At 35.0% G+C, this 144179-nt stretch overlaps 1 long non-coding RNA gene across 1 annotated transcript; it reads right to left on the bottom strand.

The window, feature by feature from the left end:
* Nucleotides 1-31107: 31107 nt before the first annotated feature.
* Nucleotides 31108-113702, bottom strand: LOC141278669 (uncharacterized). Its single transcript, XR_012331705.1, has 3 exons — nt 113625-113702; nt 35245-35313; nt 31108-31230 (listed from the first exon to the last, which is right to left on the bottom strand). It is a non-coding gene; the product is annotated as an uncharacterized lncRNA (long non-coding RNA).
* Between the last annotated feature and the right edge of the window lie 30477 nt (nt 113703-144179).

Genomic DNA, 144179 nt, shown 5'->3' with positions numbered 1-144179 from the left:
CTGAGATTCAGCTCATTTTTCCAATTTAAGGAATGGATAGTAGATTAAAACTTAGAATCTGTACTATTAAACACACTCCTCTATGCATTAGATGCATCTTAATTTTAAAAAGTTTAAAAAGAACACCAAATATTTTAAGGGTGGTAAGTACATATACAAAATCAAATATTTTAATATTTTATCTAGTTAATAATTTATTGTATACAAATAAGTAATCAATAAAGTTAGTGACATTGATGAATTTAATTTTCTTTTGAATCATACTATTTAGTGAATCAAATATTATGGTCATTTTATAAAATATAGCATATTAAAAAAGCTATGTTAGATATATTCCTTTTACTACAAAAAGTTATTTTAATCATTAAATAACTTTTAAAATGTAGGCAAAAATATTGGTAAATTGAGGTTTCTACATGAAATGCCTCATCTTTTTAGTATCCAATTCAATTCACAAATAAGCCATTATTCTGCCTTAAAGAGACTAAAAAGTCTTTATAAATTAGCCAGTAAGTTACTATTAGGAAATATAGGCTCTGAACTTTCTCAAGGAGAAATGTTCTTAGCCTGGAAACTTCACCTTCTACAAACATGTTATTAAATTTTAGTTCACAGAACAGAAACCCCCAAACTTATTTTCAAAGCTTGCAAAGAAAGATAAGGCAAGGTCAGCTCTGTAACTCTCTAGTCCTAATATATTTAAAGCAGTCTGCAATATTGTAAATTTAGCTAGATATTAAATGTCCTCCTATCCCAAGAATGGAATCCAAGGTATGTGTGTAGGAGAAAGAAAAATGGGATAATACACTAGAACATGCTTTGCTTCATTTATATTATTGTATTTCTATATACATCAGTATAAAAACATATTCCAATGACTTATACTTTAAAAATTCAATAATTCAAAACTATATTTTAAATAGAGTGCAAGTACAACATTTAGGTAATGAGATCTTTAAAGTTTAAATTTAAATGTAGAATATAGTTAGAAAGAGAGTATATTAAATGTCAGGTTTTTCATATTATTTTTGAAAGTTTTTTTTAGGCCTTCATCTTTCATGTCAGTAAAGACATGACTCTGAGTTCTTCATTAGGATTTACAGTTTGTTTGTTTTTTAAACATCTTTATTGGAGTATAATTGCTTTGCAATGGTGTGTTAGTTTCTGCTTTATAACAAAGTGAATCAGCTATACATATACATATATCCCCATATCTCCTCCCTCTTGCGTCTCCCTCCCACCCTCCCTGTCCCACACATCTAGGTGGTCACAAAGCACCGAGCTGATCTCCTTGTGCTATGTGGCTGCTTCCCACTAGCTATCTATTTTACTTTTGGTAGTGTATATATGTCAATGCCACTCTCTCACTTCGTCCCAGCTTACCCTTCCCCACTCCTCATGTCGTCAAGTCCATTCTCTACGTCTGCGTCTTTATTCCTGTCCTGCCCCTAGGTTCTTCAGAACCCCCCCCTTTTTTTTTTTTAAGATTCCATATATACGTGTTAGCATACGGTATTTGTTTTTCTCTTTCTGACTTACGTCACTCTGTATGACAGACTCTATCTAGGTCCACCCAGGATTTACAGTTTTGGGCCAAATCATCTCTGTAGGGTTTTCTCTTTTACTTTCTCTACAAGTTAGTATGATTCTCTGCACATATTGGGGACCTAGCATATCTAACCTGTCCAACTATACACAAACAAATATATCCACATATAACTATTATACACAGACACATATACATATACATGTAGACACAGTCATATATATATATATATATGGCATTTAAAACTCAGTGTAAAATATATAAATATATTTTATATTTCTTCATATACTACATTGTGTATTTTCAGGTGAGCTATGTTAAGTTTCACTTCACTCTTACATCTTTACAATGCGCTAGGAATAAGCCTTTCCATTCTTGATATCCAAAACAGACAGCCAGTTTAGTGGATTAAAATTGCTACCTGTGAAATTCTGTTTTCCAGGTATCCTCTCTATTTACTTTTGAATATTTAGAAAGCTGCTGCTGTACTCCTAAGTCTGTGTGCTTGACTGAGAATCATTCAAGTCCATTCAAAGAAAAAGGGAATTTACAATACTGAATTTATCATGCAAGACTTCAGTGTTGACAGAAAAATAAAAAATGATACAAGCCTATCTCAACTAGAGTACTGACTCTAAGAATTTCTCTTTATAAATTTGTTCACTGGTAATATGCTCTGAAATATTTCTTCCTGAATCCTGTTTACTTTATTCTTCAAAAAGAGCCTAAATATTTTTGAAGGAAAAAAAACCTATATATGTACTAAATTCTAGTGAAAAATCCTAACCTTTTTTAAAGATATGGAATTAGTATCTTCAAGCTCCTACTTTAATATATGGTTCCTATAGGCTAGCTGTATTAATAGTAATCATAGTAGTAGTACCTTGGTGTTCTTGAATGAAAAAGTATTATCCATAATACTTTTTAGATTATCATCAAAAATATTTTAATGATTTAGACTTTAGAAAACTCACAAATTTCCTTTTCACAATTTTTTTGAAGAATTCTATTAAACATTTTTTTATGAACAAATAGCAAGTTTTTAGATTCTTACATTTCTTAGGTAATTATAATATCATAAAATAATACTTATAAAACTGGAATCCATAATAATTTTCAAAATACCATAAAAGGAATATTATTATGTGAAGTAATTTTGAGATTAAGGCAGATTAGTATTTTTTGGTAAATATAATGTAGCGTATTAAAACAAAAGATTCTCTTAATATACGTTTTGTTTCTTTAATTTCTTAGAAACATAGTGATGGGAAATGTTTTCTTTTTCTCTTAACAATACAATAGTGCAATAACTATTGATAGTTGGTTTTAGGATCTAAGAGTCAATAGGGAATATTAGGGACTTTGCTGATTACAAGACTAATGACTAGAGTAATCATATATCTACCATTTCTCTGAGACAATTTTGGCTTCTACCTGATCATGAGGCATGCAATTTAATGGGAGACCTTTCATTCCCCAAATTGTATCACTTCGGCTGGTGATTTATATGGTGATTCATTCAAATCTGACATATCTGAAGTGTTCATTTCATGCCATATGAACTTGATATTGCCAGATATTCTAATTTTTGAAAAATGTAAGTTTGCATCTTTATGTTATCAATGGATTTTAAAATACTGACAATTTATTCAAATACCCTAAAAACATAAGTAAGCCTCTATTATGCAGACCAACAAGACAAAATCTATTTGATCTGGGTCCAGTATTGACAGACACTCATCTGCTCTGAACAAGAATACAAGGAGGGTTTCTCACTGATCATTGGAAAGGGAATTCTCATGTTTGCTCTTGTCTTTCTTTATACCTAATGATGATCAGAGTGTCATAATGAAGGCTTGAAAAATATTTCCAGATAATAGTATAAAATAGCTTGTACTCAACTCCTATTTGTCTGTTGACCAGAAATAGAGATTTTAACTGTATGTTCTTAAGATGATTTGGCTAAAGTGTAAATTTATTAATAGTGGTCTTCCTCTAGGCTATCTCTTCTCAGTTCACTTACTCAAATATGCATATAGTATATGCTACTTTGTTCTTTTCTAAATAATAATGACTGGAAATTATATTTATCTCAAGATGGTATTAAAAGATGAGTTTTAAATAAAGATGAGAAAAGATGAAGAGAGTAGTTGACATCCATGAGTATGGAATTGGAGAAAACTGGGTTCACAAGCCACTTTTGCCTCCCTATTCCTTGAACAAGCTTGTTAAACCAAACTTTGAGAGTGTTGAGTGAAATAAAAGAAATGGCATCTGTAAAATATTTTATCACAATAATATAATTCTTTAGGCTTTGAAGTCAAACACATCTGGCTTCAAAACCTTGGTTCTAGGCTTCCCTGGTGGTGCAGTGGTTGAGAGTCTGCCTGCCGATGCAGGGGACACGGGTTCGTGCCCCGGTCCGGGAGGATCCCACATGCCGCGGAGCAGCTGGGCCCGTGAGCCATGGCCGCTGAGCCTGCGCGTCTGGAGCCCGTGCTCCGCAACGGGAGAGGCCACAGCAGTGAGAGGCCTGCGTACCGCAAAAAAACAAAACAAAACAAAAAAAACCTTGGTTCTTTGTCTACCATGTACCAACTGTATAAATCTGGAGAAATTAGATAAACTTTCAATAATCAGTTTCTTCATAAATAATACAGATAATCAAGCCAAAGTTTCAAGATTATAAAGTTTTAAACAGTATATCTGTATCTAACTGTCTGCCTGTCTATCTATCGATCTATCTATCTACCCTTTTGCGAAGGAAAGTCTCAAAAATGATAAAAGGAAAGAGGTGTTCCTGATGGATGATATGTATTTTAAAAGACATTGATATTGAAGGACTGTTTTAATGACCAGGAGACTCATCTATATCTTTTATGTATTCTGTTGTTGTGGTTGTTATTTTCAATTTCTCCTGTCTATTCAGTAGTACATATTTTGAACACAGTATACAGTTAGTAATCAGATGTATTTTCTTTGTGTGTGTTTCAGAAACAATTATCAAATTCTTTTTAAAATAAAATGGGAAATAGTTATTTACACACTCAGAGAGAGATCAGAGTCTATCTAGTATCTAGAATCATTGATTCCCAGAGGTTAAAAAAGGTAACATCTGTGGAAGAATAAAGTAGTTACTTCATTTATTCCAATAAGTTCCAAGATAAAGAACGAAGAAAATGAAAGGAAACACCTCTCCATGTGTTATATTAGAGATTCTCTAATTAAAGAAAAATGTTCTCTTTATCCGGAAAAGATGAAAACTAATTTGAAAAGATACATGCATCCCAGTGTTCACAGAAGCATTATTTACAATAGCCAAGACATGGAAGCAACCTAAAATCCATTGACAGATGAGTGAATAAAGAAGATGTGGTAGATATATACAATGGAATATTACTTAGCCATAAAAAGAATTAAATAATGCCATTTGCAGCAATATGGATGGACCTAGAGATTATCATACTAAGTGAAAGACAGAAAGACAGAATGAATAGATAATGTTTGAGAAATCATATGATATCACTTATATATGGAATCTAAAATATGATACAAATGAACTTATTTACAAATCAGAAGTAGACTCACAGACATAGAGAACAAACTTATGGGTACCAAAGGGGAAAGTCTGGGGGTGGGGGATTAATAGGGAATTTGGGATTAAAAGATACACACCACTATATATAACACAGATAATCAACAAGGACCTACTGTATAGCACAGGGAACTATATTCAGTATCTTGTAGTAACCTATAATGGAACAGAATCTGAAAAAGAATGTGTGTGTGTGTATAACTGAATCACTTTGTTGTACACCTGAAACATTGTAAATCAACTGTACTTCAACTTAAAAAAGAAACACTTTCTCTCAATATGATTTATGCTCTTCTGTTGCCTTGCCACTATGCCATTCATTTACCGTATCTTCTTCGATGATTTGCATGGCTCATTAGGAAAATCTCAGGAGTTAAAGATATGCTGCTTTTACACGTGGAGGTTAGGGGTGGGGTGAGGAGGCACTTCACATTGAACAAAGGAAATTTAACAGATAGGATTTGCCCACACTTGTTTCCATAGATATCTAACAGCAGGATGTTCTGTGTAATGGGAAGTTAACCAATAGGCATCGCTGACTTTCAGAAGGTAACCCTTGGCTACCGCCCAAGCTGAATAGGGTTGGAATCACGGAGAAACATGTAGGGAAGAGAGATGGACCCAGAAATTAATTCAATTCCTTATGGGTTTGTAGGCAGTTCTCATGAAAGAATGGTAGAGGATTGAAGAATGGAGATGTCTGAACCCTAAAACAAGGGAGAGGATGTTAGGAACCTTGACAAAATATCCTTATAACATGTTTTCATTTGCAATTTTGGGTTAAGTGAGCAACTTTTAAGACACCTTCTCCCCCTACAAATGTACACAGGCACACATCTTATGGGAAAAAGATAAGCTGTATATTTGTTCAGGCTGGGTCATACTTCTTTCCTATATGCTCCCTGACAACAGAGAAGATGGTGAGTAGTACTGTTGCAAACAGCAGCTCACAACACAGCCACAAAATAACAGGAAAAAAAGCACCTTACACCCTCCAGAGTAAAGAATTGTAAAGAAACCATAATACTTAACCCTATAATTTAGAGTAAGTGCCTTCTGAAAGGGATGTGGCAGACATCTTGGTATCACACAGAGTAAGTAAGACAAATTATCAAATTTGGTTCAATTTAATGCACACATAATATAAATTTAATAGACTCTAAGAAAGGCTTGTGCTAGTAGTTGGCCATAAAATATTTTCACTTATAATCCAATAAACCCTGGATAAGTCTTTCCAAATGTGATTCATTCAGTTAGCAAATATATCAGAAAGAGTAACAATAACTATTTAGAAATATTCCTGTTTTGAAAAACTTCTTAACAAACATAAAAGTAAGTAACCTAGCCAGGCATTGTGTGAAGCACTTTATATGCACTAATACATTTAATCTCCTTGCAAGCTTAAGAGGAAGGTACAGTACACTGGGATTTATGAATGATAAAACTTCCTTTAAAGAAGACAGAAAAGTGAGATGCAGAGATTATATAATTGTATGATGTTCTCAAACAGCATAGCTAGAAATCCAAATGGACATAGAAATTGAATGAAATCAATGTACTTACCTTATGCTCTGCTTCTGTTTTTCTCTTGCTTCTGTAATAGACAAAACAAGGCCTTAATGAAAACAAAATTTTAAATGTGAATCCTGATTGTTGCTCTTATGTTTTATTTAAAATTGTAGCTATTCAAATTATTTGACATATCAATCTAGACATATGGGTAACGTTTTCACAACTCACAGATCAGCCAGCTAAAAATATATTAGAAAGCAGACGAGGAAATGCTATTCTAGGTTTTATAACTGAATTATCTCAAATTTAACACCCTTACACAGTTAGTTTAGTCACTTGTAGACAAACTGTTATCAAACTCAACAAGACATATCAGAGGCGATTATATTTATATCATCTGAAATAATACTTGCCTTTGTGGAATTATTTCATAGACTGCCAAATGAATGTACAAAATTAAGAGTAGAATTCTCCTAATTTTTGAGCTCACCTGGCCAAATAAACAAATACTGGGACAAAAGTTTGTTGGACTTCATCAAAACAAATGGCAAGAGTAATGTAACTCGAGAATTTTTATTTTACCATCAGTTCTAGTATTGATTGTAAGGGAAATTACACCTCGTTGGATATAGCTTATTTCCAGGGTTTTGCCAAAATCCTTTAAGATTCCCTAGCGTGCTCCAGTTTTGTTAAAGAATAGACTAAATGCAAGGTGGATTTTAGATAAAAGTTACTTCTTAGTGTGAAAATTGTCACTCTCTTCTAATAAGATTTACCAACAGCCCAATGATGAATAGATAATATTTGAGAATGAATGACATCATTATTTTTTGAGGGTGGCAGGTTGAAATCATACCCTAAACTAATAAGACAGTTTACAAAAATCAGCAATGGATAGTCTACTATATTCAATTTCCCTTTATCCTGTGAAAACAAACAACTAAAATGATCAAACAGAAAGTTTTGGTGTTACCAAAACCATTACTGAATAACAAAAACCAGATGGATATAATGTTCAAGTGGTTACATTTCAAGATCTAAAGTAATTTCAAGATCACCCTCAAACAACATTTAATATGATTCATATGTTAAGCATAATATTACTTCATTCTATTATTTAAAACAAGACCTCACAAACTGTACTTGGTATTTTAGGTCATTTTCATTCCATAAGGCAGAACATTGTATTCCACATTCATCCTAGATGAATCAATGTACAATGTTCATATATTTGAGATGTTGAATATGCATAGTATATGTTTATTAGCTTTCCAATATCACTTTAATGTTAGTGGTGTCTAAGAGTACAGAGTACGGTGTTTCCTGTCATTGAGTATCTTCACTCACTGGCTAAAAGACTCCTTGTTAAGTACATTTCAACTTTCTACTTTCAAGCATATGACACTCTATGATTCTATGAACTTAAATCACCAGCCTAGCCCATGAAGGTGACAGAGGCTCAGTTAAGCCTGTAATAGACATTCATATAGTTTCTGTGTATGACACAGGATGTTAAATTATTTTTCCTATTGACTCACAATTTCAGCTAAAGTACAAATGTTGCAGTCAAGCCTTTTCTTATACTAGCACAAACATTTATTTGAAGTAGTAGAATATATCAGATTTGGAACTCACTGCTCTTGGGAAAAAGAACAGAACATGGTAAGGGAGCACTTAGGAGAGCTTGACATATGTCCTCTGGAATTCGAGGCATATATGAACATACAGATTGATGTCTGCACTACAGCTGTGCCGCAACTCTGTGTATGGAAATGTGGATAGAACTATTGTTAAGGGCAGGATGAGGGGAAAGAGCTTCCAGCACTCATTCATTTTGTCATAGCAAGAGTTTTTTGCTTTCGTGTTCGTCCACTTTCTAGCTCCAGCAATGTTTTAACTTCCAGAACAGAAACCCAAGAGCAAAATCCTCCACAGGAGCCAGTTCAGTTGTAGGAAAACCTGAACTGTAATTGACAAATTGTCAGAGGCTTGGTATGAACAACTCTGAGAGTTAAAAGCTCCAAGGGGTAACAGTCATCAATAAGCTCCCACACTTTTGTGAGTTTTACCTTCCAGGTTCTCACAATGAATACTGGAGAAAAATCCCCTTATGCTTCCAGCAGGTGGAAGGAAAAGGAAACAATCTGAAATATGCCAGAGCATTCTGTGCGTAAAAAGGCAGGGCCTCAGGAAAAACTATTTTGGCAGAATAACCTATGGGGTTTTAACAGAGCCTAAGCTACCTGAAAGAAGGGAATTCTCCAACTCCAGCACCCTCTAGCCATCAGTGTCTCGTTGGGGTTGGGGGGAGCACTGATGAAGTTCACAGTGCAGGGGCACAGACTCACCAACGATAATGACAGAACTATAGAAAGCACTTTTCTTTCTGCACACAACTTACCACCATATTATTGAAAGCCTATTTACCACTGGATTTTTTTTTTAATGTGGCACATTATGACTGCCTACAACAACAAAATATTATAAACAGAAATTTAAAAATATTTTGAACTAAATTAAAATAAATAGACAACTTATCAAAATCTGTGGTATACGGGCTTCCCTGGTGGCGCAGTGGTTGAGAGTCTGCCTGCTGATGCAGGGGACACAGGTTCGTGCCCCGGTCTGGGAAGATCCCACATGCCGCGGAGTGGCTGGGCCCGTGAGCCATGGCCTCTGAGCCTGTGCGTCCAGAGCCTGTGCTCCGCAGCAGGAGAGGCCACAACAGTGAGAGGCCCGCGTACCGGGGAAAAAAAAAAAAAAAAAAAAAAAATCTGTGGTATACATTGAAAGCATTGCTTAGAGTGAAATTAATAGCATTGAATTCATACATTAGAAAAGAAAAAAAAATCTAAAATCAGTCATCTAAATTTCCAGACCAGCAAAAGTAGATTGGATTAAGTTCACATAAACAGAAGAAGAAAAAAAATAAGTTATATAAGTCAATAAAGTGGAGAACAGGAAAAAAAAAGAAAATCAAAAAAATCAAAAGCTGGCTCCTTGAAATTATCAATAAAATCAACAAGACTCTATCCAAGCTGACCAAGAGAAAAAGACAGAAGACCCAAATAACCAATATCAGGAATGAAAGAGGAGACATAATTACAGATATTAAAAACATTTAAAGGATAATAAAGAAACATGAAGGAAAACACTATGCCCACAAATTTGATAACCTAGATGAACTGGACTAATTCCTTGAAAGACCAATCTGCCAAAATTCAAACAAGAAGAAATAGGTAACCTGAATAGTCTTATATCTATTAAAGAAACAGAATCAATGGTTAATAACCTTCCAAATCAAAAAATACTCAGTCCAGATGGATTCACTGGTGAATTCTACCAAACATTGAAGAAAAAATTACTAATTATCTACAATCTTTTTCAAAGGAAATATTTTCTAACTCATACTATAAGGCCAGAATTATCCTAATACCAAAAACAGATGAAGACATTACCAAAAAGAAGAAAACTACAGTCCAATATCATTTATGAACATATCACAAAAATCTTAAACAAAATTTAGCTAATAGAATCCAACAATATATAAAAAGAATTATACATCATGAACAAGTGAGATTTATCCCAGCTACGCAAGGCTGGTTCAGCATTCGGAAATCAATTAATAGAGCCCATCACATCAAGAGGTTAAAAAAGAAAAATGACATGATCATATCAATAGATATGATACAGAAAAAGAATTTGCAAAATCCAACACCAATTCATGATCAAAATTCTTAGCAAACCAGGGATAGACAGCAAATTCCTTACCTTGATAAAGGACATCTACAAAAAATTCTACAACTAATATCAGACTTAATGGTGAGGAAATTGAAGCTTTCCTACTAAGATCAGGAATAAGGAAAACATGTTACCTCTTACACTGCTATTCAACATCATATTGAAAGTGTTAACTAATGCGGTCAGATAAGAAAAGGAAATTAAAAGTATACAGATTGAGAAGGAAGAAATAAAACTCTCTTTATTCACAGATGACATGATTGTCTATATAGAAAATTTAAAAGAACCAAAAAAACTCCTGGAATTAATAAATAATTATATATAAGATTACAGGATACAAGGTTAACATACAAAAGTCAAATGCTTTCCTATATACCAGTAATGACTAAATGGAATTTGATATTAAAACACAATACCATTCATATCAGCACACCAAATATGAAATACTTAGGTATAACTCTAACAAAGAATGTACAAGGTCTATATGAGGCAAACTACCAAATTCTGATGAGAGATATCAAAGAAGAACTAAATCACAGCAAGTTGCATAATGGATATTGACAAACTGATTCTAAAGTTTATATTGGAGGCAAAAGACACAAAATAACCAACTCATAACTGAAGGAGAAGAATAATGTCAGAAGACAGATACTACCCAACTTCGAGACTTACTATAAAGTAGCGTTAATCAAGATAATGTGGTATTGGTGAATGAACAGACAAACAGAACAATGAAACAGATTAGAGAACCCGGTATTAGACCCACATAAACATAGTCATCTGTTCTTTGACAAAATGGCAGAAATAATACAATGGAGCAAAAATAGTCTTTCAACAAATGGTGCTGGAATAACTGGATATTAACATGCAAAAAAATGATTCTAGACACTGACATTACATTCTTTATGAAAATTAAATCACAAAACTAAATGTAAAACACAAATCTATAAAGCTCTTAGAAGATAACAGGAAAAAGTCTAGATGACCATGGGTATGGTGATGATTTTTAGATAAAACACCAAAGACATGATCCATAATAGAAGGAATTGATAAGCTTGACTCATTAAAATTAAATACCTCTGCTCTGTGAAAGAAAATGTCAAGAAAATAAAAAGACCAAAAATATCTGCAAAAGACGTAACTGATAAAGGGCTGTCATCCAATATATACAAAAATATTTTTGAAATTCAACAATAAGAAAATGAACAACTCAATTAAATATGGGTCAGAAACCTCAACAGAAACCTCACCAACAATGATATACAGATGGTAAATAAACATATGAAAAGATGCTCCACATCATAATTCATCAGGGAAATACAAATACAATACAAATACAGGGAAATTTAAAAAAAAACAGTGAGACACCACTATACTATTAGAATGGCCAAAACCCAGAACATTGACAACATCAAATGCTGACAAAGATATGGAGCAACAGAAACTCTTATTCATTGCTGATGGGATGCAAAATGATACAGCTATTTTGGAAGACAGTTTGGCAGTTTCTTATAAAACCACACATATTCACCATATGATCCAGGAATTGCCCTCCTTGGAATTTACCCAAGGAGGTGAAAACTTATATTCACAAGAAAACCTGCACACAAGTATGTATAGCAGCTTTACTCATAACTGCCAAAACTTGCAAAAAACCAAGAATGTCCTTCAGTTGGTGAATTTATAAATAAACTGTGGTGCATCCAGACAATGGATGATTATTTGGCACTAAAAGGAATGAGCTATCAAGCCGTGAAAAGACATGGAAGAGACTTAAATGCATATTCTTAGGTGAAAGAAGCCAGTATAAAAAGCTATGTATTATATTATTCCAAGCAAATGGCATTCTGGAAAGGGCAAAATTATAGAGAAATAAAATTAATGGTTCCCAGGGTCTGAGGGGAGAGAGGGATGAATAGGCAGAGCACAGAGGTTTTTTTTAGGATATTGAAACTACTCTGAATCATAGTAGAATGGTGAGTGTCATTATACATCTGCCATAACTCATCACAACTCATAGAATGTACAAAACACCAAGAATGAATCTTAATGTAAACTATGGACTTTGGATGATAATGATGTCAATGTAGGTATATTGCTTATATCAAATGTACCACCCTGGTGTGGACTGTTGATAGTGGGGGAGACTGTGGGTATTTGGGGACATGGGGTATATGGAAACTCTGTACCTTCCTCTTAACTTTGCTGTGAACCTAAACTTGCTCTAAAAAATAAAGTTTACTAATAAAGGAAAAAATGTATTGTAAAACAGATAAGCAATGTGCAGAAGCTGCTGTGAGAATTGAAAATGTTAAAGCTACTTTACAAAACTAGTAATTTCTAATAAAGTTCTACAGATTCAATGCAATCCGTATCAAAATACCAATGGCAGTTTTCACAGAACTAGAACAAATAATTTTTAAATTTGTATGGAAACACAAAAGACCCTGAATAGTTAAAACAATCTCGAGAAAGAAGAACAGAACTAGAGGAATCACACTCCATGACTTGAGATCATACTACAAAGCTTCAGCATTTCAAACAGTATGGTACTGGCATAAAAACAGACACATAGATCAATGGAGCAGAATACAGAGCACAGAAATAAACCCATGCACTTATGGTCAATTAATCTATGACAAAGGAGGCAAGAATATACAATGGGGAAAAAAACAGTCTCTTCAGTGAGTGGTGTTGGAAAAACCAGACAACTGCATGTAAAAAGATGAAATTAGAACATTTGCTATACAAAGAAAACCCGACCAGATGGATTAAGGACCTAAATGTAAGACTGCATACCATAAAACTAGGAAACAAAAACACAGGCAAAGCACTCTGACATAAATTGCAGCAATATGTTTTGGATCCATCTCCTAAAACAAAGGAAATAAAACCCAAAATAAACAAATGGGACCTAATTAAACTTAAAAGCTTTTGCACAGCAAAGGAAACTATTGACAAACCCAAAAGACAACCTACTAAATGGTAGAAAATATTTGCAAATGATATGACTGATAAGGGGTTAATATCCAAATATAGAAACAGCTCATACAACTCAACATCAAAAAAACAAACAACCTAATTAGAAAATGGGCAGAAGAACTGAATAGATATTTTTCCAAAGAGGACATGCAGTGGTCAGAAGCTGTTTGAAAAGATGCTCAATATTGCTAATCATCAAGGAAATGCAAATCAAAACCACAATGAGATATCACCTCACACCTGTTGGAATGGCTATCATCAAAAAAAACACAAAAAACAAATGTTGGCAAGAATGTTGAGAAGAGGAAACTGTTGTACACTGTTGGTGGGAAGGTAAATTGGTGCATCCACTAGGGAAAACAGTATGGAGGTTTCTCAAAAAACTAAAAATGGAACTACCATATGGCCTAGCAATTCCACTCCTAGGTATATACCTGAAAGAAGCGAAAAACACTAATTCAAAAAGATATATGTGCCCCATTGTTCATAGCAGCATTATTTACGATTGCCAAGGTATGGAAGCAACCTAAGTGTCCATGAACAGACGAATGGATAAAAAAGATGTGGTATATATATATATACAGTAGAATACTACTCAGCCATAAAGAATGAAATTTTGCCATTTGCCGCAACATGGATGGACCTAGAGATTATCATACTAAGTGAAAGACAGAGAAAGACAAATATCACATGATATCACTTATATGTGGAATCGAAAAAAATATAACAAACTAGTGAATAAAACAAAAAAGAAGCAGATTCACAGACACAGAGAACAAACTAGTGTTTACCAGTGGGGAGAGGGAAGGTAGAGGGGCAATTAGGTGTAGGGGATTAAGAGGTACACACTATTATGTATAAAATAAGCTACAATTATATATTGTACAAGATGGGGAAAACAGTGTTTATAATAAGTATGGAGTACAATCTTTAAAAATTTTGAATCACTATACTGTATACCTGTAATTTATATAATATACATCAAGTACACTTCAATAAAAAAGATTAAAAAATGATAATTTGATTCTCATTTTCAATATTGCTAAGAGCTTCTACTCTTTTGTGTTTAATATTCTTCCTAATCTTTTTGGAGATATTTACCATGCATTTTTGTATTTTTCTCAAAACTCTGAGTTTTATTTCTCTCTCATTTGTGGATTCTTTAATATTTTGCCTTTTTTGCATGGTGATTTTGCTTTTCAGATAACTTATTTTGTTTCTTTGTAAGCTTACCTTTTAATCTCTAATGAAAGTCAGCTCTTTTCGTTATTAATGACTACCTGGCATTTGGCCATCAGCTTAGGCCTTAGCTTATGCTTTTATATATAAGTTCGGGAGTTGATGGGAAGAGAGTAACTATTACTGCGATTTGGGCTTTCATCTTTCTTTCTGCTACTTCTTCCAGAAGTCCTTGATTAAAGAGCCCATTGCTTTATCTTATGGCTATTCATCCTCCATTGAAACTGCAGAGCGCACAGCACAAGTTAAGAGGATGCTTAGAGCCTGCCAGCAGCTTGCATATTTCTACACTATTTCATATAACAATCAGGCTTCAAAACCATCCTCGAACTGCCTCTGAAAAGCTGTAAGGCTTACGCTGTATCTCACGGGGATGTGTGTGTGTGTGTGTGTGTGTGTGTGTGTGTGTATTTATCCAGACTCTGGAAAGCACTTCATGTCTTTTCTTGGTTCAGTCCTATAATTCTTTCAGACTTTAGTTTTTATGTTACATTAACAGAGAAAGCTTCCTTGACACTATTCTTCCCTAAATCAATTAAGAGCCCCCTGTACTTCCTAAGGTTAAGTTACCCCAATGCAACCTGGCATTTCCTATGCCACAGAAGGTAATTAATCACTGGAATTAATAGCTAGTTTGCCTGTTTTCCCCAGTAGAAAATAAGCTTTTAAGGGCATATAAATCCTGCTTTCGATTTCATTTCCAAAATTACCTAATCTATCTTTTATATTACTAAAAAATAAAGAGAAATGTAAAAGTTGTTCAGTCCATTAGGAAAGCCAAACTTTGATTAGATCTACCCAGTGGAATAAAAATTAAAACACACACACACACATATATTACTTTCTCAGAACTCATTATTTTACTGCTTGTTGTGAATAACAAAACAAAAAGAGGAAAAAATTATTTTCATGCTCCAGGTACTTTCAACTATGGAATTCAACTGCCATCATCTGTAGAGAGGAGTATTTCACTGAAGTCACTCCACACTTAGAGCTAGAATCATATACGAATCATATATGATGGAAAAACTTTTAGTATTAAAATAGCAGTTAAATATATTAACTGGATGTGGTTTGACAGAAATAGGAAGGAAACTTAAAGAAAGATCAACTGTTGGAAATTTCACCTTAGAACAGAGGCTCTAGAATGGGGTGAAGGAGAGACTTTCTAAAGACCTATGTGGACCTCAGATAATCTAAACTTGCAAACTGATTCACACATTTTGGTTGCATACAGCCTTCCCATTGTTTCAACTTTGCCGAGGACTTGAAATCTCATGCCAACCAAAACAGTGATTACAAGAATGGACTCATCTTTAGACAAGATTTATGTAAAAAATCCTAGATCTTCTCATTTTGTGTGAGTGACTTTGGGCAAGTTAAAGCCTGGAAGACTTAGTTTACTCACTGAATAAAGAGAATTGTCACATTTCTCTACAAAGCTTTATTATGAATCATGATAATATGAATAGTAAAAATCCATATTTGATGAATGAGAACAGACAGAAAATAAAGAGTTACCATCATGAATCAAAAATCCAACAATATGGCATGTTACCAGTATAACATGTTACCAAAAAATCAAAGCAATAGTGCAGTACAGACAGAGCATTGTAAAGTTTCAGAGGAGAGAACCACCATATTGCAATATATACTGGTCAGGTTGTTTATGCAAAAGAGTCTTGCAAGATTCATGATCTTAGAATAAACATAAATAAGGACAAAGGAATTTTAAGCAAAGGGGCAGGGCAATTCAAGTATCGATGCTGAGAATGATTCCAAATTTGTCAGTCAGCTTTGAGCTAAGTAATATGCCTATTAAATGGAAATTGGTGTTAAGGACAAATAAGAGATGATGAGAGAGTTTACAGGTAGAATGGGACAAGACTGTAGAGAATTTGTTTTGTTTTTTTACTTTATTCATTTGAGAGACAAGAGAACAAGTTGAAGTTACTGAATAGATGATTAAAGTAAAATAAATAAATAAAATAGTTTTAAACTATACATTTAGAAAAGACAAACAAATGAATTTGGTCAAGGGTTTGAAAAATCACATTTCCATTTTTAATAAAGTAATAAAGTAATTATAGTATTTTTTGGTTCCACAAATAAAACTATTATATTACCTCAAGTTTTTAATAACAAAAATTAATATCTGCCTATATTAAAATGAGATTGTCACTCTTATTCTTTTTTGTATTAACTCTTCTTCTTCATCTTTTCCTCGCTATTGTTGTCATAACATACAAATCTGGCCTTTACCACCACAAGGCTATAAAATCAAGACCCAGGCTATTTATCTGTAATGTGTATAAAGTTAAGGTTCTGCTGAAATTGTTAGAGACCAGATTGAGTTATCAGGTTTCTTCTCCAAAAAAGTAGAGCCCCAAATACATAATTTGAAAGAGATAGCACAAGTTGCACTTTACATTAAGTAAGCAGTTTCAGTATGCTTACCATATAAATACTCCGCTAAACTTGTACTTTCAAGTCTGGTTAAGGTTAGGAAAAGATCTATATCAACTTAATGAACTCTACTTCTGCTGATGTACTCAGAAAAGATAGTTTAAATTACAAGATGTTACTCTTACATAAAACTGGAATTTTTAACATAAGCTGGAATTCAAAGAATGTCATTTTAAATAGATCTTCATGATATCCTCCTTTACTATACAGATTTTAAAGAATTTATTTGCACGGTATTTTATGCCAACAAATATGTACTTACTACAAAGGCTCAATTTAAACTCTTTGGTAAACAATTTAAGAGTGCTTATTGTTTTCCTCATTAATCAGTAATTTCATCATTATACATTATTTACTTTTTCATAGACACTATAAAGTTTGGATACAGATAGTAATAATAATATACATGTATATCAAAATACAACATTTACAGATATCATAGCTATAGGTAATTATCATTTATCATTTTTCATTTCATATCATTATCCTTTTATATATAGCCTCATTACAGAAGAAATAAGAGAAAAAGAAAAAAAGAGTTTATAAATGAGTCCTCATTAGTGGAAGCAAAATTTAAGGTGGGATATTTAAAAAAATAGAGCACCTTCACTGAAAAGTCATAACATGTTCAACCACAGACATATCTGAGGCATGAAACTTAGGTTTTAATCAGATTATGTGGGACAATGACACTACAGTTTAAGCACATCAACTTGAATCTATTTCCTGTTTTTTAATATCTGAGCATCAATTTTCTCATCTGTATAGTGGAAATAGAATTACTATAAATAATGTAGGGGTATTTAATATCCAAGGGAAATAAGTAAGGCAACTGGGATAAAACCTATATAAATGAACTATGCTTTTAAACCTGTAATATGTTTCATTCTCAAACAGTATTTTAAAGTTAATTAGGCAAAGCATCTAATAAAATTTAAAATGACCTTGATACAAGTTTTAAAAGCATCTGTTCTATAAATAATATCTTCTAATCAGCAAGAAGTTAAAATAAGACAACTAAGAACAAAACTTCCAAAACACAACTCTTGTACTTCCACTAATATTCTTTTTTTATCTATTTTGCCATATTAGGCGGAAAACATTTTGACATTTCATAAAATGATGAAAAATGTGTGACAAAGATAAATCTCTTGAACTAAAGCATTAAAACTATTAATAAAATTAGAGAAATCAGAAAAAGTATAATTATTTCTTTATTCTTGCCTCAAAAAGTAAATACTGTCTAAAATTTACAAAGCAAGTTATGAAGGTAATTTAATATCAAGTAAATATAATGTAAAGAAACCATTACACATAAAATGTACTTAAGAAAGGAAGAAAAAAATAAAATGAATATAAAACTAGAAACATACAAACATTTAAAATCATAAAGTGGGAAGAAGTCACCAGAAGATGATAAAAGAAAAATATAGAAGAATTGCAAATGGGTACATACCTAAAATCTATGCAACTATTTTTGAAAACCTGGACAAAAGAAAATATTTTCTAGGACATTTTGGATTTTTAAAAACTACCTCAAATAGGGAATTCTCTGGTGATCCAGAGGTTAGGACTCTGCACTCTCACTGCCAAGGGCCTTGGTTTGATCCCTGGTCACAGAACTAAGATTCCCCCATGTGCAGAGTGGCGGGGAGAAACAACAACAACAAAAAATCCCCCCAAAACTCAAATAGACAGGTATTCTAAAGTGAGAGGGAAAGCAATTAAAAAGATTGCAGTGACCTAATACCTTCAACTAAAAGAATATTTCAAAGAACTTTCACAAGGGAATTACTATAAACTGAATTTATGTGTCCCAACTCCCAAAATTTATATGTTAAAATCGAACTCCCAAGGTGATGGTATTTGGAGGTGGTGCCTATGAGAGGTGATTAGGTCATGAAAGCAGAGCACTCGGGAATGGAATTAGTGCCCTTGTAAAAGAGAACCCACCCAGGAACACCTTCAAGATGGCTGAAGAGTAAGATGTGGAGATCACATTCCTCCCCACAGATACATCAGAAATAAAACTACATGTGGAACACCTCCTACAGAACACCCACTGAACGCTGGCAGAAGACCTCAGACTTCCCAAAAGGCAAGAAACTCCCCACGTACCTGGGTAGGGCAAAAGAAAAAAGAAAAACAGAGGCAAAAGAATAGGGACATGACCTGCACCACTGGGAGGGAGCTGTGAAGAAGGAAAAGTTTCGACACATTAGGAAGCCCCTTCACTGGTGGAGACTGCGGGGTGGCGGCGGGGAAGCTTCGGAGCCATGGAGGGGAGCGCGGCAACAGGGGTGTAAAGGGCAAAGCGGAGAGATTCCTGCACAGAGGATCAGTGCCAACCAGCACTCACCAGCCAGAGACGCTTGTCTGCTCACATGCTGGGGCGGGTGGGGGCTGGGAGCTGAGGCTCAGGCTTTGGAGGTCAGATCCCAGGGAGAGGACTGGGGTTGGCTGCGTGAACACAGCCTGCAGGGGGTTAGTGCGCCACGGCTAGCTGGGAGGGAGGCCGAGAAAAAGTCTGTACCTGCCTAAGAGGCAAGATACCATTGTTTGAAGGGTGCACGCGGAGAGGGGATTCAGAGCACTGCCTACACGAGCTCCAGAGACGGGCGTGAGCCAGAGCTATCAGCGTGGACACCAGAGATGGGCATGAGACGCTAAGGCTGCTGCTACAGCCACCAAGAAGCCTGTGTGTGAGCACAGGTCACTCTCCACACCTCCCCTCCTGGGAGCCTGTGCAGTCCACCATCGCCAGGGTCCTGTGATCCAGGGACAACTTCCCCGGGAGAAGATACGGCACACCTCAGCATGCAACATCACGCTGGCCTCTGCCACTGCAGGCTTGCCCCACATTCTGTGCCCCTCCCTCCCCTCCGGCCTGAGTGAGCCAGAGCCCCCTAATCAGCTGCTACTTCAATCCCGTCCTGTCTGAGCAAAGAACAGACACCCTCAGGAAACCTACACACAGAGGCTGGGCCAAATCCAAAGCTGAACCCCAGGAGTTGTGCAAACAAAGAAGAGAAAGGGAAATCTCTCCCAGAAGCCACAGAAGCAGCAGATTAAATTTCCACAATCAACTTGATGTACCCTGCACCTGTGGAATACCTGAATAGACAACGAATCATCCCAAAATTGAGGTGATGGACTTTGGGAGAACGATATATATATATTTTTCCTATTTCTCTTTTTGTAGTGTGTATGTGTATGCTTCTTTGTGTGATTTTGTCTGTATAGTTTTGCTTTTACCATTTGTCCTAGGGTTCTGTCTGTCCATTTTTTGTTTTTTTGTATACTTTTTAGTGCTTGTTATCATTGGTGGATTTGTTTTTTGGTTTGGTTGCTCTCTGCTTTAGTTCTTTCTTTACTTTCTTTTTTGTATTACTTTTTAATTTTTTAAATTTTTAATAATTATTTTTTATTTTAAAAACTTTATTTTATTTTTTTCTTTGCATCTTCTTTTCTCCCTTTTCTTCTCAGCTGTATGGCTGACAGGGTCCTGGGCCTCTGACGAGGTGTCACACCTGTGCCTCTGAGGTGGGAGAACCAAGTTCAGAACATTCCTCCACCAGAGACCTCCCAGCTCCACATAATATCAAATGGTGAATGCTCTCCCAGAGATCTCCATCTCAATGCTAAGAAGCAGCTGAACTCAAGGACCAGCAAGCTACAGTGCTGGACACCCTATGCCAAACAACTAGCAAGACAGGAGCACAACCCTACCCATTAACAGAGAGGTTGCCTAAAATTATAATAAGGCCACAGACACCCCAAAACATACCACCAGACGTGGACCTGCCCACCAGAAAGACAAGACCCAGCCTCATCCACCAGAACACAGACACTAGTCTCCTCCACCAGGAAGCCTACACAACCCACTGAACCAAACTTACCAACTGGGGGCAGACTCCAAAAACAATGGAAACTACAAACCTGTAACCTGGGAAAAGAGGACGCGAAACACAGTAAGTTAAGCAAAATGAGAAGACAGAGAAACACACAGCAGATAAAGGAGCAAGGTAAAAACCCACCAGACCAAACAAATGAAGAGAAAATAGGCAGTCTACCTGAAAAAGAATTCAGAGTAACGATAGTAAAGATGATCCAAAATCCAGGAAATAGAATGGAGAAAATACAAGAAATGTTTAACAAGGACCTAGAAGAACTAAAGAGCAAACAAACAATGATGAACAACACAATAAATGAAATTAAAAATTCTCTGGAAGGAATCAATAGCAGAATAACTGAGGCAGAAGAACAGATAAGTGACCTGGAAGATAAAATAGTGGAAATAATGACTGCAGAGCAGAATAAAGAAAAAAGAATGAAAAGAATTGAGGACAGCCTTAGAGACATCTGGGACATCATTAAATGCACCAACATTTGAATTATAAGGGTCCCATAAGAAGAAGAGAAAAAGAAAGGGACTGAGAAAATATTTGAAGAGATTATAGTTGAAAACTTCCCTACTATAGGAAAGCAAAGAGTCAGTCAACTCCAGGAAGCGCAGAGTCCCATACAGGATGATTCCAAGGAGAAACATCCCAAGAGACATATTACTCATACTATCAAAAATTAAATACAAAGAAAAAATATTAAAAGCAGCAAGGGAAAAACAATATAACATACAAGGGAATCCCCATAAGGTTAACAGCTAATCTTTCAACAGAAAGTCTGCAAGCCAGAAGGTTGTGGCAGGACATATTTTAAGTGATGAAAGGGAAAAACCTACAACCAAGATTACTCTACCCAGCAACGATCTCATTCAGATTCGATGGAGAAATTAAAACCTTTACAGATAAGCAAAAGCTAAGAGAATAAAGCACTACCCAATCAGCTTTACAACAAATGCTAAAGGAACTTCTCTAGGCAGGAAGGAAAAGACCTACAGTAACAGACTCAAAACAATTAAGAAAATGGTAATAGGAACATACATATCAATAATTACCTTAAATGTAAATGGATAAAATGCTCCCTCCAAAAGACATAGACTGGATGAATGGATACAAAAAGTAGACCCGTATATATGCTGTCTACAAGAGACCCACTTCAGAACTAGGGACACATACAGACTGAAAGTGAGGGAATGGAAAAAGATTTTCCATGCAAATGAAAATCAAACGAAAGCTGGAGTAGGAATTCTCATATCAGACAAAATAGACTTTAAAACAAAGACTATTAAAAGAGACAAAGAAGGACACTACATAATGATCAAGGGATCAAACCAAGAAGAAGATATAACAATTGTAAATATTTATACACCCAACATAGGAGTACCTCAATACATAAGGCGAACACTAACAGCCATAAAAGGGGAAATTGACAGTAACACAATCATAGTAGGGAACTTTAACACCCCACTTTCACCAATGGACAGATGATCCAAAATGAAAATAAATAAGGAAATGCATGCTTTAAATTACACAGTAAACAAGATGGACTTAATTGATATTTATAGGACATTCCATCTGAAAACAACAGAATACAGCTTCTTGTCAAGTGCTCATGGAACATTCTCCAGGATAGATCATATATTGGGTCACAAATCAAGCCTTGGTAAATATAGGAAAATTGAAATTGTATCACATATCTTTTCCGACAACAACGCTATGAGACTAGATATCAATTACAGGAAAAAAATCTGTAAAAAATACAAACACATGGAGGCTAAACAATACATTACTTAATAACCAAGAGATCACTGAAGAAACCAAAGGGGAAATCAAAAATACCTAGAAACAAATGACAGTGAAAACATGATGACCCAAAATCTACGGGACGCAGCAAAAGCAGTTCTAAGAGGGAAGTTTATAGCAATACAATCTTACGCTAAGAAACAAGAAACATCTCAAATAAACAACCTAACCTTACACCTAAATCAATTAGAGAAAGAAGACCAAAAAAACCCAAAGTTAGCAGATGGAAAGAAATCATAAAGATCAAATCAGAAATAAATGAAAAAGAAATGAAGGAAACAATTGCAAAGATCAGTAAAACTAAAAGCTGGTTCTTTGAGAAGATAAACAAAATTGATAAACCATTAGCCAGACTCATCAAGACAAAAAAGGGTGAAGACTCAAATCAATAGAATTAGAAATTAAAAAGGTGAAGTCACAACTGACACTGCAGAAATACAAAGGATCATGAGAGATTACTACAAGCAACTATATGCCAGTAAAATGGACAACCTGGAAGAGATGGACAAATTCTTAGAAAAGCACAACCTTCCGAGACTGAACAAGGAAGAAATAGAAAATATAAACAAACCAATCACAAGCACTGAAATTGAAACTGTGATTAAAAATCTTACAACAAGCAAAAGCCCAGGACAAGATGGCTTCACAGGCAAATTCTATCAAACATTTAGAGAAGAGCTAACACCTATCCTTCTCAGACTCTTCCAATATATAACAGAGGGAGGAACACTCCCAAACGCATACTACGAGGCCACCATCACCCTGATACCAAAACAGACAGAGATGTCACAAAGAAAGAAAACTACAGGCCAATATCACTGATGAATATAGATGCAAAAATCCTCAAGAAAATATTAGCAAACAGAATCCAGTAACACATTAAAAGGATCATACACCATGATGAAGTAGGGTTTATCCCAGGAATGCAAGGATTCTTCAATATATGCAAATCAATCAACATGATACATCATATTAACAAATTAAAGGTTAAAAACCATATGATCATCTCAATAGATGCAGAAAAAGCTTTTGACAAAATTCTCACCCATTTATGATAAAAAACCTCCAGAAAGTAGGCATAGAGGGAACTTACCTCAACATGATAAAGTCATGTGTGACAAACTCACACATGTCACATATGTGACAAACTCACAGCCAACATCATTCTCAATGGTGAAAAGCTGAAAGCATTTCCACTAAGATCAGGAACACAAGGTTGCCCACTCTCACCATTATTATTCAACATAGTTTTGGAAGTTTTAGCCACAGCAATCAGAGGAGAAAAAGAAATAAAAGGAATCCAAATGGGAAAAGAAGAAGTAAAGTTGTCACTGTTTGTAGATGACATGATACTATACATAGAGAATCCTAAAGACACAAGCAGAAAACTACTAGAGCTAATCAATGAATTTGGTTAAGTAGCAGGATACAAAATTAATACACAGAAATCTCTTGCATTCCTGTACACTACTGATGAAAAATCTGAAAGAGAAATTAAGGAAACAGTCTCATTTACCATTGTAACAAAAAGAATAAGATACCCAGGTATCAACCTACCTAAGGAGACAAAAGACCTGTATGCAGAAAACTATAAGACACAAATGAAAGAAATTAAACATGATACAAACAGCTGGAGAGATATACCATGTTCTTGGATTGGAAGAATCAACATTGTGAAAATGACTATACTACCCGAAGCAATCAACAGATTCAATCCCATCCCTATCAAACTACCAATGCAATTTTTCACAGAACTAGAACAAACTATTTCACAATTTGTATGGAAACACAAAAGACCCCAAACAGCCAAAGCAAGCTTGAGAAAGAAAAACAGAGCTGGAGGGATCAGGCTCCATGACTTCAGACTATACTACAAAGCTACAGTAATCAAGACAGTATGGGTCCGGCACAAAAACAGAAATATAGATCAATGCAACAGGATAGAAAGCCCAGAGATAAACCCATGCACATATGGTCAACTTATCTTTGATAAAGGAGGCAAGAATATACAATGGAGAAAAGACAGCCTCTTCAATAAGTGGTGCTGGGACAACTGGACAGCTACATGTAAAAGAATGAAATTAGAACACTACCTAACACTATACCCAAAAATAAACTCAAAATGGATTAAAGACCTAAATGTTAAGGCCAGACACTATAAAACTCTTAGAGGAAAACACAGGCAGAACACTCTAAGACATTGATCACAGCAAGATCCTTTTTGACCCACCTCCTAGAGAAATGGAAATAAAAACAAAAATAAACAAATGGGACCTAATGAAACTTAACAGCTTTTGCACAGCAAAGGAAAACATAAACAAGATGAAAAGACAACCCTCAGAATGGGAGAAAATATTTGCAAATGAAGCAAATGACAAGGGGTAAATCTCCAAAATTTACAAGGAGCTCATGCAGCTTAATATCAAAAAAACAAACAACCCAATCCAAAAATGGGCAGAAGACCTAAATCGACATTTCTCCAAAGAAGATATACAGATTGCACAAAAAGCACACGAAAGAATGCTCAACATCACTAATCATTAGAGAAATGCAAATCAAAGCTATAATGAGGTATCACCTCATACCAGTCAGCATAGCCATCAGCAAAAAATCTACAAACAATAAATGCTGGAGAGGGTGTGGAGAAAAGGGAACCCTCTTGCACTGTTGGTGGGAATGTAAATTGATACAGCCACTATGGAGATCAGTATGGAGTTTCTTAAAAAACTAAAAATAGAACTACTATATGACCCAGCAATCCCACTACTGGGCATATACCCTGAGAAAATCATAATTCAAAAAGAGTCATGTACCACAATGTTCACTGCAGCTCTATTTACAATAGCCAGGACATGGAAGCAACCTAAGTGTCCATCAACAGATGAATGGATAAAGAAGATGTGGCACATGTATACAATGCAGTATTACTCAGCCATAAAAAGAAACAAAATTGAGTTATTTGTAGTGAGGTGGATGGACCTAGAGTCTGTGATACAGAGTGAAGTAAGTCAGAAAGAGAAAAACAAATACCGTATGCTAACACATATATATGGAATCTGGAAAAAAAAAATGGTTATGAAGTACCTAGGGGCAGGAAAGGAATAAAGACGCAGTCATAGAGAATGGACTTGAGGACACGGAGTGGGGAAGGGTAAGCTGGGACGAATTGAGAGAGTGGTATGGACTTACATATACTACCAAATATAAAATAGATAGCTAGTGGGAAGCAGCTGCGTAGCACAGGGAGATCAGCTCAGTGCTTTGTGACCACCTAGATGGGTGGGATAGGGAGGGTGGGAGTGAGATGCAAGAGGGAGGAGATATGGGGATATATGTATATGTACAGCTGATTCACTTTGTTATAAGGCAGAAAATAACCCCCCACTGTAAAGCAATTTTACTCCAATAAAGGCGTTAAAAAAAAAAAAAGACCCCACAACCTTGCTCTGTCCACTATTTTAGGACACAGGGAGAAGTTGGCTCTCTGTGAAACAGGAAACAGGTCCTAACCAGAGACTTGATCTTAGACTTCCTAGCCTCCTAGTTACTCGTAGCTCCCAGAACTGTGAGAAATAAATTTGTTTTTTATAAGCCACCCACTCTATGGTTCTTCAGTATATAGGCCCAAACAGGCTAAGGACTGGAATTCTTTCAAAACATAAACGAATAGATTATTTTTGTGCTCTTCGAATTTTTCAATAAAACAGAGATTGAAGGACTAATTCAAATACTTTTCTTCACTCCAAAAAACACAGTGACAGTAAAACCTGAAGGAAGAAGCAAACGCAATGGTAAAAGCCCTAAAATTGGGTCCCTGCAGCAAAGGACTGGGTAGAGTTCCACAAAATTCACTGCAACAAAGACATGAAAATGTTCACTCCACACCTCCTCTAGGTAATGAAAGTCTTAACGTATTCGAAGAAAAAAATAGACATCATTTCTCAGAGGGAATTCATGATAAGCCATTGCAGCTACAGGAAGAAAACGGAATACAACCAGTTGAAATAAAGTGTGTGTGGAAGACTCAATCTGAGGTGCAGTGAAAAAAGTGGAAAAACGCTGATTTTGGAAGAGACACTGAGAAATCTGTCGTACCAGATGCAGAGCAACCGGAAGCCCTACACATTGCTTGTCGGAATATAGAATGGTACAGCCCTTGAGAAAAGTTTGTTTCTTATAAAGTTAAATATAGACTTATATGTGATTAGCAGAATAATGACACCTCCCTCACCACCCCTACCCGTCCCAAAAGTGCCTATTCCCTAAGCCCTGGAACCTGTCAATATGTTACACAGAAAGGAGGAATTAAGGTGGTAGATGCAATTGTTTGCTTATCAGTTGACCTTAAAGTAAGATTATTCTGGATTATATGGTGACCCAATATAATCCCAAAAGTCCTATAAAGTGGGAGACAGAGGCAGAAGAGTAGGTCAGGGTAAGAGAAAAATTTGAAGATGCTACAGTGTTGGTTTTGAAGAATGAAAAAGTGACCGATAGGATAAGGAATGCAGACAGCAAAAAAGAGAATTTTCCACTAGCAACCCCAGAAAGAATGCAGCCCTGTTGACGTCTTTTATTTTTATTTTTTTTTTTTTTTGCGGTACGCGGGCCTCTCACTGTTGTGGTATCTCCCGTTGCGGAGCACAGGCTCCGAACGCGCAGGCTCAGCGGCCATGGCTCATGGGCCCAGCTGCTCTGCGGCATATGGGATCCTCCCGCACCGGGGCACGAACCCGTGTCCCCTGCATCGGCAGGCGGACTCTCAACCACTGCGCCACCAGGGAAGCCCTGACATCTTGATTTTAGCCCAGTGAACCTTATTTTGGACCCCTGACCTCCAGAAATGTAAAATAATAATTTTTTGCTGTTTTACTAAATATATAATAATTTGTTATAGCAGCAATAAAAAACTAATTCATCATATGGCCCAGTAATCCCACTCCTAGGTGTTTAGCCAAGATAAATAAAAGAATGTTCACACAAAAAACCTGTACATGATTCTTTATAGTAATGTTGTACATAATCACCAGAACTGGAAATAAACCAAATGTTCTTCAGTTAGGGAATGGATAAAAATTTGGTGCTGTATCTGTACAATGAAATATTACTCAGAAAAAAAAAAGGAACAAATCATTGAGACATATAAAAACCTTGACTGAATGCCAAATGCATTTTGATAAGTTAGTTGCAAAAGACAAAACTATTGTATAATTCCATACATATAACTTGCTGAAAAAGGCAAAACTATGCAGGTGGGGAATAGATCAGGGGCTGCAATTAGATAAGAAACCAAAATGAGGTAAACCACTGAGCAAAGGAAGCAAAATAATTTTATGTGTACTTCCAAAACCAAAAATAAAAATCTAACAAACTCTTTAAAATAGTAAGAGAATATGTTTATTTCTGCATGTTATTACTTACTAAATTTATTTTTTAATATGTAATCATATACATATAGTACATCAAATATATGTGTATTATATGTAAGGTATATATATATATATATATATATATATAAACCTTAAATTTAAAGTTCTATCTGGTCTTTGTTCTCTGTTTCTGGCTCATGCCTTGGAATTCCCTTGGAATTTCCTGAGTGATAGGTGTGTCTCCTTTATGATAATGAAGTGACTCATGATAGCTTTAGTATGGGAGTGGTCACTACAAAGACCAACTATATAATTAGAAGGTTGGAACTCTGGGCCCATCCAATATCTGGGGAGGGGAGGATGTCTGATGATTGAGTTCAATCACTTGGCCATTGAATAAATAAATCTTGCCTATGTAATGAGATCCCAATATAAACTATGGACACCAGCACTCTGTGGAGTTTCCTGGTTGGTGCCACTTATATGCTGTGAAGGTGATATGTCCTGACTCCATGGGAGAAGGTACGGAAGCTCCATGTCCAGAACCTTCCCAGACCTTGCTCTATGCACCTCTTCTGTCTGGCTGTTCCTGAGTTGCATCCTTCATAATAAAACTACAATCATGAAGATAGCATTTTCAGTGAGTTCTGTGAGTCATTCTGGTGAATCTGAAGAGAGTATTGGAAGCCCTCAATTTGTAAATGGCCAGGCAGAAGGTCAGAGGCTTGAGGAAACCCAAAATTAGCAGCTGGCATCTGAAATGGGGGCATTCTTGTGAAGGCCTTTGTGGGGTCTGCACTAACTCTGGTTAGTTGGTGTCAGAGAATTGGTGTCAGCACAGTAAACATAAAATGATTTTATTCATAACTTTTAGAATGGGATTATTAGAACTACCAGATTTTGCAAAAAGAAGTTAAGGTTTTGGAGAGTAAGAGGAAAACAAATGGATAAGTTGAATTTTTTTTACAAGTATTAAAACTAGACTACAATGCATGTGAATTTAACATATAACAAATGGTATTTCAAATTACTGGCAGAAAAACTTGTTAGTGGTATTTTTTATAGGTGTTTGGATGCCGAAAACAAACTTTACAGAAAAATAAATTATTGTCGGCTCAACTTTGAATGCAAAAATAAAATTATAAAATTATTAGGAACATAAGTCTGAACTCATTCATAATCTCAGTGATGGAAACCTTTTTTCTTTCAAAAGAGGACATAAACTTCAAAAGCCAGAAATAGGGCTTCCCTGGTGGCGCAATGGTTGAGAGTCTGCCTGCCGATGCAGGGGATACGGGTTCGTGCCCCAGTGCGGGAAGATCCCACATGCCGCAGAGCGGCTGGGCCCATGAGCCATGGCCGCTGAGCCAACACGTCCGGAGCCTGTGCTCCGCAACGGGAGAGGCCACAACGGTGAGAGGCCCGTGTACCGCAAAAAAAAAAAAAAAAAAAAGCCAAAAATAAAAGAATTATTCAATTTTCTCCATAAATAAAATTTTAAATTTCTGTTTAACAAAAATTATTATAAAAGTGGGAAAATGATAAACTTAGTTTAAGATACTTTTCAAGTAGATCACAGAAAGCTAATTAATTAAAATGGGAAAATCTTACAAATTAATAATAAAAAAGGATAAATAGCCAAAGTATATGGACAGCTCATCACATAAAAGAAATAAAAATATGCACAGAGTCCATGTAATTAGCCTCATCCTCCAAGATTACTAAAGTAAAGCAAACCAAATAACAAAGGGAAAATATTTTTCTTCATAATAAGGGCAAAGGTTAAAACATTTGATAACGCTTAGCATTTGCAAATTCGTAGGCTAAAGTATGATCTCCTCTTCAACTTTTTAGAGCTACGCTCACGAATTTGGCAGCCATTAGACAAATGTGACCATTAAAGATTAATTAAAGTTAAATAAAAATTAAAAATCAGTTCCTCAGTCATTACTAGCCATATTTCAAGCCACATGTGGGTAGAGTTTACCTTACCAGACAACACAGACTCATAGAACATTTTCATCAACACAGAGTGCTCTTTTGGAAAGCACTATTCTAGAGAATAATTTACTTGTATTAAAATTAAAAGCACACCCAGACAAACACAAAGACGTACACACAGGTTTTACTCAAGCAAATTCACTACTATTTCCTATATAGATACACTTTCAAAAGTGTACCTATACACTACATTAAGTGTATCTATAAATTACATTAAGCTCTATGAAAATGATCTTTAGTATTATTATCACAATATTATTTGTGATAGTAAAACATGGAAAACAATTCAAAGAACATCACTGAGGGAGTAGTTAAATAAAGTATGGTATCCCAAAACAATGGATTATTTTTCAATTGTTAAAAAGAATGTACTTATGATAACTAGAAAATAGTAGTACATTTTTGGAGAAGGCCTTTGTGTTGAGACGACTTCTATTTTTCATTTTATACCTTCCTGTACAGTTTGAATTATTTACTTTGTATGCTGCTTTTACATAAATAAATTGATAGAAAATATACATGACTCTGCAAATACATAAACAAAGCCATATTGATCCAGCCAAAAGGATTATTGAGCTGATAAAGCAAACTTTATATTAAGCCAAAAATAATGTGATTATGAATTGTAAGACTGAATTATTCATATTATTGATCAAAACCTATCCTTCTGCTTGTTAGTAGAATGTATGTGTTGTTGGATGTTGGTTATGAGATCACACCAAATTTACATGCATACTTGTGAACTCAAACATTTTAGTCCTCATTCAGCCTCTGAGAGCTAAGTTCATAGAAATTAGTACCCATGATAGTACCATTCTAGGGGGGAAAAGGGAGAAGAAGAATCCTATAGGGGACACCTCAGGTAAATGTTCTCAGTAAACTTAAATAACGTAATTTTCTTTCCTCAAAGACTGCTATAAAATGCACATTTGTACATGGCTGGCTGGGTTTGACTGGGTTTTGTTTTAAAGGACTTACTTGTTTTATTTGAGCAGCAGCTTTGGTTCTTTGATCTTCAGGAAAAAGAAGGAGGGTAATACACTGGGGACTCCTGATCAATATCCCTATTACTTTATTCTGAAAGAAAGAAAATTGACAATTAGATTTGAAAAGAAACCTATTTCAGCAGTACAATTTTTTTTTTTTTCGGTACACAGGCCTCTCACTGTTGTGGCCTCTCCCGTTGAGGAGCACAGGCTCCGGACGCGCAGGCTCAGCGGCCATGGCTCACGGGCCCAGCCGCTCCGCGGCATGTGAGATCTTCCCGCACCGGGGCACGAACCCATGTCCCCTGCATCGGCAGGCGGACTCTCAACCACTGAGCCACCAGGGAAGCCCAGCAGTACAGTTTTATACATTCCCAGATTTAAATAGATTTTTCTTTGCTCTTCTGTCACCCAATAACACTTTAAACCCAGAAATAATTTCATGGACATGTTTGAATCATGATATATGGGATACCAGATTGAGGTTAATGTATTACTCTAGAGCTCTGCATGTCTGGAGAAGGCGATTTTATTTCATTTCATTCTGGTTGTCCAAAAGCATTTTTTTTAGTGAAACTGACATTTAATGTTGTAATGTTATATCTGATCAATGAAGCTTTTATTTATATCAAGGGCTTTCATGCTGAGAAAATAAAAGTACACCCTACATCTCCTCCTCTCTTATCAGGGCATATTTTCCAGGAATGGCTTTCCATATTAATCAATTTAAAAGTTTACTGGAATGAGTGAATGAATGAATGAATGAATATATAATGCCTTAGTACTTCGAACTTCTCAGGTTGACTGCAAAGTAAAAATGTCAGGATCAACTCCTATCCCTTCACCAATACTGTTCTTGCTAAATTTTTTCATGCTAAATCCATTCAAGCAAACTTAGTCCTCAGTTTACTTAATCATTCCAACAGCATCACATAAAGGTGACATTTTTCTTAATCCTTGAAATTTATCCTTTCTTCGCTTCATGATATTAGCCATTTACCTGTTTGTCTGTTCTTTGTCTGTCACCTTTTTATACCGCCTTTGTAATACGGACATGTAAATACCTGTGGAACAAGGCTAATTTCAATACTCTTACCTAATCTCCCACTCTGCATTCTTCTTCAAATTGATTTTATCCCACTAACTGTAAATGTCCTCATTATGCTGATAACTCACTTCATTATATATACGCCTCCAAATTCTTTTCTGAAGTCCAAAATCGCAGATTCAAGATCTAATTACTTTGCATCGATACTGAGATTTCTCACAACCATCTTTAACTACACATCTTCAGAAATAAAAGTTTACCTTTCTCCATCAAAATTTTTCCTCCCCTATTAATACACGTATCTTTAAATTGTACACCTGTATCCTCATGTGCTCAAGAAAAAAAAAACTGGCAATCATCCTAGAAATCTATTCTTCAAATCATATACACACGTTTTATTCATTCCACACCTCTAACATGTCTGCGTTTTATTGCCTGTAATAAAACCTGTCATCTTTATTACCTGCAATCCTACATAACCACATAATCTTTTACCTAAATTCCAAAAATTCCTTCTAGTGACCTTTTTGCTGCTATTCAAATATTCTTGTTTTGTTTTGGTTTTTTGCGTTACGCGGGCCTCTCACTGTTGTGGCCTCTCCCATTGCGGAGCACAGGCTCCGGACGCTAAGGCCCAGCAGCCATGGCCCACGGGCCTAGCCGCTCCACGGCACGTGGGATCCTCCCGGACCAGGGCACGAACCCGTGTCCCCTGCATCGGCAGGTGGACTCTCAACCACTGCACCACCAGGGAAGCCCTCAAATATTCTTTATAGTTCCCAATAAAAGCAAAGATCAATTAGATTTTTTAACCATTATAACTCAAGTACCTATTCTAAAACTTAAATATTTTTGACGGATGAATGAAGCCATCTAATTAAAACATTACTTAAAATTCCTTTTCATGAAATGTTGTGACAAAAAAGTGTTGTATTAGTGAGCATAATTCAATTTATACATGTACTTTTTAATTTCCTGCCCATGGGTGGCTTTCACTATTTAATATTTCTTTCAATTTGATAGCAATATACCTGCACCTTGCTTTGGATAAAAGAGAAGCACTCCTAGGAGTTTGATGCATTGGATGCTGAAGTCCTGCCATTCCCTGCTGCACAAAACAAGGTAAGCAGCTTACCCGCTACTGCCTCATCAGCAAGAAGTGGGTAGAAGGAGGCAAGAGGAAGGAAGCAGGGGGAGTGTACAATCTCTGTGGTGGATTGGTTTCTTGTAAACAAGTCCTTATTTCTTCCTTGCCATAGTATTATACATGCTCAGTGGAGCCAGGGTATGCTCTCTCACCTCCTGGGTATCAGGTGTAGCCAGATGACTTCTTTTGGCCAAGCCAATGGTACGTGAGTGGAAGTGACAATATGCCAGTGTCAAGACAAAGATTTAGGGATCTTTGCGTGTTTCTACACACCCTTTCTCGGCATTGCTGTGCCACGAGAAGAACCTTCTTGTGGTAGCTGAAGTGACAGATGAATGAACCAAACCTCTCGTTTAATGTGAGGACAATAAAATTGTGTACAAATATTTGCAAATCAATTCACATAACTTAATTTCTCTTGGTCCTGCCCACAACTACCTACATTTTACCAGCTTGTCCCAAATGTAGTAATAACTCATTTTACTTTAGTTTTATATATGTATATAATAGCTGTACCACTGGTATGCAACTAGCAGCAATGCATGACATAGTATATATTAAAAAAATCATAGTTATAGAAAAAAATAAGTTGTCTAATTTACTTACTTTGGTCTCTTTATGACTTTTATTTGTACATTTTATTACTGCAATACAGACAAAATTGAAGACCAGGATTGGACTGTGGTAAATTCAACAATGTAATGTCACTTATTGTCCATATGGTTTCTGGTGAGAATTATTCTCAACATCATGCTCTATCAAGCTATAACGTCCATTATTGTAAAAATCCTTTTTACACACATAGGAAAATACAATATCATGAGTCTAAAATGTTTCTGACACAATTTCATAAGAGGCAGAAACTTTTATAATGTCACTCTCCGCTGCACTGAAAGTCACAGCATTAAAATTGGTGATTTTGCCATATTCTGCCTTCCTATGTTAAACAGTTTGTTTTCACATCCAAAAGGATTCTTGAGAAAAAATATTTTTTCTCTATTTTTTAATTTAGCTTTTAGTTCTAGAATGGCAACTAAGGCTCTGTATAGGAAGGATGGGGTCTGGATATGATAAAGAATTTAAGAATAGAAGACATAGAGGAGTTTTGTTATGATAAATAAAGGAAAAAGGAAAAAAGGCTAAGTGGAACTTTGCTTTAAATGTGAGACAAGTGTAGGTTCAAAAACAAGAAACATGAAAGGAAAGGAGTTGGAGGATCAAGCTACAGTAAAATCAGTGAGTGAAGTTTGTGAAGCGGTGTGACATGAGTGCCGAATAATCTTCGACTGCAGAATTATGGCAACATTTCATAAGTTAACTTTTTAAAATTTATTTATTTGCCAGTGAAAAGCCTACCTTTTGCATATTCCTATCTATCACAAAGATTTTGTCCACTGATACTTTCTGAAATTTGTATTATTTAGAATTCTATTATAATACTGAATAAATTTTGACACTACATTTTCCCTTTCTCCCTTAGAGATTCTGGTAGTCCAGCACCGCACTTTCTAACCCCAGAGTGAGAACTGCTGATACTAGGAGCTTATCTCTTACTATATGCAGAAGAGGAGAGAGAGAGAAAGAGAGAGAGAGGAGTTTTTGAATCAAGAAGCAGGGGTACAATTTCTATTAACTTTAAGACTGCATTTTCTTGTCATTTTCTGGCATCCATAAACTGTATATTCAGATCTAACCTGTATAGCTGAAATTAGTCAAAATTTCTTCTAAATTTTAGCAATAAATTTACTGCCAGATGTAATCTCTATTATTGAAAGAAGTTGTTTGTTTGTTTTTTTTTTTTCTATTTCATGTATCTTAAAGAGACAGTAGAAATTATTTTGGTAATATTAGAAATACACCATTTTCAATATGATATATTATTTTTAAAGATATTTTAAAATAGGACTTACACTTTAAAAGCAGACATAAAAGATGCTGTACAACAATTAATCTTCTTCTTTTCTCTGCCTTGTTAATTACTGGAAAAAGGTGATAAAGAATTAACAATAAATGTAGATTTTTAATTTTGTATTTTAAGGTAACATTCAATTTATAAATAATCATTTGTAAATTCATAAACATTTTTAATTGCATATATATTTAGGGTCAAAATAAATTTTAGAATAATTTTAAGAGAATATTTATATTTACATTTAGAATCTTGCATCAAAATCTAATTTAGAGGTAACTATACCTATTTTCCTCAATTTTTAATATTTACATATTTAAGCACTGTTATGGACTGAATTCTGAACTCCATTCCCCTTTACTCATATATTGAAACCCTTACCCCAATGCCTTAGAATGTGACTATATTTAGAGATAAGGCCTTAAAGAATTAATAAAGTGAAAATGAAGCCTTTAGGGTGGGACTTAATCCAACCTGGCCATACAGAGGGCCACCTGGGATGTAGCACACAGAGAGAAGAGAACATGTGAGGACACAGTAAGATGGTGGCCACCTCTAAGCCAAGGACAGAGGCCTCAGAGGAAAACAAACATGAAAACACCTTAATCCTGGACTTTTATTCTTCAGAGCTGTGGGAAAATAAATTTCTGTCCTGTAAGTCACACAGTCTGTGCCATTTTGTTATGGCCGCTCCTGTTAACTAATACAAGTATTATTCAGCAAATAAAGCTTCAGAAATCTACATAAAAATTCATTTTCCATTTGCTGCTAAAATTTCAACTTCAGAACATGGCAAAAAGGGGGCTATTTATAATATTTTATGATTATTAACTATATGAAATAAAAATAAGAGAACAAAAGTTTTATCCAACAATGAGTATGTTACAGAGGAGTTATAATACAAAGAATATATTTGCCATACATAATTCAGAGAAGGTTATTTTATGTTAGGTGATTGTTCAGATAACCTATTTGACTTTTCCTAATTAAAATTAAACCATGTCCTCTTTTCAACAGTATTTACGACCTGCTTATTGCTATAGTCGTTGTGAAACGTTAGATACAGATGAACATATTATTGATAAAGTGAGCTGACAGAGTCCTAAAAAAAAGAGTCTCGGTCTTCAGCTCTCATTGATATTTCTGGTTATAATCATCTTATTTTATCATAATATTAATTCATGCATTAATTTATTTTTAATTGAACACTTTTCACAGATAGCAAGATAAATATTGCAGAAATAAGACATGGTCACTTATTTCAAGGGAACTCATAGTCACCTTGAGTATGAAGGACATATGAAGGAACAATAGCAAACAAGTTTTATAGTTGCTAAGTTATATTCAGAATGAAGGTACTAGGGACTGAAAGGTCAATTCTGGAAGAATTGGGCAGTAGACTATGATAGTTTGACTTGAAAATTAGCTAGGACATCTAAAAATCCACTTCTTCTGTTTGGAACAAGACAACTTGAATCAAGAATGAATACTTAAATGTAGCCCCAGAAATGGAACTAGCTATTAGTTGAACACTGACAATGGTTTGAACAGTGCAATTCAGATCTGGAAATCCTTTCTACAGAAAAATCTGTTTCAGCAGATTGGGGAGGATGGGATTTGTTTCTTGATCAATGGTGGAAAACATGTATGGTTACCACAGTTACCCTAGGAAATATAAGACAAAAATAATAATATCGTGCAACTTGATGTAAAATTTTACTTAGTCTCCCACAATTGTATGAGTTTATAAACTCATAGCAATGTTGATTTTGTATATGGATATGGAACAGAAAGTTAAAACTAGAGGAAGACCAATGTAATTGTAAAAAATACATTTGGCTTTCCCCTCTAGGGAAAAGTACAAAATATTTCAACAAATACTTTCTTAAATATTCAGATTTAAAGTGATATAGATGCAAATATCTATGTGATGATTAAATGGAAAAATATAGTCAATTAATAGGAATTTTGTTATTATACATTATTTGTCCTGAATGCGATAATTTCCTCTGCTAGGAGAGATACAATAATTAATACAAAATAGCACCTATTTTACTTTCAATAATTTACTTTTTTACGTATTTCTCACATAATCTTAGACAAGTAAAATTTTCACAGGGCTAGCCACAAGTTTTTAGTTCCATTAACATAATAAGGAATAAAATGTTATTAAAGTCCTCATTTTTCTTTTAATTCCTCTTCTCAAAGGTGGAAAAAAGAAAATGTAATCCACAGGGTCAACATTATGTACAACAAAAAATTTACGATGATTACAATGAGCAGCAAAACCAAAAGATTGATTCAAAACATAGGCTAGGTTTATTAAAGTTCTACCTTGAGGAAATGGAATTTTATCTACAGTTTCTTTTCACTAGCCACACTCAAAAGAACATACAGGGCTTCCCTGGTGGCGCAGTGGTTGAGAGTCCACTGCCGATGCAGGGGACACGGATTCGTGCCCCGGTCCCGGAAGTTCTCACATGCCGCGGAGGGGCCCATGAGCCATGGCTACTGAGCCTGAGCGTACGGAGCCTGTGCTCCGCAACGGGAGAGGCCACAACAGTGAGAGGCCCGCGTACCGCAAAAACCAAAACCAAAACCAAAAAAAAAAAACAAAAAACAAAACAAAACAAAAAGAACATACACAGCAAAACACACACACACAAACTTACTGCATTTAAGCCCACACACTACACACAAATACACAGAAACACCTGCCAGCGACCACACACAATAGAAGCTACAACTCAGATACTATCCGTGAGCTTTCAAATTTGTATCAGGACACACAAATGCTTATATTTCAACAGGAAGGTAACAATTCCAAGGTCGATCGATCTACAAGGTAATACTAGACTTCAGTATGATTCAGTTACAGCAACAAACAACACTGCAACACGAATACAATTTCAATAATGTCTTGTCCTTGAATATACACATATAAACAGATAATTAAATATAGTGCAGTAAATACTATCACAGAACAATGTATAAAATCCCATGGAAACAGAGAGAAAAGAAAAATTAATTTTGATTTATACTTTCAGAGAAAATGAAAAAAAAAAAACAAAGTATATATTTGAATTTTACCATGAAGATTGGGTTCATTTAATAAAAAACTAAAGAGAGGAATGGTAGTCAGAATAAACATCAAAATCAAAGCCACAGAGTGGGAGAGTTATGGGATTATGTAATGTGTTAACAGTGAGTAGAGTACTGGCTTGAAAGTACATAACTTAGCTCCACAGGAGTGTAGAGATAAGGAAGCTAAGAAATGAGATTTGAAAGGTAACCTAAGGTCAGATTTTGAAGGGTCTCATCTGACAAGTTCAGGGGTGTATGCCTTATCCTATAGAGTAGGAAATGAGAAAACATGGAAGGATGTCTTTTTATATACATATAGTAGAATACATAAAACATACATGTCCATAAAGCAAAACATAGACCATCAAATTCACATTTGAAACTCCCGAAATTCCCCACCTATATAAATCAAATCTCTTTCTCTCCCCTGTTAAAGGCAATCTACTATGTTGGCATTAAAAACAAAAATGTACTAATATATGCAACCCTAAATGATATAGTTTAGGCTGTTTCTGATCTTTTATGACTTGCTTTTTGTTTTTCTCAAAATTATGTCTGTTGTGAGATTCATCATTTCTTTGTGTGTGTGTAGCTTTGGTTCATTCTTATGGATTGTTGTATGATAGTTCATGCATATATTCATACACACATCTTCATGTGTGTATTCATATACACATCTTCTGGAGGTCGTACATGTAAAATTTTCTCTAGCTTATGTACCTAGGTGTAGAATGGCTGGTTAAATGTTTCTGCATTTTTAACTTACATAAACAATGCCAAAATCTTTCCAATGTGATCCTACCAATTTACACAACTCCCACTAGAGTATGAAAGTTATCATTGCCCCTTAACTTCACCAACATTTTGTAGAGAGTTTTTTGTTTTGTTTTGTTTTTTACATTTTTTGCCTGTTTTGTTGTGTGATGGTCCTAACTGAGTTTTAAATTTCCTCTCCACTTGTTATCAGTAAAGTCAATCATCACTTCATATATTTATTTTCCATTTGGATTGCAAAATACTTATTCAAATGTTCTGCCTATTTTTTTCACTGGGTTTCCTATTTTTCTTCCTTATACATATTCTTTGGTTAACTATTACTTTGTTGATTATATTTGTGACCTATATCTTCTCTGACTTTGGATTTTAGCCCTGTTTTGAAATTTTCTGATGGCCATAGTCTAGTTTTATAGCACTCGATTTCTATACTTTCTACCTCCTTTTCTTTTGTTAGTAGGTTATCTAGGACTTCCAGTACAATGCTGAAAAGCAGTGTTGAGAGGCAACATCCTTGCCTTGTTCCTGAACTTACAGGATAGATTCAAATTTCTCAGTGGTAAGTATGCTGTTAGCTGTAGGGTTTCTGTACATATTATTTATCAAGTTCAGGAAGTTTCCCTCTATTCCTAGTTATTGAGAGTTTTTGCCATGAGTGGGTGCTGGATTTTGTCAAAGGTTTGCTGCATCTATTGATAGGATCATGTGATTTTCTTTGTTAGCTTTCTGATTTGATGGATTACATTAGTTGTTTTGTTTTGTTTTGTTTTGTATGCGTTGGGTCTTTGCTGCTGTGCGTGGGCTTTCCTCTAGTTGTGGCGAGCAGGGGCTAATCTTCGTTGAGGTGCGCAGGCTTCTTGCGGCGGTGGCTTCTTTTGTTGCGGAGCATGGGCTCTAGGCGCACGGGCTTCAGTAGTTGCAGCATGTGGGCTCAGTAGTTGCAGTACCTGGGCCCTAGAGCACATGGGCTTCAGTAGTTGCGGTGCATGGGCTTCAGTAGTTGTGGCACACAGGATTAATTGTTCCACTAAGCCTCCATGGGCATGTGGAATCTTCCTGGACCAGGGATTGAACCCGTGTCCCCTGCATTGGCAGGTGGATTCTTAACCACTGAGCCACCAGGGAAGTCCACATTAGTTGATTTTTGAATGCTAAACCAGCCTCACATACCTGGGATAAATCTCCTTTGGTCATGATGTATAATTCTTCTTAAACTTTGTTTAGTTCTATTAGCTAATACTCTGTTGAGGAATTTTGCATCTATATTTGTGAAAGAGACTGGACTATAGTTTTCTTTTCTTTCAATGCCTTTATTTTGTTTTGGTGTTAGAGCAATGCAATGAAATACGGGGCATTTCCTCTGCTTGGTAGATTTTACCGCTGAACCCTCTTAGGTTTGGGACTTTCTGTTTTGAAATGTTATTAATTCAAGTTTTTAAACAGATATAGGCCTATTCACATTATATATTTCTTCTTGTGTGATTTTTGGAAGAATTTCTCATTTCTCTTGTCCAGTCGTTCTTGCACAATGTCTCATTTACCCATTAGAGTCTGTAGCACATGAATCATAGCTTGCTTTTTAATTCTGACTTAATGAACATTTTAAATTCCTGGTCCGATAGTGTCAAAATTCCTGCCATAGCTGAGTCTGGCTCTCCTCCTTGTTCTATCTCTTCATACTTTTTTGCCTTGTACTATGTCTTGTAACTTTTTAATTGATAGTTGAATGTGACCTACAAGAACTATTCTGAATAGGCCTTTTGTAATATGGTGTTAAGATGTAGTGGGAAGGGGGGCATTCCATAGCCCTGAATTAGGTCTCAGCCTTTTTGTGAGCCTGTGCCTCTGGACTGTGAATTTCACACATGCTTTTCTGTTTTATCTCCCCCTCCTCCCTAGGTGGGGAGGATGGCTAATGTGGCTGAACTTAGATATTTTCCTCCTTTTAGATGAAAGTCTAGATGGGGCTGGAGTTGGGTATTTCCCTTCCCCAAGGTCAGTGAGTTCCGGTAACACAGATTTTGGAGGGCAGAACTTGTTATGAACAGAATGTTGTTATTTCAAAATGGCTGCTTTTCCCTGTCTCCTGCTGGAATCAGGAGGGGACTTTTCTTCAGTCTTCATAGTGAGAAGCCCATAGTAGGGCTACTGAATGTCAAAGTCACAAAGAAAGGTGTGGGGATCCACTAAGACTCGGCTCTCCTGAAATTTTTAATTCTCGAGCTGGTTCGCATTAAGCCTCCAGAAATTCATCAATTACAGTTCAGGTATTCTTACTTTGTTATTGGTTCCCTCAGAGGTTTTAGTTCTTGGATTTCTGCTCAGGTAAATTGTGATTCTCTGTACTCTCCTGTTGATGTCTCTAATTTTGTGGGTAACTGTTTGCCTGTGACCTCATTTCTCCTATGTAGCTAAGAGTTGTTGCTTTTTCAGTTTGTTAAGATCTTTACTTGTCCTTAGGTTGAAGTGGTAACTTTCAAGCTACTTAACAGAAGTCTCCTCTTTCTTCCATTTTTGCCATTGATTTAATTGACTGCTCCAACATCTGGCAGCTCAGCACACTCTCTCCAACTCAGCTGGGTTTCTGACAAATTGGTGCTGTGAGCAGGGAAGCTGATTAAACACAATGCCATTTGGAAAGAGCTAAAGCCTGAATATCCCTTTGGGATATCACCTTTGGGAGTTGTTAGCGGAGTCCATGGAGCATGCTAGAAGGGTGCTAGCAAATCATCTGCAAGAATCTGAGGGTTCCAGGGGGCACTTAATGAAGAGGCCTTGGGAAGTGCTAGCAGAGACTATGGGACACTCCACCAGCCATACCAATGGGTCTTGGGGATTGCTAGCAGAAGCCATGGGGGCATTCTTGGAGGATGCTAGAGGATTGTTTTTATAAGCTTTTCAGTTCTGAGGGGGACCACTGGTCTTTCTCATTAGCCCCTGACTCTCCAGCTGAGCTTGTCCAGTTAGGTCTAATTAGAGATCCCACATAGGGGTTCAGCAAAAACAAGTGAAGCAGTTTCCTAACCACTGCTTAGACCCCTCCACCAATGTGGTCAGAGACAGTCAGAGGGGCTCTTACAAGCTGAGCAACTCTAAGCAGTAGCTGTCGCTGAAGCGGATAAATACCTTGCAGTTTAGCAAGATGTTGAAACATCAGGAGAAAAACAAAAAAAGAGTGTACAGCCTTTTGGTTTACTTTGCTTAGCATCCTGAAGAGACCGTAGAGCTTTAGTTAGATCTCTCTGGAAGCCTGTCTCTGCTCTAACCAGCCTGCCCTACACTGTTCAATGGGAGTCCCAGCTAAGAAACAGCTGTGCACTGTTTCTACTTCACTCTCCCTTCCACTCTCCTGCCCCAAAAAAGTTGTAGCCAAATCCTGTCAGATGACCTTAAAAATGGAAAATGAATGAAAAGAAAATTGCACTTCTTGGGCCTCTTAGATACCAGGCCACAGGTGACTGCTTTCCCTGGCACCAAAATGAGGGAAAAACAGATAATGGTCTCTGGGTCTGAGGCCACCACCACTGGGACCTTTACCAAGACTGACTATGGGTGGGCTCTTCTGGATGCTACAAATAATTGTCAAGGTCCCTATATCTAAATATATTATTGGTATGGATGTACTGTCTATGTACACTCCTGCTAGCTCTTTGTCCCAGCCCTAACGTAAGCGCTACAGTTAGAACCATTATAAAGGGGCGTGTGGAAGACTGCGAACCTACCTGACTCACTGCCTATAGTCCACAGGCTGCATTTTACTGGAGCCACTGGCAAGCATATAATAGAAGCCCCCCCCCCGCCCCCCGCCCCGTGGAGATGAGGTATTTGAGTAAAAATCAGTTCGGCTCCTTGTAAGGTTTTTGTTCCCCATACAAATGCTCACCAGAGAGGCCCCCAAGCTGACAAGGAAAAACATAAGCAGTGAGCAGATCACGCTCGCCAAATAAATGCAGGGACTTAAGTGTTGTTCTCCACCCCAGAACAAACAGATATGCGAACAGACGGATTCATGAGAGGACAGCCCATGGAAATTCAGATAGCATCTTAGACTGGGCTTGCACACGTGGACTGCCCCTGTCCTCAGAAACAGCATGGAGTAGCCATCCTGGCTGCCAGACCCCGGCCAGGCTAAATACACTGCCCAGGGGTAGATGCCACGAGACCATGCACCAGGATATGCTTGGCAGGTAGATCACATTGAGCCTCCTGCCCCATCCAAAAGGCTTCACTTGGTCCTGAGTGCAGTTGAGGACCAAATGGCCACGTTGTCCAAGCCCTACAAGACTTCATTTGTTTCCTGTTGGGGTTTCCTATGTATACTGCATCCAAAAGCAGGCCCAGATTTGCAGCCCAAGCTACAGATCAATGGGTTCAGTCATTGGACGTACCACAGACTCTCCATAATCCACATCACCCCCAAGCTACGGTGATTAAAGGACATGCTTGAATGGACAATTAAAGGACAGAGTTTAGTGACGATGGGAGAGCTCGTTTCTGAGATCAGGTTATACAAAAGTTTCCGTCTGCTCTCCCTCTCTTGCTCTCTTGTTTGCTGGCTCTGTGGGAAAGCCAGCTGACATGTTGTGAGATGTGCTATACAGAAAGGCTACATTGGCAAGAAGTTGGAGGAGTTAATCAACAGTCAATGAAAGACTGAGGACCTCAGTCCAACAGACACTGAGAAATTGAATCTTGCCAAACCCACACGAATGAGGTTAGAGGATTATCCCCCCCATCAAGCCTCAGATAAAACCTTGTGCAAGAGTCACCCAACTAAACTGCACCCAGTTTTCTAAGTCTCAGAAACTGTAACATAATACTGTTTGTTTTAGGTAACTAAATTTGGTGGTAATTCATTACACAGCAACAGGTAAAAAAATACAAACATAGGACTTCCCTGGTGGCACAGTGGTTAAGAATCTGCCTGCCAGTGCAGGGGACACAGGTTTGATCCCTGGTCCAGGAAGATCCCACATGCCGCGGAGCAACTAAGCCCGTGCATCACAACTACTGAGCCTGCGCTCTAGAGCCCGCGAGCCACAACTACTGGAGCCCGCGCACCCAGAGCCCGTGCTCTGCAACAAGAGAAGCCACTGCAATGAGAAGCCCGCGCACCGCAACGAAGAGTAGCCCCTGCTTGCCGCAACTAGAGAAAGCCCGCACGCAGCAACGAAGACCCAATGCAGCCAAAAATAAATAAATAAACTTATTTTAAAAAAACCATAAAAGTACAAGAAAGAAAATTGCAGGAAATCTCAAATGTGCTAAATATAACAGCACATAGATGCAACAGTGCTAAATATAATAGTGAATAAGAGCAATTGTGCAGAAAAATACTGCAGCATAATCACAGTAATGTGTTTCACATTAGAGAACTGAACAACATGATTTACCATAAAAAAACCAATTCAAAATGAAAAAAATGATCACTATGACATAGAAGTATCTAATAAAATTCAACAGCTGCTGCAGATAACATGATAAACTGCTAATAAACATTATTAAATTAACAGAGGAATTTACAAAAATCTTACAGCAAGCATTATATTGAATGGTAAAAGTATTTATTTTAAGAATGTTAAAGTATTTAAGATCAGAAACAAAACATATATGTCAATTAGCTAGTCAACATTTTACTTGAGGATTTAGCCAGCAAAGTAAAAGAAATTAAAAGTAATAAAATTAGTAGATGATTGGAAAGAAGAAATAAAAGTGTGATTATTTTCTAACTGCAAAAGATCGGTTTATTCAACTACATTGAATTTAAAAATATTCGTTTATAAAAATTACCAAAAAGTGAGTGAAATGCTTGAAGTCACAGACTAGAGAAATATGCCAAACACATAATTAGCTAAAAGTATGTATGGATCATATACAGATTCAATTCAATAATAAAAAGGAAAATCAGAAGGAAAATTGGCAAAAATATACAAATAGGCACTTAGTAAAGGAAGACATACAAATGGCACATAATGTGCAATACCACTTACCTCACTGTTTTTCAGGAAAATGTAAATTAAACTCACAACAGTATGTCATTTCACACCAACCAGATTTACAAAAATTAAAAGTCAGACAATATTTTGGGTTGTAGATGACGTGAAGTAATACGAATGCCAAACTGTGATAGTATAAACTAGCAAAATTAACTTCGAAAATAAATTACATTACTACTAAAGTTGACAAATCAAGACAGCAATTGCATTCCATAGCACTAGGAAACAAACAGTAGAATATTCCTCAGAGCATTCTTCTTCATACCAAAGTATAGGAATCAGCCTATATGATTCCTAACACTAGTGTGGCTAAAATCATTATATGCACACAATGGAATATTCCACTCTAATCAAAAGGAATTCTGTGAGATACATCCACTTGGATGAATATCCTAATCATGTAATTGAATCACAGATGAATTCCTCCAGTAAAGTCCAAAAACAGGAAAAACTACGTAATGTATACCTGTGGACACAAATAGTTAAGACTTATTAGTAAAAACAAGAGAACACAAATTTCAGGGGTTAAGCAAAAGGTCTGCATTGAGGGGCACACTTGAAGCTCTTAAAATACTGATAATATTTTGTCTCTTAGTCTAATAATGTATAGAAGGATATATATGTTATTATTATTCTTTAAACTATATGCATATATTTTAGTATATACATTTCACAATAAGAACTTTTACAAACTTTTAAGTGAGTTTTTAACTTTATGAGGTTTTGAAAGTATTTACCTCATTTTTATTCAAAATCATCTGTTGTCAGGCTCCAGAAAAGTATTTTCTAGCAAAAACATCTACTTTCAAATCGTTGCTTTTGAAATGAGTAACATCTTCACCATCTCTGATGAAACAGAAATGCCAGACTGAGATTTTATTGAAGGCATTCTTCACCTTATGAGATATGTCACATAGTATCTTTTAAACTATTTTTGAAGTTTTTTTGTGAACTCATTACTTCAAAGAAGATTATTCTCTATTCTTTACAGGATCCAGAGGGATCTAGATTTATTCTTTGTTAAAAAGGAAAATACAGGTATTCACATCATGTTAATATCACAAATGCAAGAAATACAGAATCAGAAAGAGAAGAAAATGCAGTTTCTTTGGGTTTTCAACTTACCCCTCTGAAAGCCATGCCAAAATGTTCTGTCACCAACTAAACTCTGTGTGTGCATAAAGTTGAGATCTAGAAACTGCTCTAGTGTAATCAGAATGCTAACTCAGGAATTATGGAAGCAATAATTGTAATTATTTAGTAACATTTAAAAGCCAACTGATTTGTCTAAAATATTTTTGCCCAAATTATTAGTAAAAGAGTCTGTGTAAAAACAAACACACAAGGAATTTTAAATGAATTCATTTAAATCAGTTTACTCCATGTGAATTCATTCATAGCAATGTCTACAATTATTTCTCTCACTTTTCAGCTGAAAAACAGTATTTTGAAGTTAGTTATAAACATTTAGACAGACTTTCAAATATATACATCAACTATTTTCTTTAAAATAGTTCTTCATGTGGGTGGCATTTATTCACGTTTCTAAGTTCAATGCAAGATCATAGGTAAATTAAGAAAAGTGGTTATGCAAATATGCTTCTGAGTGATACATAGTAGAGTAATAGGTAATCACTTATTGTTTTCTCAAATTATTTGAGGTATTTAATTACATTATAATGCTTTTATAGGTTTTAAAATAAAAACAAACAAACAAATAAGACAAATGTACATCCACGTCAAGATTAAGATGAGAAGTGGCTGCATCTCTTCTGAGAACCTAACAAACCATTTATTATTTTTAAGTGCCTTATCCAAACCTTTACACACTATGGCTAATTCCAAATGTTTCGATCTGACTGTGTTCAATTGTTTGGAGCATCGTGTTAAAAAAGATTCATGATTTTAACTCCATAAATGTGTCCTCTTTTTCTTACTATTCTTCATTCACATGGTGAAAACAACAACACAGCAGCCAATTGATATGTGTGTGTGTGTGTGTGTGTGTGTGTGTGTGTGTGTTTATATATATATATGTAATCACGAGTGCAAACAAGTTCTAATGTTTCCGTGTTCCTCAAAACAATTACAAGAAGGTACGAATTATAAATGGTACCTGAAAATGCACCAAACCATTGTGGGGATGAGATTGGCAGGTCTTTGCTAAAAGATCAGAAAATGAAATGTACATAATAGGAATAACTTATTTTATTGACAAACTGCTAAAGAAGTCTATAATGTTTTCCTTAAATATATGAAAAAAAATGTAAGGTTGATGTCTGGTGTTTAATATTGAGTCTATCCCAAATTCTTAGCTATTTATTTACATAAAAATATGAGGAAATGGCAGACATACTTATTACCATGAGCCCAATGTTACAGGGATAATCTAATACTGTAGTTTGATAGGAAATGTCTATAACAATGAGGCAAATGTATCAGAATCAAGAAAAATTTTAAATGCTTCACCATGTAAAATTGTCAAGTCTAACTTTATAAAATAACAACTTGGCTCTGGACTGGGCATTTTTCTGAACACCTCATAAGGATCAGTGTTGAGGAAACAGCATTTGCTTGTTCCTGTCACCAATCTATTGGTTTTCAACATGCAATCAGAGACAAGACGGTTCAGAATAATTGGTATGGAAGTAATGGGGAGTAGAATTGTCATAGTGTATCTCTACTGTATTCTTCTTTATGATATCATGAAGAAGGTACTGATTGATAAATGAGAAAGTTAAAGCACAGAGAAGTCCGTAAATTGTCAAAGGCCACACAGGTACAAAATAAGAGACAGGATTCTAAGCCTGCAAGTCAGCCTCCAGAACTCACACTATTCTAAAGTCCTCAAATAAGTCTTTTGAAATAATTTGAAGAGTAGGGAAACCTCATTATCATGTTTCAGTAGAAGAAGGAAGAATGTAACTTTGAAATGTATCCACTATATCAGCCATAAAATCTTCAGAAAACTAGAAGCTTCAAAAGGTAAGAAGACAGAGTGTTTATCAAACAGTAAAACAAAGGAAAAGGAAATAGAGTGAGAAAGGATGAAAGAATGAGATAATATTGTAAATAGATCATATAGGAAAAGTTTATGATGATAAAGATGCAATATAACATGAGTTAATATATGGAAAACATTTAGTAAAACACCTAGCACAAAGATAGTATGCCAGTAAACGTTAGCTATTATAATTTGTATAAATCCCGTGTCTCTAAAGAAAGCAAATCTGATCCAGACTTCGTTGTTGTTATTTGTTAGTTTATTTTTGTTTTCAAATTGGCAGAGTACAGATTGACAATTCTTGTCCTCTATGACAGCCAACACCACTTTTCCTATCTGAATCCTGAGAGCAGGTTTATGTTCATGACTCCACTTTTAATAGTAATTTCTAACAGCCATTTTGTAATTAATAGATGGTGAATTTTTCTTTTCTAAACTGTCTTTTTCAATGATTCTTAAGTTGATGGAATCGTGACCAATTTGATTTAAAGATTCACTGCAAATATGATCTTATCTTTTTTCATTCCCTCATTTCCAGTTCTTTACTTGTAAATATCCCTCACTTTTTTTTTTTTTTACTTATTTGATGCATATATATTGAGCACGTACCAAAAGCCAGGAATGTTGTGTTATTTTCCCTGCTATGTGTTACACTATGTTCTGGCATTGGATATTGATGGAAAACAGTATATCTGAATTGAAAAGGAGATTCTGGATGCAAATGGAAAAATTCAGAATAATCTAAGGGAAGGAAAACTGAGAAAGATAATGAAACTCAGACATATCCTGTCAAATATTTTCATTTATAAGAAATAAAAATAAGGGAAGAAACAAACCACATTTTAATAAGAATAAATATCAAAATGGCCTCACAAGTGTCTTCACAAATAAATGAGAAATGTGAAGCAATATCTACAAAGTATGTTTGGGGAAAATTTTGTGACTTAAGAATACTCTGACTTGTCAAGTTGTCATTCACAATCACTTGTCATTTAAAATAAAGTCGTCTTAGATATTCAAGATTTCAAGAAAACACAATTCAAGTGACTTCTAAAAACTTTTGTTAACTGAATATTTTTCAATCTACTTGAGGGAAAAATCAAACTTAGTACCTTAAGAATGCAAAAGAAATCACTGTATAAAAGCAATTAAAAAGAAAACTAAATCTAGAAAAATATTTTTCATCTGGTTAGAAATCTGAATGTAAATGTCAATAAATACCACTGACTGAATTAATGTGAATGAAAAATCCACATTATAGTAATAATGATAGAGACATACTAAACAGGAGCAGAAAATGATATCACCAATGATAAAGTATTACTAACATATTCATGTAATATTGGCACCAATTAAATGATACATATTTTAATCTTAATTTAAAAATTACAAAGCACAGTTAAAGGAAATTTTTCAAATTTTTAATCACTGATAAAAATTTAAATAGGTTAAATAATTTTCAAAACACTGGAAAAGAAAAGAGCAAAGCATATTATGATCCTTACACCAAAGGAGTAAAAAGAGAAAATGTGTAAAAATAAAATTTTAAATACGTTTCACAAGACTCATACATGAAGCAGAAACCAACACACCATTTTAAAGCAATTATACTCCAGTAAAGATGTTAAAAAAAAGACTCATATATGAGTTATATCAGTGAGTATAGATAGTTTAATATCTCCCATTTAAAATATTCACTTAGGAAATTAAGAAAACCACTGACAGAACAATTGAAAAAAATAAACTGTTAAAAATAACCAGAAAAGACCAGCAACATATGAGGAATTGTTAAATTCCCTACTAATTAAAGAAATGCAGGGCTTCCCTGGTGGTGCAGTGGTTGAGAGTCCGCCTGCCGATGGAGGGGACGTGGGTTCGTGCCCCGGTCTGGGACGGTCCCACATGCCGCGGAGCAGCTGGCCCCATGAGCCATGGCCGCTGAGCCTGCGCGTCCGGAGCCTGTGCTCCGCAGCGGAAGAGGCCACAACTATGAGAGGCCCGTGTACCGCAAAAAAAAAAAAAAAAAAAAAAAAAAAAGAAATGCAAATTACAGTAGCAAGGAAACACTATTTTCGATTGTCTAGTTGAAAGACTGTATGTTTAAATACTATCTAATTATTTGATGTGATGTTTTCTACATATTACATTATTACCTATTACAGACAGGTAACATTTTCTCTACAGAAAATAACTGTAATCTGTACAAAGAGCAGAATTGTATTCATGTGTTCAAAGAATGAAAACTTAAGCCATTTAGATCACACAGTTTCTAGGTGGTGGCATTTGTATGCTTTTCATTATCTTACTTGCATCCTTTTGATAATTTCCAGATTTTAAAAATAAATGTTTCTTTTGAATCAAAGTAGCTTATATTAATTGTTATAAAAAATAAGAAAATAACACCTTGAGATGATTAAAGTATAGTTTTCTAAGAAGCAGATGGCAAGGCTAATAGTAATTTATCTTTAGAACTTCATAACTAGCAACTTTCAGTCTATTATACAGAAGTGAATTTTATTTTTAATCTTTGATTCTCTAGATATACGGAAGAAAAAATGACCTTTACTTTTAAGGACATTATTAAACAGTATATTAATTCAATTTTACTGTAGCTCCAATTCTAACACTTCTACTTTGCATGTTTGTTATATGTCCCCTGTTTGTTCTACCACTTTGAAAAACAACCTGACAATCTCTTTTTCTCTTAAGAATATTATATCATGTTGAAAGTATTGCACAAAACTAAAATATTGCAAATGAGCTCAAACAAAGATCCCACTAAATTTAGAGCTTGCTAAACGAAAGTTTTCAGTTGCAGGTGAATCAAACTCAAAACAAATGATCTTAAAGGCAAACAGTAAGAGAATGGGCTTATATAATCAAAACATATGGGTTTAGGCTGGTTTGAGATACAGCAGGGTCCAGCTTAGTTGATGTCACCCATTATCCACCTATTGCTCTCACATTCTGCCATCTTTTAGCTCTGTTTTGTAACATGTAAGTTTGATTCTCCAGCAGGTTCCCTGTAGATGCCCCCGCCCAACACACACACACACACACACACACACACACACACACACACGGGTTGCACAGTTTTTATATCCCCTAATCAAAGAAAAGTAGAGGCCCTCTTGCCATTCATTTTATTCTCCCAAATGGAAATCTGAGCCTGCCTGGGAATGTGCCCAACAAACCAATCACTGTACCCAAGGGCTGACTTGGGTCAAGTAACTCTGTATAAAGTTGTAACCACTTAACTACCAGTCCTACCAGAGTTATAGGAAGGAAGAAATGCCAAAATACAATTATAGTAGGGAGAAATATCATCCTTGAGAAATTTAGTCTTTTACTTATTCTTAATGGCCAATACTCTAAAACAGGGGTCCCGGCTATTGTAAATAGAGATGCAACGAACATTGTGGTACATGACTCTTTTTGAATTATGGTTTTCTCAGGCTATATGCCCAGTAGTGGGATTGCTGGGTCATATGGTAGTTCTATTTTTAGTTTTTTAAGGAACCTCCATACTGTTCTCCATAATGGCTGTACCAATTTACATTCCCACCAACAGTGTAGGAGGGTTCCCTTTTCTCCACACCCTCTCCAGCATTTATTGTTTGTAGGTTTTTTGATGATGGCCATTCTGACTGGTGTGAGGTTAAAAAATAAATTAAAAATAAAAAAATAATACAATACAACACAATACAATAAAACAGGGGTCCCCAACCTCCAGGCCGCAGACTGGTATCATCTGTGGCCTGTTAGGAACCCGACCGCACAGCAGGAGGTGAGCGGCGAGTGAGCAAAGCTACACCTGCCGCTCCCCATTGCTTGCAGTACCGCCTGAACCGTCCTCCTCGCCCACACTCTCCGTTCGTGGAAAAACTGTCTTCCACGAAACCAGTCCCTGGTGCCAAAAAGGTTGGGGACTGCTGCCAGAAGGTCAAAACATGCATGTGACTTCATTTTTAAGACTGCCTTTGTCAAGAAACTTAGACTCTGCCTCTCGGACAGGGAGAGGAGATCAGTAGACACTTTTCTCCTAGCTCATCTTCCCCTTCCTATTGGATAAGCGTGGCAACATGTCCGAGGCGCACTTGTCGATTTTGCTGAAGTCACTACTTCATGATTATCCTGGATATTCCAGATGTTCTCTACCTCATTAGCACATGTACTTCTCCCTGTTCCTCATCTAAGGACATGAGTTACTAAAGACAGGGACAAATAGTATCTTCTCTGATATATTTTGGTTTGGTGAGAAGAGATCTTATTGGTAAACTATGGATGGTTTATCACTAGTAGACCTTGTCTGTCGTCTATCATGAAGCATGAAGTTCCCAGAAGGTCAGTTAGTAGCTCCCACCTGTGAGATCCCACGCCTAACCACCAAGAGGCACAGAGCCATAACTAAGTTAGTATATTTTGCTCTGTATACTTCACTTAGTGAATTATAATGGAAACTTAACCTAAGTTCTTACTAGTTTAGTGACTACTGTTCAGTGTCCAAAAAAGAGATCATCAGTGTATACACAGTGATGCTTCTGGGTAATACTTCAGTTTCTAATCATTTCGTTTATCACATCCTCAGAGTCTGAGATAGTAAAAACAGTAACATAACCGTTCATTTTTAACACATACAGAAAATAATAATCTTATCAGTGGCAGATTCACTGATGATATCCTCTTTCTCTGAAGGACAGCTCAATATAGCTCTCCTTCAAGGGACCAACTTTTATCATTTACTGTTCATCTTGAAGTCCTAAAAACACATCCATTAGAATAGAAATTTCCCTTCACAATTCCTTCAGAATTGGGGAATATGTGTTACTAGTATTTAGGGATTAGGGAATTTAAGAAAAATAGAATCTCTGGTGATCTCACATGTCTCCTAGGGCTTATATTTCCATAGTTTTACAAGTTGAATAGATCACTGAATGAATATAATTTGATACAGCTCATGAAAAAGCTATGCAGGAAAATATATACATCAAGATTTCCAGGTCTGAAAGAAATAAGTGTAAGCAAGAAAACCAGAGCAAGCCAAACTTCTAATCTAATCATAAGGAGGTTTACCATTCTAACTTGGACAGGCAGTATATTTAAAACATGTGTCAGTCTTTTTAATTCTATCCAGTAGACAAAAAGTATTTTCTGATAAAGGTCATTAGATGAAGCATATTTTCCTAAGATGGAGCTCTAAAAATATTCTAGTTCATCAGTACAGTTGCTTTACACACCACTGATTGTTTCGGTTAAGCTACTGGCATTTTAAAATCATTGATTAAACACCCATGGTGTGTTAAACAATTATGAGATATACAACTCTGATCCAGATATATTTAATTGCTGTTGGCAAGCCTTACTTAAAAATAAACATACATTTAAGAAAATACAACACCAATAAAACCAATGAACATATTCTAGAACTAGAATTAAATAACAAATAATTAATACTGAAAATTCAACAGAAACAGGAAAAGGAAAAATCCCTAATCTTGCTGGAATCTCTGTCACTGCCTGTCAAAAACAAAAGTGCGAACGCTTTGATGAGTCCAGTCAGTGCAATGCATGGATCAAAGTGTCAGACTGATCTGATCAAAGCGAACAAAATGAAGTGGTAATGTCATGCACCAGATTTGAAACCTCGGCAATGATGAGAGGTTCTCACAGGATAGAAGAGGGAAGCTTGGATTAGTGCACCTTGTTTGTACTGTGAAGGCATCAAAGTGGCAAATGTGCCTGGATCAAATGGGGCAGAATGCAATGGGTAATGGAACACTCACAGCTCACTAGAATTTAAGCAGAGATGTTGATGATGTGGTGGAGGCCGATGCACACATCCATCTGGCAGCTGGAAAGTAGAAAAGCAAAGCAAAAGGGGAAAAACAGAAACGATTTTCATCACTTGGAAGTTAGCTGGTTATGGCACAACCGAAGGATCAAACAGCATTTTCAATTATTGCATACGATGTGAACATTACATCACTGTTTAAATCGGGCAATATGGTAATATTTTTTGTTTGTTTGTTGTTAATTGTGTTTCATGTATTCCTTATTCATTCTCAGTAGTTCTAGCCTGCTTGTTAATTTCCAAAGTAGATTACCTTTGAGCTTTCGTACATGTAAATCTTTATTTGCTAGAAATATTTTTGTGTGTGTCTTATCTCCTTGGAGTATATTACATGGGTAAGATTCATTTTACTGTAAAATTTCACTTACTGTGTTTGCAGGGATTTTGCATTCCTTGGGAATCAATTCCATTTGCAAGTTAAGTCTTAAGGCATCTGTCTAACTCATTTGATTCAATCTCTTTTTTCCCTCATTTAGGAGTTACCGTCCTTGTAATTAACAAATAAGCTTATTACTGGAATACTGAAATATTTAAAATATTCTCTAATATAGAGCATGGTGATAATGTTTCAGATAAAAACATAGGAAGGTATTTAATTGTATTAACATTAAAATTAAATTAAATATTATGTCTATCATTATTATGACTAATACTAATAACTATAGAATGCAACTTCTATTGCTTTATAAAGCAATAGAAGCAATTAGTTGCTTTATATTTTTTCTTACAATTAGTTGCTTTATATTTTTTCTTACTCATCCTTACAACAGTTCCATAAGTGAGCATTGCCATAACAGGATAAGGTTTTCTGTTAATATGGAGAAGTAAATATATTTTTTTAAATAGAAGGGAAATCAGTAATTGCGACCAAGAGGGCAGAGTTGTGTTGCTTGCTTACAATCCACCATTTGTTCCTCACCTTTGCTGTGGCTGCCTCTCTACAGGAGGAGTAACCCAGCTGTTCCACTGAGTTTGGATGTGGCCCCGTGACTTGTTTTAGCCAATGGGATATTATCAGACATGACCAGCACAGAGATGTTAAGTGGGGTCATACGGTTTGGCTTTCACTCTCGCCTTTTCACCCTTCACTTTGAGAACAGTATGCTCCAGATAGCCACTGCTCCAAGAGAATGAGCAGATGAAGCAGACAGGAATCAAATGAGAAGCCTCAGTCAAATGAACAAATAAGCTAATCTCTAAACTGAGCCCAACCGAGCCATGACCTACCCACTGAATGACGAGCAACACAAATTGTCTACTAAATATTATGCATTATTTTGGCAATAGGTCTCTAAAACGGTATTATGCCCATCCGTATGTACTCATAAAGAGGTCACAGGTCAAATAGGCACAATTCATTAATTGAATGCATTTATTCTTTTAAGCAGAGATCATAGTTGCTACCTAGATATTATTACTTCCTCCACTATTATCAGCTCTCCTATTTTCCCCAAAAGCGCTTTGCACGGGTTATTAACTTGACAAATCTCTGTAGAATTTATTTAGAGACTGGTTCTCACAAGAGCAACAGGGGGTGGAAAAACCTACTGCCTATACCTCTTGAGTATTGATACTCACAGAGTGATGCTGATTGTACATCTGTTCTCTCAGGTCTTTAGGAAATCTGTGTCTTGTTTTTTTAATCTTATATTTTTTTCCTCTATTATTTCACATTGTTTTTGAAGGCAAATCTTTATAACAAAATTACCAAATAATTGTCTCTATATTACTTATTTTTTATTTTTTTTATCATTTACAGTGTAGAGCTCAAATATGGGCAGATGAATAAAGAGGCAGATTTATGTTTTAAATATGCTATTGATGTGTTTCAGTAAGTGAGGAAAATCTCTACTCATGATGAAGATATAGGGTTCTAAAACCTGATCCAAACAATGGTTCAACCCATTGCAACAAATCTCCTTCTTCAGTGATTAAAACTGATATTTGGGGTATATGAAGAAAACCAGAAAAAATTTAAAAATTTTTCCTCAACAATGAGCTGATTAGGGGATTTATAAAAGTTAGACATCTTAGATATATAAACATTGTAGCATAAAACCAAATAGTGGTAAACACTGAAGTGAGGGAAGAACAAATTCTGTTTATTCTTTTGGATACTGTTTTATATTAACCTTAAGACTGTAAATTATAACAATTAAATTTTTAAATTATTAATTCAAATGTCTGTCAATACTTGAAATGTACTATAATTTGTTTATTGATAAAGATGAAACTTCCTTTAAAAAAAGTGACAATATTAGCATACATAATACTTTAATTGATAAATTTATTAGTGTAAATTATTAAACTCCTCCGAATATGTCTACTGATATCCTGACTCATACATATAACTGCGCCAGGAAGTGCTCATAAAACTTAACCACACAATAAAGATCAGCAGTTTGTTAAGACTCTTTGAAATAAGAAAACTTATAGCCCATAATATTAGATTATAACATTTATTAATTTAGTCACTAAATTTTGTACTAATTGTCCTGAAGAGCATTGGGCATTTTGTTAGTAAAAAGATAGCTCATGTTGCATAAATTTGGACATACCACAAGTGAAATTATATTCTCAAACCCAAATGACTGAAGTAACATTTAAGATGATATAATAGGATTATATCAATTTATAATTCCCATTCCACAATATCACAGTTATGTATAGTGTATTTCAATTTTCAAGTGTTTTTTTCTTCATAAGTAATTAAAAATCAGTGTTCAAACCAACTGCAATATTAGAAGGTTAGCTCATGATTAAAATTGACAAAATTTATAAGAAGGATTAAAAAAATCCATTACAATAAATTATATTTATTGTAATGTAAAATCTAACAATTAGATTTATCCTCAAATATAAGTGAAGATTTTAGAGTATATTAAAAAAAGAGTGGTATTTTCTCACTTATACCAGAGTATCTATACACGTGTCCATAAGTATATATCTTACATACTTTAACATTGTTGCTGTAACTATAACTTCCAATGAAATATACTTTAAAACTCATACATAATAGATAATTAGTAAAATCTGAATGGAACCTGAAATATTTGGGGCTATGTTCATAATGGTTTCTGTTTATGTTAGAAAAGAACCTTGTAATGTTAAAAAAAAAAGTGTTTACCATGATTCATGATAAGTTAAGGCATGAATTTAGGAAAAAAACTTTTATTTTTCTATTTACATTTTGTTATTTCTTGGCATACACAGGGAATGTTTAAGCCACTATATTTAATTTATTTGAGGTTAATATTTTTTTCTTAAAACATTGGAATAAACATTTTCTAAAAATGTTATTATAGTTGGTTTAGTTAAAACTACTGAAATGAATGTTATATAAAATATAAAATTGATAGTATATATTATTTGATACAAATTATTTCAACAGCAGTCTTAACATGTAGTTTTTAAACTTCCAGAAACATGTAAAAATTGAATAAGTTATACCCTAGTAAATTTCTACACCCATTCCTTCACATATTTATTTATTTCCCTCTCATCAATTTTGTACTGAGTGCCCATAATGAAATGTGTACTTATGAAATGAAAAGAGCATCTCTACAAAGCCAGATAGATGCTTTCAATTTGAACTTCAGTTTGATCATCTGTAAACATGTGAAATGTGAGAGCTCACTCTTTCCTCTAAAGATGAGATAAGTTATATCAAAGGATTTAGCAGAATACAAAACATGTGGTAGGCATCTGCAGGAATTTAGTATTTATTAATCATTATTATTTGTCTCTGCAAAGTCCCACTATTTTCTCTGGCCTAGTGGGCTTGCTTTTACAAGTGTACTTTCTGTAGAAAATGGCTTAATATTGGTAGCCCAGATTCCAATGGGAATTTAACTAAACTCATAGGCATTGGGCTTGGTTGAACTAGTCATAGCTATAAAAAAAGCTACTATGAAATTCAGACAAACATATGTTTGCCATTGAATCTGTTAAAATCCTTAGATATTCGAGGGCAACTTGTCTCAGTCTATTGAAGTAACTGTTGGGATTTATAAGTTTGATGTTTGGAGACGCTGGGCATTCACATCTATCACATTCACTGCCTCAGAGTAACATCGTAAGATAATGTAAGATAATACAGTGTTATATGTCAATTATATCTCAATAAAACTAGAAAATATTAAGAAGTAAAAATGAAAAAAGTAAAAGAAGAAAAAAAGACTCTTGTAAAGCCAGATGTCAAGGGGACTAATAAAGCTTGCTCCATAATTCAGCTGGCTGTCTCTGATAATACTTTTATTCAAATACTTACACCATAGGGAATTACACTTTTGTGTATTATCTACAGCCTTGCTACTTAGAAACCTAAAGTTAGCTTTTCCTTCATTTATGTGTGATTACAAATATATACCAGGCAGCCATGACCCTAAAAGCAAAAATTAAATCTAGTATTCATCCTCTTTGAAATTTACAGTGAAAATATTTTGGAGAGCACAGAGCTTTCTTTTCTTATTAATCTTTCAAAACTGAGCAGTATCTATGTCTATTAAATGATTTTCATTATACTTCTTTAAAATATCAGTTCTGTATTTTATGCCTATGAGGGTTCAATCACCTGGTCAAGGCAATCATTTTGCTTTATGTCTGTTGTAGTTTTTACGTGTGGAAAGCTTCTGGTATTATTTGTTGAAGTGGCCATTTGTTGGAATGAATACCAAACTGTTGCTTTTACAGGATCAATTTCTTTTATAATTGCTACTAGCATTTACAGTCATCTCCGAAACTGCACCTAGAAAATTGGCTGATAGATTCGTATGCAGAATAATCAAAAGAGCTACTGGAGATAACGACATTTCTTTATAGGGAATTGCTTGAGAAGATTTTCCCTTTTAGCAAGATGACTACCACATATGGTTAGAAAGTTTAGAAAGGGTTTTCCTTCCCTTTTTGGCCTAAGGCAAAACTATAAGCTCAAATAGGCTCTGTCCCTTGTAAGAAGTTTGCTTTCTTCAGCAATTCTTAGTTTAATGGGCATAACAGAAGAACTGGATTCTATTGTGTAAAACAGCAGGTCAGCATTTACTCATGTACTGACTGTTCTTGAAAGAAAAAATTAGATTTTCTTGCACGCAACAGTTAAAACACTTTCTTTTACTAAGTGTATTAGTTAGTGTTTTACAAGGCTGATGAGAAGTGACAAGATTAGGATTTTCTCTTTTTCACATGCACTGCCTTCAATTTCTTTTCACACATCCATGTGAGTGCAGTGTGACAGTAAAAAGAAGTCCATGTTCTTTTTACTAAACTGCGTGAACTTAAAACCCTCCCAGTTTTATCTTTTTCTCACATTATTAGCATTGTTTTATAGGCAATTTCTTTGGTTTTTAGGTCTAATTTGATAAAGAAATATGTCAGGAAAGTACAGAAATTAGATAGCTGTGAAATAAAATTCATATTTTATGGCAAGACAAGAAAAATTTAACTATAAAAATTTTCTCTGCCCTTTGGCCACCTCTCTCCCCGCACTGTGCATCGTGTATCTGTATTATGCATCAACCAAACCTCCCTCATTGGCGGAAATACCCGCTGCACCATAAAGAGCAACCTTCTCCTAGCACCAACAAGACAACTCCGTAAGAGATAACGTTCCTTCTTGATCTTGTAAGGGGTCACATGACCCACCACTTTGTACTTACAGATCTGGATTGTGCAAACTGTCTACATCATTTAATGCAGTGGTCCCCAACCTTTCTGGCACTAGGGACCGGTTTCGTGGAGGACAATTTTTCCACGGACGGGACGGGGTAGTGGTTCAGGAGGTACTGCGAGCGATGGAGAGCGATGGTGAACGGCAGATGAAATTTTGCTCGCTCGCCCGCCGCTTACCTCCTGCTGTGTGGTCTGGTTCCTAACAGGCCGCTGACCGGTACCAGTCCACCGCCTGGGTGTTGGGGACCCCTGATTTAATGTACAGCTCTCTGTCTCAAAAACGTATATAACTGTGCCTTGACCTCTAATGGGCAGAACAGCTTTCATAGCTTTCTGAGAGGCTGTTCCCGGGTTATAATCCTCAATTTGGCTCAAATAAAATTTTCCATTTCTTTCTTAGATTGACTGATTAATTTTTTCATCGACACAGAAAACATTAAAATTTTCCTAAGCTGAATATTGGTTAGTGTTCCATCTTAATACTGCCAAACAGAATTTCACTCCCCTCATCTCTTCTTTCCTGTAACTTTCCTGGGCTTATCTCCAGGAAAGATACGATACTATTTTATACTATACTATCTTAACCTCTTCTCATTTTCCCAGGGTGGAATCAGGGTTTTGGATCATGGTAAAACTGATGTTGGTTTGGGGAAAAAGAAGACAGCAATCCAATGCTATAGCCCATTGTTACTGTCAGTTTTCCCCCTGATTTCTGTCATTTTTGTCCTACAGACACAAAGACACACACACACACACACACACACACACACACACACACACACGTGCACGCACACATGCAAGACCCCAGCTTGCCTTCTACAATGGTGCTATCCAATAAAAATATAATACAAGACACAAATGCAAGTTGCATACCTAATTTCAAAATTTCTACTAGTCACATTAGAAACAATAAAAATAAACAGGAAAGGTTAATTTTAAAAGGTATATTATTTTAAACCAGTAGATCCCAAATATTATCATTTCAGCATGTAATCAATGTACCAATACTATATGATAACTGACATTGCTTTTTCTACCTGAAGTCTTCAAACTCCGGTTTACTTTATGCTTGAATTACTGCAGGGCACAGATGAGGGAAGGGCAGAGCTGGCAGTACTGAGCCAAAGGATGTCTGGAGAACACCTACACTTGGCTCTGCCCATTTTCTGAGTCCAGTTGTCCAGTACAACTCTAAATTCTATGAACTACCTGCTACCTATCCGACAAATTATTTTTTATCTTAAAGGTTTTTCTGTTTTGTTTTATTTACAGGTGTTTTGCCACCAGGAACCCTGATTGATATGAACTCCTATCTCTTTCAAGGGCTCCTTTTTCTCTACATACATTTAAACCATCCTTAATAAGCAAAACCATTATTAGTTTGTTATAAATAAACTGGAATCAGCCATGCTTATCAAATTAACAGCCTAATTAACTAGATATAATGCCACATGTATAATATATGGATTGAGCTGAAATGGAATGTTAAGGCTCTATTTTTAACCTTACTCTTTATTTCCCTCCTAAGCAGATTTCTTTTGATACTACCACATAAGTATTGCTCCTTTCCAGTGTCTTCTCTCTTTTATACTTACTTCAACTTAACTTTCACGTGCATGATGGCAAAAAAAGCACACTTAATTTCCCTTTTCCAACACATTCTTTACGTGATATTGGGTATTTATCTGAAAAGTAAAAAGGTGATTCTGATATACCTTGTCTACAGTACTTCAAATCCAATATCCTCCTGGCTCCTATACAATAGGATAATATCCAAATTCCTTAGATTGACTTTTAAGGGGTATCAATATTGGACCTCTTACCTTTATATACAGAATCATTTCTAGATGACCATTGTCTCAAAAATGAGTCATATGATCTTTTGTGACACATTTTTGTCACAGAACAAGACACATGCTTCCCACTGTTACCACTGAGTTAAACACTGTTTACAAACTTCTACCATATTTTACTGTAGCATTATAGTATTCATTTTATTGTATTACAATTCTTTGCTCATTTTTATGTCTTCCCCCTGTATACTCTAAAATTTCTGGAGAATGCTCAATAAATAGTTATTAGATAAACTGAAAGATAAATAAGCAAGAAAATGTAAGCAAGAAAATGGGTCTAATAAAGATGTATATATGTGTTTTAAACTTAATTGTAATTGTTAACATAATTGCTCTACTCTGTGGTATTTGTTGGAGAAAAAACATTTGCACTTTGAATTGGACCTGAATCTGAATAATTGTTCTACCACTTAGGAGTCCTGAGACTTCAGGGAATTTCCATGACCTATCAGAGGCTGAATCCTTTCGCCTCTATAATGGAGCTAATAATACCTATTATAGACACTGTATAGATTAAAGGAGGTATAACAAAATAAATATACAAACTGCTCAATGTAGCACCCAACTTTTAGTAAGCACTCATTCAATTTCACTCATTATTTATTATAATATTTGTTAAAAATATTTAATATTTTGATTGCTCGATAAATCTTATTAAGTCTACTAAGTACAAAGCAATATTGTTATCCCTTTTCTACAAATTCTAACCTAGTTAGAAAAAATTTTTAAATCACAAGAGGTTAGCTATCCCTTACTGATAATGCATTTATGTGTGAATGTGTTGTGTGTGTGTGTGTGTGTGTGTGTGTAGAGATGGAGAGCAAAACTATTTTTATTTCTCAAAGTTAATGAAGTTATATAAATATGAATTCTAAAACCAATGACCTCTTGCTTCAGCATCATAAGTTTTGTGAAACAGGGAACCATTCACTAAATTTGTATTTCCTTTGTATTATCTTTGACTGGAAATAATAAGGCTCAATTTACTCAGTTGTAACAAATTTGTTATTTAGGTCTTTTTGATAATTCTTTCCACTTGGGCATCTGATATTCTTGTTGAAAATTTTTCTTGAGATATATATATATACACACACATATATATGTATACATACATATCTTGGTGTATATATATATATATATATATCTCGATAGATATACATATATATGTACATTTCTTTGTCTAATGTAAAGGAACCCACATTCCTATCTCAGTATTCAGTGCTGCTACCTTTTGTTTACTCAAATGAGTAAGTGTTAGGAGTGCATCTCCAGAAGCACCTATTTGAATAAGGAATAAAAACCAATCATTACAGGACCTTTGGTCTTAATGATATTTTCTAGAACAATGAGAATCACACTATATCTCCTGGATTTAGATGAATTTTTAAAATTTTGTGTGGATATATATTCATTTAGATGCCAATTTGTGATGAGCAGGAGAGCCTAATCACTTATTTCCTTTCATAATTTCCAAACATCTTTAATAAATTTCTCTAAATTTTTAATGTCCTTAAAGAATACAAACAAAGAAAAAGGTGCTGTTTAATATTCTAATAAGATATTTCTCTGGTGGGGCAAAGAGCTATTGTCCTGACTGACGTCTCTTTATTTATTAAGATTTCAGCCATTTTGAGTATATGTTGTCTATTATTCAAAGATGAACGAATCTGCAATAATTCTTCTGGTTAACAAATTTAGTACTAAGATCACTCTGAATTGTTATTATACATTATCTTGGATTCTCCATGACATCTGATATAGGAAGTACTCAGAAGTTTAAATTTGATCCCACATTTGATTTCCTTAAAGATATTTTGAAACACATGGCTTCAAAACAGGATAAATTATACCTCTTATTTTCATTATACAAAATGATACATGAGAAGAGGTTAAACATGTTTAATTTTAAAAATAGGGAACACATTTGTAATTTAATGATAAATTATGCCTGATGTTAAGGAGTAAATTATTTCAAAGCATCCATTCATTATAGATGTTATTTATATTTCAATATTATCATTTTATATCTCTAATTCTTATTAAATTTTATAAATTCATTGATTTTAATGTCATTTCAAAAACTAGTCCCTATGACTTGACATTGCTGGGAAGTAGTATCATCAAATTAACCATATGCAGTTGCCAGGTATTGACATTTTGACTGAAAGCAGCCCCTTTTATGACAGTACTACTGGGATTCATGAAAAACAAGAGCCTGAGTTCACTTAGTTGAAGGATATTCTGTAGTAGGATGAGAGACGAAAAGAAATTCCATTATGTTCATGGACTTCTGAACATGTTTGACATAAGATAATTGCATTTCTTGAAATAGTCACTTCAATTTTATCCATTACCTATAAAACCAAAGTCTATTGCTTTTAGCATTTTGTCATATAGTTAACTTATAGAGTTGACCTTGAAATTGCAGAAATATAATAACTATATGTATAAAAACTCAGTTTTTGAGGAATATTTTAAGGACTCACATTGATACTATTTTTCTTAATATGACTCTATTGCACACTAAAAAAACAGGAGTAACACCATAAGATTCAGAATTATATTTGCAGTCAAAGAAATGTACAAAGATTCTTTGGGTTAATTAATAAACAAACATCGATCTAATATCTTCTAGCCTGAAACATGAAGGCCTTTAAATCAAACTTTCTTGGGCCAATATTTCTTTCTTCGGTGCTTTCAAATTAAACACAGTTAAAGCCCACTTACTCACTGAGCAAATATTTATCGACCAATCAAAAGTGCTTGATGCTGGGGATACAACAGCAAGCAAACACAGACTCTTTTTTTTTCCCAGTAATGATTACTTCCAATGCCAAAAACTTGTATCAAATAAATAATCACTCAAATAATAATATGTTCACAAACAGAATTCATACTAGGATATAAATTATGGTGCTATAAAAGTATAAAACAGAGAAGTATGACCTAAGCTTGCCCTGAGAAATCACTCCTACACTGAAATATAAAATGTATGTGTGCTAACTAGGTGAGCGGGGTAAGGAACAAAACAAACACAAGGACAGCACATGAAAAGCACCTGTATTTGGAGAGACCACTTGGGATGGCATACCATTTACAAAGTGGATAGCAGTGGGAGATACAGCTGGAGAAAAAGGCAGAAATTAGAACATGCAATAGTGAATATACCACGTTAAAGACTGCACATTGTATCCAAAGAGAAAGGCGAAGCTATTGAAAGTTTTGCCTGTTTTTTTAAAATTTAAATAGTGGGGATTTGACACGGTCAATTTGAATTTTGAAAACATCATTTTGGCTGAAGCACAGAGAAGTACTGGAAATGAATGTAAGAGGAGATCCATCATTTTCCTGTCTTTCATGGATTTATCTACTTATCATCTGTATGCCTGTTTTCCTAGAACTCTTTCTTCTTAATGTCTAGAAATGAAATATAGCACTGATGTAATATTTATCTTTGTATAATCTAGTGATTCTAGACATGGGGAGAGTACATAGGAATCTGTTATCTTACTGCCAGTATATAAGGAGAGGAGAGATAGATCTGGGTACATTTTCCGGAGTTTGTAGGTTGATGATATTGATCCCAAGTTGCCAAAGTCTATAGAAACTGTAGGTGGTTACCAGATGCCTAAGTGTGCAATTACTTCAGAGTTGAGAGTGAAGGTCATTATTGGCAGGTTTTCATGTCCAACATACTCACCTAATTACAGTATGGGTTGTCATGAGAGATGTATTATTGTGTTGAAAAATCACAAGCGCTAAACTTTTTCAAATATTTCTCATAATATATTCATATAACTGGGCTTGTGTCACCACACTGCCTGACCCTCTCCCCAAGTACTGGAACTTTCATTCTGTCAAGCCAGACTTTGCCCATTTTACATTCTTCCAATGATACCAGAAAGACCAAAACTACTAAGGAGATGATATATCACACTGGAAAATTAACTTTAGCTTCTTAAATGTCATCAAGACAAATAAATACTCCTTCATTTCCTCTAAAAAATAAAATTTTGTCAGTATATTCTATTTGATAACTGAATCATATGTGTGTGCATGTATGTGTGTTTTCTCTAACCATATATTTATTTTGTTTGAAAGTTAATATTCATTAATGTAAATAGGAATAAAAGTAATTATTACATATAACTGAAACCATAAGAAGATTGAGGAGAAAAATCTCAATAAATCTCTTCAGTCTCTTCAATAAATTATTTTGAGAAAACTGGATAGGCAAAGAAAAGATTGAAACTGGACCACTGCCTTACACCATACACAATATTAACTCAAAAAGATAAGAGACTTGAACGTAAGACCTGAAATCATAAAACTCCTAGAAGAAAACATAGGCAATAAGCTCCTGACAATAATTTTTTGAATCTGACACCAAAAGCAAAAGTAACAAGAGCAAAAATAAACAAGTGGGACTATCTCAAACTAAAAGGCTTCTGCTCAGCAAAAGAAACCATCAACAAAATGAAAAGGCAACCTACTAAATAGGAGAAAATATTTGCAAATCATATGTCTGATAATGAGCTAATATCCAAAATATAAGGAACTCATACAACTCAATAGCAAAAAACCCAAACAATCTGATTGAAAAATGGGCAGAAGATCTGAATAGATATTTTTCAAAGAAGACGTAAAAATGGTCAGCAGGTACATGACAAGATGCTCTACATCATTAGTCATCAGGAAAATGCAAATAGAAACCACAGTGAGATATCACCTCATCCCTGTTAGAATGGCTATTCTCAAAAACACAAGAAATAACAAGTGTTGGAAAGATGTGGAGAAAAGGAAACCTTCATGCATTGTTGGAGGGAGTGTAAATTGATACAGCCACTATGGAAAACAGTATGGTGGTTCCTCAAAAAATTAAAACTAGAACTATCATATGATCCAGCAATTCCACTTCTGGGTATTTACCTACAGAAAACAAAAACACTAACGCAAAAAGATATATGCATTCTGATGTTCATGGCAGCATTATTTACAATAGCCAAGATATGGAAACAACCTAAATGTCCATCAGTGGATGAGTGGATATATTGCAATAGAGATAGATAGATATCAATCTATATATATATCTATCTCCATATAATGGAATATTATTCAGCCATAAAAAAGAATGCAATCTTGCCATCTGTAACAGCAATGGATGGACCTCAAGAGCATTATTAAAAGTGAAATAAGTCAGGCAGAGAAAGACAAATACCATATAATTTTTCCTTCATGTGGAATCTATAAATGAATGAATGAATGAATGAATAAATAAATAAAACTAAGCTCACAGATACAGAGAAGAGATCATTGGTGGTTGCCAGAGGTGAGGGGTGGAGGGTGGGAGAAATGGGTAACTGCTTTTGGTTGTGTTTTTAGCTTAAATAAATTGATTTTTTTAATATGGTTATATTAACATTTAAAAGAGCAATCTGAATAACTTTGATAAAAGGTCAGTAAAAAAAAAATTGGTATAGAGCAGTTAATGAGGTAGGAAAAGACTAGGAGTCATTGTCAAAGAACACAAAGAAATACATTTTCATGGAAAGAGATTATTTTATGTAATTGTATACTAAGTCATGGAGAGTAGAAAGAGTGAGAGAGGAAGGGGAGGGAGAGAGAGAGAGAGAGATAGAGAGAGAGAGAAAGGGAGAGAGAGAATGCAATTTTATTTAATGTTTCTGTTTTAGAAAATAGACATTTGATCCATCCATAAAAGTGGGCCTTTGGTCCTTCCAGATAACGCAAGGAGGGAATGAAATCATTTCAACAGCTCTCTGGGAGGGCAGACCATCCATTGTATTTCAATAGACAAAAACTTTTTTTTTTTTCAGTAGGATAAAGAGTTCCTGTGTTCTTAGGGACTGGTGCTCATTCTGTCATTTAGAACCACTATCTTGCGGCAGGCTACATCTTAGATTTTGCATCTAAAATGAGCTAAAAATGGACAAAGTCCCTGTTTTTATGAAACTTAGACAATACTAATTGCAGAAGCAGGTATAAAATTGCTACTGTGGTAAGTTCCATAAAAAGAAGTTATGACAGATAAAATGAGAAAATTTTCTTTTATGAGAAAGTTAAAGTATTGATAAGAAGGTATAGATTGAGCTATGAAAAGTAAGAAAGATCAGATGATTCAAATCTAAGTCACAGTATATACAAATGCCCTTGAGGAGGAGAAAGGATTGTGACCACATGGACTAGTGTTCCTGGACTGAAAGATTTAAACTGAGTGTCAAATGATATTAGGCTAAGAAGAGGGTAGGGAGAAAAAGTAATTTCATATAAACCCTATGGTAGTTAAGTCTTTCTTATCATCTCTTTCAAATGAGTAATCAGGCTTCAATGTATGAATGCATACAATTAAATGAAAAACTCTTGAGTGAGGGTATTGGTAGGGGATTGTAATAGGGAAGAAGAAGAAGGGGTAGATGGGAAGGGCCTTATAACTGAGGTATGGCTGCTGGGGCCCATATTTAGCAGTTCTTGCCTATAGAGTGCCAGATCTAGTGGCCTGGGAGAAAGACTCCTTGAGGACCACCATTTCAAGTGACTGGCCTGCAACTCACCCACAGAACCCAGCATAGAAGTCCTCACACAATTTATTACGGCAGTTTCTCTGTGGGATCAAAAAAATTTAATAATTATAATAATAATTAATAATAATAATACAACTTTGCCTCAGTACATTGCAACCAAATTTCCATTTAATTTTGGATATGATTAACAAGGTGGGATTTCACGTCCGAGCATTCCTTGCCACTTAATGACATTATGAGGAAACCTTCCCCTCTATACCCAAGTTACTCATAATCATTAACATAAGGTAAGGAGAAACTCTTGTATCTGGAATTTGAGGCTAAATTAAAGCATATTAAAAGGCCCAAATCAGGGGCAGTGAGGAGAGACAATTCTTTTAAGATAATATTAGCTACTGCTTATGTAGTGTGTATTCTGCGTCACACACTGTGATAAATCCTGTACATACTCTAATCGTATTCTCACAATAGCTTTATTCAGATTCATACCACTACCATCTTCAGGATGTTAGAGCTTACAAATTTGATCAAAATCACTTAGGTATGTGTGTTTTGAAAATCCACATCTTTGTTTATACTCATCAACAGTGCTGAGTGATGGAGCTAGGTTGAGCTATACGATGTCTGAAAAGACGTCATCAAATTTCACGTTTGGATGCCTTGGTGAGGCTGATATTCATACAGTGGTAGGAGAGGAAGTCAGGTACAGAGGGAGGAAGAGGAAAAGAAAGGTGAGAACGTAGAAAGTAGATGCTTGGCTTATTCATAAGAAAACTCACAGCAAGGAAAATTGTAGAAATTGAGGCCAAGACAAAGGAAATTATTTTATCCTGAAGAAATTGAGTAATACATTTTAGGAAGAAGGAAAAGAAGTAATAACAAGAAATAAATTGAAGAATACAGAGATGGAAGATGTAACTAATGTCAGACTGTTTCACAGATGACAGGCAGTGATGCAATGGACAATGTGTAAGTGTAGGGACTTGCCTTAGAAAGGAGAACAGGTAGCTAGCTCTTCCTTTAAGGCAGAAGAGAGTACCGTAAGACCAGCTGAAAACAAACACCGAAACAAAGAAGTGCAAAAGCTCTTATTTTCCTTCAGAACAACATAAACATTGCTTATTCTGGAATCCAAGCCCTCCATTAATTGGTACTAAATTGTCCTTCCTTCTCATCGTTTCACAAACCAATCCTTTATACAGGCTAAATCACTATATTCATTGCCATTGTCATCTGAATACAACTCCTGTTTTCCCACTTCAATGGCTCATTTAAGTGACCCTCCTAGCACAGATGTCTCTCCCTCCCCACCGCAGCCACTCTTATCGCGTGTGTCCAGTGCAAATCAGCCTCCTCTGTGAAACCTTCCTTAAAAGCACATTTTTAAATTATCAGTCATTCCTTCTTAGAAGGGATTGCATGTACAGAATATTAATCATTTGTCTTAATACTTTTGGATATTCTTTATTGCATTCTGTGGAGTTAGATATTGATTATCTATTTATCTATCTATATATCTATTTGTGGTTCACGATTAATGCATAATGTATGGTTTCACCTGGAATATTTCACTGATAAATTTAAATGATGAATTTTTTTACAAATAAATTTTTACTTTTATTTCAAAACTAAGTGTATAAATGCTTAATTTTAGTTTTTAATATCGATATTATAAAAGCATAGGAAAGCTGGAATTATATTTAAAGTAATTCCAAGCCTTGAGAAATGCTGACACACAATCTCTACAATCTACTGACCACTGACTATTAGCACAAGATTCTTCTTTTACATTCTCCACATAAACATGAAAAGCAGCTGTACATCATTGAAAATATAGAAGAAAACTCTTCCTTGCATAAAAATTGAACAGTATGTTCATTAAATATAAAACTATAATATATGGAATTTGTAAGTTGCTGTAAGGATCAATTGAATTTAGATTCAAAGCAAGCAAAAATCTGAACAGGTATATGAATAGTACTTTTTGTAAAGCAAAATATGGTTTTCTGAGGAAAAACCCAAATATTTAGATATACAATAGTTTTAAGAATCAATAGAACTGCAGCTTTGTTCAGTTATATCCAATTGAGCAAACATTTTAGTATAAGACATTGTGTGAAGCACTGTGCCTATAATCATAAATAAAGCTCAGAAAGATTTCCTTCAGGAATTATCTTAGGTTGGTACTTAATAGTTTCATTAACACATTTATAGTCTCTTAGACTAAAAATACAAACTCATTTTACATATGAATAAGTAGCATGAGAACATATGATAATAGCATAAAGATAATTTTGAAAATTTTCTATGTGCCAGGCACTGGGGCAAACACTTTATATCATTTATCATCTTTGATCCTCACAAACACACCATAAGGCTTTAGCTACTTTGGATACTCATCCTTTAATTTTTAGGAAAGTAAAAATTAGGAAACAAATTATTTGTATACTGTCACATAGCTAGAAAGTGAATTGGAATCTAGGCATTCCCAATTAAGAAACAAAGAAAATAAGAATTTTCACATAAAAAGCAAGCCCATATGAATAAACAATATTGCTATATAAGTCCTGACCTGGAGTTACAGTTATTAGAAAGTCTGTGGATAGTAAAAGGAATGATTTTTATCAATAATAAGAATCATCTTTCTCTCCACTACACATTTTTTTAAAATGTTTTAACCTAAACGCTAGATAAGACTTTAACACTACAGTATGCAAATTTAAGAATGAACATATATAATGATATAAAATGGTATATGCAGGAAGTTTTTTGACATAGAATTCAAGTTCTTCATCTTTAAGAAACTGGTAAGACTCTGAAAATCAGTATTCTAAGTGAAAATGTCTCTATACTGGTCTGCTCTGAATTTTCCTATAATCTTACATTTCAAGTGCTGTACAAATTTTGTATTTTGTGCTGCTCTTCATTCACAATATATGAACTGAATTTGACTACATCCTCTGCTCATGTTCCTTTCATTTTTTTGCAATAGGCTTTTTAGTCTTTGCAAGTATATGAAATGCTGAAATTTCAATCTTAATCATTCTTCATCTGGAAGGTTGCTATCATCAAACACTAAAAATACTGTTTGACTGTTTTACTTATTATCCCACAGTAATCTCCTTCTGATTGCTTTGCCCTTCATCTTTGTTTTCTTTGTATATCTATCAACATCTGTCATGTTAGATTCCCCAACAGTCAAACTAAGTTCAGGATACTAGTAAAGCCAGAGAGTATGCTGGCACACACACACACACACACACACACACACACACACACACACACACACTCTCTCTCTCTTTCTCTCTCTCTCTCTCTCTCTCACACACACACACACTCATATATATATGCATTTTTTCGAAGTAAATTATATATCAAGTGCCCACATAATCAGGAAATACAGATAATATTTAAATTTTTACAGTTTATACTATAATTGCCAATGATATTGTGTACAGTAGTCTATATTTTCAGACTTTATGAAATCTCTCTATCCACACACATGCACACAGACATTCACACACACACACAAGCATAGATGTTGTTGTCTTGGGATAAGTCAGAACACTCTTGAACCCTCCTAGATTTATTTAATAACTTATTTTATTTTCAATTATACATGAAGATGTTGCATAATACTTCAGTGTAAGAAAATCATTGTTTCAGTTTGAACCTGAAAATAAATCCACCTTTGATCAATAAAAATGAGAGCCATGCTAGTTTCCACATAACTCTGTAAGACATATACCCCATTTAAACACTGTACACCCAACAAAATATTAGATGTGGAAGCACTGGGAGCACAGGAAAGAATAGACCTTTAAGAAAAAGGGCTATGAAATCCTTCAGATAAGAGGTGACATTTAACTTGGATTTTGAAAGTTGGGTAATACATGGGCAAGCCTGAAAGAGGAGCATTTTAGATAGAATTAATATGGAGAGAAATATGGTGTCAAAGTCTAAGGCAGTGGTCTATTTTGCAGTCTATCCTCTCTTCGAACAGTATTTGTAAAATATCTTCACAAAGCTAACTCCTCCTTGTCAGTCAATTCTCAGCTTAAATATTACCTTACATCCCAACCAGACAGTATCTCCTCACAGACTGAGAAAATCTTTATTTCAGCACCCACTGTTACTCATTTTCTTCTTACATAGACCACTACTGATTTTAGATAAGATGGCCGGGAAACACCTCTAGAAAAAGTGACATTTAAGCAGGGACCATAATTAGGTGAGTTGATAAGCCACATAAGGCTACTGGAGAGGAATGATCCATCAGAGGAAGCAGAGAAGGCAAAACACATATTAGCTTGGTTTGCTCATGAGCCATAAGGAAGCCAACCTGGCTCATGTGGCAGAGTGAATGAGGTAGAAAGAGCTAGGACATGGGGTCAGAGTTGGATAATGAAGGGTTTTATAAAGCATGAAAAGTAATTTTGATTATAGTCTGAATATGATGAAAGGCCATTGAGGGGGTTTTAGTAAAAAGAAAAACAAACTTCATGTACATTTAAAAAAATATGATTTGGAGAAAAAGGTCTCTAAGGTTGGCAACAGAGTTCAGCTCAGCATACAAAAGAAGAACAACATCTACTATACAGTCACAAACTCTGGGTAACAATAAAGAGAGTCTTGGTAAATTTATTCCCCCAAATGTTCTAGTCGTTCTTGTTCATCCGTCTAACAGACTGATCTCTTGGATGCAGCAGGAAACAGGGTGACCAATGAGTAGACTATCATAGTAATCTAGGTGAGATGTCATGAAATCTTGGTCTTGTCAGCTCAGGGAGTGAAGAAACTCTTAGTGGCCCTAAGAAAGATATGATGAGAAGCCTTTCCAGGGGAATGAATATATCATACTATCACTGGTATTTTTAGTCCTAAAGCCCTAATCTCTTAAACTTGGTGATATGGATTGGGTGAAACTTGAGAGCTATATTACTTTAGAGTAAACGAGATCTAAACAAAGTGATAGTTGCCTGCATCATCGTTTATCTATTACTGAGTATGTACCTGGTTCCACTTTAGATATTTATGGGAATTTCCACCTTATTAGGCCAATGACAGATCATGAGAAAAATCCCTATATTAGACCAAAAGGTGCCTTCACACTCACAAATACAATATATTGACAATACTGCTTGATTTTCATTAGAAGCAGTTGTAATTAGTAGATCGTGATGAATGTGTGTTATTCCTAGAAAATTATACCAATACCTTTGTAGCCTTCCCAGAAATGAGACTAGATACAACACCAGGATATAAGATGTAATTTTTCCATTTTATTATTAAATAATTCTATATGTTTATAAATTTGTTTGGCTTACTTCCTATGTTACCATAGGAGAATACTGAGAAACCTGTCATTGGAGTCCCAATAAATGTAAGAAAGATGTAACTGGATGTAATCAGGAGCCCACAGTTTCTTCCACAGAAACATGGTATCTAAAGTCTCTTGGTATCTTGAAACTTCAATCATGTCATTATTTTAATAAATCAAAATAAGGTTTGGGAGAAGAAATAAATTTCATAAAAATAGTAAAAGGTTTTAAGACACTTCTCTTAGTAACTGATAGACCAAGGAAACATGAAATTCAAGCAGAGATATCAAAGATTTGAACTACATATATAACAAGATTGACTTAATTAAAACATATGTAGAATATATACTCCCAAACTACAGAACTCATATTTTTTCCAAGTGCACATAAAATACTTAGCAAGTTGACAGTATGCTGGACCATAAAGCAATTCTCAACCAATTTCAAAGGATGAAATAATAGACAGTATGATCTGTGATCACAGAAGAATGAAACAGAAAGTCAATCACAGAGAGATCATCAGAAAATCCCAAAGTGCTTACAAATTAAGCAATATATTCTAAGAAACCAATGAGCTAAAGAAGAAACGACAATTGGAATCAGGAGATTTGGATTATGGAAATACAAAATAACAAAACTTATTAAGACACAGCTAAAACAGTGCTTAGGGAGAAAACAAGTCACAAATGCAAATCCTGCAAAAATTAAAAAGAAGGTAGTAGATCTTATGGGTCCCCTTCAAAATTACTGGGTATCCTAGTAACTGTGAATGTGACCTTATTTTGAAATAGTGTCTTTGCAGATGCAATCAAGTTAAGAAGAGGTCATAGCGGATTACGGTGAGCCCTAATGCAATATGACTGGTGGTCTTATAAGGAGGAGACTGGAAAACACGGATGAGACACAAAGAGGAAGACCATGTGACAATGGGGACAGATTGGAGTGATGCAGCTATAAGCCAATAAATTCCAAGGATTTCTAGCAACTACTAGAAGGTAAGAAGAGGCAAAGAGGAGTTCTCCTGTGGAGCCATCAAGGGAGCATGGTCCTGCCGACAACTTGATTTTGGAACTGACATCTTCAGAACTGTGAGAGAAATAATTTCTGTGGTTTTCTGCCAATATAAAGGTCAAATTTAATGTTTTTAAGACCTCTCAAAATTAACCAAAGATTTTCAACCGTCTACTGTAATGAGCTTTTTTTCTTTTAACATCTTTATTGGAGAATAATTGCTTTACAATGGTGTGTTACTTTCTGCTGTACAACAAAGTGAATCAGCTATACGTATACATATATCCCCATTACCCTCTGTCTTGTACCTCCCTCCCACACTCCATCCCACCCCTCCAGGTGGACACAAAGCACGAGCTGATCTCACTGTGCTATACGGCTGCTTCCCACTAGCTATCTATTTTACATTTTGTAGTGTATATATGTCAATGCCACTCTGTCACTTCATCTCAACTTACCCTTCCCCTCCCCAGTTCCTGAAGTCCATTCTCTACATCTGTGTCTTTATTCCTGTCCTGCCCCTAGGTTCTTCAGAACAGTTTTTTTTTTTTTAGATTCCATATATATGTGTTAGCATACGGTATTTGTTTTCCTCTTTCTGACTTACTTCACTCTGTATGACAGGCTCTAGGTCCACTACACTACAAATAACTCAATTTCATTTCTTTTAATGGCTGAGTAATATTCCATTGTATATATGTGCCACATCTTTTTTATCCATTCATCTCTTGATGGACACTTAGGTTGCTTCCATGTCCTGGCTATTGTAAATAGAGATGCAGTGAACATTGTGGTACATGACTCTTTTTGAATTATGGTTTTCTCAGGGTATATGCCCAGTAATGACATTGCTGGGTTGTATGGTAGTTCTATTTTTCGTTTTTCTTTTTTATGGTAGTTCTATTTTTAGTTTTTTATGGAACCTTCATATTAATCTCCATAGTGGCTGTATCAATTTACATTCCCACAAACAATGCAAGAGGATTCCCTTTTCTCCACACCCTCTCCAGCATTTATTGTTTGTAGATTTTTTGATGATGGCCATTCTGACAGGTGTGAGGTGATATCTCATGGTAGTTTTGCTGTGCATTTCTCTAATCATTAGTGATGTTGAGCATCCTTTCATATGCTTGTTGGTAATCTGTATATCTTCTTTGGAGAAATGTCTATTTAATTCTTCTGCCCATTTTTGGTTTGAGTTGTTTGTTTCTTTGGTATTGAGCTACATGAGCTGTTTGTATATTTTGGAGATTAATCCTTTGTCAGTTTCTTTGTTTGAAAATATTTTCTCCCATTCTGAGGGTTGTGTTTTTGTCTTGTTTATGGTTGCCTTTGCTGTGCAAAGGCTTTTAAGTTTCATTAGTTCTCATTTGTTTATTACTGTTTTTCTTTCCATTTCTCTAGGAGGTGGGACAAAAAGGATCTTGCTGTGATTTATGTCATATAGTCTTCTGTCTATGTTTTCCTCTAAGAGTTTGATAGTTTCTGGCCTTACATTTAGGTCTTCAATCCATTTTGTGTTTATTTTTCTGTATGGTGTCAGGGAGTGTTCTAATTTCATTCTTTTACATGTAGCTGTCGAGTTTTCCCAGCAACACTTATTGAAGAGGCTGTCTTTTCTCCATTGTATATTCCTGCCTCCTTTATCAAAGATAAGGTGACCATATGTGTGTGGGTTTATCTCTGGGCTTTCTATTCTGTTCCATTGATCTATATTTCTGTTTTGGTGCCAGTACCATACTGTCTTGATTACTGTAGCTTTGTACTATAGTCTGAAGTTGGGGAGCCTGATTCTTCCAGCTCCAATTTTCTTTCTCAAGATTGCTTTGGCTATTCGGGGCTTTTGTGTTTCCATACAAATTGTGAAATTTTTTGTTCTAATTCTGTGAAAAAATGCCATTGCTAGTTTTATAGGGATTGCATTGAATCTGTAGATTGCTTTGGGTAGTAGAGTCATTTTCCCAATGTTGATTCTTCCAATCCAAGAACAAGGTATATCTCTTGATCTGTTTGTACCATCTTTAATTTCTTTCATCAGTGTCTTATAGTTTTCTGCATACAGTTCTTTTGTCTCCTTAGGTAGGAGAAAATTCCTACCTAAAATTCCTGGGTATTTTATTCTTTTTGTTGCAATGGTAAATGGAAGTGTTTCCTTAATCTCTCTTTCAGATTTTTCATCATTAGTGTATAGGAATGAAACAGATTTCTGTGCATTAATTTTGTATCCTGCTACTTTATCAAATTCATTGATTAGCTCTAGTAGTTTTCTGATAGTATCTTTAGGGTTCTTTATGTATAGTATCATGTCATCTACAAACAGTGACAGTTTTACTTCTTCTTTTCTGATTTGGATTCCTTTTATTTCTTTTTCTCCTCTAATTGCTGTGGCTAAAACTTCCAAAACTATGTTGAATAATATTGGTGAGAGTGGGCCACCTTGTCTTATTCCTGATCTTAGTGGAAATGGTTTTAGTTTTTCACCATTGAGAGCAATGTTGGCTGTGGGTTTATCATATATGGCCTTTATTATGTTAAGGTAAGTTCCTTCTATGCCTACTTTCTAGAAGGTTTTTATCATAAATGGGTGTTGAATTCTGTTGAAAGCTTTTCTGCATCTATTGAGATGATCATATGCTTTTTACCCTTCAATTTGTTAATATGGTGTATCACATCGATTTATTTGCATATATTGAAGAATCCTTGCATTCCTCTGATAAACCCCACTTGGTCATGGTGTAGGATCCTTTTAATGTGTTGTTGGACTCTGTTTGCTAATATTTAGTTGAGGATTTTTGCATCTATGTTCTTCAGTGATACTGGCCTGTAGTTTTCTTTTTTTGTGATATCTTTGTCTGGTTTTGGTATCAGGGTGATGGTGGCCTCGTAGAATGAGTTTGGGAGTGTTCCTCCCTCTGCTATATTTTGGAAGCATTTGAGAAGGATAGGTGTTAGCTCTTCTCTAAATGTTTGATAGAATTTGCCTGTGAAGACATCTGATCGTGGGCTATTGTTTGTTGGAAAATTTTTAATCACAGTTTCAATTTCAGTGCTTATGACTGTCTGTTTATATTTTCTATTTCTTCCTGGTTCAGTTGCCTAAGGTTGTGCTTTTCTAAGAATTTGTCCATTTCTTCCAGGTTGTCCATTTTATTGGCATATAGTTGCTTGTAGTAATCTCTCATGATCTATAATATTTCTGCAGTGTCAGTTGTTACTTCTCCTTTTTCATTTCTAATTCTGTTGATTTGAGTATCCTCCCTTTTTTCTTGATGAGTTTGGCTAATGGTTTATCAATTTTGTTTACCTTCTCAAAGAACCAACTTTTAGTTTTATTGATCTTTGCAATTGTTTCCTTCATTTCTTTTTCATTTATTTTTGATCTGATCTTTATGATTTATTTCCTTCTGCTAACTTTGCGGTTTTTTCGTCCTTCTTCCTCTAATTAATTTAGTTGTAGGGTTAGGTTGTTTGTTTGAGATTTTTCTTGTTTTTTGAGGTAGGATTGTATTGCTAGAAACTTTGCTCTTAGAATTGCTTTTGCTGCATCCCACAGGTTTTGGGGTGTTGTGTTTTCAGTCATTTGTTTCTAGGTATTTTTTAATTTCCTCTTTGATTTCTTCTCTTGATTTAGTGGTGTATTGTTTAGCCTCCATGTGTTTGTATTTTTCACAGTTTTTTCCTGTAATTGATATCTAGTCTCATAATGTTGTGGTTGGAAAAGATACTTGATATGATTTCAATTTTCTTAAATTTACCAAGCCTTGATTTGTGACCCAAGATATGATCTATCCTGGAGAATGTTCCATGAGCACTTGAGAAGAAAGTGTATTCTGTTGGTTTTGGATGGAACGTCCTATAAATATCAATTAAGTCCATCTTCTTTACTGTGTAATTTAAAGCATGTGTTTCCTTATTTATTTTCATTTAGGATGATCTGTCCATTGGTGAAAGTGGGGTTTTAAAGTCTGCTACTATTACTGTGTTACTGTTGATTTCCTCTTTTATGGCTGCTAGCATTTGCCTTATGTATTGAGGCATTCCTATGTTGGGTGTATAAATATTTACAATTGTTATCTTCTTCTTGGATTGATATAGTGTCCTTCTTTGTCTCTTGTAATAGTCTTTATTTTAAAGTCATTTTGTCTGATATGAGAATTCCTACTCCAGCTTTCTTTTGATTTCCGTTTGCATGGAATATATTTTTCCATCCCTCACTTTCAGTCTGTATGTGGCCCTAGGTTTGAAGTGGGTCTCTTGTAGACAGCATATATATGGGTCTTGTTTTTGTATCCATTCAGCCAATCTACATCTTTTGGTGGGAGCATTTAATCCATTTATATTTAAGGTAGTTATCGATGTGTGTGCTCCCAGTATCATTTTCTTAACTGTTTTGGGTTTATTTTTGTAGGTCTTTTCCTTCTCTTGTGTTTCCTACCTAGAGAATTTCCTTTAGCATTTGTTGTAAAGCTGGTTTGGTGGTGCTGAATTCTCTTAGCTTTTGCTTGTCTGTAAAGGTTTTAATTTCTCCAGTTAATCTGAATGAGATACTTGCTGGGTAGAGTAATCTTGGTTGTAGGTTCTTCCCTTTCACCACTTTAAATATTTCCTGCCACTCTCTTCTGGCTTGCAGACTTTCTGCTGAAAGATCAGCTGTTAACCTTATGGGGATTCCTTTGTATATTATTTGTTGTTTTTCCCTTGCTGCTTTTAATATCTTTTCTTTGTATTTAATTTTTGATAGTTTGATGAATATGTGTCCTGGCATCTTTCTCCTTGGATTTATCCTGTATGGGACTCCCTGCACTTCCTGGACTTGATTGACTATTTCCTTTCCCATATTAGAGAAGTTTTCAACTATAATCTCTTCAAGTGTTTTCTCAGTCCATTTCTTTTTCTCTTCTTCTCTGGGACCCCTATAATTCAAATGTTGGTGCATTTAATATTGTCTCAGATGTGTCTGAGACTGTCATCAATTCTTTTCATTCTTTTTTCTCTATTCTTCTCTGCAGTAGTTATTTCCACTATTTTATCTTCCAGGTCACTTATCCGTTCTTCTGCCTCAGTTATTCTGCTATTGATTCCTTCTAGAGAATTTTTAATTTCATTTATTGTGTTGTTCATCATTGTTTGTTTGCTCTTTAGTTCTTCTAGGTCCTTGTTAAATGTTTCTTATATTTTCTCCATTCTATTTCCAAGATTTTGGATCAACTTTACTATCATAACTCTGAATTCTTTTTCAGGTAGACTGCCTATTTCCTCTTCATTTGTTTGGTCTGTTGGGTTTTTGCCTTGCTCCTTCATCTGCTGCGTATTTCTCTCTCTTCTCATTTTGCTTAACTTATTGTGTTTGGAATCTCCTTTGAGAAGGCTGCAGGTTCATAGTTCCTGTTGCTTTTGGTGTGTGCTCCCAGTGGGTAAGGTTGGTTCAGTGAGTTGCGTAGGCTTCCTGGTGGAGGGGTCTGGTGCCTGTGTTCTGGTGGATGAGGTTGGATCTTGTCTTTCTGGTGGGCAAGACTGCATCTGGTGGTACCTTTTGGGGTGTCTGTGAACTTAGCATGATTTTAGGCAGGCTGTCTCCTAATGTGTGGACTTGTGTTTCCATGCTGCTATTTGTTTGGCATGGGGTGTCCAGTATTAGAGCTTGCTGGTCGTTGAGTGGACCTGGGTCTTAGCATTGAGATGGAGATCTCTGGGAGAGCTCTTGTTGATTAATATTACATGGGGCTGGGAGGTTTCTGGTGCTCCAATGTCCTGAACTCGGCTTTCCCACCTCACAGGCTCATGCCTGACACCTCACAGGCTCATGCCTGACACCCCACTGGAGCACCAAGACCCTGTCAGCCACATGGCTCGGAAGAAAAGAGAGAAAAAAAAAGAAAGAAAGAAAAATAAAATAAAATAAAGTTATTAAAATAAAAAAGTATTAAAATAAAAAAATTTTAAAAATAGAAAAAAGAGAAGAGAGCAACCAAACCAATAAACAAATCCACCAATGATAACAAGCACTAAAAACTATAGTAAGATAAACATAAAAATCAGAAACTAGTCAGTTGGATACAACAAACCCAAGTCTGCAGTTGCTCCCAAAGTCCACCTCCTCAATTTTGGGATGATTCATTGTCTATTCAGGTAGTCCACAGATGCAGGGTACATCAAGTTGATTACAGAGATTTAATCCGCTGCTCAGCAAAATTTCCCTTTCTCTTCTTTGTTCACACAGCTCCTGGGGTTCACTTTTGGATTTGGCTCTGCCTCTGCATGTAGGTAACCTGAGGGCATCTGTTCTTCACTCAGACAGGACGGGGTTAAACTAGCTGCTGATTAGGGGGCTCTGGCTCACTCCGGCTGGGGGGAGGGAGGGGTACGGATGCGGGGCGAGCCTGCGGCTGCAGAGACCAGAGTGAAGTTGAAACAGCCTGAGTCGTGCCGTGTGTTCTCCTGGGTAAGTTGTCCCTGCATCACGGGACCCTGGCAGTGGCGGGCTGCACAGGTTTCTGGGAGGGGAGGTGTCGATAGTGACCTGTGCTGGTACACAGGCTTCTTGGTGGCTGCAGTAGCAGCCTTAGCATCTCATGTCCGTCTCTGGGGTCCACACTGATAGCCATGGCTCGCGCCCATCTCTTGAGCTCATTTAGGCGGTGCTCTGAATCCCCTCTCCTCATGCACCCTGAAACAAGGGTCTCTTGCCTCTTAGGCAATTCCAGACTTTTTCCCGGTCTCCCTCCTGGCTAGCTGTGGCGCACTAGCCCTCTTCAGGCTGTGTTCACGCAGCCAACCCCAGTCCTCTCCCTGGGATCTGACCTCCGAAGCCCGAGCCTCAGCTCCCAGCCCCTGCCCGCCCTGGCAGGTGAGCAGACAAGCATCTCTGGCTGGTGAGTGCTGGTCAGCACCGATCCTCTGTGCGGGAATCTCCCCGCTTTGCCCTCTGCACCCCTGCGGCTGCACTCTCCTCCACGGCCCCGAAGCTCCCCCGTCCCCCCGCCTTCTCCGCCAGTGAAGAGGCTTCCTAGTGTGTGGAAACTTTTCCTCCTTCACAGCTCCCTCCCACTGGTGCAGGTCCCGTCCCTATCCTTTTGTCTCTGTTTTTCTTTTTTCTTTTGCCCTACCCAGGTACATGGGGAGTTTCTTGCCTTTGGGGAAGTCTGAGGTCTTCTGCCAGCATTCAGTAGGTGTTCTGTAGGAGTTGTTCCACATGTAGATGTATTTTTGTTGTATTTGTGGGGAGGAATGTGATCTCCACGTCTTACTCCTCTGCCATCTTGAAGGTCTCCCCCATGAGCTTTTTTCTAATGTCTGAATCTTTGTAAGAACAGTGGACTCTGTGCAGTTTAATTTGCTCTAATACCATGTCCATCTTCTCAGTTCTATGTTATCATCAAAAATCAGCTGCCTTGCAACCACAGTAACTGTTAAAAACAACAGTGGAGCAACCAATGAAGTGGGCAAAATGGACTTAAGTCTCTCCGAAAAGCCCCATTTTCAGTGAGTTTTCACTATTCAATGTATGTGTTAGCTCCATGGAAACACCCCAGTTGCCAGACTTGTCATTATTTGACCTGCCTTTATCTCCTTCAGTTGGAAAAGCTTTAACCCCAGGGCATTTGTCAAAAATAATGAGTCGTGATTGTTCAAATCACATCTACCCAAGGTGGCAAAAATAGTAAAAAAAAGGTTGGCAAAAACCATGAATGAGGATCTCATGAATCAGGTGTCCTTAAGGAGTTTCAAAAGCTCCAACATATTCCTGGAGATCCTAGGAGGCCACCTGTGTATGCAGGGCTGTGAGCATGTCCAGAAAAGACTGGAGGAGGCTGGAATCTCTCCATTCTGGCTGATGCTGAGATCATGCAAGAACTAAAAGCTAAGAGAGAGTTACAAACTGCTAGAGGCTGGCAAGCAAGAGCCAATACCTACACAGAGCCCAGCAGTAAGGACAAAATGGGAGACTATTGATTCAGGGCTGAGTAGTGATTGAATGACCATACCTAGAGGGGAGTACACATTAGAAAATTAGTCCAGGAAAGTCACTAAACAAACAAACACCAAGTAACAACAGCAAATGATCAGTGTATGGTTCATTTGAGATTAGATGAATTTTCCAAAGGAGTGAGTGAGTGTAAATTTAAAAAGAGAGAGAGAATCCTATAAATTAGGTAGATTAGGAGAAACCAAAAAAAGAGGAGATAGGAAGAGGCACCCAGCAAGGTAAGAGTAAAGCTACATGTGTGCTGTCTTAGAAGCTAAACTGAAGAAAGGATAACAAGGAAAAAGGAATTATCAAATATGGCAATTCCAGCTGACAATTCAAAAATGGGGTGGAAGATGAAGTCTGAAAAGGGAAAACTGGTGGCCTGAAAATCCTGAACTTCTTAAAATGACTGAAGATTCATAGGAGAGCATGCCAGTAATGGCAAGGCTTCACTGGGATGAGCACTAATTAAACTGACATTGACTTCTTTATAAATAATATACATAATTAAACTCATTTGAATCTCTACAATAGATATTTTTCTAGAGTTTCATGCATCATAAAATAATGTTAATGATAATTCTAATATAGAATATAGAGCAAATTGATTATTGAAAATGATTTTTTAAAGTCATATGGAAGCATATTCATCTACACAGTGTGTCTAGTCAAGATAAAGGGAATCATATAAGGTATTTCAACAGAAAGAGACTTATAGTGGGAGTTAGTTACAGAAGTGTTGGAAAAGCACAAAAATACAAATGAGATTGTCACAGAGATAATAATTGGAGAGAACAACAACTGCCTGAAGAACTAGAACAAAGGGAATATGCTGGGATTATCAGACCCTAGAAGAGATTTTATAGAGTGGCTGTTCAGAACACTGGGTTGGGGCTTCAGCAAGCTGGCCCTGAAACACTAGCATGATTAGGCTGGCTCTGATGAGACAAGAAGCTAGAGGCTGCAACTAGTGGCTTCTGTTCAAAGGAGAGGCAGTGTAACCCTCCTGAAAGACAATAGCTTAATAATATAAACAATATGCAACTATGAAGCTTAAAAAATATTTAAAATCATAAAGCATTACTAATTAATGAATAAAATGTTATAAAAATCTCTATTGTAAATCCTACGTTTGCCAGAAGTCTATATTTTGACTCTCAAGACACACATCATCAGAGGAAACTTTATCAAGAGACAGAGAGAATTCCAGGTCAGAGATCTTTAATTTTCATTAGGCATGTGTATATAAATAATAAAAGTTATATTTATGGCAACTATTATAGAAATTATTTTAGAAATTTTAGTAAGCACCCATTTATCCAAAAATAATCAGAAAATTGGGTCTTTTGGTTAATTGAACATTCCTGTTAATTGACATTTGTCAAATATATCATACATGGATGAACAGTGTTCAAAGAACTAGAATAAAATAATATGCACTTGACATCAGAATTATAACCCAAAGGCTCTTCTTTCCTATATAATTCTGACTCTCTTCAGAATACACACACATGTTCATACATTCATTACCTAAAGTATGTCACTGATCTAAATTAGTCAACAAATAATTGTGATTGTATAACATTTAGGAGTAGAAGGTGAAGCTGATAAAACTGAATTGTTAAAAAAAACTGAATTGTTATTGACTCTTGGACACAGCTTGGAGCTTGATTATATAAGTACATTTCTGAGGTAAAATTAAACTAGCTACAAAATGTTATAGGGTAAAATAATAATTCTATATTTTTAGTTGTTGGTTTTCTGAATTAATGGATGCATACTCTACCATGTCTTAATATAATGATAGAGAGCTGCCTCAGCAGGATACATTTTCAAATACAATTATTTTTTCTACATCTATATGCTCTCAGGATTATAACTTTATTTCTCCTTTGAATTTAATTATCTGTTAGTAATCTTGTAGGATGTAATGGAACTAAACAAGCAAGAGTTTCATATTTGTGCTATGAAAACTATTTTTATAGTAAGCTGATTAATAAGAGCATGCCATTCTTTCTGTTTTCTATTGATTATCACTAACTACTGACTAGTTCAGAGAGTTTTAAGAATTCTTAAAATATTATGACTGCGATAGGAAAATGTATTATAAATTTGTATGTTTAGGGAAAAGAAACAACCCTTTCCTTATTGGACCGATCAAAATCTATTATATTAACCACAGGATCAACTGGTATAGGTAGAAAGAAAAGGTGGTATTTTAACAAACAAAAAGTCATTTCCCCTCTGACTTAAGTAAAAAAAGTATCTTGAAAATCATTACTATGTTTGAAGAAAGGAAGAGAATCCCACAATTCACTCTCATTAGACAAGTATAGACCAAAAAGAATAAAACTTATTATCTGTTAAACGGTGTTTGTACTGTAATATCACTGAATGAGTTTTGAAACCAATACGATTAAAATTAGCATGAATCATGCCCTTTGATTTTATTTAAAAAATTTAACAGCCTATTGAGGCAAAATTGGCATACAGCATATAATCTATAGATATTTAAATAATATCTAAATTTAAATCTATAATTTGGTATGCTTTGACATATGCATATACTTGTGAAACTATCAACAAAATCATAATGAACACATAAAACCCAACCAAAAGTTGCCTTACGATCTTTGATAATGTCTTCCTTCTGTATTTCCCAGCCCTCTTCTAATCCCTGGCAACTTCTGATCTACTTTCTGTCACTACATATTAACTTACATTTTCTAAAATTTTATACATATAATCATACAGTATGTACCTTTTTTGGTCTAGCATCTTTCACTCAGAATAATTATTTTGCAATTCATCCATATTGTTACCCTCATCAAAAGTTAATTCATTTTTATTGCTGAGTAGTATTCCATTGTATATACATGCAACTTGTTTATCAATTTACTTATAAACAGATTGCTTCCAGTTTTTGGCTACTACACATAAAATGGCTGTGAACATTCAGGTGTAAGTGTTTGCATGGAAGTTTATTTTTATATCTCTTGGGAGAGGAATGACTGAGTCATATAACAGGTGTATAATTAACATCTTAAGAAACTGCCACATTGTTTTCCAAAGTGGTTGTCCCATTTTCATTCCCAGTAGCTGTGTGTGAGAGTTGTAATTGCTCCAAATCTTCACCAACACTTGATATGATTAGATGTTTCAGTTTTAGACATTCTAATAAGCATGCTGTGATAGTTCATTGTGGATTTAATTTTCTTTACTCTAATGACTAAAAATATATTTTCATTTGTAACTCTTTGCTAAAGTGTCTGTTTAAAATTTTGTCTGCTTTTTAAAAATTCTATTGCTTATTTTCTAATTGTTGAGTTCTTTCTATAGGCTAGATTCTAGTCCTTTGTTACATGTGTAGTTTGCAATTATTTTCTGCAAGTTTGAGGCCTGTCTTTTGATTCTCTTTAACAGTGTCTTTAACAGAGCAGAAGTTCTTAACTTTGATAAAGTCCAATATATCTGCAATGAAAATTCCACAGATGTATGCAGAATACTTACATGCAATTATAGTAGCACATCAAAATGACATAATTTTCCTCTTTTATGTACGTAAATTCTTATTCTGGATAATCATCATGATCATCATCATTATCATCAGTTTAAGCAGGCCTTCAGTCTTACAAAAGTGTTATTAAAAGTGGGTAAAATGACTGGAACAGTGTTTCTACTGGAAATACCCCGTCTACTGACTAACAGTGCCATCTCTGAGAAAAAAAAATGAGTATAGTGAAACATTCTTTCCTATTGGAAAAAAAAGATAACTAATAGCTAATAATAATAAATAAATAAAATAATAGCTAACCCCTATTGAGCACTTACTTACTAGATACCAGGAAAGAATCTGAATACTTTTCATGCATTAAGTCATTAATCTCTCAGAAATTATGTAGTATCTATTATTGTTATCTTCATTCTATAGATGTGGAATCTGTGGAACTTGCCCAAGGTCACACACCTACCACATGGTTAAGGGAGGACTCAACCCAAGGATGACTGACAGGTACTCAAGTGGCATTTGTTAATAGGAAATGGCTAACTGAAGAGAGTGCTTTCACTAGACGTGGCTCTACCTGTCATGGCACATATAACTTGATTTAAGATTGCGTACTGAATATTTAAAAGGTTTTTTTTTTGAAGAAATTAGATATTTATTGAGTAGATGCTTATTTAGTAACAACAACACAAATTTCTCAAGAAAAGATGATCTGAACTTTCCCCAAAACAGAGCAAATCAACTTTCCATTATTCTCAGGTTACATCTGAATCTATAATCTTATACTCACCCTCTCTTTAATTAATGTCAAGATACACAAAATACTTGGAGGAAGATATCCAAATTATCCTAAAACCATAATATTTTCAGGTAAAAAAACAATTTAAGAGTAGTAATCTCTATATATCACAGTACACAAAAATGCCTTCCTGCGGCTTTAGAATCATTGCTACTCAAAATATTAACATACTTATTCAAAATGCTTGTGAAAAATAGAACCACCTTCCAGCCAGAAACTGACCTTTTTTACTCACTGTCTTAAAATATGTCTTAGTCTGTACTAACAATATATAAGGTGTTAATCAACTACCCCTATAACGATAGACTAAAAAGATTTTTCTCTTAAATGTGTAATTCACAGCAACAGAGCTGGAAAATGTACCAAAATATTTCACTTTAGTCTGCATGTGGAAACCCAGGCTAAAACAAACCAAAAATATATATCTTTCTATTAAGAATACCACAATTCCACATCATTTATGTAGTTTATATTTCTCCACACTGACAGGGAAAAGAAATATAACAATAACCCATGAACCACCTGCATTTCAGCACAATCATTTATTCTTTTTTATAAACTGAAATAATTTCAATTTTGTTTCTGTTCAAAATTATAATTTCACATAAAGGATTTCTTCTCCCTCCCTGTTTGGTTAATTTAGAGGAAAATTATGCTTTTCTAATCAAGATCTGACATCAACCATTTTAACTGGCAAAATAAAGGATTTAAAATTAACTGTCTAGAACTGTAAATAGAAATAGAGGGTTTACAATTGACTGTAGGGATATAAATGAAGAATAACAAAGAAATATCAGCTCCCCTCAATGATGAGAGAAATCCAACCTACAGCAATTTTTTGTCCTGAATTATCCAGAGAAGTGCAGCACTCTAAAGCTGTTACAGATATGCTTGCAAAATAATTCTTTCAGAGCATAATAATTTGGGAACTACCCCACACACACTGAGCTTTGCAACTGTCTACTGAATTCCAACTGTGAAGCCAACCAATTTAAATCATATCTCCTCATTTTTTTTTTTTTTTTTGCTGAGTAGATAGCTCCTTCTCGTCTCCTAAATGAGCAAAACTCTATAATTCATAGTTTTTAACTTGCTTAATAAAGCTTTTAACAAGGAAATTGCCTCAAACTGATAGGCCATGATATTTGAAAAGCTGATACTAGGTGGATACTACCTTCTCAGTTACTTGCCGGCACTGTATTTTGAGAAAATAATTGGATAACACTTTTCTTTCCTCCAAAAAGTGTCAGGATTTTACAGTGATATACCCAGTGTCAGAAGTGGCTTCATCAATAGCTACGTAGAACGTGAAGATGCCACCGGGAAGTCCTGTTTCACACTTCAGAAAACTAATGTTAGTGGATGTGTGGGTGTGGGAAAAAAAGCTGTGTATTGTAGCAAAATTTGTAATGGAATATTTAAGGAAAAAAAAAAAAGGATTCCCAGAATATCACTCTGTAGGCAGTGGGCAACCTAGTGATTCTGTGAAAAATGAACACTTTTGAGGAAGAAGGTTTGTTTTTGTATCTGTTTCAGGCAAAAAATGTCTTCTACTCCTAATGTGAAATACATGCAATGGAGAATAAAAATCATTTTACAGGTGGTAGATGACCTAATGGCAATTCCAGTCTTTCTGTGTCCCACAGGTAGAGCTTTCAGAGGGGATATATAAAGCTACAAATACCATCAATAAATAGAACACTATACTGACTCTAAATAATCATTCTAAGAAAAAGGCAAAGTAAATGCGCTAAAGTAAACGAGAGATGAAATGTTACATTTAAAATTTTCTGCACACATCAGACAATTGAGTGAAGGAAACAGTAATAACTTAAAATGTATTTTTGATTAAAAACAATAAACATGACAGTACTGTCTTTGTTTCTGCGTGGGCCCCACTACAAGCACACACAACAACGATATCTGATGTAAGACTGTCAAGTGAGACACGATCTTAATTATCTTACAAGTGCATGTTTTTGGCACATGATTTTGCAGAAAATCTCTTCCTAAACTCTTAGATGGAATATAACTTTATATTACTCCATCCACACTGCAAAAATGAAGTATTCTCCATAAAATATTTCAGTTGTACTTCAACAGGATGGCTCTATCTCTCAAAATATCATCTTACTGAATACTGGCTTTCATTTTCAAAGCAATTTCAAGTTGTAACCATACATAAAAATTCTTACTTAGAACTTTTCTTTTCTTTCTTTTTTTTTTTTTTGTTTTTGAGAGTAGTGTGCTGTAGGGAGAACCACACAGAGAATTCCAAGCCTGTGAGCATAGGGATGCTTCACTGTGGTAAGACCAGGAAGACCTGTAAACTACTGAATAACTGGGAGGTTGAGATTAAAAGTTGCTTTCCAGGATTAAGACTTTCTAAGCCACCTTGGAAAAAGAATCTATCCATAACTTGCTCCTCAAAACCCCTTCACAGGATACCAGGTAGGAAAGAAATTCGCCCTTAAGATACACTTGAAATGTTCTCATGTGGCTACAAAAAAACAATGGTAATAAGACTTCTAGTTTCAGCTCCAATGCAAAGAGCTTTGAACTCTTCATTCCATTCCCTCCAAAGAAAACAACAAAAACTGAACAAACTAAAAATCAGTACATTTCTGGGACTCATCAGAGAATTGAAGTCCCAGGATAAGTACCACCCTGAGACCTGGAGAAACAAGTGAACCTGGAGTCATAGTCTAGATCTCCTTACCTGGAGAAGAGGCCACTGGAGCCATAAACTGAGAGGAACAATTGAAAGGTAGTTTTGATGAATTGTTGGAAACTGAGTGTGGCCTTAGATGAAAGTGAGGTACTTTTCAGGGCTGCAGTCTTTTTTTTTTTCTTTTTTAATTTTATTTATTTAAAGATTTATTATTTATTTATTTATTTTTGGCTGCGTGGGGTCTTAGTTGCGGCACTTGGGATCTTCACTGAGGCATGCGGGATCTTCCGCTGTGGCATGTGGTGTCTTCATTGCGGCTCCCAGGCTTCTCTCTAGTTGTGGCGTGCAGTTTTTTTCTCTTCTCTAGTTGTGGTGCACAGGCTCCACAGCACGTGGGCTCTGTAGTTTGTGGCACACGGGCTCTAGACAAGGCACAAGAGCTCAGTAGTTGTGGCTTGCGGGCTTACTTGTCCCATGGCATGTGGGATCATAGTTCCCTGACCAGGGATCGAACCCATGTCTCCTGCCTTGTAAAGTGGATTCTTTACCACTGGACCACCAGGAAGTCCCTACTTTTTTTTTTTTTTGGCTGCGTTGGGTCTTTGTTGCTGTGTGCAGGCTTTCTCTACTTGCAGCGAGTGGGGGCTACTGTTCATTGCAGTGTGTGGGCTTCTCATTGCGGTGGCTTCTCTTTTGTGGAGCAAGGGCTCCAGGCGCGGACTCCAGTAGTTGTCTTACGCAGGCTCAGTAGTTGTGGCTCACGGGCTGTAGAGCACAGGTTCAGTAGTTGTGGCGGATCCCCATACCTTCATGGGATTTATGTTCAAGAACCCCATCAGGTTCTCACTGGCGAAGATGCAAGACGTAATCCTTGCTAATTATACCAGTACCCCATAAGCATTCCCTCTAACAAAGGCCTGCAATCCTGGGGAAGACTCTACCACAGTCTTGTCCCAGAGTCTTGAGAGAAGGTCATTCCTCCCACTTTAGCCCCTTCCAGACTTCCTGTCTCACATAAGGAGAGAAGAAAACTGTACAAGAAGAAAATATTATAAAGGTCAGAGGCCAGAGACACAGGTCCACTGAAAGACTGAGATAAACCAGAAAGTTATAGAAGCCTCCTTAACACCTAACACCACGCCAACAGGACTCAAATAGAAAAACTGGATTACAGCTGAAAAAGCTACAAGACACAGGCTCTGTTTGAGGAAGAGTACTAAGGATGTTTGATAAGTCACCAGCAATCAAAGATGAAATAATAGATGCTAACATGTTGAAAAAGAGTGTGGTTCCTGACAGACTTAAGCACATATTAAAAATCCAATATGGCTTGTTTGGAAGTTAACTTATATTTACTTTACTGTTACTGCTATCATGACACTAAGATATCTCTGGCTGATGGGGCCTGAAGAAATTCAGATTGTACCACAAGATTAATGCCATAGGCAAAATACACTACAACAAAACCAACAGCACAGTCAATATTGCAAAGGCCAATCCCCCATGTTTTATTAAAAAGCTACATCAATTAACACAAATAAAATTTCAAAAACTTTAAAGAATTCAAAGAAAAAAAAATCTGTGTTCAACTTAGTATTGTTGCTGTCCTCTTTAGGGTACCCTATGCATTGCAGGGAGAAGGGTCAGCCAATGTGAGACACCTGGGCCAGATTTAGAAAGTGGAAGGAGAAATCATCTCTGGGATCTTGAGGCAGATCTTGCACAAAGGTGAGCCTTGAGATTCATATGCTCTGGTGCAGTCAGCAGCTGAGAATGGAAGTACAGGTCTCACCAAGAAGGCTGAGGGCCACCATCATTTCAGTGACAGGTCAGGACACTATCCTGCTTCAACAGCTGACAATATCCTGATGAGATTGATGAAACACTGTGGCTTCCATGTGAGTCCTGTGAATCAACCGCTTTTAGGAATTTCTTCTTTGACCGTCTTCACCTTACCCTTCCAACAATGATTAAAGCAAGCCTAAAATGGCCAGTATTAAGTCCTTTCTTCTCTAAAATCCTAGAGTGGCTATTGTTTTCCTGACTGAAATAGGACTTTTCAACTAAATGAACAATATCAATATACATATTCAAATGGTGTAAAGTTTTAAAATAATTCTTCTGGGATATGAGAGAAAATTATGCTAACTGATTTGTGGCTCTTCTTACCTTAGAATTAGAGTAATTAATTTAATATCTCTAGGCCCGCATTTCCTCTCTCAAATGAGGGCACTGGCCAAAAACCTTTCTAGTTCTGTCACTCTCCAAGTCCACAGTATTAAGATTAATTTGGTTAGAGAGATGACAAAGACTAATATCCACATTGTAAGTATTGTTGGTGCAGTGAGTTTAACAGAATGGATAATTTGTTTCGACATAATAAATCACCTTTGCCTTCTGAAGTTAACTTTTTTTGTAGTAAAATATAATTATAAAATATAATGGACATATTCTTCCTATAACAAATCTTTGTATTTCTCATGTATATGATGAATTCTGATGATTTCACACCTTTACATTGGTAGCAAATATCTAAGACGACCTTTCAAGATAAGACATGTTAATCAAAATTCTATTTTAATCTTGTACTCTGATGCTGCTAAACACTAGAAAGCTTAACGTTCTAATATCTTTGGTTATATTCAAAATATAAGGTCCTATCCAATTGTCTCTTATGTCAGCTTTGAAAAATTACCACAAATTTGGGGGCTTTAAACAATACATATTTATTCTCTTAAACTTCTACATGTCAGAAGTCTGAAATAGGTTTCACTGGGCCGAAATCAATGTGTCAGCAGGTCTGCACTCACTCTGGAAGTTCTAAGGGAGAACCTGTTGTCTCACCTTTTCTAGCTTCTAGAGCTGGCAGGGTAGAATCCTACTTCAGGGGTCCACTGTCCTTTCTGTTCTGTCTCTGTTGTCAAATCTCCCTCTGCCTCCCTCCAATAACTTCTTTTGTGATTACATTTAGGACCCACTAGTATAATCCCAGGACAACCTCCCCATCACAAGATCTTTAAGTTACATCTACAAAATCAGTTTTTTTCAGATAAGAAGTTAGAACATCAATAAAGGCTGTTCATTTCCCCCTCCCCCCCAAAAAATACAAAATCAATTTTGCCATATAAGGTAACACTCATAGATTCTAATGATTTGGACCTCGATATCTTTGGGGGCCACTGTTCATTACAATACATTAATTTTACACTTATAATGCCATACTGCTTAGTACTTCTGTTCCTAAAGCTAAACTCCCCATTCTTCCTAGAGCAAAAATAAATGAAAGTATAACAAACAAACAAAAAGTCAAACTAGATAAAACAACAAAGTTGGAAATAAATGTGTTCAATTAACACAAGCAATGGCAGAAAGGAAGGAAAAAGGAATGCAGAACAGAGGAAATGATTAGAAAATATGTAGAAAAAAAGATGTATTTTAAACACAATAATTAAATTATATGTAAATAAACTATACACTCCAGTTAAAAAGAAAGACAGAAGTTGTCAAAATGAAAAAAAAAAAGTAATACACAACTACATGCTTCCAAGTGATGTATTTTAAATATAAAGGCATGGAAAGGTTAAACAAAATGATGGAAAAGATATAGCATGGAAAATCTAAACAACAAGTTGATGTAGCTTCATTAGCATCAGACAAACTAGACTTCAGGACAAGAAGTATTACCCGAGCTAAAGAGGGTCACTTCAAAAAAGATACAATAGTCAGTTGAATATTCCTAAATACATACAAAATAAGAGAGCTTCAAAATTCATGAAAGTAAAATTAACAGCACTAAAGTTAAAATAAGGATAAATCTACAATCATAGTGGAGCATTTAACCTCCATTTCTCAGTAATTTATAAGGCAAGAGGAAAAAATATGATGTAGAAAATCTGAACAACAAAATTTACTAAATTAATTAATATTTATAGAAGACTACACAGCTATCAGAAATGCCAGGCCATAAAACAAACTGAATAAGTCTCAAAGTCTTAAAATCCTACAGAATATCTATGATCCCAGCAAAATTAAGTTAGAAATCAAAAAGATACCTATTTACCCACATATTTGGGAATTAAATAATCTACTCCTAAATAGCCTATTAATTAAATAATAAATAACAAAAGAAAATAGAAAGTATTTCCAACCAAATGAGAGTTAAAGTAAAATACATCAAAAATATTAGGGGATGAAACTGAATACATATGCAGAGGGAAATGTATAGTTTTAAATGCTTACGTTATAAAGGAAGGAAGGTTTAAAATCTATGAGCTAAGTTTTCAACTTAAGAAATTATAAGAGCAAATTAAAGAAGCTAGAAGACTATATTAAGGAAAATGTAAGTACAAAATAAATTTAAATTATTTAGAAAAAAGAAAACAAAATAACAAAAATCAATGACAGAAGTTAGTTCTTTAAAATGATTAATGGATTCGATACACATGTAGCAAGACTGAACAACAACAAAAAATTCAACATCAGAAATAAAAGAGGAACCATCACTACATATTCCATAAATATTAAATGTGTAATAACAAATATTATGAATAAACTCACGACAATACTTGGGAAATTAGAAGAAAGGCACAATTACTTGAAAAGCACAACTTGTAAAAACTAACAGAAGAAGAAATAGAAACACTGAATATGCCTAAATCTTTTTTTAATATGAACTTATAATTAGAAATCTTCCCACAAGAATGATCAAATACTTTTATTAATAAAACCCTTCAACTATTTAAACAAACTCATTGATTAACTAAAGAGAATACTATTTAATTTCATCTGGTTGTCAAAACCTTACAAAGACATTACTAAAAAAGAAAATTTTACATCAATATCCTCTAGGGATTTAGATGCAAAACTTCTCAAGAAATATTAGCAAATTGAATCTAATGATACATAAAAAAATTAATACAAAATGACTACAGGTATTATATCTAGGAATGAAATGTTGGCTTAACATTTGAAGATCAACTGATAGAAATCACCATATTACAAAACTAAAGGAAAAAAAATGCATCATCTACATAAATGAACAGGCATTTTCCACTTGCCAAAATTAAATATGTATTCTGAATAAAACCTCTCAACAAACCAGAAATAGAAGAGGACTTTCAAATCGTTAATGGTGAAATATTGAATATTTTTACCCTAAAAAGGGTACAACTGTCACTTCAGCATGTTCCTTGAGGATCTTGCTTGTGTAAAATCACAAAAAAGACAGAGGGTATATAAAGATTTAAAAAGTATGTTTATTTGCAAATGACAGGATAGTTCACATTGTATGGAATGAACATTAACAATAATGAAAAAACTAATAGTAAGTGGATATAGCTGGTAACAGAATGTAAGGTCAATAAGATGGATCATCAATTTAAAAGCGAAAACTAATCTCCTAGAATAAAAGCTAGTAGAATACGTTCATAAGACTGGGACAGTAAAAATTTCTTAGATATGACACAAATTGAACTTATCTACAAGGGAAAAATTAATTGGCCATCAGTCACCATTTGGGTAAGCCCACAAGCTAACCCTAGCCAAAATGAGTAAAAAACAAACATCGCTGGAGAGCTTCTTTGAAAAGAGGGAAAGACCCAATGATGAGACAGCAGAAGACTCTAAGACTGCCAACAAAAGAAAGCTGCATTTAAAAGAAAATACCAAGAGTCCTACTTAAATTACGGGTTCACTGCAACATGTGATTCACATTCTCCAAGCCCACTTTTTATAACATATGGCGTCCAGCCATCCAGCGAAGCCATGAAACCTTCAAAACTGCTTCACCACATGGAGATGAAGCACGCTGAATTAAAAGACAAGACTTTGGAGTTTTTCAAAAGAAAAAAATGTTAACATGAAGAATAGAAGCAATTATTGAAGGCCACTACTTCATCAAATGTGTCTGCATTGAGAGTATCATTCTTAGTGGCTAACCACATTGCTAAAGCTAAGAAACCCTTTACTGTTGGTGAAGAGTTGATCCTGCCTGCTGCTAAGGATATTTGTCGTGAACTTTTAGGAGAGGCTGCTGTTCAAAGGTGGCACTTGTTCCTCTTTCGGCTAGCACCATAACTAGATGAATTGATGAAACAGCAGAGGATACTGAGACACAACTGTTCGAGAGGATTAATGAGTCACCGTGGTTACACAATCCAGGTTGACGAGTCTGCTGATGTTGACAACAAGGCAACAATGCTTGCTTTTGTGTGATATATTTTTCAGAAGGATGTGCACGAGGACATGTTATGTGCACTTTTGTTGCCAACCAACACCACAGCTGCAGAACTATTCAAGTCTTCGAATGATTACATATCAGGAAAACTGAATTGGTCATTTTGTGTCGGTATATGCATGGACAGAGCGGCTGCCATGACTGGATGGCTTTCTGGTTTCACTACTCAGGTCAAAGAGGTCGCTTTTGAATGTGGGTCTTCGCACTGTGTCATCCATAGAGAAATGCTGACTAGCCAGAAAATGTCACGTGAACTCAACAACGTTTTGCAGGATGTGATTAAACTTATCAACCACATTAAAGTACATGCCCTTAACTCACGTCTGTTTGCACAGCTCTGTGAGGAGATGGGTGCAGAGCACGCACGTCTTCTCTTATACACAGAAGTGAGATGGCTTTCTAAAGGTAAATCACCGGCCAGAGTTTCTGAGTTACGAGAGCTGCTCCGGAGATTTCTTTTAGAAAAACAGTCACCACTGGCAGAACATTTCAGTGACACAGAATGGGTCGCAAAACTTGCTTACTTGTGTGACATATTCAACCTGCTCAATCTGTCACTTCAGGGGAGAATGACAACTGTGCTCAAGTCGGCTGATAAAGTGGCTGCATTCAAAGCCAAACTGGAATTATGGGGGCAACGAGTGAACATTGGGATTTTTGACATGTTTCAAACATTAGCAGAGATTTTGAAAGAGACTGAGCCAGGGCCTTCTTTCTCCCAGCTGGTGCATGATAACCTATCTCAGCTTTCCAAAGACTTTGAGCATTACTTCCCAACTACAAAAGTCCCCAGAACTGGGATGCAATGGATCCACGACCCATTTATGAATAAGCCAGGTGAATCGACTTTGTCCGTGCTAGAACAGGATTAACTGCTTGAGATCACAAATGATGGTGGCCTTAAAAGTATGTTTGAGACAACTTCAAATATCCGTATGTTCTGGATTAAAGTCATGGTGGAATATCCTGATGTTGCCACAAAAGCACTGAAAAGCCTGCTTCCATTTCCAACATCCTATCTCTGTGAAGCAGGGTTTTCTGCAGTGATAGCGACCAAAACGAGATCACAGAGTAGACTGGACATAAGCAACACACATCGGTGACACTGTCTCCCATCCCCCCTAGATGGGACCATCTAGTTGCAGGAAAAGAAGCTCAGGGCTCCCACTGATTCTGCATTATGGTGAGTTGTATAATTATTTCATTATATATTACAATGTAATAATAGAAATAAAGTGCACAATAATTGTAATGCACATGAATCATATTGAAACCATTCCCCCACCACCACCTCAGTCTGTGGAAAAACTGTCTTCCACGAAACCGGTCCCTGGTGCCAAAAAGCTTGGGACCGCTGTTTATAGGAAACATATAAAGAACTCTTATTAATAAATATTCAAGGGGGGACTTCCCTGGTGGTCCAGTGGTAAAGAAACTGCCTTACAATGCAGGGGATGCAAGTTCGATCCAAGGTCAGGGAACTAAGAACCCAAATACCACGGGGCAACTAAGCCCATGTGCCACAACTACTGAACTCGTGCACCTCAACTAGAGAGCCTGCGTGACGCAAACTATGCAGCCCACGTGCCCTGGAGCCTGGGCAACACAACTAGAGAAGAGAAAACCCACACGCCACAACTAGAGAGAAGCCCGCACACCGCAACGAAAAAGATCCCTCATGCCTCAACAAAGATCCTGTGTGCTGCAACTAAGACCTATTGCAGCCAAAAATAAATAAATAAATAATAAATAAATCTTAAAAAAAACAAAGTCAACTACTAATATTAAAATACATAAAAATAAATAATCAGTATTAAAGGGTAAATTCTGTAGTTGTAAAATGAGTAAACACTTGAGCAGACACTCCACAAAAGATGTGTCATCATTCCATAAAGAAATAAAAAGGTATTTAAGGCATCTACTTATCAGGAAAATGCAAACTAAAACCATAATGAGACACTATGTCACACTCACTAGGATAGCTGAAATAAAAAGACAACGTTAGGATGTGTAGCAATTGCAACTCCAATATACTACTAGTGGGTGTGTAAAATGATTCAAGTCCTTTAAAATACTGTTTATCAGTTACAAAGTAAATATACACCTACCTATGACCCAGCAATTCCAGCTACCCAAAAGAAGTGAAAATATGTATACAATTACTGTTCATTTTATCTTTATTCATCTAACAAAAAAACTGGGGGAATAAAACAAAATTTCCATTAATAATTGAATGACTAAACAGATTATGATAAATTTATTTTATCAAAAAATAATCAATAAAAAGAAATAACTTATTAATTCATAAAACAAATGAATCAACATCAAAACATGATGTTGAATAAAAGAAGCCAAATACAACAATACATATTTTGTATTTTCATTTGTTTGATGATATCATAGATCAGTTAAACTAAGCTACAGAGATAAAAATCTGAAAAGTGGTTGCCTTTGTTTGGCAAGGGGCCTTTGACTGGAGAACATGCATGAACTTTCTTGGATGATCGAAATATTCAAAATCTTGATTTGGGTATTAGTTACATGAAAAATTGAATTTTCAAAACTTACTGAACCTCATACAATTCATATTATTCTATTTAAATTTTATTTCAATCAAAAAGAGTTTGAAGAAGAAAAAAGGAACTGGCAAAAAATGAATACTTACCATATTGACTTAGAAATCTCATTTTTAGGAGCTTCCCATGTGAATTGGAAACTTATGTTGACACAAAGTCTATACAAAAGTTTATGTCAGCTTTATTTATAATCACTAAAGCCAGGAGACAAACTAAATATCTTTCAACAGATGAATGGATAAACAAACTTTCATATAAGTGAATGCTACTCAGCAATAAAAGAAAACTAAGCTATTGATTCATGCAACAATATGAATAAATCTTAAATGTATTTTTTTAAGTGAAAGAAGCCAGCTCCCAAAGGCTACATATTGTATGATTTCATTTATATGACATTCTGGAATAAGCAAAACAATAGGGATAGAAAATAGATCTATGGTTGTTCAGGTGAGGAGGTAGAGAGAGAGGTTATCTACAAAGTGGCAGCAGGTAGAAGGATCTGGAGATGATAGAATTGTTTTGTATAGTACTGTGTGGTGGATCCATGACTATGTACTTATCAAAACCCATCTGTACCCCCAGAGTGAACTTTCCTACTTGCACATTTAAAAATAATAACAACAACAACAACATGCTGTCAGGGGGTCCCAGAATGGAATGTAAGCTATATAGGAATGAATTTAATTATAATACAAATAAATGATATAACCATATTGAAGGGAGTGAGTAAAGGAGCTGATGTACGTACTTTGGAAAAGAGTGTTTTGACTGGATAGTGCAAAGAGAAAGACAAAGAGAACTGTACCAAAACACTGTACACTAGTTAGTAAATTTCTTCCAGGTAGGGATTTGGATTAGCAATTCTGAAACTACATGTATATTAGGGTTGCAAAAATAAGTTCATTATAGATAATAAGAGCAAATTTTCTTACTGTTGGAGAAAGAATTTTCAAAGAAGGAAAGGAGTGAAGAAAGAACCTTGTGGTGCTGTACTGTAGTGAGATAGCAGGATGAACTCATATTTTGTTGTGGTGTGTATATGCATTTGTGTGTATTACATATTATTCATATGCATGTGATATTTTATATATATTTTATATATATAGATACATATATATATATATATATATATATACACACACACACACACACACACATACACAAAGACTGGTGCATAAATAAATGTGGAAATCTATGTACACATGGATTAGTACACATACATACATTTCCTAGCTCTATCTACTGAGTAGGCCCAGAAGTGATGACACCCCAATAATAATGAGTATACCTAGCACCAAGATCATAGTTTCTAAGTACCACTCTCCAATAGCAAGAACAAAGGATCCTTGGGAAAACAGTTGACATTTCTTCCAAGGCTGGGGAAGGTAAACTACAAGATGAGTCTGGAACAACTTGTGGGAGATGTGAAAGAACAACAATCACAAAAAGATGGGGGTAAGTCAAAAGGAGCACACAGACAGTCAGAAAGCACTCCCAGGTGTGAAGCTTAAACAAGTTGAAGAAAAATATAAAGATAGAAATGGTTTTGAGCTAAAGGATAAATATCCATGAGTCCCTACTGATATAAATAATTAATTGAATAAATAAATACATTTATTCAATTTAGAAATGTGGAATGAATGAGGAGATAGAAAATCATTATTAGAACACCACAGTCAGATCCACTGAGGAATGTTAAAATTAGTGACTAAAAGTTTCAGGCAAAGCAGAATATTTGCATGGTTTCAATGTAGCTCCTCACAATATTTGTGAATGACAAATGAGGAAGGGATTCCCAGTGTAGAAACCTGGCAGATACCTCCTCATTCACGTGATCAAGCTTAACATAATGGGTAGAAAGCTACAATAATATCCTGTTCCCCTCGATATAATGCAATGTAAAAGACAATTCACCTCTGCGATATTCTTCCCTAAAATTCACAACCTCAGTTGAATGAGAAAATAACCAAAGTTGCAAGACATTCTACAAAATTCTACAATATTCCTTAATAGCAATCTTCAATTTCCAAGTCATGAAGGACAAGAAAAGACTGAGAAGCCATCACAGATTGGAAGTATCTGAGCCAAGAAACCTGAACATAATGTAGGCTCTGACTGAATCACGCAACAAGAAAAAATATATATTAGTGGAAAAACTGGTAAAATCCAGATAAAGTCTGTAGTTTAGTTAATAATATACCAATGCTAATCTTAGTTTTGACAAATGTGCCCTGGTTATACAAAATGTCATTATTAGGAGAAACTGAATAAAAAGTATACAGAACTTCTCTATACTATCTTTGGTACTCTTTTATGAATCTAAAATTATTTCAAAATTATAATTTAAAAGAATTAAAATTTTTGAGGCTTTGTATATGTTTCTAAAATGTGAAAAGACTATGGGGATTATCTGTTCTTCAAAAAATTTTGTGAGTTATCTTGCGAGGTAAGCTGCAGATGACACGTATGTTAGAAATAACATTTAAATTAAAAATTCAACTTTTTATAGAATAAAAAATGGATATGAAAGATTGACACCCCACTATTAACCTACATTCTCACTTCCCATTCATTTTTAGACCTCTTTAAATGTTTTTACAGCTTTATTGCGATATAATTGATATATAATAAACCGCACATAATTAAAATGCACTGCTTGGTAAGATTTGATACATGTATAAACATATGGAATCATCATCATAATCAAGAAAATAAACACATGCATCATCTCCAAACATTTCTTCATATCTCTTGGTACTGTTTTTGCTCATACTCTCCCCTCTGCCTATAACATTCAAATCCTCATTTTGACTGGCTGGATCCTAGACCTTGAGGCCTTAGCTTATAGTTCCCTCATTCAAAATGCCATCCTTAATTAGTCTCACACCACAACCTGATTTATGCAAACCCCACGTTCACTTAACTTACTACATGAAATCAGAACTTCGTGTCTGTGGCAATTCTCCCCAGAGTAGAAGGTGATATTGATGGTGGAAGAAATTTTGTTTCACCACTATATCCACAGACAAGCTGCTAGATAGACATTCGTCAAATTACATTATCCCTCATTTTTGTACACTTTGCAGAAACACATACTATGCTTCTGTTAAAATATTTTATTTCAGAAAATATTATTGGATGAATAAAACCACCATGCTTGTTACGATTCAAGAGGTCTATGAAATAACATGATTGTCATTTTTAATTAAAAGCCAATGGTGTGTGTATTTAATTATTTTGGTTAATCAAAACGTTCTTAAAAATGTGAGTGTTATGAGTTCAGTGCCTCTACTATTCCAAAACTTTCATTATTTAATAAAATTACTGACTTCCAAATATAGTTTGAGTGTTTATTTTGTTACCTATGACTGCTTTATTGTATAATTATATGTTCTCCATCAGTGATTAAGAACTTTACATATGAATTTATATGAGATTAGATTAGATCATAATTATCATAAATGGACAGTTATAGCTATTAAATTTATCATTTGGTAATGAACATATCTTAGGCACTCTGCTGAGTACTTTGTATGTATTATCACAACTAATTTTTACCAAAAACTTATTAGGTTTTATTACTCCCTTTTATTGATAAGCTGAGAGTCAGAAAAGAAATTCAAGAGGAGTAGAAATGATTACATGGTAAAAATGTCTTTTAAACTATGTGATAAATTAAGTCATTTTAACTCCTACCCACCTCACCAAGTAAGCATTTCCAGTTAGTGCAACATCTACTAGGCACAGGAGTCCAAACTATTTGAGTTATCTCATATAATAAAATAGTTCTAAAACAATAACTTACATTTTTGTAGCCCTTTACAATTTCCAATATGCTTTGACAATCATTACCACCTCACAACCCTGAAGTAGTTAAGGCAGATTTATGTCTCTATTGTGCAGTTAAGGAAACAGAAGCTCAGTGACTTGAAATGATTAGTCAAGGTCACAAGACAACCCATTCCTTCTGACTCGTGGACAGTGAATATCCTCTGTCTGGCCTTCCTGTTTCTTTAGAAAACAGTGTTTATTCTCACCTCATTTACACTTACATTTTCCGCTACGAGAAATTCTTTTATTCCATATATTTTAATGGCACACTTTCTTTCTTCATTGTAATCAGGTCTTCATGACTCCCCTTCCAAAATATTTACTCATATTTTTTCACCCCCTAAAATCTTACTATTTATAGACGTTTTCTTCATAGAAGTTTTTGTCTATAGATTATAATTCAGAATATGACTGAAGCCTAGATCCTAAAACCATACCTATGAAAATTTATCTGTTTATGAAAAATTGGTAATTATAGTAACTAAATGATTTTTCTTCTGATTTATGGACTATTACATGTAGGTATAGTTTAAATCAAAGGAACAATTTTAAAATGCCCTGAATGTTATTATGGTACCTTTCAATTATCCATATCAAGACTTTGTGATTATATATTAAAATAAACTAGTGGCTCGTACACTAATTGATTAATGATATCAGTGTGATGGTAAAATACTGGCTGTTACCATCATTAAGAAATGTAAGTACATTTAATACTGTTTTTTAAACCAAAAAATAAATACTACTTATTTTTACTTTTTACTATTAAATAGTTTAACATCTATTAAAATTTGTATTTCCTAAAATACCCTATGTATGTAATGTTTAAAATGTGTTGGAATGTCAATATGTCAATCTTGAAAAGTTAAATTGTTATACTAATATAAAACATTAGCATAAATCTAGTATGTTATTAATTTTGTCTATATTAATTACTTGACGGACTTTGAGCTATACAGTCTTTATAGCAATGACTAAGTGACAGTCAAATATTAGCTATTTCTCTTCAGAATTATGTGCCTCAATAATCCTTTACTAATTCTGATGAGACATTTCTTTAGATATATTATGTTATATCATTTTTAAATTAAAAACGTCATTAGAATGTCCTGGTATTTCGACTAAAAGTAAATTATATACAGCCTACCGAAAAATCACTACACTGCTCTGCTATATCAATTGTTTGTAACAAATTAATACAACCATTAAATCTTATAATGCAAAATGAATTTTGGTTTGGCTGAAAAAATATTTAAGAGTTTCATTTGATATACTTTTTAATAATTCTTAATTGTATAACATGTTATAATTGTAAAAGGCAAATCCAACAGAGCAAAAGAAGTCTGTTGTATAATTTCTAATTAGAAGTAAAAGATTATTTTCATCATGATTTTTAGTTCTTTGAAAAAATGTAGCTTGTAATACTTCTGATAACACAATAGATGTACAAAGTACTTTTATAATTTCCATGCTATAGTTATTAATATTTTTAACTTATTTACCTGTATGTATGTCTAAATGGCAAAGTTTTAATATGGAAACTAATTCACAATTTACAAGTTTCATATCAAGAATGATTGCTTTGGAAGAGAACAGATGTAATAAAATTAAATTAGTTATAAATTTGAAGAAAATAAGTGTTAATTTTATTCATTTTTTACTTCCTTTGACCTAGCACTTAAACAATGTGGACTTCTATTTCATTATTTGCACACAGAGGGTGACTCTAGGTTCAGGTTTTCCCAGGATAGTTACAGTTTATAATAGTATCCTTGGTCTGACTGTTTTCCGTACTCCCACTCACTTTCAAAATTGTCCAAATTCTATGGTCATTCCATACTCAGTGAAAACTATGCTGTTGCAGGAAATGTTAATTGATATAAATGACATCAATTTTCTTAATAATGATAAAAATTAAGTTATTTGTTTACTTATAGATTTCATCTGTTATTATTCACTAAATTAAATATTGTGGAACACATATACACAATCATAATTAATGTGAGTATTGTAAGTAGTACAATGTGAGTATAGTCAAGACTGTATCTGTGCAGACTTGAGTTATTTAGACATATAATAAATTTTAATTTACACATTTTCTTTTTCTATTTTTAATTATGTTACATATATATAGCAGAATTTACCATCTTAGCCACTTTTAAATATACGGTTCAGTAATGTTAAGTATATTCACATTGTTGTGCTTAATTTACATTTAAATAACACATTAGTAATGAATCATCAACACACTCTGAAAATATAACTGAACAAAACCTAAGCAAAATTACAAAATAGGTAAAGGGTGGTCCTTGGGTGTTACAGACAAAACACAATCTACCAAGACAATGAAATCCAACAGGCCTGGCACTGTGCCTGGAATCTGTTCAGGTAATAATAATCTATGAATCAGTACTTGGATCAGAATGGTTAAGTAATTTGGCTGTAGTCATACAATGAATAAAATGAAAGTTTGACCTAGTTTGCTCTGACTATAAATACCTGATATTTTTATCAAATTTTTCTGTTAAAGATCTGGGCGACAAAAGACAGTTCCATCTATAGCTAAGTCTCTGTAAACAAATGCTTCAGAATTGATTGCTTTTTTATTTTGCATAATAACTAAAGGTGCTATTTTTAAAGTCCATGATACAGAGCCAAACTCTGTTTGAATTCACATTCTCTATTTGAAACAACTGGCTGTGTGGATTTAGGGAAGCCCCTGAAACTCTTAGAGCCTCAGTTTCCTCATCTGAATAGTCACTCTTCACTTGGAAATGGAGATATGGAGATAACAATAATACTTACCAAAAACTTATTATGGGGCTCAAGCCACTTTTTATGATGTAGTTCTTTGCAGTTCAAAGCAGATCTTTAGAATCAGAATAGCTACGTTCAAAATTGAGTTCAAATGCTTTTAAGCTCATTAATTCTAGTATAATGCTCAACTTAGTGCTTTAGGGTCTTCACTTGTAAAAATGGAAATAATTATAACACCTATGTTATATGGTTATTGTGAGGATTAAGTGAATTACGTACAAGGTATTTAGAACAATGTCTGGCACATAATTAGTGCTCAAAATGCAATAGCCATTATTGTGATAACTTTCTGTTATTTTTTGAGTTACAGTAATGTCAGCTGCAATTAAAAAATTCACAGTGTTCACTCATTCTTCTCCCCAGTTCAGTAAGCATTTTCTGATCATTACTTTGAACTCTTCATCAGGTAAATTACTTATCTCCATTTCATTAAGGTTTTTTTCCTGAGGCTTTATCTTGTTCTTTCATTTGGAACATATTTCTCTGTTTTTCATTTTGCTTGACTTTCTGTGATGGTTTCTACATAGTAGATGGAAGAACCACCTCTCTCAGTCTTAAAGGAATGGCCTCAGGTAGCAGGTGAACCTTTTCCTTCAGCCTTGCCTCAGCTCTTGGTCAGCTCGCAAACCTATCCAAGCAGATTATATTTTTATCTCCCAGTAGCTGAGGATGTGCCAAGACCTGCTACTGTCCCAAAGGGGAGAATCTCAGCACCCAGATTCAGGATGACTGGAAGCCAGACCTCAGGAAGTATGTAGTCCTGAGGGGCTGCAAGAGTAAGCCCTACTGGCCACCAGAGCCAGGTGATCGTGAGGTGTTCCCTGAATGGCAATCACAAAAATCAGGGCTCCAGGCAAGTGTATAAGCTCCTTTCTGGGAGATACCAGTGAGCCAAGCAAGGCAGAAGGGAAGCACCAAGATGGTGTCCATGACATACGATCCTTAAGAGGAACTCCATAGGCCACCAAATGTGTGCCAAACCTGAAGCCTGCCCCTCAGGCTGACACTCCAGGACAAGCAAAGAGGCCTCCTTCACAGAAAGACTGGGGCTGTGCCTCAGTCTGCTGCCTGTGCAGTGCCCTAAAGGGGGTAGCCTGCCAGGAACTGTCTCTCCAATTGGCATAGTCCCATGGTATCCAGGAATGCAAGGCCTCCTGGCCACCAGAGCCAGGTAACAAAGGGGTGTTTTTTGGGTGTCAACCCTCCAAAACAGCCACCAGACCATTTAAATCTCTCCTCCAGGAGACACTGGCTCTCTGGAGTGTGGCAGATATGAGTGGGAAAATAACACCTGCCCTCCAAGGTGTCTGGGAAGTCAGCCCTTAGATGCATGCTTAATTAGCAATCTGCCCCTCAGGTCACAGTCATGATGATTAGCTAACAGGTCTCCTTCACAGAAAGGCCAAGCTCCTGTGTCTGTTGCATCCTTCTGTGTGCTAAGGGTGGGAGCTGTTTAAGAGCTCTTTCTCCATTAATAATAGTCCTGTGGGACCCACAAGCATAAGCCCCACTTTCCACCAGAGCAAGGTGATGTAGAAGTGTCCCCAGCAGCAGTCACAAAAATCAGGGACCATACAGGGGTATGAATTCCTTTGTAGGTGACTGAAACTAATTACATGAAGAAATTTCAGAAAATTCAAAAATATATGCTGATTAAACAACATGCAACTGAACAACTAATGGATCAAAGAAGGGATCAAAAAAGAAGTTAAAAAAATACCTAGAGATAAATGAAAATGTAACACACCAGAATTTATAGGATGCAACAAAAGTAGTTCTAAGAGGCGAACTGTTAGCAATAGGTACCTACACCTCAAGAAACCAGAAAAGTCTCAAACAACTTAACTTTACACCTCAAAGAGCAAAAAAGAAGAATAAACAAAGCCCAAAGTTATTGGAAGAAAGGAAATAACAAAGATTAGAGCAGAAATAAATGAAATGGAAACTGAAAAGACAATAGAGAAGATTAATGAAACTAAGAGCTAGTTCTTGGAGAAGATAAAATTCACTAACCTTTAGCTAGACTAACCAAGAAAAAAAGAAACAGGACTTAAATAAATGAAATCAAATGAAAGATAAGATATTACAACTGATACCACAGAAATACAAAGGACCATAAGAGACATGAACAATTATACACCAACAAATTGCATGACCTGGAAGAAATGGATAAATTCTTAGAAACATACAACCTACGAAGACTGAATCATGACTAAGTAGAAAATCTGAACAGATAGATTACTAAGAAGGAGATTGAATCAGTAATCCAAAACCTCTCAACAAACAAAAGTCCAGGACCAGATAGCTTCACTGGTGAATTTTACCAAACATTTGAAAAAGAATTAATACCAATTCTTCTCAAACTCTTCCAAAAAAAAAAAGTAGAGGGAGGAACTTTTCCAAACACATTTAAAGAGACCAGCATTAACCTGATATCAAAACCAAATGAGGATGCCACAATAAAAGAAAATTACAGTCTGATATTCATATTGAACATAGATACGAATAACCTCAACAAAATATTAGCAAGTCAGATTCAATAATACACTGAAAAGATCATATACTATGATCTATTGGGATTTATTCCAGGGACACAAGGATGGTTCAACATCCGAAAATCAGTCAATGTGATACACCACATTAACAAAATGAAGGATAAAAATACTATGATCATCTCAATAGATGCAGAAAAAAGCATTTGACAAAATTCAACCTCCATTTATGATAAAAATGCTCAATAAAGTAGGTAGAGAGGGAACGTACCTCAACATATTAAAGGCCATTTATGACAAGCCCACAGCTAACATAACACTCAACAATGAAAAGCTGAAAGCTTTTCCTCTAAGATCAAGAATAAGACAAAGGATGTCCACTTACTGCCACTGTTATGCAACATAGTATTGGAAGTACTAGCCAGAACAATTATGCAAGAAAATGAAATAAAAGGCATCCATAATAGAAAGGAAGAAGAAAAACTGTCACTATTTAGAGATAACATGATATCATGATATCATATATAAAAAACCCTAAAGACTCCATCAAAAAACTGTTAGAACTAATAAATGAATTCAGCAAGGTAGAATGCAACAAAAATCTGTTGCATTTCTTCACTAATAATGAACTATCAGAAAGAGAAATTAAGAAAACAATCTCATTTACATTTGCATCAAAAAAAAATTTAGGAATAAATTTAACCACAGAGGTGAAAGGCCTATTGACAACTACAAGACATTAATGAAAGAAATTAAAGATACAAATAAATGTAAAGATATTTCATGCTTATGGTTGGAAGAATTAATATTGTTACAAGTCTATTCTACCCAAAACAATCTATAGAATCAGTACAGCCCCAATCAAAATCCCAAAAGCATTTTTCACAGAAATAGAACAAACAATCCTAAAATTTGTATGGAATCACAAAAGACCCCAAATAGCCAAGCAATCTTTAGAAAGAACAAAGCTGGTAACTTCATGTTCCTTGATTTCAAGCTATATTACAAAGCTACAGTAATTAATATTGTATGCTACAACAAAGAAGCCAAAAATATACAATTGGGAAAAGACAGCCTCTGCAATAAATGGTGTTGGGAAAACTGGACAGCCACAGGCAAAAGAATAAAATTGTACCAGTACCTTATACCATAGACAAAAATTAACTCAAAATGCATTAAAGACTTGAACATAAGACCTGAAACCATAAAACTCCTAGAAGAAAATATAGGCAGTAGGCTCCTTGACATAGGTCTTGGTGATAACTTTTTAAATCTGACACCAAAAACAAAAGCAACAAAAGAAAAAATAAACAAATGGAACTATGTCAAACAAAAAAGCTTCTGCACAACAAAGGAATCCATCAACAAAATAAAAAGGCAACTTACTGAATGGGAGAAAATATTTTCAAAACTTATATCTAATAAGAAACTAATATTCAAAGTATATTAAGAAAACTCATAAAACTCAATAGCAAAAAATAAAAAATCCAATTTAAACATGGGCAGAAGACCTGAATAGACATTTTCCCAAAGAACAGAAAAAGATGCTCTACATTATTAATCATTAGGGAAATATAAATCAAAACCACAATGAGATATTACCTCATCCCTGCTACAACGGCTAATATCAAAAAGATTAGAAATAACACATGTTGGCAAGGATATAGAGAATAAGGGACCCTTGTGCACTGTTGGTGGGAATGTGAATTGAGCAGCAACCAAGGAAAACAGTATGGAAGTTCCTCCAAAAAATTAAAATAAAATAACTGTATGATCAAGCAATCCTAATCCTGGGCATAATGTGGAGAAAACTCTAATTTGAAAAGATACATGCACCCCAATGTTCATAGCAGCACTATTTACAATAACCAAGACATGGAAGCAAACTAAGTGTCCATCGACAGATGAATGGATAAAGATGTGGTATATATACACAATGGAATATTACTCAGCCATAAAAAAGAATGAAATAATGCCATTTACAGCAACATGGATGGACCTAGAGATTATCATACTAAGTGAAGTAAGTCAGAAAGAGAAAGGCAAATACCATATATCACTTATACGTGGAATCTAAAATATGACACAAATGAATTTATTTACAAAACAGAAACAGACTCACAGATGTAGAGAACAAACTTATGGTTACCAAAGGGGACAGCAGGAAGAGATAAATTAGGAGTTTGGGATTAACTACCATATATAAAATAGATAACCAACAAGGACCTACTGTATAGCACAGGGAACTATATTAAATATCTTATAATAACCTATAATGGAAAAGAATCTGAAAAATATATAGATGTACACCTGAAACTAACACAACATTGTAAATTAACTATACTTCAATTTAAAAAATGGTTAAAATATTTTATTCAAATAAATGGGTATTATAAACATTAATTCCATGAAACATACCTGTTAGTAGGTGATGCTGAAAAGTAAAGGAAATAAAAGTATAATTTCCTTAAGCATTAAAAAAAAAAAATCCAGACAAACAAGTCACATTTAGGGAGCTAATCCAGGCTAGAATAATTATAGTCGTGCTACAGGAGCTAAAAGTCTTAACCAGTTAGGTATTGGTACTGAAATGGAAATATCATATAAACTCAGGTTATGTGTAGAAAGTGCAGTAACCTAAGAAATCTATTTCCATGGAGAAAGAAGACTGTCCCTTCCACTCCCTCATTACAGCAGAAAATATAGAGGAAGAAGCAGGAAGAACTGGAAGAGAGAGGGATGGAAAAAGCAGCCTCCCCTGATTACATGTTCCCAGATCTACAGCTCACACGCTGGTTCTTCATTTCCTGTCTTCCAAGACTGGAGGACCTCTGAACGCTGAAGCACTGACATTGCTAATACTCTGCCCCTCTTGGAGGAGCTCAGTGAGTCTCCAGTCTCTGTAACCAAAAGAATCTTGACTGGAACAAAAAACACTGAGCTCAAAGAACCTAATCTGTTGTAAAGTTTTTGTACTTTCTCATGCCCTTAAAAAGAAAACAAAACACAACAAAAAGCAAAAACAAAAAGAAGCTTCGTAAAACAATTACTAAGTGCTGAACACTTATTTCATGCTGTATGTCACACTTTGTATTATACCAAAACTATTTAAAGTGTTAGTAAGTGATCTCTGAGAACACTTTTCTTGTAGAACTGTGAAGGAATTCAACTGCACATGTGTTAAACATATTTTGTAATGATTCATGATATTGACACATAAATTTGTATTTCTGTTATTACTAAGTGCATAACACATATGAGGCTCCAAATTTATGATCTTTAACTCTGAAAGAAGAATATTTAATTCAAGGAAAGAAGTTTGCTTTGGTCTTACTAGTAATCCAAATGTCTTTGATTTATGGAGTAAATTATATTTCTTCCTGTCAAACTTCAACAAAATAGCTGCTGTTGTTAGCAATACTTCATTATAATTTTTTAAAATAACTGGGAGATCAAAAAGGGTAATGGGGTTGAGGGTAAAAATGGTCAATATTCTACTAGTTGATCTGAATGATTAAATTAAAAGTTTAAAGCCTAATATGTAGAGCAAAAACTTGTGTGAAATAGCTCTTCGTATTTTATGCTCTATGAGATGATATCCTAATACTAAGTTAAAATATTAGCTTAGATTAAATGTTCATGGTATAGTTTATTAAGTATAGTGATCAACTTTAAAGCAATAAAATACCTTCTTAAAGAATAAAAAATATCTAACTGGATTTTGTATCTATAATAGAGAAATTTAGAACAAATTTTACTGGTTTTTAGACTTTATTTTACAGAAGACTGTCATATATATACATATATATATGTACACACACACACACACACACACACACACACATATATATATATATAGTTTTCTCTAGTGAGGTAGCAAGGTAAGCTCTAAGACATCCAAAGGGAAATCGAGGCATAAAAAGATTAAGTAATGTTCTAAGGTCATAATAAGAGGCAGTGCATTGCCTAGAACCAATGATCTTACCGTCCACCTAAGGCTTCATCTACTACACCAGGTTCTTCAAAGCCCAAAGACTGTTTAATTCTATTCTAATGGTAAGGAGAAAATTGAAGAGTGGAAGCACTTTCCTGAAAATCTGATTCTGTGTGTGTACAGGTTTCATGTGCAGTCAAATACAAGCATTTTGCATAGAAAGAGCAGATATTTGATGGTGTTTCATAAAAAGAGAAGACAATTTGCAAATTCTACATAGTTTGAATAAAAAGCTGTTGAACTGCTGTTTTGGTAAAGGCCTTCTCTAGAAACTATACTTGCTTTGGGCCCCAAGTCCAGTTTCTGTATCAGAGAATATACAAGAAACACATACTACGGCGAGATAGTGTATTGAGAACTACAGGAAATGACTAAGTCAGGACACTAAAAGGATACAGTTTCTTTGGATGAGACATCAGGAGAGACAAGCATGAACTGGGCATCTCCAGTACTTAAAAAAAATTCTAGCGTAGAGTCGGTACTCAATAAATATATATTTTAAACAACGAAAGGACAAAGCTTTTAAGAATAGCCAGGTATACACTACCAAAAGTAAAACAGATAACTAGTAGTAAGCAGCCACATAGCACAGGGAGATCAGCTCGGTGCTTTGTGACCACCTAGAGGGGTGGGATAGGGAGGGTGGGAGGGAGACGCAAGAGGGAGGAGATATGGGGATATAGGTATATGTATAGCTGATTCACTTTGTTATACAGCAGAAACTAACACACCATTGTAAAGCAATTATACTCCAATAAAGATGTTAAAAAAAAAGAATAGCCTGGTTAAAAAAATTGTGTTGGAAAAAGATTTTTAATTGAAGTGGAGAATAAAAAGTAGTAAAATTCATCTCAATAGATTCCTTGTTCCCATATAAGATTTATAGGAACCACTTCCTGGAACATTTTGTTTATTTTTTGTTTCTTTCTATCTTCATAGATTAATCAGTATATGTCCACACTCTATTGAGATAATCAAGTGCTTTTAAAATTCTTCATTAGTTAGTGAGATGTATTACCTGATTTTATTTATAAACTTAAAATTCTATGCTATCTAAATAGACCACCTTAACATTTGTGAATTATGTATTATTATCTTACTTATAATAATGAATAAGACTTTTTCAGTGATTTAGTATAGACAGTATTTTCCAAGGAAAAAAGGACAATAGAGTGGATTGGTTATAATCTGCCTTCATCATCTCCATCACTCACAAATGCATATGCTATGGGCCTATTTACACATTATGCTTTGCCAGGTGCTTCTTCAAATACCGTATTCAGTGAATAAATCAGCAGCTAGATGACAGCAGTCTTCCCCAAAACAATCAAACTTAATATTGAAATATACAGTTATGCGAGAAAAAATGCTTGCCTTAAAAATTCAGGACACTATGGGAAGTCAATGTCGATATTCAAGATTAAGTTCCATATAAAAGCATGCCCTACTTTTTGAGAGTGATATTTATCTTACTCTCCTAAAATGCTTTTGCATTTACTAGAAACAAATTAGAGCAGAAGGGTAACCGTTTTTTTAAAAATATTCCATTCACTGAACTTTTATTTATACAGAGCTTTGAATTTGGCAAGAGTTCAATACAAATCTTTCAAGTAGCATGTCCTTTTGTAGAGCTCTAGGATTTACTTCTAATTTTTCCTCAAACAAGTCCCGTCCTTTGCTCTCTCAGTTTTCTATTTCAGTATGTCAAATAGCAAATCTCAAAATAGAAAGGAAATAGCATGGATTTTTCATGACATTAAATCCCAGCCCCAATTCTATTTTCCCTAATCTTAAGTGGAAAACAAGTGTCTGGGTGGACAGTATTTTTTCCCTGTCCTCTAGTATAATCGTTTTGTCTAGTCAGCCATAAATCAGTCCCAGACTTAGACTTTTAAAAAATTTTGTTACCCAGGTTCCATTCTACTCATATTTTGTAGCTTCATTATTTTTTCCTGAGAACTGCACAAAACTAGAGATTATACAATAGAAAAACAAGCCCTATCAATTCTGTTTATTACTGATAAAAAATTTACTCTACAAATATCAGTTATTCAAAATTATGACACAAATTTTCTAGACAGGTGTCAAACTGATATAGTTTGTCACCAAGGGTATTCAAATGCAATTATCTTCTACATCAAGGAGACTACTTTCTTATCTTTGTGATTTTCCAGTTATTCACTGACTACAAAATTTGAAAGCTGACATTCCTGCATTTCTAGTTTCCAGGATTACCAGCCCACATGTAAGTCAAATAGGGTGGCTCTCTCACTCCACCTCTCTATATATAAGGATTTTAAAATGTCCTTTCTTGTGGTAAGTATAGTGAGTATGACAGACATTGCTTATCCTCAACCAGCAAAATTTGTTTCTCCTCTTTCTTCCTTACCAGGATATTACTCCTCAGCACTTTTCCAGCTGGAGTCTTGTACAGAGAGATGAAACAGGAAGAGGAATGACTTTCTTCCTGATAAAAAAAAAAGAGAGAGGTGTGAGAAGACCTTCCTCACTGTTTGTTTTGAATGTTCATTCAGTGAAGTGTAACTTGATGGTTGGAGTTGCTGCACCATCTTGTGACCACTTGGGATGTGAAGACAGCTAAAATTTGAAATATACACATAAAGCATATACAAAACACACCCTAAAATACATGTTCATAAGCTAATGAGTTTTCAAATAAAATATGAGGATAATTAAGGCAAATGCTAAATTTGTCTTTTTTTCCCCTAGAATTAGTTACGTGTGAACTCTGCATAAATTATTATTTCCACAGATCCAGGTAAGAGAATTGTTTGAACCAAATTATAAAATTAGTGCTAAGACTCCATTTCCTTTTGTATTATACAGATATAAATGTAAAATCATGTTTTCCACAACCTAAGTAACACTTTACTTACTTTATAAATTTTTTGGATGTGGTTTTCTTTCTGTGCTGTAGTTATAAACATATCTATATACCCATATAGATAAAACGTTTTCTCAAAAAGATTGTGCTAGAATTAACTACTTTGACAGTAACTATACAGCATCTTATGATAAGAAATGAATTAAGGGTTGGCTACAAGTGTGACATGAATTTCATTAATTTTATATCACAATATTAATTTAATATTAATATCACAATATTAATTTAATATTAATATCACAATATTAATTTCATATCACTTTCTGAAATATTCCCTTGCTTTCTATGTATTTCTGACTACATTCTAATAATTAGATAACTTCAGGTATACAAAACTTATTCTCTGCTACTGCTACCCCTGCCTTCTAAAAGCTCAGAATCTAAAACAAATCTAAAAAAATTGAAACATTTTAAGATATAATTTAAATTAAATAATTAACCAAAATGAATAGACTGTATACCTGCCAAAATCTTTAAATTGCAAAATTGTGATTATACAATTATTTATATTAAACAGTTATTTCCAAATGTTCTTCACTACTGAAGAACACTGAAAAGAAGAAACTCACCACCAAGTTTACTGTTATTATTTTAGGAAATAGTTACAGGGTAAACATTTAACGTATTCCTTTCCATTCTCCCTTTTCCTAATGATCATTTTCAACTTACAGGAAAGTTGCCATTGGACTAGGGTTAACCTGTTTAAATATACTAAGCTATACCATATGGGTTTTAAAAGGAAACTCAATTCACTGTGTTGAGAGATCAGTCTGATCTCTGATCTCACTAAGACATTTGGACAGATGATTATGGCTGTTCAGTCAATGCAAGAGTCGATCACTGCCAAGACTTCCTCTCTCCAGTCATGGATTAGTGACCTTTGGGCAACTGCCTATGCAAGAATGAAAAAATGCATGTGTCTGTCTGAAATCCTCTGTAGTCATTCTAACTGACTGCAGTGATATCTACTGGTGACAGCGGAGAAAGCTGACAGCTGCAGGCCCTGTTGTTGCAGCCAAAAAGCCACTCTTGTGGGGATCTTAGATGAGCATATTAAGTCCTTTTACTAGCTCAGCTGGTGAAGTTACTTTAGCTCACTTGGCATGAACACTGGCCTGAGAATAGTAAATCAGCTCTTAAAAGTATCTTCTTGTCATCTGAATTGTAAATGTTCAGTGAGCTAATACTAAACCCCTTTTGTAAATAGAACTGACCCTTCAGTGCTATAATGTCATCCAGAAACATTTTTTCTCATTTTGCTAACTTTTCTTTTCCTTTGCTTAACCCCACTTGCCCTTCTACACACAGTAAGCGGAAATCTTAGAATAGCTCAAGATTAGATATCATAAAAAGAAGACCACAGGTGAACAATCCAATACTTTAGTGTGCTGGGCTTCCAACAGTAAAATACAGGCAGGAGCTCAACTTTAAATTGTTTGTAGAGAAGAGTAGGGAAAAGAATATCTGCTGTCACAAAATGTAGACCAAATGAAACATACCGTTAGGTAACCCACAAAGTGCCACTTTTTTAAAGTAACATGTACTGTCAAACTTTGCCCCAAATTATCTGAAGCTGTTGGTGATGCTCTAGTTTAGATGGCTTAAGCAAATAATAGAAGTTCACCACTTTCAATATACAGTAAGTCCCCTACATAGGAACGAGTTCCTTTCCAAGAGCGCGTTCGTAAGTCTAATTTCTTCGTAAGTCCAACAAAGTTAGCCTAGGTACCCAGCTAACACAATCGGCTATGTAGTACTGTACTGTAATAGGTTTATAATACTTTTCACACAAATAATACATAAAAAACAAACATGAAAAATGAGGACAACATTTTTAATCTTACAGTACAGGACCTTGAAAAGTACAGTGGTACAGTACAACAGCTGCATACAGGGGCTGGCATCGAGTGAACAGGCAAGAAGAGTTACTGATTGGAGGAAGGAGAGGAGGTGGGAGATGGCAGAGCTGAAGGATCGACAGCAATAGGAGAGGAGGGCAAGCTGCAATTTCACTCATGCCTGACGCTGATGGCACAGGTTCTGGTTCCTTGCTGGATTCAATTCTATCTACCCTCTTGAAAAAATGATCCAGTGATGTCTGGGTAGTAGCTCTTTTTTTCTCACCATAGATGACACGGTAGCACTGGATTGCATTCTGAACAGCTGCTGCAACCTTCGAGTACTGTTCTACGTTCAGGTCCTGTGCCTCAAAAACTCACAGCGCCGCCTCAAATAAAGAAAATCCCCTTCCTTTTCCTGTGTTGTGAATCTCTTCGGTTCTTCAGTTACTTCTTATTCTTCTTGTCTCTTTTCATCCTTTCTCTGGGCCTCCAATTCCTGGCGCTTCTTAGCAGTACCAGCTACATCACTGCTGCTTTTACACTTGCTTCTGGACATCCTGGGCTTGAAATAAAGATACTGCACTACTGTACTCTATAAAGTACTGTACAGTAAAGCACACAAAATACAACTACTTGTAGAGGATGCACGCACGTGACTATGTACGCCAGACACGTGAACTAACTTTCGTGACTGGACGTGTGAATGTCCACTTCATCACTGGGAATAAACTGTTCCACTAAATTACAATGATTTAGTCCTGCTTTAGGCGTGACAGAATCTATGTTTACGCATTTCCTTTATCTAACAATACATAAAATACTCCTCCATACACAATCACAACAATGACAAAAATATCTGAAGACTCTAGAGTCCTACCTTTAACACAGACAAATAATGACTAGAGGCACAAAACAAGTTTTCCAGCAAAGAAAGTATGCAATTAACAGAGAAGCTAACTGATTTTTTTCTTACTTGAAATACTTGAGAGAATGGGCTATGTTTTATTTCCTTTTATGCACTCAATGCTTTGAACATAGGAGAGCAGAAATAGTAGATGCTTAATAATTCATTGCTAACTTTAAAAAATGAAGAAATGACATTTATAAGCAACAACACATTCTTGCCATTTCTGAACTTAATTGGAAAGTAAAATGGGCAAAATCAAATTTAGACGGTGCAGTGAAAGCTACAAAAAATAAAATAATTTATCTATCCTTCCTAGGATGCCCTTATAGGTGAACTTAATTGCTTGTTTTATCTAATGAGAAAACCTCTAAATATCCCAAAGATTATAAAGTTTCGCTCATTCACCACATTTTTTTTTTTTTTTTTTTTTTTTTTTGCAGTACGCCGGCCTCTCACTGTTGCGGCCTCTCCCGTTGCGGAGCACAGGCTCCGGACGCGCAGGCTCAGCGGCCATGGCCCACGGGCCCAGCCGCTCCGCGGCATGCGGGATCCTCCCAGACCGGGGCACGAACCCGCGTCCCCTGCATCGGCAGGCAGACTCCCAACCACTGCGCCACCAGGAAGCCCCATTCACCACATTTTAATATGATCAAAGTGTTACAAATTACATGGTTTAAGCATTTTACTAACATGTTCTGTTTAAGATAAGTAATATTTTCTCATTGAAACCTTCTTTGTAATTTTTCCCCGAAACTGGGAATCCCACTTTTCAGAAGTAGATCTTGTTATCTGGCTTAATTTAAAATTAATATGTTTATAATACTTTCTCTTTATAGGAAAATCAGAGCAAGTCACTTTCTACACTGATACAGGTTTACAGAAGTATAAATCAAATCCCTTAAAGCATATAATTATACACAGTTTCAACCTAAGGAACAAGCTGGTCTTTAAACTGGGTTTTAATTTTATGTTCCCAAAACCAGTATTGCTCATTTTTAAATATGTTCATTTAAAATATTTTAAATATTGCTCACTTTAAAATGCTCATTTAATTTGCCAAGCTCAAGTGCCCTCAGGAACACCTTTCCCTGCAGATGCTAAAGATCACAAATGGTATGATTAGGATAAAAATAAGAAACAATGGCTGCAAGACAGAGAGGGCTGCTTGGTCTGCTCTTGGAAGCACAAATTCCTTCACATACCCAAGATGCCATCTATATGGCTAAGGCCATTTACAATGTAAACAACAAGAAATGTCTATAGATCATAATGAAACATGTTTAAAAACTATTTGTTTGGGGCTCCAGATCTGCTGAATTGCTTAATTACTCAAATTTAACTCTCCAGAATGGCTTCTTATTATATTGGCTTATATAGACACTAAAATAGAAATTAAAATGCAGAAAAGCATCCAGGCAATAAACTGAATAAAACTCAAAGGAATAATATGTATGGACACGCACTTTTTAGAATCCTGGCTACAGCTGGATTTCATCTATCCTATTATTTGCTTATTGTTATAATGGTAAGAGAAGTTCAAAACTAAAAGTTTATGTGAGAATTTTATTAGTTCTACAATTCCTGCCAATATTATTCATTTTCTAATACCACAATTATCTGTAGTTAATCCAAACACGTGCCTTATTTTTCTTAAAGGTGGTACAATGTGTGTTTGTTTATAATTTCAATTTTCTCATCAGAGAGACCCAGCTTGAATCTACCGCTTTCTTAGTTACTTTGCTCAACTGCTAAATCCTCTGAATCTGTTACTCATCTACAGATATAGATAACACCTTTAACTGAGCATCTGTATACTTCCTTTAATTGAACATTTGTATACTTCCTTTAATTGAACATTTATTCAATATACTGTATAATTTATATTAGTAATAAATGTATTAAATTAATAACAACAATAATAATAGTTATGCTTATTTAATGAAAAGACCTGTTTGGGAATTGATAAAGAAAATCAGTGCTAATGTTGAGGTCTACAAAGTATTTCAGCAATCTTTCATTTGATCATTTAGGAAAGTTATAATTGAGAATGTCATTTAAAAAATTGTGTTGTCCCTCTTGCACTGTTGGTGGGAATGAAAATTGATACAGCCACTATGGAGAACAGTAGGGAGGTTCCTTAAAAACTAAAAATAGAACTACCATACGACCCAGCAATCCCAGTACTGGGCATATACCCTGAGAAAACCATAATTCAAAAAGAGTCATGTACCACAATGTTCGTTGCATCACTATTTACAATAGCCAGGACATGGAAGCAACCTAAATGTCCATCAACAGATGAATGGATAAAGAAGATGTGGCACATATATACAATGGAATATTAGTCATAAAAAGAAATGAAGTTGCATTATTTGTAGTGAGGTGGATGGACCTAGAGTCTGTCATACAGAGTGAAGGAAGTCAGAAAGAGAAAAACAAATACTGTATGCTAACACATATATATGGAATCTAAGAAAAAAAAAATGTCATGAAGAACCTAGGGGTAAGACGGGAATAAAGACACAGACCTACTAGAGCATGGACTTGAGGATATGGAGAGGGGGAAGGGTAAGCTGGGACAAAATGAGAGAGTGGCATGGACATATATACACTACCAAACGTAAGGTAGACAGCTAGTGGGAAGCAGCCGCATAGCACAGGGAGATCAGCTCAGTGCTTTGTGACCATCTAGAGGGGTGGGATAGGGAGGGTGGGAGGGAGGTTCAAGAGGGAGGGGATATGGGGATATATGTATACATACAGCTGATTCACTTTGTTGTACAGCAGAAACTAACACACCATTGTAAAGCAATTATACTCCAATAAAGATGTTAAAAAAAAAACCCAAAAACCTCAGCTTTAGTATGTCAGAGAGGTTCACAAGGCTGTCTTAAAGAGTGTAGACCAGGGCTTCCCTGGTGGTGCAGTGGTTGAGAGTCCGCCTGCCGATTCAGGGGACGTGGGTTTGTGCCCTGGTCCAGGAAGATCCCACATGCTGTGGTGCAGCTGGGCCCGTGAGCCATAGCCGCTGAGCCTGCGCGTCCGGAGCCTGTGCTCCGCAACGGGAGAGGCCACAACAGAGAGAGGCCCGTGTACCACAAAAAAAAAAAAACAAAACAAAAAAAAAACAAGCATGATCAACAAGGTGGGCATTTAGGGAAAGGATCAGGTTGGAGACATTATGGTAGATTGAATTAATGCTCCTAGCTGCTCACTCTTTCTCTCTGTAGTAGGGTCATCATGCATTTCCACTCACTGTTTTATCATTTGCCCAGGGGTAGAAATATAAGACCAATTTTATTGACTTTGAGCTTAGCCAAATGACAAGTTTTGGTCAAGGAAATGTGAGTGACATGATTTTACCATGATCTCATCCAAGCAAGTTTTAAATGTTACTGTGAAATATGGTTTGAGGTCTTGCATTCCTACCATCTGCAATTACAACACCCAGATAGTGGTCTCAGAGTTAGAAGACATGCAGACTCCAGTCAAGCTTAGCAGAGACACAATTGATGTATGCCCTTTATACGAAATATTAGTTTTTATAATCCAATGTGGAAATGGGGTAGTTTGTTATCACAGAATGTAACTAATAAACAAATGTGTTTGGTTCAGTTTAACATGTCAGGTTTGAATTACTTACTGAGAAATCTAAAGAAAATATCTAATATAAAGTCATTTGGGTACAGAAAGTACAGAAATATTAAGAGGCAAAGGATGAAGATTACAAAAAGAAAAATGTATCTCTCAAAATATATTGTCAATGGTAAGGAGAATTATTAAATAATTGCCTTTTCCTTGGCAATCAGAAGATAAGAAGTCATCTGCAAGACCTCTCTCTAAAGAAGAGGGTGTCAGAGGACAGGCCTAAATTTCAGCTCTCAAAGTAAAACACTTTTTTGGTTCCAAGAAAAGCAAGAGCAAAAATGTATGTAATTGAGATGATGAGTAGACCTGTGCTCATGGCATGAGCACTGTACAATAATGATGTTTTGGAAATCCCACTTTACATCATTAAACCTACAATTTCCCTAGAAATATAGGCATCTTGGGAATTTTCTTTTCCCTTTGAAGAGTAATCTAAGAGTGCCATCAGAAAAGTAGTTGACTCAGTTTTATTAATGACATAAAGTGTTAAGATGCTTGGTTCTAAGACATTCTTTCATTTGACTTCAATCTACTGCAGTCTTAAGCATGAGATGGACGATAGCAGCTCTCTGAAACTTTTCTGTGTGAGTTCACAACATGAAAGTGTTCCAGTGTCTTATGATTAAGCAAGTTAAGCTCTTATTTTATCAGTAATGTGGATTAATTTTATCTTTTACCAACCCTCTGACCTTCTAGAATTAATTCAGCTGTACAAGAATGAACCATTTATGGAATGAGAACTGTGCGAAAAGTATAGCTCATCTCGGTTCCTGGGTTATTTATGCAAATCATTTTCTTCTATTGTAAATATCCAATAGGCAATTTCTAGAGGATACATGGCCTGTCTTTTTTATAAAAGTCATAAGTATGTCTGAACATATGGTTTTTATACCCAAACACTTAAGGAATCAAAAAATGAAGATAAAAAGTCTTTAAGAGTTTGTTATTCATTAGCACATTCAGGAAAGAACAATGTCTTTATTTCTGTATCTCCAATGTCTAGCCAGTACATGCCACATAATTATAAGTATTAAAGAAGACACTGAAGAATGACTTTCTCAGCCAAGGCAGTTCAATAATGTATGCAAGGATGTATATATAGCATATAAGAAGTGCTTGAAGATACATGGCAAAGATTAGATCTAGTCAGTACTATTAACAAGTTGATTAATAAAATTAAGTTTGAGATGGAGACATATTTGAGAGGTAGACAATTTTTGAGTCTGGCACTAGGTACCCAACCAGGGATTTTTGCAAGGGTATGTTCAATCTGTACAAGCTAAACAATGCTGTGCAGAAAACCAAGTCACCCTCAAGAGGTGAGGCAAGATACTTCTTACACAACACAAGCTGGAGGTTAGCTTTCAGAAATCTGAACCAGAAAGTAAATCACCAGGAAAAGATTTCAACTGTTCAGCATGGGTCTGAGTCTGATATTCAATCTGTGTTTAAGTATACAGGTAAAAAATAATTGGATAAGAAGGCTCAAGCAAGGGAATAGGATTCTTGAAATGTAGCAGTGGTCTTTCTATATAAACTATCAAATATGTCTGCCTCCCAGAATAAGATATGTTTCAGTAAATACTAGTGATGATGGAAGAGGAACACATTTTCTGGAGAGGTTTCAATAGTCCTCCAGTTGGATCTTAGGGGGGAAATACCTCTGCAGTTTATTTTCTCTTGTGATTGTCTCCAATTCCATTTTAAGAATATGACTATTGCGTGGAATATGAAGTTTTATGTGGTTGCTAAATAGGTCAATTTTTTTAAATGGATTTTAAATTTAATTAAGACACTAAGCTTTAGACTTAATTTGTCATAGCCATTTCATGGAAATGGATATTAAAACAAACAAATATGTACAATCTGCATAAATGTAAATGTAGACACATTTTACTACCAAATGTTCCACATTTTGTCTTCACTTTGAAGGTGATAAGTAACACAATTTGCAGAGATTAAAAAAAAAGGAGGGCTTCCCTGGTGGCGCAGTGGTTGAGAGTCCGCCTGCCGATGCAGGGGACACGGGTTCGTGCCCCGGTCCGGGAGGATCCCACATGCCACGGAGCGGCTGGGCCCGTAAGCCATGGCCACTGAGCCTGCGCATCCGGAGCCTGTGCTCCGCAACGGGAGAGGCCCGTGTACTGCAAAAAAAAAAAAAAAAAAAAAAATAGAATGTAGTAGAGAAGAAAAATGCCTGGTTTAGGTAAAGGATAGACTCCAGAATTCCATGGATTTTCTATGTCCTGGAATGCTAAAAACTATGACTCTAGATTAAAGAGGAAGAAAGCTAAATTAACTGACATACTGTTAATTATGTCATATATGCTATTCTATTTCATGATCACAGTAATTCTTTTAAAAAGAAACTATTATTTTCAATTTTCAGACATTTGAGGTTCAGAATACTCAAGGAAATTGTGCAAAATCACATAGCTAGCAAGCAAGAGTTTGATATAAACCTACTCCTGCCTTACTATTTTATTCATGCAGCAAGCATTTATTAATAATCTGAAGTAGACCAGGAACTGTTCTAGGTAAATACAGCTCCAATAAACTTTGAAATTTCCTGTTTTATTTTCTTAGGTAAATCATCTAAACTTTTCATTGTCAGTTTCTCCATCCATAAAATGCAGATAATTCTATCTGCCATACAAAGTTAAAATAATATACATGAAATTGTTTTATAAGTTTTAAGGTGCTATTCAAATATTAGTTTTAAGTAAATAATTGGTTTCATGTTTTTGTATTAGCATAGGCAAATATTTGTACCCACAATGGCTAAGATAAAGAATAGAACTTAGGGAAAGCATTAAACAATTGTATCTGATTGTTTGTGTCCATTCATGCTGCCTTAGCAAAATACCATAGACTGGGTGGCTTATAAACAAGAAAAACTGAATGCTCACAGTTCTTGAAGATAGGAGGTCCAAGATCAAAATGCTGGCAGATTCAGTAACTGGTGAGAGATTGCTTTCATGTTCACAGTTGGCACTTTTTTGCTGTGCCCTCACATGATGGAGTGAACAAGAAAATCTCTGTGAGGTCTCTTTTGTAAGGGCACTAACCCCAATCATGGAGACCCCACCCTCTTGACCCAGTCACTTTCCAAAGGCCCCACCTCCTAATATCATCACTTTGGGCAATGGGTTTTTTCAACATATGAATCTGAGGAGGACACAAACATTCAGACAATAGTGCCAATAATAATATAAAGCACCTCTATGGAAATAGGGCTTGGATAGAGGAAACAAAGAAAAACATTGTTCGGAATATACTTTTTGAATTCAAGACAGATGAGTTTTCAAAGTTAGGGTTAGAAGTATGTAATTTTTATGGGGATACAAGTAGGCTTGTAACATTAAATTATGAAAAGTTTAATGTTACCTTGAAGTGTTGCTGGCCCCTTTTTTGCAATGATTTGTAAAGGTGGAAAATAAATATTGGCAGTTCAGAAAAAAGAATTTGAAGTGGGCAGGGCATTAGGTAACAAGTGATGATACTAAGATAAAGCAACAGAGAAAGAGAAAAAAAATGACAGAGAGATGGAAGAAGGAAGAGTAGGGACAAATAGAAAGAAGAGAAAATAAGATATTAAAAAAAAACAACTGGTGGAGATCTTAGTATCATATACACTATTCTGACTTGCTGTACAGGCAATTTCTTCAACTATGAATACTGATATTCTTTGGACAATATATAAAAATGTAATATTATAAAGCCATCATAAATATCATTAATACTGTATACAATTCAATTGAGTTTAATATAAGGATCAATAGTTAAGATCACCTAAATTAATACATTGACCATTTGGTAGCCTTTTTATTAAAGTTCACATAATGCCTTAAAATTTTCCATATACTATGTATTTTCCATATACTATGTTTTAATTTCCTCAGAAAGTAGTTAAATTTGCACATTAACAAAGTAAAAATTGAATATTATTATCAATTATAACGATTTTCATGTTTATAGTTCAGACATCAAGTTAAGGAGTTATTGCACTATTTGAGAATTATTTTGTATCATAGAGCCAAAAGTATAAGGCATTCTTCCAGAATAAGAAAAACCCGTAATTGTTTTTAGGGTTAAGGTGGGTAAAGATGAGGGAAACAAATATTTATAGTGAATGAATCCACATATTAATAATTTAGGCTGCCTTGAATGGACTTGGTATTTGTTTTTCTATTTATGTATACTTGGATTCTTAAAGTATTTATTTTATACCATAAACAATTAATTATATATTAATGACTGGTTACAAAAAGTGAAAGCATCATAAATTGCAGGGGATTAGAACGGACGTTAAAATTATATATTCCAGTCCTATTAAAAATGTTATAGCATCAACACTATTCAGATGAGGTCTGATGTGAAAACCTAATCATGGCAAATATAAAATGCTAGGTAAAATAATTAATATGCTTTCAGATATATATAGGCCTGAAGAAAATTAACAGAGGCCAGGGAAGATAATGGAATGTGGTTCTAGAAACGTTGTAAGCAATGAAGTTGCCAGATGCCATCACAGAATAGAAAAAACCCAGGTATTAGCTCTTTTCCACATAAAGATCAGGAGCTTATGAAAGGTAGGGATATGGACTGGAGAATACCACACACAAAGCTAATCTTAGGATGAAATAAGTGCCTGAAAAAAGGTAAGAAAGAAATAAAACTGCACCAAAGAAAAGCAGACCATAAAGAAAATTCTAAACCTGCTTTGGTATTTGGAGATGTTAAATAAATAAATAAATCCTTTCTGAGATATAATTGGCACTTTAACAATGCTTTAGTAACAGGTTTCAGTCCGAATGTACAGTGCCAACTCAAGGTTTTAAAATTTAAGAGGAACTGGGCTTGCAGTGCTCCCAGAAACCTGATAAGATCAAACACAATTTCTTCTGTAAGAACAGCCATGCAATTCATCCTCAAGAATTACCACAGACAGAATGACAACAGTGATGAACTCACAATCCAAAATTACAAAATAAATAAGGAAAAAGCTTCCATTAGTAAGAGTCATCTGTAATAACTAACAACAGAACCAACTCCACAGGTACTCCCAAACTTAAATATGTTTTTCTAAAAATGCAAAACTATTATATTTCTATGTTTAAAGAAGTAAAGTAAGGAAAGCAAAGTAAAAGCTGACAACCCTAAACTATCATGAATGGTTAGGCACCTTGACATTTAGTAAAATGGAAATTTTAGAGACAATGAACAAACACATATAAACACACAAATTCTATGTAATGGTGATGTTAAACTTCAGATTAGACAAGAGCTAAAATAGGAATTAATAAAACTGAAACTAGAAACAAAGAAAGTATACAGAATGGAGCACAGAGAAACCACTATATGAAAAACACATAATACAGAGTGAGATAAATTGAAAAAGAATATCCAAGGTCTTTGTCATAGAGTTTATAGGAATAGATAAAAAAAAATTAGCAGAGTCAATTAATGAAGGTCACCATTCTTCAAATTCAGAAAGTCTAAAGAACCTGAAGCAGAATAAAAAAAATAAATCCATTCCTAGTCACTTAAATGTTAAACCACAGTTAAACAGTGAAGGTAAAGAGAAAGTCACAAAGCAGCCATATAGAAAAAACGTTTTCTACAATTGGAAGAAGAATTAAATGATAACTGATTTCTCCAGAACAACAATGGAAGTCAAAAGAAAATGGAATAAAAATGTTGAGAGGAAACCACTTTAAACCATAGAAATGTAACTGCACTGAGCTATTTTTCAAAATGAGGGCAATTAAAGATTTTTTATATAAACAAACATAGAGCATGCCTAAACACAGTTCATTAGAGACACTAGAGCTAAATTACTGGACATAGTAAAATGTAAATTGGGGAGGCAGTAATTATAACTTCTTGATTTTTTTTTTGTTTTTTGCATGGCATGTGAAAAAATTAACTGACTATAGATTTTAACTCAAGTAGACATGATTAAAGTATTAATGACTAACTTTTAACCTAGAAGAGATGCAGAAAATATATATTTTAAACCAGGAGGAGAAAAATTTAATGAAGAGAAGAGCTTTAATCAGATCTAAAGAAAGCTAGAAAAGAGTAAAATAAAGCAAAATAAAATAAAATGGGATGAAGAAAACAAACAAAAAAAAGTTAAAAAGTAATCTAAATATATTAGTAGCTGCAATACATGGGAATGGAAATGGACTAGATGAGTCTGAGTCGAATGCATGCAGTTTAAAACAATACCTCCAAAAACAGAGCCACATAAACAGTATATAAAGGACTGCAATAATAACTAAGAAAAAAGGAGCTGGTAAATTTTAAAAATCATTTATATATGTTATAACACATAATTAGTACATTATAAATTTGTATTTATGATTTTTACTTTATAAATGATTTAATTCTTTATTATATAATGTATAATTAACATATTATATATTAATATTTATATGATTTTTAAGTATCAGTTCCTATATATGAATGAAAATATCAGTGTGAACTTGCGAACTGTGAATGCAAAGATGTCTAAACAAACCAAATTCATAGAAAGAAGAGCATACCTCAGTTTGCAGGTATCAGTGCTTCTTTCCTCAAAGAGGTGGGTACTTTTTCATTCTGTGCATGGGGATCAGATCAGGCTTCAAGACTCTCCAAGACTTGGGCCTTTCAGGAGCAACATTAAACTGAGTTAAACATGTAAGTGGTATGGACTGAATGTTTGTGCCCTGCCCCACAAATTCAATGTTGAATCCCCAAACCTCATCGTGGCTGTATTTGGAGATGGTGAACTCTAACGAAGTAATCAAGGTTGAATGAGGTCATAAGTGGCACTGATCTCATAGAACTGGTATCTTTTGATGCCTTCCACGTTTGCCACTGCCCACGCCTTGTACTACTCAGATCCATTTGTCCATACATGTTCAGGGACTGGGTCCTCCAATGTACCAGGGATCCTCCTATTCAGGGAAAACTCAGTAGATAAATGTTAGTGAAATTAACTACAGTCCACTATGCAATTGGTCTAGGGCTGCAACTGGAATTCACAGCCTCTCCATGCTAATTTTTGTGGTTTATCTGGTGCTGTGGTTTAATTCCTCATTTGTGGTGTTTCTGAGCCTACAGTAGTCATACTATCCTCAAGATACGGTTGCTACACTTGTCCATTCACAGCCACAACTGGGAACAAAACTACCAGGAGGCTCATGTAGATCACTTGAGTTCCGCACGTACTCCTCTCTCTGCCATTGTGTAAGAGTAGTTCTACCTCCTTCTTCTGATTGGAGTGAAGTACTATTGTCAAGATGATGATTCTTCTTTCCTTCTGGTACCTGGACACATGGCTTCAAATGTACCTTGGTGTCAACTTTAGCTTGAAGATTAATTGGCCCATGGCTGTGTCTCCTGGCAAGAGTTCACCCTCTTTGGGACAAAGACCTCTAAATACTTAGAGCCAAAGTTAAGGAGATAAGAACTCAGATTCTTCCAGTGGACATTTGGGTGATGGTAATTAGGCCTATGCTTACTATATTAGGCAGAATTCTCCAGAGAAACAAAACCAATAGGATGTGCGTATGTAGAGAAAGAGATTTATTTTAAAGAGTTGACTCAATTGTGGAGGCTTGACAAGGCCAAAATCTGATGGGGGAAGCTGGCAGCCCAAAGAGTGAGGAAGGACTTGCAGTTTGAGTTCAAAGGCAGTCTGCTGGTGAACCAGGAAGAGCTGATGTTGCAGATAAAGACCAAAGGCAGTCTTTCGGGAAAATTTCCTCTTACTCCAGGGAGGTCAGCCTTTTGTTCTATTCAGACCTTCAACTGATTGAATAAGGCCCAGCTACATTCTGCAGAGCAATTTGCTTTACTCAAGGTCCACTGATTTAAATGTAAATCTCACCCAAAAATACACTCACAGAAACACCTAGAATAATGTTTAATCAAATATCTGGACACCCTGGCTCAGTCAAGTTGACATCTAAAATTCACTATCACGCTTGCTTCTACTTCCTGGTTCCCTGGTTTTTATTGCAGACACAGCATCAAATGGGGGTGTCTAAGTCAGTATAAATACTACCATCCTGGATGGCGTACAGCTTCTGAGATGACACAACAGCTGTGCTTTAGCTGGCCATCTATTTTCTCAGGCCATCAGCTTCTGTATGATACAAAAAGAAATGTAATTAGTGGCTTCCATAGTCATTGGCCCACTTTTGTATCTTCTTTGCTGTGAACTGGGACCTTCTGTCAGATTATGTACTATGTGGGATCTCATACCTACGGATTTAGCATGCTGTAAACTCCAGATAATGATGCTGACTGAGGCTTTATGTGCAGGAAAGGCAGACTCATAACTGGAGTAGGTATCTATTCCTATAAGAATAAATCACTTGCCCTTCCAGGATAGAAGGTTCCCAATGTAGCCAATGTGCCACCATGTGTCTGGTAATGCAACAAATTGAGTCTACTTGGTCATTCAATAGTTTTTCACAATGGATACTTCCTGGTGGTCATTAAAATGAGACACAAAGATCTTCACACTCATGCCACTTCTGATATATCCATTTACATGTCTACCTCAGGCCCCACTGTCTTCTCTTTTCCAGGTTTTTCCTGTCATGTACTTAAATAGCCAGCCAGGCCATCTGCCACTGTCCATAAGTCCACAAACATCCTTACCTTGATCAGTAAGTATTCCATTGTAAGTGGAAGACCAGGTGCATCCCTCACTGTTTGGTCCATTTAAAAGATTTTGTCTTGCTACTGTCTTTCAAGGCCACCCCTAAATGGCTGGAAAGCAGCTGCTGTCAATTTTTTGGCTTGTAGCAAAATACTGAGCCAACTCATTCAAATAGGAAGCTCAGTTATTTTCCTTTTCCTTCTCTGTGACACTCTCCCTCAACATAGTATCCCCCAATATGGCCACTGGAGTCAACTGAGAGAGGGGTGCTACTGCAACCACATGGGTGACACACGAGTTTGGACGTACACTAAGGATAATAAGGCTGTTATCGATGTATTAATATCAAAGTAAGACATAATACAAAGAACATTACCAGAGATGAATAAAGACATTTTATAATAATAAAAAAGCCAACTCAACAACCTTAAATATGAATGTATCTAATAATATAGCATCGGTATATGTGAAGAAATAAGACTAAATGGAGAAGTCAAATTCACAATCATATTTGAAGATGATAACAGTCCTCATTCAATAACTGATAGATCCAAGTAGAGGGAAAAAATTAGTGAAGTTATGGAAGATTTAACAAGACTTGAGGTTATAGAAGATTTGAACAAATTTGAATAAACTTGAGTTAATTTGTATATATAGAACACCATTTCCAACAACTTCAGAAAACATACTGTGCTCAAGTATATGTGAAACAGTCACCAACGTAGACAGTATACTGACTCATTAAGCAATTCTCAATAAGATCCAAAACCTTTGGCCGGAATGATAATCACTGAATGACACAACCAGTTGAGTTTGTGGTAAGCATCTAAAGCACTGCTCTTAGTGATCTGCCACTTTAAATTACGTATTACAAAAGAAGTCAGGTTAAAATCAATGATAAGAACTATCTCAGAAAACCAGACCAAAAAGAGCAAATTCATCTCACAAATATTAGAAGGTACAAAATTATAAATATAAGAGAAGAATTCAATAGAATAGAAAGCATTTAAAATAGATGAAATCAGTAAATCAAAAGTTCATTTTTTTTGAAAAAGTAATGAAAGTGTAACTCCCTGGCAAGACTGATCAGGAAAATAAAATAGGATAAAAAAATTTATGAATTAGTAAAAAAAAGGCAAACATCATTACAAATTCTAAAAAGATTAAAATGATATTATAAGCATCACTATACCAATGTATTTGACAATTTAAATAAAATAACTGTGTCTGGAAAAAGGCAAATTAATGAAACTCGCAAAAAGAAAAAAAAGACGATTTGAATAATTCAGTATACATTTAGATCTATATGAACATGGACACTATGTCCATGAAATAGAAATTGAAAAATTACTATATAGTTACATTAATTAAGACTGTGTGGTATTCACATGAGTAAACAGAGAGCACAGAAGTAGACCCTCACCACTACAGCCACTGGATAAAGGCATCCAAACGATTTAATGGGGGAAAGAACATACTCTCAACAAATGGTGCTGCAGCAACTGGAAATCCAGAATGAAACACATTTACCTGACCCTTAACTCCTAACATTCTAAGATTAATTCAAGATGAATCATAAACCTAAATATGAAGTTAAACTATAAAGATTCCAGGAGGAAATATTTGAGAATATATTCACGATATTGTGTTAGGCAAAGATGTCCTAAACAGAACACGAAAAGGTAACTAGGAAAAAATGACAAATTTGACTTTACCAAAAGTATTAAAAATCTACTTATTGAAGACACTACTAAGACAGTAAAATAGTAAGCCAAACAATGAAAGAAAATATCTGCAATTGAAATATCTGCCAAGGATTTCATATTAAAAATATATAATTGTATTAATAAGAAAAAACAAACATAAGTAAAAGATTTAAATTATTTCCTAAAGTGGAATATTCAAATAGGTTTTAAGCTTATGAAGAGTTGTTAAACATCATTACTCCTCAGAAAAAATGCAAATTAAACCAGTCAAAAACAACTACACACTCACCCAAATAGGATAATCAGAACTATTTACAGGGGCTTCCCTGGTGGCACAGTTGTTGAGAGTCCGCTTGCCAATGCAAGGGACACAGGTTCGTACCCCAGTCAGGGAAGATCCCACATGCCGCGGAGCGGCTGGGCCCGTGAGCCAGGGCCGCTGAGCCTGTGCGTCCGGAGCCTGTGCTCCGCAACGGGAGAGGCCGCAACAGTGAGAGGCCCGCGTATCGCAAAAACACAAACAAAAAAAAAAACTATTTACAATCCCAAATAAAATTCTTACACATTACTGGTATAAAATACTAAAATAAATATTAAAACCATAAAATACCGAAATACTAAAACCATACTGGAATTAGTCATTAGGGAAACACAAATTAAAATCACAAGATACTACTGTAAAACTATTAGCATGTCTAAAATTTAAAAGTTTGATCATACCAGTATTATCAAAAATGTGGAGCAACTGTAACTCTCAAATACTTCTGTTAAGAATTTAAAATAGTACACTCACCTTGCAAAACAATTCTATTGTTTCTTAAAAAGTTAAACATACACCTACCATATAACACAGACATTCCACTATTATCTATTTACCCAAGGGAAATGAAAGCATAAGTCTGCACAAATACTTTCACACGAATATACATAACAGCCTTATTTGCTATAGCCCAAAACTGGAAACAACCCAAATGCTCGTCTACAGTTAAATGGATAAACAAATTGTGTTTCCCTGTAATGGAACTTTACTCAGGAATACAAAGGAGTGAACCACGGACAAACACAATGATGTGTATGTATCTCAAAACAATTATGCTGGTGAAAGAAACAAGATTTTTTTAAAAATACATATTGTATTACTCTATGTAAAATTAAAAATAAAACAGAAACTTTTGTATAATAGAGTGTGATTGGGTGGGGCAAGGTTGTGGAAATGAGATTGCAAAACAGTCAAGAAAACATTTTTGAGGGGAAGAAAGTGAGATAGATATGTCTATTCTCTTGATTGTGGTTATAGTTTCATATTTCAAATCATTAAATTATACACAATAAAAATGAATATTGTATATAAAATATATCTTAAAGTTGTTAAACAGACACGTACACATTTGAAACTTTTTGGAAGTTACTACTAAAGTTAAGTATACATATATACCATGATCCAGCAATTCTACTTCTATAGAAAGGAAGAATGATGACCAGAAAAATGCTTGTACAACAAGGTTTACAGCCCCATTATTCATTGTAGCCAAAGTCTAGGAGCAACACAAATGTCCACAACATGGAAAATGGAGAAAGAAACCTATTGGGTTATATTCCTACAAAGGAATACCAAGCAGTAATAATAATAAAAAAAAGACCAACTTACTGATACATGTAATAACATACTGCAATAAAAGAAACATTCTGTCTTTATTTGGTTGGTTGTTACATACGATACATATGTAAAAATTTACATGTATTTAAGTCATACCCTTAAAGAGGTGTTTATTTCATTGTATAAAATTATACCTCAATAAAATACCCATAGGTATATGTATGTACACATATGCATATATATGTGTGTGTGTGTGTCTCTGTGAGTATACGTATGTACCTCTTTTTCTATATAAATATAATATAAATATGTAGATACATGTATATACATACATGTCTAGAAACAGAGGTGTGGGGAGGGACAAAAAAATAGAAGGACAATGTGAATCAAATTAAAGCTGGTATATATTTGTCAAAAATAGTCAAAAATAGAAGAGTTTTGTTACATAGTGATAGAAGGCTCAATTCCACGAGAGGATATAAAACGTCTGTATTTGTAATCTAATAACATAGAATCTATTAATAATCAATTCAAACAAAAATAAGAAAATTTAAAATTAAAATATATTGTAATAAAAATAGACAATTCCACAAAGTATACATTTATGTTAAAATCATCCATTTATAAATATTAAATATATCAAGAAGATATATTATTTGTAGATTATCAATATTGTAATATGTGGGAGATTTTAAGAAAACATTTAGCATACTTTATTCAATCTTTTTGTGTATTTTTTCATGCATCTAAATAGAAAACATACCAGTGCTACAGTATATAAGACAGTTGAGAAAATCAATGATGTGTTGTGTCATAAATTTCAAAAATGCTGCATCAAACACATTTTCTGAGCACTGTGCAACTATGTAATTATGTTGAAAAATAATGATGTAAACTTTAAAAAATTCCCATCTACTGGCCAAAGAAGAAATCAAAAGTGTCAATAATATTTATGAAAACTTGGAGAATGCACATAAATTTAGACATAGAAGGAAATTTATATAATCTTCTTATATTAAATACATAAAATTAAAGTTAGAAAGTTAGAAAACAAATCAGAGGAAATACAAATGAAGCACAAAGAAGAATAGAACAAATATAAGAATACTACTTAATGAGATAAAAATAAAGACTAAAATATAAATAATATTTTAAAATAAGATAATATACAGTAAAGATATTCAGCAGGAAAAAATTGAATCATATTTAAAACCAAATAAATTTGACAAGTCTCTGACAATATCAATGAAGAACATAAAGAGAACATATCTTTATCATACATATGAACATACATATCATAAATTAAAATACAGATATAGCTACAGATACTGCAGATATTAAATAGAAAAAACTGCATAAATCTTTGTTGAAATTTTAAATAGAATTTAAAAATGTTAAAATAACTTGCCAAAAGTGATTTAAGAAAAAATAAAAACCTGAATAGTATTAAACAAACAAAAAAATTATCAATAATTTTAATTATTTTTACACTCACACATAGAAAAAAGCCTAGATGGGTTTTTACAAGAGAGTAAATTCAAGCAATTGGTCATTTCTACCAAGTATAACATTTATACCTTTTCTGATTGAATCTGAAGCTTGGGGTTCTGAAACTTAACTACTTGGGCCTATTACCTGTTCCCCTCTGAGTTACACTCAGAACCCAGGTCCTGTGAGCAGATTCAGTTGCCAGTGGCACCCATCTGCATTTACACAGAACACAACAATGTGCAGTGGCCCTGAATTGAAAGAGCATAGTCTGAAAATACAAATTTGGTCTAACCCTTTTGTTTCATGTGAAAGGATATTGAGAAGTGCTTTGTGGGTAAAGAATTCAGACAGAACTGGGTCATAAATATCAATGAGGTTAAATGATTCCAAACACAGTGCCTTTTCAAAATATTGTGCCAAAAGTCTTGCCGATTAAGTTTATCTCACCCATATTTAGTCTTCATCTATTTTTGCTGAGAAAATAAATAAATAGATAAAAGAAACAGCACCTTTTCCCCAACAGAGAAAGGTTTATTTGTTGATAAAGGAACTCCAGATCTCTCTCAACACCCAACACAGAGGAGGGTCATCTCCATTTTACAGAAAATAAATTGTGAAATCGGATGCTAAAATACCACTTAAAACTTCAAACAACAAGAAAAATGCATTATTAAAGAAAAAAGAAAGTTACAAATGTTTACTACTAGAAAAATGGTGTAAAATGCTTTTTTAAAGTTAAGTAAATAAGTATTAATGGGGTGTCTTATTCTTTCAAAACATTTATAAGTAGGAACTTTCAGCTAACACAAATAACAGAAGCTACGTGGCAAGACTTAGGTGACTAAAATGACAGAAAATAAAGCACATGGAATTATGCATGTTCATATCCAAAATGAGAACATACATAAAAAATAATTTTATAAGAATTCCTTCACATTTTTCCAATGTGATATAATACAACTATAGCTTAGAATCAATGACAGATTTCTAACTTATGTTAAAAACATTTTATTTAATTATGCTCTTTATACTATAAATAATCCAATAAATATAGATCATGTGCTTTTTACAGCACTGCTTCAAGCTATAAGAAGGATTTTCATTTATCAGTATTTAAATATTCATTAACATCACCTATAAACAAGTAGATGCGAAAACAAATTACATTTATTATTAAAATTTTATTGTGCATTGTTATTGATGGCTAATATTATGGAAATTATTTTTATATAAAAGTAAAATATTAAAGCATTTAATAAGGAAAAATAACCTTACTTAAAATATTTGGCATGTTGAAGATGCTTAACAAATTTGTATAGGAACTAGATGCATATTTTCTTATTTCAGATAATTAAAAGGCATGTATACTCATCTTCCAATTATAATTTGATACTCATATTTCAATTTGAAAACTACTTTTTTTAAATAGATAAAACTAAGTGTCTTAAAGTGTTAATGTATTGACTTAAATAATCATTGTATATTTAAGTTATGATGTTATTTAAATAACGCCCATGTATATATATAAAAATGTCTATATAAACTTCCTATAAAAGTGTAGTCAAAATTAGCTTCCCTATGATTTCAAAGTTTGCTGTTTTATTATAATAATAATTAGTACCACAACAGAAACAGCAGCATTTAATGGCACTATTAACTCAAGAACCTAAAACAGCAACCACATTAATTATATTCATTATACTTAATTGAACATAATCATCTAACCTAACAATTACTTGTACACTAATTAATAAAACAGCAAGTCTTCTGGATCAGAAATGTATAAAAATAGTCTTTCTTTTGGAGTAGATCATTTTGGGGAAAAATGTGTGAACCACAAGGTATTGTATACAGAAGATACTGAATTACATTTAATTTTAATGTACCTTAATGTCATATTCTTACTGTTATTGACTTAAGAATATAGTGCCAGATATATATATTTTTTAATGTAAACAAACACTTTCCAATAGTCCTTTAGGATTTCTACTGCTCTTGTTAGCGTGTGATTTTGGAGAAGTTGTTACGCTCAGAAGTCATTCCAACTATCATCTCTTTTATCACGTACCCTACCCTAATCCTTTCACCCCCATTGCAAGTACACGATTTTGTGTCCTACCTAAGGAAATATTTATTTCAACTTTGTCTCTACAAATAACAAGCTAAACTAAATACGCTCGTACTATTATATTTTTACACCTCTCTGAATGGAAAAATGTCCCCCCTCCTCCAAGGTTTCTGTACCCAGTGAAACAACTCTTGACAAGATCTATAATTACCACCATTATTATTATATCCCACTGATACTTTTCTACTCCCTTCTTACCTTCTCTGCAACAACTGACTGCAGTTTCCTTCTCAAATGCCCCTCTCTCATTTCCCCTTCTTTCTGGTTTCTTTCCCAGCTTCTCCTTCACAAGATTCCTTTCCTATTCAGCATCAACTTTACCAACATCATTTAGTTGCCCTTTTGGATATGTGTCTTTCCTTCCATCATACGATTTCCCCCTTAGTTTTTATATTATATCTCATTCAAATCCATAGATTTTTTAAAAAAGAAAACTATATGCCAATATCTCCCCAAATGACTTAACTTTTCTCCCACTGTCCAGACCACATATGATAATGATCATGATAAAACAACTTCCAAATGCCAACTAAGGGTAAAGCACTGTATAATCCAAATCAACTCAATATTTTGGTATTAATAATTTGCTCTAATGGGAAAAAATGTTGAGGATCAGATAATTTGAGTTGCTTAAGTTTTCACAGCTTGTAAACTACAAAGCCATGATTGAAATCTTAGTCTGATTACAAATACATGTTTTTCTATCAAGGCAGGTCACTTCTTTATATCCAAATGACCAAGGGATGTCTTAGATGTCCAATTAAACCACCCAATTCCAAAAGTAATTCTATCATCTCTATTACTCTCCTTCTCAAATAAGTGTAAACTTCCTCCTTATGTTTTCTCTATCACAGGGAAGGGTGTTGCATTTCACCCAATCATTCAAGCCAAAAATTGGAGAATCATATGGACTCTTCCATATATAATCTGTACACAATTCCTATGGATTCTATTCAGTATTTTTTCAAACCGTCTTTCTTCTACTGTGAAGAAAATCATTGATACTGCTTCATTTTAAGCTCTTATCATTTCTAGTCAGAAGCAGACTAAACACTAGTCTCTCTGCTTCCAAACTTTCTTCCCTACAATTCATTTTCCACCTAAGAGTGAGTGATTTTTTTTCCCCATCACAAATTAAATCTGGATACTTGTCTGCTTGAAACAATCCACTGTAATTGGAACGAATACTAAATTTCTTAAGACAGCCTACAGAGGACTACATGAAGTGGTCCTAGAACACCTCTCAACCTGTACTCTCTCCCCCAGCTCCCCACAAGCCAGCACTCTGGTTCTCTATCTAATCCTCTAGAACAGTCAGCTTCAGGGCTTTCTACTTCCTTTAAGATATTCACTTCTTTAGCTCTTCTTTGCCGTTCAGCTCACAAATTGCATAATTCACCCATTATAATCTAGACTTTTCCTCTAGTCATTTTCTATTAAAATGCCCTGATTACTTTTCTACAAAGCATTTTTTTACTACAGTAATCCTCCCCTACCCTCAGTTTCACTTTCCCATGGTTAACTGTCGTCTGAAACTATTACGTGAAAAATTCTAGAAATAAATAATTCATTAAACTGAGCATTGTTCTGAGTAGCAGGTTGAAATCTCACTCCATCCTGCTCCATCGACCCAGGTCTTGAATCATCTCTTTGGCCAGCGTGTCCCACCCTTTAGTCACTTAGTACCCAACTCGGTTATCAAATGCACTGTCCCTGTATCGCAGGGCTTGTGTTCTAGAAACCCTTTATTTTACTTAATAATGGCCCCAGAGCACAAGAGTGGTGATGCTGGCAATTTGGATATGCCAAGAGAAGCTTTAAAGTGCTTCCTTTAAGTGAAAAGATGAAAGTCCTTGACTTAATAAGGAAAGGGAAAAACCTATAAAAAACTATTTAAAAAAAAACCCTAAACTATAAAAAAGCTAAGGATGCTGAAATCTATGGTAAGAATGAACCTCCTATCCTTAAAATTGAGAAGGAGGAAAAAGCAATCCATGCTAGTTTTGGTGTCGCAGCTCAAACTTGAAATGTTAGGGCCACAGCGAATGATATGTACTTAGTTAACATGGAAAAGGCATTAAATTTGTCCAAGACATTTTGAGAGAGAGGAGGACCACATTCACATAACTTTTATTACAGTCTATTGCTGTAAGTGTTCTATTTTATTATAGTTATTATTGCTCATCTCTTACTGTGCCTAATTTATAAATTAAACTTCATCATACGTATGTATGTATAAGAAAAACATATCGTACATATAGGGTTTGGTACTACCCTTGGGTTTCAGGCATCCACTGGGGGTCTTGGAATATGGAGACTACTGTACCTAAAAATAATGGACATATTAAATAACATATTTGTTTACTTGTTTATAATCTCCTCAAAATATAATGTAATGTTTAGGAGATCAGGTATCTTATTCACCACCTATTCTGAATTCCTAAAGCATTATGTGAAGCAATACAAACATTTATTGAACATATGAAAATACTTTAGTGTCATTCTAATTCTTAATTTTAAAAAGTAGGCCGATTTATGATTAGATCATTTAAGGTACTAATTGTTTCTAATTCCCCAAAACATTTTATTGAAATATACCTTTGACTTCAAAGTTACTATTCCCTCTGGCATTTCCTACTTCTTCACCTATTCAATGCATGGTTTTCATTCCATACAGAGTTCACACATTACTTAATATATGGAGTATTATCTGGCTTAACCTAATCTGTTATACATATTCTATACTATAAAATATGAGCTCATGCAGAATTCTCAAAGCACTTTTGTTATTTTTGGAATATAAGATAAAAGTTAAAACATACACAGATCTTAGAGAACGGACTTGAGGTTATGGGGAGGGGGAAGGGTGAGCTGTGACAGGGCGAGAGAGAGTCATGGGCATATAAATAGTAACAAACGCAGTAAGGTAGATAGCTAGTGGGAAGCAGCCGCATGGCACAGGGATATTGGCTCGGTGCTTTGTGACAGCCTGGAGGGGTGGGATGGGGAGGGTGGGAGGGAGGGAGACGCAACAGGGAAGACATATGGGAACATATGTTTATGTATGACTGATTCACTTTGTTATAAAGCAGAAACTAACACACCATTGTAAAGCAATTATACCCCAATAAAGATGTTAAAAAAAAAAAAAAAAAAAAAAAAGACATTATACTACCTTGTTCACAATATAGAAAACTTACTTTTTAAAAAAAAAAAAAAAAAAAAAAAACATACACAGAAACTTCCATTTCCAGGAATATGGCTGAGAGGTAGCTTTCTTTATGGTCAATGGAATATGGCTGGTTAGGTATTAGGACTCCCTCTTTCACTGAAAATCACTAAAAGATGAATTTAAGAGATGATAAAATAGAATTTTTTGGCTCAAATCCAAGTGAAAGCAAAACCCAAAGAATTGATTATTCCTGAAGTTGCATTTGCCATGACGGCATTTCCTAACCCTGGGAACTTGAACTCCAGGTTTTTCTCTTATGGCAGCACGAAACCAAATGCCGGATATGTTCCACATGGGCTGTGGAAGGGAGATCCCACCGTACATGCAGGATCCTGAAAGCACCCTTTAATGTTAGCGATAAACCAAATTAATCAGCTCCACCACTCATTGCCAGAAGCCTGGCAGGAATTGCACTACCTTCAGCAAATCTGTAGGAGGAAGAAGCTCCACAGAAGTTGTAACCAACAGACCTAAACTGCTTATGATTCATTATTTTAGCATATTAATTTGACATTTGCAATAAACTAGTAACTAAGGTTCATTGAGCAATTGTAGTTATTGCTCATTTTACAAATAGGAAATTTAGAGCAAGAGAGGAGGAAGTTCATAGCACAATGTCACAAAGCTAGCAAATGGTAGAGCTGAAACCATCCAAGGCAGCAATCTTTCGGAACTATCAAACTGCCTCCCTGTTTCATGTGGCTGCCACAAATATCACTTGAAAATTCTGATTGCCAAAGCCATACTCAAAAGGTTGTTTTCCTACACTACAGATTTTATGGAATTAAAATGTCATGGCAAGGGTGTATGTGAGTATTGAGTTTCTTTCAGATTTCTATGGTGATTTTCTGCTGCTAAATATACATATTTATACATTTTTATATTCATAAAATGTTTTAATTAAGATAACTGAATAAAAAAAGGTTAAAAATAGAGTTTATATAGTTTCCATTATAGGTAGATATAGATGGTACATAATAACAGATGTAACAGATGTGTACATATATGTATATATGAGAAGATTTGCTGAGTTTCTTTATAATACTTTAAGGATTTCATTCCTTTTCTTTTTTCCATGCTTTTTTTAAATCCTAAATCTGTTTGAAAAGAATCTATAATGTCATGGAAACATTCCAATAAGGACACGTTCCTAAAAGAGGGAAACAAAAAGATATTCTCTTAGATGCAGAGACTAAACAATGATATCACCCCTACTAACGAAAAGGTATGTCCAAAATGAAAATCAAGTTAGGAGAGTTTGAGTATAATGGAATTAACAGTGAGAAATAAAACCAGTTAAGAGAGTTTAGTCAAAATGCTTGCTGTTGATAAATTTAAATCATCCTGGTCTAAAATTATGAATTAGCCTAGATCCAATAGGAAGTAAAACACAGGAGTAACAGAAGAGAGAAAATCCCTAACTCCTCTGGATTGTAACCAATCTGTTTGCAAAACCTAAATCAACCTCTCCCCCTCAACATGTGGTTTATTTGACCTGTCTGCAGTCTTTTGTCCATTTGTAAATTAATCAAAAATTAAGGAAATGTCTCATATTCTGAAATACCTTACTTCTTCTACAACAGACATTTAAGAGCAGGGTAGTATAACTATAACATCTGAGATACATCAAATGGATTGTTGACTATCTGTCATACAATGACCTCTCTCTATGTGGTAATTATCTTCCCTTTACTCTGACTTCTCCTTGAAACAACCATGTGGCAGCAATCCAATGATTCTAAAACCACTCTCTCTTTAACTTCTCATATGTATAAACATTTTCTCATAGGACCATGTATATTTCTTTGTCTTGAGTTTGTCTAGTAAGAAAAATGCATGTACTTGATTTATCTTTCTGTGTGGCTGCAAGCCACTTTCAATCTTCACAGACTACCTGATAATATATTTCTGGTAATAAATACAACCAGATATCAAAAGAGAATTTTTTAAATTCAATTCAATTATTTATTTACCTTATTCATAAATGTATACTGTTCATTCACTATGTCCCAAGTACTGAGCTAGCTGCCTTGGATAAAACTGCAGAAAGGAAAGACAAGATTTCTTGTGCAATTCATAGTCACGTAAAGAACACAGATATTAAGCCTGTAACAGATACTCTGATGAGGAAGTGCAGGGTGCTATGACAGTAAATAGTAGGGGTTCTTCACCAGTCTAAGACTCCATGAAATGATTCCTAAAAGGTAATATATAAGATACAATTTGAAGAATGAGTAACAATTAAGTGCTAAAGAAGAGGGACTGGAGAGAAATGGAAACAACTTATGGAAAATCTCAAAATGAAATATCAGCAGGTCTGTTCAAGGAAATACAAGAAAAGTTAGGTATATGTGCAGCACAGAATAAAGGAGGCAGAAATCAAACTGGACAGGGAATCTTGGCCTCTGTAGGCTATGTTAATGCTCTGAAGTTTTATGTTAGCATAATGAAAACTCTTTGAATCATTTTGATTCAAGGATATGATCAGTTTGCATTTTTCAAAGATCACTGGAGTTTAATGTCACAAATTAATTGGAAAGGAGATATATTGGAGACTGATGGACTAGCTTTGAAGCTATCATAATAGTCAAGTTGAGATATGGGTCTTGACATTGGAGGTAGATAAAACTGGAATGGTTTCAGGACTATTGTGAAGCAAGAATAAATCAGATTTGATGGCCAGTTGGAGGTATGGTTGAGAGGGGCATGAGAAGCCAACCCAGACTGTAAGTGAAGGGATTAGCTTTGGCTAAGAAGTGATTCCTCTTCTATTCTTAGTAAAAGATGATAGAGACGGAAGAGGTGGAAATTCAGTCCTGTTGGCAAAAAGTGTAATGAGTTTGTTAGATAGTTTCTATTTTTCAGGGAAGTAGAGGGAGGGCAGTATGGCAGTTAAGAGGCATAAAGTATAGGACACTGATGAAAGTTAATTATTTACTACAACAAGCCAAGAAAAGTGTTGTTGACATAAATAATATTGGATTCTCAGCTAGTGTTAAGGGACAAACTATGCTTTTATGGTAGAGCTGATCTAACCAGCTGAGAGGTTTTCTCCAGTGGATTAGGTTATGGTTTTACCAGCCTGGTAGAACCAGAGCTAGGATAGTTAATATAGGGGTTACAGTAATTGAAGTAAAATGACCAATTGCCCTGATCCTGCTGGGACTGTCCTGGTTTTAGCACTGCAAGTACTGAAACCACAGAAACCCCTCAGTCCAGAGTAGACTATGACAGCTGGTCACCCTCAGTGTTAGAAAGATCTATCAAAAAAGAGTATAGAAAGCTAGATGAAATTAGAGGAATAAGACAGACTTGAACACCCAACATGGTGGAGGGAAAAGAATTAGGGGAGTAAATCAGTTGTTAGGAAAAGAAGTTCTGTTTGAAGAGGGACGTACCAATGTATTAGTTCACTAGTCCAGCAGTCGCAGGGGCTAAATTCTAGGGTACTAGATAACTAGTTATCTAGTTACCTAGATAACTAGGTAACTAGAAGCAGTTATGGAAGATACGTTGTTAGAGGCAAGAAAGACAAGGAACTGAGGAATCAGATTGATGGATCGGTTGACAAGAACAGTATTAATACTGTAACCCACAGGGCAAAATTTCTAATAAAATGGTAGGTACCATTGGTGCATAGTGGTAAAAGGCATTTTACTCTAATAATGTGGGTCTTAAATGGGCAAGAATTTTCAAAAATTAGATCAAGGAATAGTAGCAGGGAAGCTGCTGAGGAACTGAAAAAAGCATTTTCCAGATGTCTGGACAGTGATGTACCCAGAGTGTGGCAGAAAGCACAAACCACCAGGAAGAGATGTGGAGAAGTAGTGTCCTCAGCAGAGTGTTAGGTTTTTGTTAATATCAGAAATGTGAAGAAGGTTAGTTGAAGAGGTAAGAGCCTTCATTAACCTTGAAAAGTGAGTTCTAGAGGCAAATAAAAATGCTATCCAACTTTGTAAGCAGATGACGAATTTTCCTAAACATTTTTACCACAATTACAGATGGACACTAAACTTTATCAGGAAGAACATAACCCTCCAGACCTCATTTTTAGTTTGTTCGTTTTTCTTAGTGCTTACCCCAGTGAAAACTTGGACCAAGTGTATAGAATTATCTGTAGGTGCTGTATAAACCATGAAATTAGACGCATATAATATAACCTATGCTCAGGGTGTGAACATTTTTTAATGAAAATGAACCCTGTATTTCTTTGTTTTTAAAAATTAATATCAAATTCCATGTCAACCACTATATTAGGTAATGTATGAGAAAGCTAGTTTTAGGGCCAAGTACCACAACTTATAACATGTATGCTTGTCACAAGTCTGATGGTGGTATAATTGACAGAACGATGCTAAGAGACACAGGTAAAACATAAAACTTAGCTCTGTAAACCACAAACAAAGCAGCCTTCTAGCCAGAGGTACAAGCTTCCTTGAAATTCATATCTTCACAAATTCTGTCAACTGTTGAAAATAATTCTGACTCTCCTGGTGTATGTATGTGTTACCTCAGCACATTCCTGGGTGTTTACTGTAAGGTAGAGTGCATCAAAGCTCAAGTTTTTCCTTGCCACCCAGGATTCAGGCCTGCCTGAGGTATCTTATTGCCGAAATTAAAAATATATTATTTATCATTATAAACATATCTAACATGCTATAGTAAAATAAGTGATAGACATGAAATGTGATATACCTTGCTTTTAGTTAAACAACAAGAAATATTACAGCTTTTTTTTTTTTTTTGCGGTACGCGGGCCTCTCACTGCTGTGGTCTCTCCCATTGTCGAGCACAGGCTCCGGACGCGCAGGCTCAGCGGCCATGGTT

The sequence above is a fragment of the Tursiops truncatus genome, chromosome 5 (assembly GCF_011762595.2).
Source record: "Tursiops truncatus isolate mTurTru1 chromosome 5, mTurTru1.mat.Y, whole genome shotgun sequence".
Taxonomy (NCBI): Eukaryota; Metazoa; Chordata; class Mammalia; order Artiodactyla; family Delphinidae; genus Tursiops; species Tursiops truncatus.
Note: the sequence above shows the minus strand (reverse complement) of the source record. Positions and strands in the feature narration are given on the sequence as shown.